Below are 144179 nucleotides of genomic sequence, written 5' to 3' on the forward strand. Positions count from 1 at the left end.
ATAAATAGGAGTCGATGTTGTAAGCATGTAGGATTTGTAAGAGTGTTTAACTGTTTAACTTTGAAGGACAAAATGTGTCAGTAAACTTCCAAATGTTTTATATATTTGAGGACATGCTGAACTATTGATGGATACGCCTTCCTGAAATGAATCGCACATTAAGAAGTCTCACCATCATGAATGCTATTAACCATTTGTGCTTATGTTCTTTTAAATGGGCCAGTTAACATTATTTGACATGTCACACATCTTCATGTGTTTCAATAAAGTTAACAGGATATAGATATAATAATGAAAAAAAAAACTTCTTTATCACTTTCCATACCCTTATAAAGCGTTACCGCTGTATTTTAGAATGGTATTTTTTTCAGCTTTACCATGCTTCTCCCATGGTTATCCCATAGTGTTGCTCAAATACAGTTACCCTACTTCTTTAAAAAAAAAAAAAAAAAAAAAAAAAAAAAAAGAAAAAAATTGGGTATTTACATCCAATGGTGACGGTAATTTGTAATTCTCTATTCTTTAAAACAAACTATTCTTTATTGCAAAATGTTTTATTAAAACTCCAGTGTCGAAATGAACTCAACTAGTTTAATTATATTCACCAGATGTAAAGGTCAATACATGAGGCGTAACGTTAGGTTACTTACCATAACCGTGGTTCCCTAAAAGAGAAGACGACCACCACTACATTAGTTATGGGATATTCCTGCCCATTGGGTAGGTATTGCCGAGCTCTCTATACCAGAGCTGCCGAAAGGCCCCTTCCTGGGATGACACACTCAGTCCCGCCCACCGAGGGAATAAAACCGTCACTCACAGGAAGATCCTCCTCTTTTTCCATCAAACCCATGAGGACTACTGAAGCGACCTCGCAGGTGTGGTTGTCTTCTCTTTCAGGGTACCACGGTTACAGTAAGTAACCTAATGTTCCCTTTCAATTCGAAGACAACCACCACCACATTAGGTATGGGATAATGTATACCAAAGCCGTCACGAGGGAGAAGGAACGGCAGCATATGAGGGATGCACAACACTGTCTAACCCAGAGATTAACGGTGTGAACTTACACCCTCAAGGACCCTTGTGCCTACAGAAGGCAAGGCAGGGTCTACCACATTAATACAGTAGAACCTGGAGAAAGTATGTGGCGTAGCCCAACTAGCAGCAGTACAGATGACAGACATCGAGGCACCTTTGAAAAGGGCCTGAGATGTAGCCAACCCTCTAGTGGATTGTGCGGCCACCCTACCTGGAGGGGGTAAGCCAGCACCATTCTAAGCAATCGAGACTGTGCCCACAATCCAGTGTGACAGACGCTGCTTAGAGATGGGCTGTCCTAGGGTCCGTGTCCCATGACAGACAAAGAGCTGGCCAGATTGACGCAGTGCTCTTGCCCTAAGCTTGGGGAGGAAATCAGGAAGTGATAGCCAAGAGGAAGGTTGTCTTCATAGACAGGTACTTCAGCTCTATGGAGTGTAAGGGCTCAAACGGGGCCTTTGTGAGAGCCTCTAGTACAATATTAAGGCTCCATTTGGGGAGAACAGTCCTCCTAGAAGGGCATAATCGCTGTGCGTCTTAAGGAAACGGGTAGCCAAAAAATGTGCACCGGGAGACATAGAATCTATGGGGGCATAGCAAGCAGAGATAGCTGCTAAATACACCATCAAGATGGAAGGTGACCTTCCAGCATCAAGCAGCTCTTGCAGAAACTGCAAGATAACTGGCATAGGGCAAGTGATGGGGTCATGGCTCCCAGCCAGACACCAAGCTTGAAAATAATTCCACTTATAGGTATATAGAGACCTAGTGGAGTCTGCCCTAGCGATCTGCATCGTTTCCACAACCGCGTTTGATCAGCAGTCCCTTTCAGGGGCCAGACCCATAGCTGGAACCTGCCCGGTTCCGGGTGCCAAAGAGAGCCTTTCACCTGACTGAGGAGATCCAAACAAAGCGGAATCTCCCAGGGCTGGCCATGCAACAGCTGACACAGAGTCGAGGGCAGCCAGGATAGTGTCCATGCACTGAAAATGTACGAGGAGCTAGGGAGGGGACGAATGGCAGCTTGCAAACTCGTACACACTTCCTAGAAAGGAAAAGCAGAGATACCTTCTGTCTTCTGGACGAATGGGAACATGAAGGTATGTGTTCTATAAGTCCACAGTGGTGAACCAGTCACCCAGCCAAATGGACTGGAGGATGTGATGGTTGGTTAGCATTCATCTTTTAAGAACACTTTTAGAAGCCTCAAGTCCAAGATGGGGCAAAAACCGCTATCTTTCTTGGGTACAAGAAAGTACCTCGAGTAGTACCCTTCTCCGTGAGAGATGGGGGTCTCTGAGATGAATGGCTTGCTTGCACAGCAAGGCAGCCACTTCTTTCTGAAGTACCAAGGCTTGTAGAGGGTCTGTCACGAAAGTGTTTGTGACACCTCGAAAGGGAGGAGGTCCCAAGCGAAACTGAAGCGCATAACTGTTTTGCATGGTGGTGAGCACCCAGAAGTCTAAGGTGCAAGAATGCCAGTACTGCAGTTGTTGTGCCGAAAAGGGGGTTTGAAGCTGCCAGCCTTCAGAGGCCCTGCTTGGGCTGCTGAGGCTGAAGCTGGGCAGTTTGGGGTGAGTGTTTAGGGCGCTGGCCCTAAAAACGCTTCCTGTGACACTGGTTTGTGGACTGACCATGACCTGCTTTCCGTTTGTTTTCCAGCTGGGCTGGGTTACCTGCTGATGTGCCCTGAGGCGATGCCTTAGGTCAACCAGCAGAGCTGTGGGGACTGGGACTGTTCGAATCTGGGGAGCTCGCCAACGGCTCGACCTACCCCATGCAGAGGCACGGGGAGGGAGCAACGCGGGCACCTGACGGGGAGCCTTGCGTTCCTGGTGTGATTTTTGCAATATCTCCTCCATAGCTGGCCCAAAAGTATGTCCTGGGGATATGGGCTTGTCAAGCAGCACGGCCTTATCCGCATCAGGGACCCTGCTTGTGTCAGCCACAGCTGTCTACGAGCCACAATTAAGCTAGCTAGACTCCAGCCAAGAGCTTGCCCTTGGAGACCGGAGACCGGAGATCTGCAGCAGTGTGCTGGATAGGAGAAGCAACTCTGTGGCCACTGGCTCGGAGAGCGCAGTACACCACCCAAATATGTGGTAAGCACACTCGCTGTATTAGCTTAATGAGTTGCCTGCGCTTCTGCTGCATAAGCTCACTTTAAATGCGTCTCCGTCACCCTGCATTGAGGGTTTGGGCATACCGGGTCTCTAGCAAGACCACCCACCAGAGGGGCCTTAACCCTCATTAGACGCATTAGGAATGTCCAGCAGGGAGTCCTGGGACAGGTCGTCTGGGGCACCCAGAGCCGCTGACGGGCTCGCCATGGAAGACACGGAGCTCGCCCTCATGGCTCTTTCCAAACAAGCCTCTTTCAGTTGGGGCTGAAAACCCTCACAGATACTACGTGCCACATCCCTCTGGAGGGCCGTGGTGGCATGTGGGATGACCAAGCAACGCACGCAGAGGGTATGCTTGTCCTCCTGTGGGATGTTGGCATTGCAGGCCATACAGGGATGGAACCCCAACATGGGCCTGATGTTGTGCATTAGCACTGAGGCACTGCTCGCACTGCGTTGAAGGAAAGGTAAATGCTAACTTAGTGTGTACACTCACTAGCATTACAGCAAGGGTATTAACACTGCGCACAGTGCGGCAAGTACTGTGCAGTACAAGTACAATATGATCACTAGTGTAGTACCAATTTACGTGTGCACTGTGCACTGTGCACTTTGTACACTGTGTGTACAGCGTGCACCATGTACGCTGAGTCCCGTGCGCACCGAGTACCTTGTTTTTCACTGGGTACCGTGCAGCACCATGAGCTATACACTAGGTTGAGCAGTGACTATGCAACGAGTGCACTGCTTGCACCGTACATCCCAAGAGCTGTGTGCACCGAGTACCGTGCACTGCGCACCATGCAGCACCATGCGTTACAGCACTAGAGTGGTAGAGGTACTAGCACGTGTGCACCACGTACACTGTGCGTACCGAGCACCGCGCACACTGAGGGCATTAAGTGCACCACGTACCGTGCAGCGCTATTGTGCACTACTGCTTACATTAAGCACCTGTGCACCAAGATAAATATACAACGGGCTAGGTGTGCGCTGTGGTACCGCAGCACCGGGGAGGCAGCTACGTGAACGTCCCTACCCTAACTACATAGTTGTGTCTGTGAATGTGTGTGTGTTGTGTGTGTTGTTTAATTTGTAAGAAATGATTTGCACATCAGCATTTTAAGTGTCCTGGGAGTGAATGGAACTGAAATAACTGAGTTTAGAATTTTTAGCTTATTTGTCAGCAACAAAAGAGTATCAGCTGCCATTTTCCTATATATTTGTAATGTAGAAATAAATGAATAAAACATTCTTTGACAATTGTGGGGATACACCAATTCCACCTCAAACAAACCTTTAGAAATGACAATACAGCAAAACAAGCCATTTGTCGTTTAAATTAATATAGATAAGTTCCTGTTTTAAGTTAAATGCTTTCTCCCATATAGAAAGGTTTTTGACAGGTCACAAGTTGCTAAATACATGCAATAACTAGTGATACAAATTGTATCTTATTCTTGTACGAAGTTGAATTTGCATGCACAGGAGGGTATTGATATTGCTCACTTGTTTTATTAAATCTAGTAGATTTGTACAGATCACTACTTTCCATACAATACTGTACATAATTGTTTTTAGCTTGGAACATTGATTGCTCTAGCCAGCCAACACCCTTGTCTCCTAAACAAGAGTTACATTCCAGTGCTATAATTATTCCAAGTCCACTATATTATCATGACCTCAAATCAAAGACATCAAACTGTAATCACATTCCATGCATTTTTAAAGACCGCTGGGGGCAATTAAGCCAGCTCTGTGTTTTTGTTTTAGGTGGAGTTGCTTATCATAAAGACAGCTATTGAAGAAGCCTTTGGAGCACATAAACATGCCATTTACTGTACTTGATCTACAGGGGTCATTCTTTGGGGATTTACAAGCAATATGCTGCAAATAAAATGTCTTCATGCAAATAAAAACATGTTTTGGTGATCGCTGTTTAGATCAGTTGAACATATCCCATTAAATATTTGTGATTTTCTTTTTTTTATTAAATAAAAAACATGAAAATAAAACTGGTTACTTGTTAACCTGACAAGAACTGTAAAGCAGAGCAGCTCTTCATGAGAAACAGAACTGTGAGGTTGCATGCAGACCTCAGTAAATACAACTTATTCTCTTTTCATTAGACCCCACCAACTCCGTTTCCAGAGTAAAACAACACTCTGCTTCCCAAAGTGATGACAGAGAATGATAACTGCCTGATGACAGTCCCCCCAAAAAATGTATGGTTTTGTTATAAATTTGCAATGCAGTTAAAATGGTATTAAAATAAAGAAATAAATATACTGTTGGAAAACCTATCGGTATTATACAGCTACAGAATGCATGAATCCTGTATTGCAATAAACTAGATTTATTAAGAACACTGTCACAGTTTATTTCTCTCTTGATCTATATCTTCAGCATGCCCAGGGTTTAAAAAATGTTCATTGTTTCCAAACTGGTGTGAGGAACAATATTTTGCAGCGATCACTGCAATATGCCTGAGTTGGCATGCATTAAAGCTAATGTACTACAGACCCTCTGTTTTCACCAGGCTGTTATCTTTGTGAATTTTTGCAAGGCAAGTGTGTAACATTGTATAATGTTAAAGACACCTCCTTAATTACCTTAAAATGGCACCTAGTACAATGACTTGTGCTTGCTGTCTTCTATAAAAAAAAATAAAAAAAAAACCCAAAACAGTAAATGTGTTTTGTTAAAGAACCAAAACTGTCACCCCTAAAGTGTTTATTAATTAACGAAGTTATATGCACATGGAAACAAACCATTTGTGTAACAGTCCCTAAAATGACAATCTGAAGAAAGTTATTAGAGCAGAATAGATTTGTTTTTTACTACAATAAAAGGTAATACAAATAAGCTTATTTTGGAAGAAGAGTTGCTTTCATATATTTCTATTGTAGAATTGTGTAGCCTGTTATAAAGATTTGTAGTCCCACTAAATCAAAATACTACTCATGAAACAAAGAAAAACTTAAAATCAGGCTTTTTTTACATATTTATATATATGCTTAAAATAACACATCTGTTTGCACTAATCGACAGTGGAAATGTTAAGGTGGTTTCATAAAAGAACTTTCCTTTTTGTTTAAAAAGAGCATCATTCACACTGAGAGACTTATAGTCTGAATTGGGAATGTTAATTTCAAATTACAATACTGATCTTTTTAAGCACTCTTTCCTTGCATTTGGTTTCATACAGATCATTCATACATAGGTAACAAGTGGCTTTGGCCCTTCAAAACACCTAGCTAAGCCTTAGTGTAAAAATGAAGACTGAAGGGTAAGTGTACTAAGATGGGCCAGTCACAGTTCCTGTTACTTAACAGATAAAATCATAGGCATTAACAGATCATTTTATTTTATACAAAAGAAAAAAAAAAACCTGATGCACATTGCATCCTACTATTATTATAAAACTAAAATGGAGCTAATTCCCTTATTTATTCACAGAAAAGCTGGCCACTTTTCATTATTTTCCATTTACTGATTTTCATTACAGTAAAACATTGTAATTCACAAGTACTTCATCATATTCTAAAACTGACTGTAATGTACTCCCAATGAGGCAATCTGTGTGGGTCTGAATAATATAATTAAACTGAAGATACTTCATGTATTAGTTTAGTCTGTGAGATAAACATTTTTTAACAATTACTGATGTCTGATTTCACAAATGTCTCCACAGAATTACTAGATGATAGATTAATAGATGAATTAGAGCATAAAAAAACAAGGGATTGTGAATGCAGCCATTGTTTTTTTTTGGTGATCAAATGTGTGAATGTAGCCATTGTTAATTAAACAGAACACCTTGTTTCAATATGCTCAACCACAAAATGATTAATGGGATTTTCCCGGAATAAATGAGCAATCTAGGTCACAAAGCTTCCCTTCTGTCTCCTGGACTTTCAACGAAACTGCCTCACTGACTGCTCATCTTGGTTGTAGACTTTGCTAAGCCTTCAAGATGCTGGTGGGCACTACAGCTTTGCCTGGAGGCTGCCTAGTGTTGGCTTATTGGCACAGAACTCTGTCCACCAAGATGGTCTCTCAAGTACCTTACTGCCCTGAACAACAAAAAGGTTTTTATAAATCTAAACAAACAAACAAAAAAACATCCCTGTTAGATTATCTGTGCACAGCATGCATGCATAAATAAAACACATGTATGCATAGGTTGTTTGCTATTAGTTTTGAAACATTCGCTGCTGGCTTCACAGACCCTGATGTGGATTAATTAATGAAACCTTAGATACTACCTCTAATCATGGTTTGTGAAACCAGATGTAGCAATTTGATGTAACCGCTACAAAAAGTTGTGCAAATTGCACTTTGGTGATAAATCTGTCTAAAAGTGAATAAAAAGCATATTATTCAATGTTTTTAATTTCGTATGGTCATACATTTAACTGTAGTAGAATGCACAAATTATGAGTTTAAACAGTTGGTTTTCATTTTTATTTATGTATTTATCCAGGAATCATTAATATTCCCCAGTAATATACCCAAGAGTAGAGCCGTCTGGAAATTCTTATGTGGTAATTGTAATAATTTAATATATTACAATAAGCTCACACTCAGCCCTATCTCTGCCGGTTTTTCACCGTTTTAATTTATGTACACTACCGGTGAAAAGTTTTAGAACACCCCCATGTTTCCAGTTTTTATTGAAGTTTAAGCAGTTCAAGTCCAGTGAATAGCCTGAAATGGTACAAAGGTAAGCGGTAAACTGCCAGAGGTTAAAAAAAAAAGTTTAGGTTACCAAAAACTGAAAAAATAATGTACATTTCAGAGTTATACAAAAAGGCCTTTTTCAGGGAACAAGTAATGGGTTAACAACTTACAGCTGTTCTGCAGCAATGGAAGTAAGTTAAGCCTTGAAAGTTGATGCTAACAATTCCTACAGGTGTCCCCAACTTTTGTTGATTACTTACAAACCCTCTGTCTGTATAAAAGCACTGTTGGAACAGACTGTGTTACTACACCCTCTTAAGCATTATTTGGACAGTATTGTACTGCAGGAAGTAATATATTGCTATCATAATGGCAAGAAAAAGGCAATTAACAAAGGAAGACAGACAGACCATTATAACCCTTAAAAGTGTAGGTCTTTCCTTTAGAGAAATTGCAAAGAAAGCCAAGGTGTCAGTGAGTACAGTTTCCTACACCATCAAAAGGCACTTGGAAACTGGAGGAAACTCTGACAGGAAGAGGTCTGGCAGACCCAAAGCCACAACAGAATCAGAAGACAAGTTTCTGAGAGTCAACAGCTTGCGTGTTAGGCAGCTCACAGGACAACAGCTTCAAGCACAGCTTAACACTGGTCGAAGTAAGCAAGTCTCAGTTTCAACTGTGAAGAGAAGACTTCAAGCTGCAGGTTTAACAGGTCGAGTGGCAGTAAGAAAGCCATTGCTAAGATGGCAAAATAAGAAAAAGAGGCTTGCCTGGGCCATGAAGCACTGCCAGTGGACTACTGAAGACTGGAAGAAGGTCTTATAGACCGATGAATCAAAATTTGAAATCTTCAGTTCATCACACAGGGTTTTTGTACACCATCGAGTAGGCGAAAGGATGGTTCCTCGGTGTGTGACACCAACTGTCAAACATGGAGGAGGAAGCGTGATGGTCTGGGGCTCTTTTGCTGGATCCAGAGTCGGCGACTTGCACAGAGTGAGTGGCACCCTGAACCAAAACGGCTACCTCAGCATTTTGCTGCGCCATGCAATACCCTCTGGTATACATCTAGTTGGTCAGGGGTTCATCCTACAGCAAGATAATGACCCAAAACATACCTCCAGGCTATATCAGAACTACCTTAGAAGAAAAGAACAAGACGGTAGGCTTCAAATCATGGAATGGCCAGCACAGTCTCCAGACTTAAACCCCACTGAGCTGGTTTGGGATGAACTGGACAGAAGGGTGAAAGCAAAGCTATCTACAAGTGCAGCACATTTGTGGGAACTTCTGCAACAGTGTTGGGAAAAACTTTCCGAACAATTTTTGATCTCCATTGTAGAAAGAATGCCACGAGTGTGTTCGGCTGTTATATCTGCAAAAGGTGGGTACTTTGATGAGTAAAAAATTTAGATTAAATTTTGTTAAACAAAATGATTCCATGATTTCTTTTTTTATCTCCAATTGTTTATTTGTTCTATGCTTTAATTTCAAAGTACATTGAGACATTAAACTGCGTAAATTTCAATAAAAACTGGAAAAATTGAGATGTTCTAAAACTTTTGACCAGTAGTGTATGTTTAACTATTGCATAACTTATATCAAATAAAAGGCCACAAAATGTAATTTCATATTCTGTAAGTTGTAACAGGATCAGGTATACTATAAGTGGTAGAGATGAGAATATATGAGAATATAAGTTGCACCAGTACTTCAACCTACTACTTTCTATTGCTCTGTGCTTAAGCTTATAGTGTGCTGGTATTGTAAAAAACCAATATGTTTTTGCTTTGACAGAGTCCGCAATATGGTCTGCATTTTATCAACCCCCAAGATCCTGTCACAATAACAGTGCTAGCGCCCCCTGTGCCAAGAATTACTGTAATGTCTTTTTAAAGCAAGTTATATTTCCTTTTTTTAAATTAATTTTATTATAAATCAGTGCAATTTCTGTTTACAAAGTTAAAATCGATTAAAACCTACAGTCAAATCTAAAACAAGTAAGAGAAGCAAGTCTTTGGCTAACATTTTCATACACCACAGCTGAGTCCTAGCAGTGTAACCTCATTGTGGTTTTAATAGTTAGTCATAAACAGATCGGAGTGCTCTTAAAACTTCTATTCTAAATCCATCACCTGGCAGAGGAATTTTTATTATGGGTATTAATGAACAGACCTGCATTTTACTGCAAATAGCTTCTGCAAAGTGCATATTTAAAAATCCCCTTTTAAACACTGATTAAAATGTACAACAATATAAAACCTTAAAAACCAGTCTATACAAACCACTCAGTTCACTGGCCTTTTTATGTATATGAAAATACGTTTAAATTAACAGTGATCATGATATTCTTCAGACCAGTGCTTATTTTGCCATGTGTAGTTTGGGACCATCAAACCCATTAATTAGTTCTGAAATAATAATAAATAATAATAATAATATAATAATAATAATAATAATAATAATATCTTAATTTTTATATAGTATATAGTTTTTTATAAAGTCTGAAGTGTTAAATATTGCTAGATAATTGCTAGATGACAAAGTGTTTAAAATGAACCCATGTCAAACTGATTTTCTCAAGGTTGATTTTGTACAGAGGGCATTACATATACCACAACACATAAAACAGCAATAATATGTATCAACTAGAAACACAAACATGAACTTGCCTGAACTTGACACATCAAATGGCCTTATATATAATATTATTTCATTTCTTACCCATTTCACATGTTATTGTATGATTCTCTATTGCTGTTTCTTCTTAATCATTATCTGTCATGCTTATTAACTATCCCAAATAAGTATATCAGAGTTGTGCTGGCAACAGAACACAATACTTCATCTGTGGTTGTCAGTAGAAAACACAACACCTGTTTAAGACTAAAAATCAATTGCAACAAACGTTGCCGGGAACAACTAACCACATACATACTTGAATGACATTTGAAATAAATGTCAAGCACAGCAAATCCAAACCACAGCCTTGAATAATGTATCTGTATTCTGCTCTAACAGTTCTGGCAGGCTGTGAAATTCCAAGGGTCTCTGTCAGCAATGCTACCACATAACTGCCCCAGATTCCCCTGAATACAGGGTACAAGCTAGACCATGTTAAGTCATCTTCTTTGACTTAGGTTTTAAAACATCAGTCAAATGAAATTGATGATTATAACAAATGGCAATTGTCTTATGTGCTAACTAGCTCCAACTAATGTACATGTAGCGGAAACATTTTGGATAAAACTTTATTTTTAGTACTTCTTAATATTTTATGATTGACAGTTATGAAAGCAGTAACACACAAGAGGGTGTTGAAATATGGTCTAACATCCACATGCCAAAGGGTGGGGTTTGGCACAAGGGCTTATAAAATGGCACTACCCACCCGCCTTTACCCCTACCAAAGTGAACTGGTTTTCAAGTGAATCAGTATCTCTAAAGTCTCCATGCCATGTTGGTATGGTAACATATTTGTACAGGTTGGAACACTTAGCCAATGAGATCGCTCCCTCTTTTCTTGCGATTTTCATAAGGATGAATATAAACTATGGGTTACATAAAAATAAAAATGTCCATCAGGATATTTTGTGATTGGCCAGTTGAAACATGTTAAAAGGGACAAGGCACACATCTAGCATTAACCTACATGCTGTATGTAGAGGCAGTAGTGCAGTGACAGGAAGACAACAGCGAAAGACCAAAGAAAGAAACATGGAGAGATAAAAATGACAAAGAAATCTGGAGGGACACAAAAGAAACATTAGTCCTGCACTAGTGTAAACCACCACTCCTAATAATAATAACAATAATAATAATAATAATGTGTTCTGCACTACTTCACCTTTAGTTACATTTCACATAGCTCTACTGTTCCATTCTAATGGCTTTTTGGTTACACAGACAAAAATAGTAAACTCATATAAAATATGTATAAATATCCACCTAGTAAAAACTACATAACTGATATGTCAGGTGACCAAACAGAACCGAAGTCGGTCAACTAACACTAAGAAGAAAGAGTATATAGTATAATGTAGCTGTGAACACTGTACAAAATGTCTGGTAGCAGCTGCACAAAAGTTGTCAATAATAACTAGATTCAGATTGAGCACAGATCATACTAGCCTTATGTAGGGCCCTGGAAAATTCACGATATCACACATTTTACAGAAATTGCGTATTTGACTGCCTACCGTGAAAATATGCATTTTATTTTCCTTACGGTATTTTACATTACTCTTCACCTCCCCTGTTCATGTCATACTTTTCATCAAGTAGAAGCAGCACATGGTCCGGTGTCAATGACAGCTAATAAAAGGGGACATTGCATGCAGATGGTGGGCTTCTGTTTTGCTCAACTTGTAATGTGTCTGGATCATCTAAGAAAAGGTCCTATTGAGAAGCATCTTGACAGCGCAGTGCACAAAAACAAGAAAACCAAACTTGAAGTTCAGGCTAAACAATTACCAAACAAGCTGGTCACAATCACAGGATTGTTTAAAAAGAGCACAGAAAGTGGACAGGCACATAATGTGAACAGGTTTGAATTTGTGGAAGCCTTTGTGCAGCGAACATACCAATACAACAGCTGGTCAATGAAAAATTACAAAAGTTTTTTTAATGAAAAAAATCCCGAATTGCGGAGCCGTACCTAACAGTGACACATTCAGTATCTCCCTAAACCGTCTTTTAAAAAGAAAAACACAAAAGCTTCAGTTTTGTTATTTCAGGTTTGCAGTTAACGTTTCTCATGTGTTTAATATTTTGAGATTAAAGGCAACAAAATAGTCTATGGGAATTACACGGTCATTGCAATTAATGTGTCAACGTACGTTTTAAAGGTTTACAAAACTCGAAAATTGTGCTGAATTTGTGATCCAAGGTTGTTTTTAAAAAATCTATTTTGTCTGCTTGTCAGGTTTTTTTTTTGCAGCCAACACAGACCATTTTGAAATAGAGACTCGAGTTCCAATGTTACAATGTACTCATATATCCTCACACAATCTGGGATATATACATTTACCACCATTTAGTGAATGAGTTTTAGACCAGTATTCTGTATAGTACAGTATGATGTTTTCACTATGGTAGTATACAAGGTGTATGTTGTAATGATCCCTTATATATTCATCTTAGCTCTACGCCTTTAAGGTTTGGAACTCTTAAGAGACTGACGTCAAACTCCACCTCCAAACGGAGGAGATGCAGTGTGTGTGTGCGTGTGTATGAGAAGAGAGTGGAACAAGAACAGCATGGCAGTTAATAGTTGTGCAGGGATATGGGAACTCTTACAATATATATATATATATATATATATATATATATACACACACACACACACACATACACACACACACACACACACACACACACATATATGGTTTGTGCACTCATTGTGAGGATACAGTAAATATGTGATGGAAAATAAACTGAGGCCTTTCCAAAAGTCTAGACTTCTGTGTATTCACTTTCCTACACTTATTCTGGCAAAAACCTTACAGTGTGTTATTCAAAAGATGCTGCTTATACAAGACATGTAATTCAAGGCTTCTCAGTACTGCTCTATACATGGGTAGTGCAATTACATGCAGGCTGGCTGTTATGATTTCCATTACATGAGACTGGATGTTAAACTTCATACTGATTTGAACTCGGCTCTCGGCTATGCACCAACTAAGATATAGCTTTACAGTAAACTAATGTGATCCATCTGCATCTCCATCCACTTGCGTTGTTTTCCATCTGATGATGTAGATATTCTTCTGTCTGGTGTTGATTGCTGAAGTGTAATGCTGGCTCCAAGGATCAGCTCATTTTGCCTCCCAAGCGTATCAGCACACACAACAGCTGCAATGCTGGCTCCGGGGATCAACCCATTGCGGTCTCCCCAGTGCATCAGCATGATAACCATCTGGACTGAGCTAAGTAGGGTACATCTCTGGGGTCTTCAAGGCACCTTCCATCCTCTGTGTTTCATTGACTAGTCCACGACACCTCAAGAGAGCTCAACAGTGATTCTGGTGTCCCAGCATCACCCCCCTCCATCCCCCACTCAGCTCAGCCCAGCTTACTTACCAGTACATCAGCGTTGCTTTCTTTCTATTGTGCTTGAGATCCCCTTCCAGAATCTTTCCATCTCAACCACAGCCGGTTGCTGCTCCTTTCTGCTGCTTCAGATAAGTTCTTCACAGTGCGACGCAACTCTTGGCCACTGAACCTGACGTCTCTGATGAACCGGGTTGTAGAGTGTGCCACAAATCCTCGACAGCCCACCTCCACTGGGTAAACTGGGACTCTTCATCCTCGCTGTTCCTCTTCAGCAGCTAGTTGAGCATACTGAAGTTTCTTCCTCTCATATGCCTTACCCACAGCATCTTCCCATGGCACTGTTAACTTTACCAGATGAAACACAATGTACAAAAAATGCAGTACCTACTTTACCAAACAGTTTTAGAAATTACTTTGCTGAGTGTTAGCACTGCAGTACTCGTAATGTATTCAAAACAATGTAACATTTTTTTTTGCAAACCTTATTGTTCAGATGCATTTGTTACTTGCCAAATAGAATCATGATTCACTGGACATAAACAGAATGAGGTTGTGTCTCTGCTAAGCGAAGCTTTGTTTCCTGTTGAATTTTTACTTGGCAAAAAAAAAATTAAATTAGTTGTCAGGATTAAAGGGAACTTGGGAGTTTCAATGCAGCAATGCAGTCATTTTATATTCCTTATAGAAAGGTCAATGTTTACCAGTGCATTTAAAGGACTGCACAGGAGTTACGCAATGTTGTTCCTTACCTCACCATCTGCCTTGCCAATTGGTGAGTTCAGAATGAAGTCAGGAGGAGCAATGACATCTACCAAAGCAATGGCAACATCCTTCAACTATGTAAAAACAAGAGAACGTATGATTAACACATTAGCAAAGCACTCTCCAGCTCTAGAGTTACACTTGCACAAGTCATGAGAATATGCAGCACTTTGTGTAAAAACAGTATCATTCTATTATAGCAGTGGGGTCTGATGAACTCAAATTGTTTTCCTCACTTTATCCAATGATAAAAAGAAAAAATATATCAATAATACTCAATAATGTAATTTGAAAATAAATGACCAAATGGGTTTACAGGAAAGACTATATGAACCAACAGCATACTTGTACTATAGTAAAAAAATAAATAAAATAAATGGATGATGTCAAAAACAAATACTCCACTACCAACCACCATTTTGTATTGTTAGTAGTGGCACAAGAAGGTTGGTGTATGGAATGCAGAGGGAACATGGAGAGATTATTTTTTGGAAGGGGCTGTGTTGCCTTAGCATTTAGATAAAGCTACTTAAATGATTCTCAGCTACAAGTTAATCATATCAGTGAACAGGGAGAGATTTGCAAAAATACATCTTTTTTGTTACGTGACACACGATGGGAGAAACTGTTCAATTAAGGAAATTAAATGGACAGTCCTGGCCACTTTGCCATGTAGTTCTTTTTGATATATTTACATCTCGGTGCTGGCTTGTATTGTTATTATTGATACAACTTTCATTCACTTGTACTGGATGCAACATGTACCACCCATTCCACAGAGAGTATGTTTTTTTTTTTATCATGATTAACTGACCAAGAGTAATATAATTGTATAACAACACCTGAGAACAGAGACGAAGAATTGAATTTTGAATCATTTCAGCAGATTGCTTGCCAGAGTAGTAACCACCTGCAAATAAAACCAAAATACAACTGAATCACATGCTAACTAAATGTGTTTTTATTTTATTGTATTATTATTTTTTAACAACTGGAGTAATTGTTCCAGAAATGCAATACACTCTCTTAATTAGTCCAAAAAATAGTCTGTAACAGCAATCGAGTTTGTATTGCTCTGTTCAACTGTTTTAATTTTTTCAAAATGAAAACACAGGAAAAAATAACTTTATACAAATGTATAACATTCTATAAAAAACATGTAAGTAATTGTGGCAGGGCAGGGCCCTGTCTGTAAATATTGTGTGGTGATTTGGTGGTGGTTGGCAGGGATGGGGTTAATTTCCTATCCCTGCCAAAATACATGTGAGAATGTGGCTAGTGCTAATTGAGTAATTGATAATTAGGTTCCAGCCACATTCTAGAAAAAAGGGGGAAATGCCTTTGTTTGTTGGTGGTGTTTTGTGTTGAGGGTTTCTGTGTTGCTAAATTTGTTTTGTGTTACAAAGTTCAGTGAAGGCTCTGCCCAGCCTGAACAGTTTTTGTTTGACCTATTATCTTTGGCTCTGTGAGCAGTGTTTTGTTTGACTTTTTTTAAATTTATTTTTGATTAAAACAACGCAGCAGTGCTTTAACTGCAGTTTTACTGTCTTCGAGTCTCTGTCCTCCCAGCTATTCCCGTCACAGTAATACATTAAAAATATAAAATCAAACTACAAACTAAAATAGCAAGTTAATGCAAAGTTTGCATGTCAAAACCTATTTTACTGTTGCTTTACAGCCAAGTAATTACCCAAAACTGTGATGCAGCTTCTCTCAAAGGAAACCTCTATGGCTGAGATACAGAAAATATATTTGAACACACTGCACACATGACTGTAATAGATGAAGAAACACTGAAAAGCTTTATCAAGATGCCAGATATAAATGGTACATGTTTCTATATGCTCAGCTACATGCAGAAGGCAAGACTCTCTTTGGAAGCCTGCAGTGTGTGTAAACCAATAATACTTTTAAGTGAATATGACTAAGTTCACAGACAGCAGTATTTAATGCAGGTATTTATTATTTACATAATTCAAACTACATAAAGAATGTGAATACAGACAAGGGCTTCATGGCAATTGAAAAGTGACAATAAATGACCTGGTTGTGAATCTATAAAATACCTTGGTATAAAACATCCATATGAGTGTTGAGAGTCCACTGGCCATATAAACAGCTGACACACTTCAGCACTGGCTGTAGACTGGCTGGTGTATCAGAACTATAGCTATAATCAAGGTACCTCTGCAATAACGTGTGCTCTATAAAGGCAGTGGCTAAAGAGAGCCAGTAATAAACCTGTCCATCTATCTAACCCTCAATTGTCTCTTCTCTATAGGAAAGCAGCTACAACTAACTTCCGACAAAGTTAAAGATCAATCAAAGGAAATACTGTCTGAACATCTGGAGTGGGGGGGAATCACTCATCTCATGTTTCATTTAAAGCGTATGTTATATTTATTTATATTTACAATTAGAAAATACTTTAAAAGACTGAATGGTTTAAAATAAACTTTGAGAAGTTCACAGTCACGGTTTTAAAAGTTACTTCCTAAATTAGAGGCTCTACAGTGGTGGGATAGTGTCCTAAGAATGCACAAATAAATTGCTAAAGTCTTCATGAAAGAAAAATAAAATACTGTAGAAAAACATAATGTGCAGGAAGAAAAAAACAAGTAGAACAAGGTTATATTTCTAAATAATGAAATATTTAAAAATTATATTTGGGACTTCAAAGTGAGCTGGGTAAAAAGGCATTTTCATAGCTTTCCAGATATCAGAAAATAAATTAAATGGGTTCATTATCTTTGATCTGCTGCCATAACTGCATGTGTCCCAACCCCACGTCTACTCGATGTCAACCAAACCAAAAATTCAAGAATACTTCTTTTCAAATACAAGTTAATCAACTTTTTGGAGTCTGCCTATCTTTACATTAAAATAATATTTTTAAAAAAGCATGTGTAGGCTACAGTATATAAAATTTATATTTATCTTGTATATGAATGTTTTCATTTCTGTACCAAATTTGCTTCATAAATTAAAATGTGTAAAATATCTTACATGCAAACAAATCCTGCGTTGCACATTCTAAACAACTATATAATACCTTTAGTTAACAGCAGCATTTTATTTAGCTAATTGAGTACAGCTGTAAAATGCAATGAGTGACTTAATTTCTGCTACTGTCACAAGGAATCCAACTGCAGTTGGGTGGGGCACACCTTTGACCTACTTATGCACGGCTTGATCCTGACCTTGTTTTTGTCTGAAGATAAGGTAATGGCCTTGGCTTGCCAAGCTTCACATGACTTCCTGTATGGCACCAGGTGGGGATACTTAAGCATACACAAGAGAGTTTCTCATGCCAGACAAACCTGTCAAAAGAAACGCTGGCATGAAATGTGTTTGCCACCAATGAAAAACATGCATCTGCTTAGCAACCAGCTGTAATTTGGAAAAGTGTAATTTGCACGGTGGCTGGATTTAAATGAATGCAAGGTCTATTCCAAAACAAGATCTGGTAAAACAAACAAACAAAAAATGAATCAGCAGGGTTGAATGTGAAAAAGCAATTCCATACTTGATCTCACACCACTTATCATATATAGGACTTTATTTTCAGCCTATTGTGATGAAACTATAAAATATATGTATACAAGATTACCACATTAATGTAAATGATGGTGGCATTTTCACTTATTTATAAATCATACTGCATGCACAGTACTGATAGCTATGAAAAAGGGCATTCTAAAACAAAGGGAAAAAATTCTCAAGTCTGTTGTTCTTGGAATGCATATTTATGTGCCAGATCCAGCAAAGCTCTTCAAATGTAAGTTCATTTCTTTACTGTAGTCGCCTACAAAATGCTGAGCTGTCCGAGTCGGTCTTTTAGAGAGACACATGCAACATTTGTCTTGAACTTTCCTAGACAAACTGAATGATCTTTCCATAGACACTGAGGCACTGTGAGCACATAATGCCACAAAGGACATGACAGGCAGTGACTGGGTTTCACTCTGCCAGTAATCAAGTGCTGTTATGTTACAATATAACTATTGTTACAGTGCAGTCTAACCGCCCGCGACAAATATAACTGTGTATGACATGATCTTTCTCAACTTGAACCCCAACGCACTGTACTGTACACCTGAATAATACGCAGTGTAAATTATTCACAGCTCTGCCCCGAAGCAGGCTGCTCTAGCCAGAGATGTGAATACTGTACCTCCTCCACTCATTACATTTAATACACATTCATGAACTCTAATACATTTCCAACCATCATTTTTCTTACGTCCCCTTTCTATAAATTTCGATTATCAACGATGGAAATATTTTTTCATCGTTCTGTGAGCGCCAGGTGAAATCAACGTTTATCAACATGTACCGATAAAAATCGAATCCTGCCAAGCCTACACGTTAAGCATAGAGTGTTTATATAACTCAGCACATATGAATACACTATCTGAAATGATCTACACGGCTCTGGCAGGGGCAGCATCGTCAAGTTACTTCCACAAATGGATTACATTTCCTTTTATGAAACCCATGGTCCAAATTGACCTACATAATCACAGATTACAGTTGTTTACCAAATACAAAGCCATCTTACATCACAGTTCAAAGCAAAGGGTGGTGTTAAATTTTCTCAAAGTAGTTTCAATAAAATTGGTAAACATGAAGTTGACATCTCAAATGGTGTGTATATAATATTAGCAGTTGAATCACTTGCTGCTGTGGGGGGTGGAATGACAATTACATATAGCGTTACCAATGGAAATCAGTCATTGATTTTTTAGATAAGGGCTCACACAGCTGAACTATCACCGTGAATAACCTCAGGAGGTTACATATATTCCCTGAAGCACTTGCATGCTGTGTTCTTATGTACCGGAAAGATGCAGGACATGGTATGTCTTAATGAAATAGATGCCACTCTTCAGGATGGGAGAAACTATGAGATAACTGTGTATAACTATACAAGTTAAAATGAGATGTCACAGTACACTTGTTGTCTTTCTGATTAGCTCATTTGTCTGCATTGTAAGGGTGCTGTAAAATTAAGTTTATCCCTCAAAATTACAGATGAACAGAACATAGGGGTGGATAAGCTGAAGACTGGGCTTTGTTTACCTAGCTGTTGTTTCTTGCCTCAAAGTCTGGTTTTCCGGATGTTTTCTGCCAATTTAGTTTTTTGTAACTTTCAGCAGGAAACAGACCAGCCACTTGTAGGCTGCCAATGGAATTGGAGGATAAACAACAAATAAGGAAGGATAAATCAGGAGCCGAGTTATTGTTTTCAATAGAAAAACAAAAATGGCCTGCTGCCCAGAAAGAAATAGATACAAACGTATAAAAACAAACAAACAAACAAGAAAACATATATATATTTTTTAAAGACAAAGTTATAAACAAAAGGGAAATAAGCTGCTTTGTGTCTATAATTGTATCAACAGTTGTCTGGCTACTTGGAAAGTCTATTAACTGGACCCAATCACAACAACACAGTTCTTTCTTTGGCATAAGTAGTGCAATTTTCTGCATATATATTTTGTAACAGTTATATAGTGTAAATATGAACATCCCATTTTAACTGTGACTATATTAAACACCTGTTGTACTATACTCTTGTCCAAAATCTCTTATATTCTCCAGAAACTGCATTATCTGTCAGGACTAACCTATTGGGAAAAAGGACACATCTCTGTGCCTTTTTAGTTGTATTTTTTTTTATATCAATGGTCCCAATGATGTAAAAACATAGATACACAAATATACTTCCCTCAGTGCTCACTAGACGGCAGCATAATACATCACAAATCATTGTGCCATCTTGAGACCTATCACAAGGTGAATTTTTCTAGGCAGTAAATAGAGCAGGTAATATTCAAAATCAATAAGGAACAGAGGAGCATTTCTTAAGTGACATTTTCAGAGAAAAGTGATATGAATGTGGAACAGTGTACTATATGTTTACATAATTAGAAATAGGTCAATGTTACTCGTTTGTCACATACATTTCTGGTACAAATACTGTGAACCTAGCTTGAATAGTTAGATATCCAAGTATTTCATAAGACAAAGCCCTGTAACTTTAAAAAAAGGTAATGGTCATTGATGCTTCAACTCCTCTACATTCCTGCTAGCCTGCCTTGAAAAGTTTAATAGATATCTAACAAGAACAGTAGTTTTATACCATTGCAATTGGCTATTTCCTCTCATAAAAAAAAACAAAAAACTGTTGCATCCTTTACAATGCTTTCAATTATGGCCCAAAGCCTATTTTCAGAAAACTTCTGCTTACTTTTTCCATCGTTTACAGTCCCTTATTCTATCTATTCTTCTAGATCATGAAAAATTGTATCCCACAGCAGTTTTTCACCCACAACTGTTTTAACTAGAAACATGCCACCTTTTGCATGGTCACTGGAACAAGATGAATTCCCCAGTAGACATTAGAGCATTACACAGATTTTGAGAAGTGTGTTTTTGTCTTGTTACTTAAGTGGTGCTATCTCATTCCTCACATTTTAGATTTTCAACAGACACTTCTTCACACAACCCAGCTGTGAGATATCAAAACTGGGGACATGAACCAATATTCTCCATATGCTGGAACTACAGTTAAGGGAGTTGCTTGTAGCGTTACACTAGAGAGTTTGCTAATACTGAGTAATCACACACAGTATTTTATAGCACAATTAGTAACTACAAATAAAATGCATGATAGGTGTCAGTTACTATGTTCAAACTGTGTGCAGCAGAAAAGCATCTCATAACAAATGCACTTGTATAATTTCATCTAAACCCAATATTTGATTAAAATCCTGTTAGCCTATACTGACAGTTATATGTGAAATAACTTGTCACAAATGTCCATGCAAAGTTTCATCTAATGGCGAGTGGCTCTGCAGATGTAATGTTGATTTGTGAACTAATGATTAGCATGAACACAGTCTTAAGTGACCATACTGCATATTCAAGACACGTTACCAGCTTGTTCAAAAGCAAGTACATAGGGATACTTTATAAATAGTAAGGGGTCTAGATGTAAATGAACCTTGTCCCCTCACCTCCTCTGCAAAAGTAACATTTCCCATTTATTATCACACACACACTAGTGGTCATCTTAAACCACCTCAATTCAGAAATGCAACTTGAAAACAGACATTAAGCCTGGTTAAAATTAAATTATAGAAGCACAGCATTATAAAAATTATAAAAAGCACGCATCATGGGATATTAAACAGGTAGAATCCACTGAAGTCATTTTACCTCCCTGTGTGTGAGTGTCAGAGCCAATGTGATGCTCACAGTGTAATCCCAGCAAAGATCACCAACTTTACATGGATCTCGAGTGGGACACCCAGTCAAAGCACTTGCGTAGTGCAGGATGCGCCCCAGTCTGGACGTCGCTGGTTTGAGTCCAGGCTATTCCTTTGCTGACCAAGGACGGGAGCTCCAGGGGGCGACGCACAATTGGCCGAATGCCGCTGAGCATTCAAAGCACTTGCGTAGTGCAGGATGCGCCCCAGTCTGGACGTCGCTGGTTTGAGTCCAGGCTATTCCTTTGCTGACCAAGGACGGGAGCTCCAGGGGGCGACGCACAATTGGCCGAATGCCGCTGAGCTAAAAAAAAAATGGATACTACTAAATTGGGGAGAAAATAACAAAAAACTAATTGGCGACTGTGACGGAAAGATGAGTTCTGGTGATGAATCTTCCTCCCGACCTGTGAGGGCGCTAAAGAACGGGAGGAGAAGTATCTGGAAAGGCTGGCCTGACAGTTCGTTTCCGGGTCAGGGAAGTGGGTCAGCCTGGAAGGAAGCGCGACTCTGTTGTAAGACAGTATTGATTTGAAAGGTAAACGAGAGGCAGCTGCAAGTAATAAGGCAGCTGCAACCGTTTACCTAGATATCATGCGGGATTACATATAGGGGCCAGGGTAACGCTGATCTTCTCCTTCGTTTGGGTTAAACGAGTGGAGAGAGAGAAGGACTGAGAGAGGAGCTCTCAGAGTGGATTGTGTTCGTGTTTTGTATTGTTGTGTCTGTCCGTGTAACTGTCTGTTTTTGTATTCAGCACTAGACAGTTAACGCACATCTCCGGAGCTGTCGAAAGGAGAGCACTATCCGGAGCACCACTGCACTGAGCACCTGCACGTTTTCGATCACCCAGGACTGGTGACCGTACCGTTGTTTTTGTTCAGGACTGTGCCCTTGTTTTCATTATCCCCGTGCTTTACACATTGTTGTGTATTGCCGGGGATTTATTATTTTTGACGGTCGCCAGACCTGGAAAAGAGCAATAAAGCACTTATTCACTGAATCACCGTTGTCTGTTCATCACTCCTGCACCGCATCACCGCGACATCTGTCCCCCTTACCAACCACTTTGCCACACGTGGTGTCAGATCCGGGATGGACCGCAACGCACTGGCGGAGCTGCTGCAGGCACTGGAGATCAGACGGGATGCAGAGGAGAGACGGAGGGAGGAGCGCTATACGGCGCTCATTGAACGGGTAGGGCTGATCGTTGCTGCAGGAGCGACCCCTACCGGAACATCATTGATGTCGGCCCCGAAGGCACGGGCCATGAAAATGACGGCGGAGGATGATCCGGAGGCATTTTTGGTGGCGTTCGAGCGGCTGGCAACCGCGGCGGGATGGCCTCGGGAGTTCTGGGCAAGCCAGCTAGGACCTTGCCTGGTCGGGGAAGCGCAGGCAGCTTACCAAGCCCTGAGCGACCAGTACGCCACTGACTATGACCTAGTCAAGCAGGCTATCCTCCGTCGTCTCAACATCACCGCGGAGACCCACCGGACGCGGTTCCGCGAGTACCGGAGAGCCCCGGAGACACGCCCCAGGGTGGTGGCACAGCGGTTGTGCGACCACATGGTCCATTGGCTGACCCCAGAGAAGAAGACCGCTCAACAAATGGGGGAAGCCATTGTGGTGGAACAATTCTGCCATGTGGTCGGCGCCGAAACTCAGGCGTGGGTACGGCGCCACAACCCTGACACCCTGGAGGAGGCGGTCAAATTGGCCCAGACCGCCGACCCCGTTGGGCCCCCTTGCCTCCCCCCCAAGAAGACCGAGGATGGCCCCCAGCTGGGGTAGAGGTGTTGCCCCTGCCCCGTTGCCCTACCAGCAGCGGGACAGATATTTAACCTATGCCCCCTCTGTCCCTCCACTCTGTTTTAGGTGTAACCAGCCAGGACATAGGGCCAGGTCATGCCCCGCTGCTATGGAGTGTGACGTGGCTGCATGCAACTGGACACCTGGAACGGGTAAGCAGGGGGAAAACGGTTGGGAGGGGCCCTGTCTGATTGACGTGGTTTTAGGGAATGTGAAAACCCACGCGTTAGTGGACACAGGGTGTGAGCAAACCTTGATCAGGACAGCTCTCTTGGGCGGTATGTCGTGGCGGCCACAAGGTCAGGTGGCCATCTCCTGTATCCATGGAGACACGGCGGCATACCCCACCCTAAAAGTATATTTATCGGTAGGACCGATAAAACGTCACCTTGTAGTCGGGGTGGCGGAAAGGTTGCCGCACCCAGTTATTCTGGGCCGAGACTGGCCAAAATTCAAAGAATTGGTGCAAATAATGGCAGTCTCAGCCACACACGTAAACGTGGCAGAAAAAGGGAAAAAGGAACGGATTGGTGATGTGTTTCCTTTTCATACTGAAATGTTTTCCCCTCTGTTCCGTCCTAGAAAAACAAATAAGGAGAGACGGACGGCGAAATGGGAGGGAGCGTCTTTGAGACAAGGCTGGGGTCTGGTGGGAGAGTGCTGTAATGGTAACAAACGCCAGTCGAAGGGAGTGGGAACGCAGTGTGACCGAGAGAGCGAGGTTACTGGGCCGACTAGGGCAGAGGTTATTCCAGCCCCTCTCAATATACCGGACCCGTGGTACTCAAGCGCGGACCTAGTGTGGGGCCAAAAGAACGACCCGTCACTGGTGCACGCTTGGGGGCAGGTCCGGTCCATTGAAGGTAAGGATGTTGATGGCGCTGGGCCGCTAGTATATCCACATTTCAGTATAAAGGGGCAATTACTATATAGGGTAAACCTAGCCGCGGGCACAGGACAGCCTGTAACACAATTATTGGTTCCCCCGTCTTGTCGGACCGAGGTCATGAGGCTGGCGCATGATATCCCTTTTGCGGGGCACCTCGGAGCCGAGAAGACGAGGGAGCGAATATTGGCTCGATTCTATTGGCTCGGTCTTCATACTGATGTGTCGAAATATGTAGCCACATGCCCAGACTGCCAGCGAGTAGCGCCAGGTCGAGTGCGCCCCGCTCCTTTGGTCCCACTGCCGATTATTTCCACTCCGTTCGAGCGCATTGCAATGGACATAATGGGCCCGTTGCTACCTTCTGACTCTGGGTATACGCATATATTAGTAGTGGTGGATTATGCAACGCGATACCCAGAGGCAGTTCCATTGAGGTCCACTAGTGCAGCTGCAATAGCCACCGAGTTAGCACAGATTATGGCTAGAGTAGGGATCCCCAAGGAGATTTTGACTGATCACGGAACCAATTTTTTGTCCAATACGTTACAGCAGGTGTACAAAATATTAAAAATACGTCCCATCAGGAGGTCCGTTTATCATCCACAATCGGACGGTTTGGTTGAACGTTTTAATCAGACCTTAAAGTCGATGCTGAGGCGATTTGTAACACAGGAGCAGAAACATTGGGCATCGCTTCTTCCCTACCTCCTTTTTGCGGTGAGAGAAGTGCCGCAGAGTTCAACGGGGTTCTCCCCCTTTGAGCTCCTGTACGGCCGGCAGCCTCGCGGCATTCTCGACCTGCTGAGGGAGGGGTGGGAGGAGCACAAAGGCTCGTCTAAAAATGTAGTGAAGTATGTGCTCCTACTACGAGATCGGCTGGATTTGGTCAGTCGTTTGGCCCAAGACAACCTCAGATCGGCTCAGCACCGACAACAGCAGCATTACAACAAAAATGCACGGATTCGAACCTTTCGACCAGGGGACAAGGTAATGCTGCTACTTCCCTCATCCAAATCAAAACTGTGTGCTAAATGGCAGGGGCCATATGAGGTGATTCGGGCTATAGGGAAAGTAAATTATTAGACAGCCTGATCGCCGAAATGAACGTGAAATTTATCATGTCAATTTGTTAAAGCCCTGGCAGGCAAGGGAGGTCTTATTTATAGCCCCAGGCAATATGGAGGATGATTTAGGTCCCTGTCCAGAGACCCTGAGCACAAGAGTGATTTCTATGGGGGAACAATTGGTTCCAGATCAGCAAAGAGAGCTGCGTAAGCTTATTGAGGAGTTCAGCGATGTTTTTTCTGACGTGCCCGGCAGGACAAACTTAGTTGAATATGACATTATATCTCCACCAGGTGTCACAGTGCGAGAGAGACCGTACCGGATCCCGGAAAGTCGACGAAGTGGCGTTCGCAAAGAGGTATGGGATATGCTCGAGCTTGGGGTGATTGAGCCTTCCAGGAGCGAGTGGTGCAGTCCGATCGTCATAGTGGCTAAGAAAGACGGCACCAACCGCTTCTGTGTGGATTTCAGAAAGGTGAACGCTATTGCTAAGTTCGATGCATATCCCTTGCCTCGGGTCGACGAACTTTTAGACAGACTGGGAAAAGCGAGGTTTATTTCCACTCTGGACCTGACGAAGGGATACTGGCAAATCCCTTTAACCCGCAGCTCCAGAGAGAAAACCGCATTTTCAACACCAGAAGGGCTGTTCCACTTTAAAACCATGCCGTTTGGGCTACATGGTGCGCCCGCTGCCTTTCAGAGACTGATGGACCAGGTTTTACGCCCACATCATGAATATGTAGTAGCGTATATTGATGACGTGGTGATTTACAGCTCCACCTGGCGAGAGCATTTGGCTAGGGTTGCAGCCGTTCTTCAGTCTCTAAGGGCAGCCCAGCTGACAGCTAACTTGAGGAAATGTGCGTTTGCCAAAACAGAGACTCAATATTTGGGATTTTTAATGGGGAATGGAAGGGTGAGACCTGTAGTCACCAAAATCCAGGCTTTGGTTGATGCAGCGATCCCCAAAACCAAGACTCAGGTGAGGTCACTACTGGGCTTAGCCGGTTATTACCGCCGCTTCATCCCCGAGTACGCCACAGTGGTTAACCCGTTAGTCGACCTCACCAAAAAGAGTGCTCCAAATTTAATTAAATGGTCAGCTGAGTGTCAGGGAGCGTTTGATACTATTAAGCGTACACTTTGCCAGGCCCCCACTCTTATCACACCGGATTTCACCAAGAGATTCATCCTCCACACCGACGCATCGGATGTAGGTTTGGGTGCAGTCTTGTCCCAAAAAGTAGCTGGAGTAGAACACCCGATATTATACCTCAGTAAAAAAATGTTACCTCGGGAACGCAACTACTCCATAGTCGAAAAAGAGTGTTTGGCCATTAAATGGGCTACTCACTCTTTACGATACTACCTGCTGGGACACTCATTTGATCTGGTCACAGACCATGCCCCACTCAAGTGGTTAAGCACAATGAAGGACAGCAATGCCCGGATAACTCGGTGGTATCTGGCATTGCAGCCCTTCATGTACCACATGGTACACCGTGCGGGAAAAGACCACCAAAATGCGGATTATTTTTCCCGGGAGGGGGGAGTAATGGGGAAGGTAGATTTAGCCGAGTGTTCCTTCGGCTCCACTCTGAGCGGTGGGATATGTGACGGAAAGATGAGTTCTGGTGATGAATCTTCCTCCCGACCTGTGAGGGCGCTAAAGAACGGGAGGAGAAGTATCTGGAAGGGCTGGCCTGACAGTTCGTTTCTGGGTCAGGGAAGTGGGTCAGCCTGGAGGGAAGCGCGACTCTGTTGTAAGACCGTATTGATTTGAAAGGTAAACGAGAGACAGCTGCAAGTAATAAGGCAGCTGCAACCGTTTATCTCGATATCATGCAGGATTACATATAGGGGCCAGGGTAACGCTGATCTTCTCCTTCGTTTGGGTTAAACGATTGGAGAGAGAGAAGGACTGAGAGAGGAGCTCTCAGAGTGGATTGTGTTCGTGTTTTGTATTGTTGTGTCTGTCCGTGTAACCGTGTAACCAGGACTGGTGACCGTACCGTTGTTTTTGTTCGGGACTGTGCCCTTGTTTTCATTATCCCCGTGCTTTACACATTGTTGTGTATTGCCGGGGATTTATTATTTTTGACAGTCGCCAGACCTGGAAAAGAGCAATAAAGCACTTATTCACTGAATCACCGTTGTCTGTTCATCACTCCTGCACCGCATCACCGCGACATCTGTTCCCCTTACCAACCACTTTGCCACAGCGACTTACTAATAAAAAAAATAATAATAATAAAGAAGAACCCTAACTTTACAGTCAGGACACAAACCTGCTCCCCCTTGACTGAGTGACTCACCCTGCACACAACAGTGCCATTGCCAAGTGAGCCACTTGGGAACCATGCTTTCTTACTATTTGATCTTGGTAATTAACATAGCATTGAAGGCAGATGCTTCAATCTAAACACATCTGAAATACAGATGTTCTAGTAACAATATAAAAAGCCACTATTTATATTTCTGCATTCTACACTTCTCGGAGTAGGGCACACGGTGTAAGTGTTATGCTTTATTTTACGAGATTTGTATGTCTTGAGATATGCAAGTTTTCAGTTGACAATAAATATGCCTTATGTAGAATATAGGAGCTGTGATGTACAGTATGTTTGTGTAAATCTTTACTTTAATGTTTTGACATTTTTACTGAACAAGTTGTTATGGAATATAACATTTCTTAAGTGAACATTGTATATTTTACAGCAGCTACAGCTGAATAAATAGTTTACATAATATGACATGGGAGTCACATGTGGGACATTGGGTTTCTATGAGGCGAGGTTTTTTAAATTGGGTGGGTGAATAGTGTTTGTTTTGTACAAAAAATAGGCAAGTATAATACATTATTGTTAATTATTTAGCAAGCACATTTATATTTATTACTGGACAGCTGATCTTGACTATTTACTATTATGTACACATTTTGTTGGTGTAGGTTTGCTTTTATTAAGCTGATCCATTTTCACCCCTTTAAAAAAAAATCACTGTTCAAAACAGACTTGCTGTTTACAATGTTGGGAAACAATAGCAGGTACAACAGTCAGACTAAACAAACAGGTCTAGCCATCATCGCTAAGTAACAACAGTGACTCACCATCTGGGGTATGATGTTTCACATCTGTGGAGGAGCTACAGCAAAGAATTATAAAGGTTCCAGTCCCTCTTTCTTGTTTGTTTATTTTTTTTTTTTGTTTTGTTTTTTTTGGGGGGGGGGGGGTGGGGGGGTGGATTGTACCACACTATCTTATGACTTGTCTGATTGATATTTATTTATGAAGTGATTATCTCAATATATTTTTCTGAAAATTCAAAATGCTATAAGTAATAAAAATTCCAGTAAGGCACTGGACATTTTGTGCTATATTTTGTGCATTAACCAACAGCGATGAAAACACCATGCATTTTATATATACGATGGGCACTGTTGAACAAGGTTGTGAAACCAGTTAGGTAGCTGTGAATCAATGAAAAAAGTATTGGGCCCTGCATAAACTAGTAACGGGGAGAAGAATAACCAAAACACATTAGTACCTTCCAAAAAATCTGAACCCCATAGTAATGCGTTTGCAATATACTGGTATATTTTGTTTTTCATCGCAATTGCTTTCCAGGCAAAAAGACTTCCCTAAATAGTAAAGTCCTTTACTTTGTGTATAATATTATTAATAGTACCAGTATGTCTTGTCACACTGGTCAGACTAGATTGTGAGGCTGTCTCTAGAGCAGATGTTTAGAATTGCATTTGGTCTAAGTAAGTAACAAAATGTGTACTGTATAGAGTACATCTGAGGATGTGTGGGGAACTCTAAGAATTGCACCATGAATAGTGCTGAATATTATTTTTTTAAAAGAATTGTGTTTTTTTACAGAATTAAAAATATGAAAGTTGTGTACCAAACAATAAGACAACGACCTTAAAGAATCTTGTACATATAGTACAAGTCAGATGGTCATGTAGGCAATTAAAAAAAACAAAACATGGAGCAAATATTTTATCCACTGAAACACTGTCTCGCTCATCATTAACACATGTTTATATCAATTTGAAGGTACAGGTGATCCTTATAAAAGATTGTTCACCTAAATAAAGTCTTAACAGTAGACCTTTGGGGGGAAACGTGTAAATAATTAACAACATACCAGTACATAAATAATTTAATAAAAGACAGTATTTTTATTTTTTATTTGGAACTTATCCACTACAATTAAACATAATCAATCTCCCTTCTGCACTTGGAGTTGTGATTTAAACCTTTTTGGTCCCAATATTATGCATTTATAATTATCTTGGGCAAGCAACACATGTGGTACCAATCACATCAATATGCCACAGCAGGAAGGGTAGATATGCAATAAATGTGTTGTTGTATTCATTATAGATAATTGAAGTGACCACCAAGTACTCAACTGACTAAAAGGGTAGTCAATACCAAACAGATACAAACACTGAATCCATTTGTGATCATATAGGTAATCATATTTAAAAAATAACAAACAAATAAATAAATAAATAAATAAATAATATATATATATATATATATATATATATATATATATATATATATATATATATATATATATATATATATATATATATATATATATATATATATATACAGCTCTGGAAAAAATTAAGAGACCACTGCAATTTTTTCTTAAATCAGCATCTCTACATGTATGGCAGCCATTCCATTCCAGTGTCTGTTGAATTCCAACACAGGCACACCTCATTCTACTGAATGAGGTACTGATTAGGGGATCACCTGAACCAAATCTTATTTAACGAGGAAAAGTATAAAAACCACTCCTGTGGTCATCACTATCCTCTTGCAATAGGACCAGCTGGATGGCAAAACAGTGCTAGTAGTACCTCAAAAGAAATTGGAATCAAAAATTAACTATTGACCATGCCCAAAGAGTTGAAAAGGAAAGTTCTGAGTGAGGAAAAGAAGGGTTCAATTCTGGCTTTACTGGCAGAGGGATACAGTGAGCGTCGGGTTGCTTCCATCCTTAAAATTTCAAAGACGGCGGTTCATAAGAACAAGGTCAAGCAGCACACATTGGGGACAACAAAGCTACAGACCGGCAGAGGGCGAAAACGACTCTCCACTGATTGGGATGACTGCCAACTCATTCAAATGTCACTCAGCAACCGTAGGATGACATCAAGTGACCTACAAAAAGAATTGCAAACGGCAGCTGGGGTGAAGTGTACAGCGAGGACGGTTCGAAACAGGCTCCTAGGGGCAGTGATGAAGTCATGCAAAGCTAGAAAAAAGCCCTTCATCAATGAGAAGCAAAGAAGAGCCAGGCTGAGGTTTGCAAAATACCATAAGGATTGGACCATAGAGGACTGGAGTAAGGTCATCTTCTCTGATGAGTCCAATTTTCAGCTTTGCCCAACACCTGGTCGTCTAATGGTTAGACGGAGACCTGGAGAGGCCTACAAGCCACAGTGTCTCGCACCCACTGTGAAATGTGGTGGAGGATCGATGATGATCTGGGGGTGCTTCAGCAAGGCTGGAATCTGGCAGATTTGTCTTTGTGAAGGACGCAAGAATCAAGCCATGTACAAGGTTGTCCTGGAAGAAAACTTGCTTCCTTCTGCTCTGACAATGTTCCCCAACTCTGAGGATTGGTTTTTCCAGCAGGACAATGCTCCATGCCACACAGCCAGGTCAATCAAGGTGTGGATGAAGGACCACCAGATCAAGACCCTGTCATGGCCAGCCCAATCTCCAGACCTGAACCCCATTGAAAACCTCTGGAATGTGATCAAGAGGAAGATGGATGGTCACAAGCCATCAAACAAAGTCTAGCTGCTTGAATTTTTGCGCCAGGAGTGTGAAATGTGAAAGACTGGTGGAAAGCATGCCAAGACCATTGAAAGCTGTGATTGAAAATCAGGGTTATTCCACCAAATACTGTGAACTCTTCCTAAGTTAAAACATTAGTATTGTGTTGTTTAAAAATGAATATGAACTTATTTTCTTTGCATTATTCGAGGTCTGACAACACTGCATCTTTTTCGTTATTTTGACCAGTTGTCATTTTATGCAAGTAAATGCTCTAAAACGGTTCTTTTGGCTGGGGCTTGATGGGGAAGTGCAGCATTTTTGTGAACTGTGCCAGAAATGCCAGCCCTAGAATTGCCCCACTGGTGCCATTGCCACTGGTAGAAGCTCCGTTTGAGCGTATTGGGGTAAGCATAGTCGGACTGCTAGAGAGGAGTGTGGTGGGATACATGCACCTATTGGTCATTCTGGATTACGTTACGTTTTATCCAGAGGCCATCCCACCACGCTAAGTCTGCTAAGTCTGCCGTCAACGAGTTAATGAAGGTTTTCTCCTCGGTAGGTATTCCCCGGCAAATGCTAACCAACCAAGGTACCAGTTTTATCTCACAGGTGGTCTGTGAAACATGTAAGCTTTTGGAGATTAAGACTATCAGAACTGTAGCACAGATTCATTTAAAGTGATGTGGGCAACTGGGACTGAATTGCTGGATTTAACGAAGGGGTACTGGCAGATACCCCTGAACCCAGACTCAAGGGAGAGAACAGCGTTTTTGACTCCCTTCGGGTTATACCAGTATTACCATGCCCTTTGGGTTGCATGGAGCACCAGCCACTTTCCAGCGGATGACGAATGGATTTGGGGTATCGTGTAGGAGGTGGCAAGATCAGACCGCTGATTGCAAAGGTGAAAGCCTTGGGTGACTGGTCGACTCCTACAACTAAAACCAGGTGCACTCCTTCTTGGGACTGGTGGGGTACTATTGTAAGTTCATCCCAAACTTCACCACTATCGTCGCTCCCTTGAGGGACCTCACCCGCAAGGTTGCCCCAGATACGGTCCAGTGGACGGAGCCGTGTTAGAGGGCCTGGGTAGCAAGCCAGTGCTGTGCAGTCTGGATTTCAGTATGAGGTTCACCCTGCAGACAAATGCGTCAGACAGGTCACAGGGCAGTTGTCTCAGGAGGTGTGAGGAAGTGATCACCTGGTCCTGTATATCAGCAGAAAGTTAATTCCATGTGAAAGGAGCTATAGTAACATTGAGGAGTGCCTGGCAGTAAAGTGGGCAGTTCAGGCACTTTGGTACTACCTCCTGGAGCAACACTTCACCCTGGTCATGCCCCCTTAGCATGGCTCCACCGGATGGAAAATAACAACTCCCACATCATGAGGTGGTACTTGGCTCTGCAGCCCTAAGCCTTCATGGTAGTCCACCAAGCAGTAAAAACTGCATAAAAATGCAGATTTGTTTTCTCTCGGGAAGACTTGGGAGTATAGAATTTTTAAATGGACCGGTGGTGCCATTCTGAGGGGGAGGAATTGTGATAGGGGGAGATCTGTGCTGGCTGTTGGGCGCATGCGTGATTCTGCAAGGTGTTGACACAAAGAGACTGAGCAAGGGTGTGTTGCTCAGACCTCTTTCATTGGTTGAGGGGCGGGTCTTGGGGGGGGACTTGAAGACAGCCACTCGATTTGATTTTGTTCACTTACCCATAACGGTAAAGTACAGTCCCTGGGACATTATTTATTTGAGCTCAGAGCAGTCTGGGCAACCCCATGAAAGTATATTGAGGGAACAGAAGTGTCCTTGTACATTGTGCCTCGCAGGCTAGCAGAGGCTGTGAGACCTCGCTTAAAGCAGCACTTTTTTTTGTAATTTTATTTACAGTGTTTGTTTTCCATTTTTTTATTTCTCCTTTTGATTATGAACTATTATTTATACATGTACAGTACTTCAGGGTGATACTATTGTTGGTAGAAACCCTGAGCTTCAAATAAAAGACCAACTTGTAAATAAATAAAACCTGTGCGCCTGTATGGCGTCTCAAAAGACATTTCTGACTCCAGTATAATAAGTGAACCACCCACACACTCTCCCACAGAGCCCAATTCAAATAGATTGTTTATCATGATGATGAAGTGGTGAATGCTGCATGACATGGGCTTGCATGGCAGAGAGTGTGTCTTCAGAAGCATGTTTCTTGGAATCAGCTCAATCAGTTGTTACTTTTTCTGGGCCACAAATGTGCAAGATCAGATTTCAGCACTAAATTATTGACTTATTTAAAAGTATAAACTCTACAGGAAATATAAATGGAAGAGAGTCACATACAATTATCCTGGTTTCTCTGGAAAAGGAGGTGAAAGAATACTAGATACAGGATAGAGCCAGACGGCAACATGATTTGTTAGTCCTTTTAAATTATTAATTGCAGATGGCAGAAATAACTTACATTTGTATTGAATATGATTTCAATACTCCATGCTTTAATCACAACGGGGCTGTAGAAATACCAGTACAGTTCTAAATAAAATGTGTATATGCTTTCCAGTCATCCATTTCTTCAAGTGATTTAACTTCTGTTTTACAGATCCTTTCATTGACTGTTGTTCAACTGTTTAACGCATGTAACCAATATACTACAGCGCTAAACAACCTTAAAAAAGTGGAAATGTATATCATATAATACAGGTTTAGAAACTCACGTTCGCCTGGTGTCATTAGCAAAGGGGGCCGGTTGTACTAACAAGATAAAAAAAAACAAACAAAAAAAAAACAGTCCACTTAAACATTTTAAACTAATAAATAAACAATTACCACAATGAACATTATCCTAATATGTTGCTTAAAACAATATAACACAATATATTCATAATAAAGTTGAGTTCACATGCTTGCAATTTGTCGAATGTAGAACGAAACAAGAGAAACAGAATTAGACTGGTGGTTCTTTGGAGAGGAATAGCTCGTAAAAATGAACCAAGTAGCTGTGAAATAATGAAACACTGCAACAGTAACAAGGTAAATGAAAAACGCGAAAAATAAATAAAATGTATAAATAAATTGGCACTGCATTTGTTGATGGTGCATGAGCAAATTCCTCAAAGGGTGGTAGGAAAACATACCTCGGTGTTTTGCATTCACCCAGCTGAGAAGGTAGTTTGCTGCAGAAGTACATTATTATCTCCTTCATATGTACAGTTAGGGTCATTGTCATTTCAGATGTCACCAAGCTGATTCACTGAAACATATAAAAACAAAAGTCAATCAATGAACATAAAATTAAATACATAAATAAAAGGCAGCAGGCCACTTTTAGTTTGAAATGAAGTTTCTGGACAGAAGGCTAATATATAGCAGACTTATGGTTTTAATAGATCTGCTGTTCCCTAAGTAATAAACTATACATTAGCTGTCTAGCCATACCACAGTCTGGTGGAAAAAAAGAAAAACACTAATTGTTGAGCAGTCCGGGCTGAATCATTTGGCTGGGTTTTGTGGTTGACAATTATGGCATTTTTTCCTAGTTCACATCAAACTTTTTATTGGTTGCTGGCTTTCTAAGTGAGCTGTAGGATGAAAGTGATAGAATGCTGGTTATCATTGTCCAGTCATGATGTGGGTATTTTACATGCTGGACTTAATACCTGTGCCATGCTATAAGCAATGCCCGTCTTGTCTCTGGGTGCAACATAAACCCTATGGTCCCCAAAAATGCTAGCAATTTAATGGTAAAAGAGAATCTATTCAGATGTCAGTGTTTATAATTCTATACTTTTTCAATTGAAATTTGGAATCTTGTAGTATATCTGATCAATGTTTCGATCTAAAAAAGAAAAGGTGTTACAAACACATAACAGGATAAAGGATAAAGTTAGTGACCAAGTCAATTGTTAATCTACTTACTGACCAAGCAGCCATGTCCACGCAGGCTTCCCTGCACTCTTGAATGCCCCACTAAGCTGTCCATGAGCCCAATGGTTTGCTGGCACAAGATATGGCGTGGATCTCTCGGCCAAATTCTGACTGCATCATAATATAAACAAAGAGTCCGAAGAATAGAAAATGTTGGAGGCTCCGAGTAGTGCACCTGGAGGATGTGCCCTATAGCTTGGAGATTACTGGTACTATCCAACCTATGCCACTGCCAACCATGGACGGGAGTTCCCAGAGGGCGGCGCACAATTGGCCGAGTGCAACCCGGTTGGGGTAGGGGTTAGGTCGGCTGGAGAGTCCTTGGCTCAATGTACACAGCAATTTCTGTGGTTGACCAGGTCGGCCCGTACACAGTTCAGAACTGCATGGTCCTCTGACATTGTAAGTTCTGGATATGACTGCGCAGGGTGCTTGTAGAGTGAAAAAAACGGAAGGCTGACGGAACTGGTTTCAGAAGATGCGAGTGCTCGTCTTCGTCTCTCCCGAGGGTTGCAGCGGTGAGCCAGGTTGAATAATAATTGGACATTCCAAAATCAGGAGAAAATTGGACAATGAATAAAAATAAAGGAATATAAAATGTTAGGCTACCAATATGTTAAATCGTACATACTCAAATTGCCAAGTCAGAAATAGGTTGGATGTATACATCCACAGTCAAAACTCTTAAGACACTAAAAGCTGCTACACAAGACTTGTTACTATATCTCCTTATTGCCAGTTCCAGTGAACCAAATGTAAAACAAACAACTGGTGAGATGTCTACAACATAAAACTCATACAAGACATTCTGTTGATTTTCAGAATTTCACATACACATTTTGAAATTAAACAGGTGTCCTTTTACAATTCAAAATACTATAACTGTAAAGTTACTTTACCTGTCTTGCACTCTTGTCCTTCATCACTAGGCCGATTTGAAACTCAATGAAGTTCATAAAGAAAGGCTAAAAACTGCAGCCAAATAGGGAATTAGATGCCACTGCCTAAACAGAATGGAAGTAAGTTTAATAAAGAACAAGAGCAATGGTCTATTTAGGGACGTCATTGGACTAATGAATTTATCAGAATACAGTAATTAAAACAAAAAAAATATATGTTTTAGTGAAAACCCTTGGAGTATCTGTTCAAATAAGATAAGTTTTGTGGCAGCAAGAATAAAATCCAATTAGTTCATTAAGACTTCAAATAAACAATTTTTTTTTTTTTAAACATCCTTAAAGTTCCTCAATAACACAGAACTAAATGGACTTACAACCTAGAACCTAACAAACAAGCTATTTCCCATTAGTACCTGCATTTGATATTCCAGTACTGGTATCTCTTTGTTGTCCTTAGGTCCAAACTGCCGTCATATTGTTGATAAGCGAATTGCTATTGTGATGGCAAGTTTGAGGTTTATGACACCCATTCTAGTAATAGATACTCTGCCACCTGACAAAGCACCAAGTGAAGAACAAAATATCTTATTTGGGTCCTTCATCTAAAAAAAGGGGAAAAAAAGACATTTTATATTTATATTTAGTATAGCATTCCAGAACGAAATGCTAGACTGAGAATGTACAGTTACAGTAGTCAAACAGCATTCTGCAGCTATACATTTTGACCTATATAAAATGCTGCTGTGAAATTCTAAATGCCTACTGGATTTTATTTTTCTAGTTCCAAAAAATGTAAGAAAAATGAACGTAATTAATCTTCCAACTGGCTCCTCCTGCTCCGTAATGTATTTGGTCAGTGTGACAAGGAGAGAAGGAATCTGAGCTGCAAGTCTACCTCTCCACCAGGAAGGGAGCCGAGTTAGGCTGGTGGTACCCCTTCTACGAGATGGGTTAACTCAATGGTGGGACGAAACCAGAAGTCGGCCATCTTGGGGAAAGCGCGTAGCTGTATAACTGCCAGACAACTCCATCGTGATCGGCTGTGGTGCCGGCAGCGATTAGAAAGATTACAGGGAGGAGTTTTGTAGTACAATGGGGACACAGCTACGTGACTACGGCCCCTTACTCTGATATTAATGCAGCCGGACCGCTGTGTGTTTTGTTTTTGGTTTTGGCAGACGGAGACAACGGGAGCTGAAGCTACACAGTCAGCACAACACCCAGAGCGCCTGCACTGCCATAGCACTCTAAGAAACCTGCACACCATCACTGGAGCACACTTTCCTATAGGCTGGATTACCATTGCTTGTTATTTTATCGTCACTTCGGGACTGTAGCCTGCCGTATTAACCCCCATACCATCGATGGTATAAGGGGTACTTTGCCTTAATTTTGTGCAGTTTGGACATTCACTTCTTCCACTCACATCCTGACAGTCTGCTACAGATAAAGCCTGAATAAAACCCATTATCGGAGCAATATAAGTCTTTTAGAATTATATTTTCACACCAAAATTCCCAGCCACAAAAAAAAAAGACTTAAATAACTTATATTAACTGACTTCACTATAATGGAACAAATAATCTTCCATTACTTTGAAAGGTGCGACATAATGTCCTTCAGGTGTGACATCTCCTGTTTTGTTCAGCAGGTTTTCTCCGGGTATCTGAACATTATAAAACATAGCAAACCTGTGAATGAAAACAAAAGAAAATGCTTGAAGGAACAATACAAATATCTTTACAGTTTGCCTTCTGAACATCATATTCCTAATTTTGTCAAAAAATAAATAAATAAAAAAATCACTTATTACTATGTCCCCTTTTCAGCCACAGCAGTGTTTAAATAGCTGCAAATAGTGCAAGCAAAATAAATTGCATTCATTTGTACAATGCCTGCATATGCCACTGTATCCTTATATTTCTCAAGTTCTATTACAATTGGATAAGCAGTTATCTAAATAAATTGCAAATTATGTATGTATCCTTATATTTAAACTATTTACAATGTCTGTGTATCTCCTATTTTCAAGAAAAACAATATAAGACACCATACATTTGAGCAATTAACCACAAACAATGCAACTATTGTGTTGTGTATTATACAATAAAGCAGCAAAATATTAAAAAATAAATAGATGAAATCCAAACTCAAGGCTTGCTTTGGACGACTGCACTAAATTACAAAGAGGGCTATAGTGTCGATGCAGTTCACAGGAGGTTTATAGACCATCTGATTCCCATGGGTCAGCAACTGCTACAGTATACTAGAAAAATACAACATACAGCTTCAGCCCTCACAACGAAATATATATTTAATGTAAATGATTTGCATTGCTTGCAACCCAAAGCGTTACATTTTTTTTCCTTTCTCCATTGTTACCCAAACTGTCGGCCGTGAAATGTACTTGTTGTACTAAATAGAGAATAATCTACATCTATAAAGTAAGACAAAGGTTTCTCTCAATTATCTGTAAAGAAACAAAATTGAAATACTTCTCATTTTCAGAAAAAAAAAAATATGAACAAAATTTGTAATTAACCTCTTCAGCTCCAGGACGTACGCATGTACGTGAAATGAAAGAGCTCTTTCAGTGCCATGCCGCACTTGTGTACGTCAAGGTTTGCCATCTATTCTATGGATTTCTTTTCCATCTATCTGATTGTACACATGACCTAAGGCATTTTTTGTAATGTGATATATTGTTTAAAGTGGGGAAGGAGAGATCCAAATCATCAAGTGACTATTATCAATTGTGTTTCTATACACAACATCTTGTACACAGGAGCCTAAAGGGTTAATAAAAATGTTACAGATGCATTGACCTTTTTCCAAATATTATTTTACACCAATTGCAGGGGTAAAAATAACAATTACAATAATTTCAAAATCTGGTACCTGGAGTGCACATTCATTTTTGCATCTGGAGTTGATGAGGTTAAAATTCGCGTCCCACCTCCACCACCTGCCTGCGGGAACCACGGTTCGTTACAATATTTTCAGATATAGACCTTAACATATATTTACATATTAAAATCAATAACTTACTTTAACTTAGTGATGCTCTGCCTCACAGTATCCATGGAGAAAAACAATGCATTGTTATACTGTTTTACTATTCCATCATCAGCTGACTCATAACACTTCTAAAAGTATTAAGTAAGGTGTCATGCTGAATTTTGCATTATTTTTTAGATGTGTTTTGATTTTTTAAAAGTACATCTCATTTATAACTCCGAAAGTAATGAACCGCTGACGCACGAGCATTATCTCAAAATAATGCAAAACAGATGGCCAGTTAATACAAATAGGATTCGGTATGTAAACACCAATCAATGGAATAAAATGGTTAAATATTACTTTAGTGTGCGTTTACCTACGAGACTTACCATGATTGATATGTATAGGGTTTGTTGTGTATTAATATAAACTAAACCTGATTATATGTTTGTATTTTTATCAATACTAGCAATACTAACTAGGTCTCTGCGAGCATATGTGAATTTCAGTTTTTTAATCCCACGATATCGCGATATGGAATTTATTATCAGTATTGCACAAATTCATCATATCAGAATCAAATAATCATTGCTGCATTGCTACTGCCATGATTTAACTAGGTGGGAATAAGACATCAAAGTAAATGGGGAAAAAGTTAATGGGGAAAAAGTAAATGGGGAAAAAGTTTGGACTAAACAAACTAATAGTCCATGGTGGTTCCAAAACCGTTACTCTCTAGTCTAGGGTCACTAGTTGAAACTGCAATCTATCCATCAAAACCACCAAACTGAGAAATGACAAGAGTGGCCTTGTTTATCTTAAACTCTGACTCATAACCTGTTAACTGCTGGCCGTTTATGTTAGTGGAAGCAAGCCTGTCAGAAACACAGCCTGGTTGCACAGAGTTTTGCTAGACAGAACCACGCTGAGCAAAGACAGTGTGCAAACAAGAGCGCAGAACTCTGGAATAAGACAGGAGACACGGAAGCCATGAACACTTTTTAACTGACATGGAACATTTCACATTATCTCTTCCCTGGAAAAGGAAAAGAGTGGAATACAGTCATGTTACGCAGCATAACTTGTAAAAACTTCAAAATAAACATTAAACATTTTGAACCAGAATAATTCTTTAGCTAAAAAGTCAATGTGCTTTAACTCCTTTGTTAAGACCTTTTGACATAGAAAAGCACACATTGAAACTGCAGTAACCTCTGTTGTCATGGTTTACAGCATTTGTATTTTTCTCTTTTGTTTTGGAAATGTGACTTATTCACACAGTCTTTCAGCACTTTTCAATGAGTTCTGTCCACTAGATGTTTGTGTCTGGATAGTTGCGAAGTTGGTTGATCTGTGAGCTTGTCTATCATTTCAAAGAAAATGTCAAACTTCTACCCCCTATATAACTTACCAAATAGTCATGGAATTCTATCTACTCTGCTGTAGGGAAAATGCTGCAGTTGCAGGCTGGGGATTTAAAAATTATTCTGTGATTGTCTAACAAGGTTCTAGTGGCAGATTGATTTTTTTAAACTGTGTAGAACTAGAATTTAGAAGCAAAGTTTCAATAGACTCAATAACCCAGATTCAGTGGCTTGCATGGCACAGCTGATAAGCAGATATCTAGCTATATGTAAATAGGTATCATCATTCGAAGGGTATACAGCATGGTGATAATAATAATGTTTCAAACTGTGTTGTCAGAAAATTGGTACAGACCAAAAAATGCTTCCAACAACCGATTTTGGCAGAAAAGAGTTACACACAGCCTGACCAACAACATGTATTCTTGAAATTTGTCATCCATGAATACTCACTATGCTGTGTGTTTTTAAGCTGTTACACATCTGTTATGCAAACTGAATGATACTAAGTTGCCATATGTTTTAGCCAAAATGCACAAAACCTGATTCTGAGGGATGTAGTTGCCCTTGGGAGATCTGTACAACTTTCTTTGTACAAATGGACAAGATGAAGAATGTGTTTGCTCAGCTGTGAAAACTCTAATTGACTTCAGAATTTAGTTTGGGTGATGCTGATAAAAAAAGGCATGCATCTTTTTTTAAACTACAAATGGTTTTTGCAGGAAAAAAAAAAAAAAAAAAAAACTGTACTTCTGCAAAAAACCCGTAAATGCATACTAGCAAAACAATGTAACATATTTTAGAAGTATTTAAGGCTGTAACCCCCCCACCTATTTTATTCATGTTGCTGGTATTTACTGTTGCAATAAGAATGGGGGTGGGGACCAGTTCCAAAAATCTTAATGAAGTATCAAAACACATTGTAAATGAACATATTATATAAAAAAGGGCTTGTCAGGTATTTACAAGTTTAGCTTGTTAACTTTTTACATAACCTTTTTTTTTTAAAAAATTTTAACTTGGCTGTTATGGTCAAATTAACTGGACAACTGTGAATAATGTGAAAATATGTTAACAAGAAAACCCTGAAAGTCAGTACTTCCAGGATTGCACAATCTGAAATTGATTACAGCAATTATGTTAATCTTTTTTGAGGAGACCCTTTGAGGGCTTTAGTTAGAATTACACACTATGCCACAACAGCACAAAGGAATAAGTAAGTCAACCAGATAATGATGTTCATGCAGAATTGCATCAATGCAACCTTATCATGACCTCTGGATTTGCATGATACACATACTATGTGTAATCCTATATATATATATAATATATATATATATATATATTATATATATATATAATTATATATATATATATATATATAGACACACACACACACAAGCATTCTGTTTTCTCACACTGCGTAGTTGCTGACAACAGGGGAGTCTATTAGAACACTGCTTTTCTCTTGGTGCACCTGTTCCAGTTCTAATCCCCCCCCCTCCACCATATTTATTTTGCCACATTTCTGCCCAGTTCTGTATGTGGTCTAGATCTTTTTGGATTTATGGGTGGCTGTAAATGTGTCAGCCACTCTCCCAAGTTTTTTGTTGTCTACAAATTTGACAAATTTGCCAATTACAGTGCCTATAGGAAGTATTTACCCCCTTGGACGTTTTCATAGTTTGTTGTTTTGCAACCTGAAATCTTGATGCATTTATGGGATTTTTTTTCCCTTTGATTTATACAACATACTTAACACTTTGAAGAGGCAAGATAATTTTTATTGTGAAATAACAGTTAAAAATAAAAAAAAACTGAAATGTCTTGATTAGATAAGGATTCACCCCACTGAGTCAGTACTTGGTAGAACCACCTTTGGCAGCAATTACAGCTGTGAGTCTTTTGGGGTAAGTCTACCAGGTTTGCACATCTGGATCATACAATATTCGCCCATTCTTCTTGGTAAAATTGTTCAAGCTCTGTCAAGTCTTGCCACAGATTCTCAATCAGATTCAAGTCTGGGCTTTGATTGTGCCACTCTAGGACATTCACTTTCTTGTTTTTAAGCTACTCCAGAGTCACTTTGCTGTGTGCTTGGGGTCATTGTCCTGCTGAAAGGTGAATCTCCATCCCAGTCTTAGGTCTTTTGCAGACTGAAGCAGGTTTTCCTCAAGGATTTGCCTGTATTTAGTTCCATCTAGTTTGCCTTCTACCCTGACAAGCTTCCGAGTCCCTGCTGATGAAAAGCATCCCCATAGCATGATGCTGCCACCACCATGCTTCACAGTAGAGATGGTATTACCTGGGTGATGTGCTATGTTGGGTTTGCACCAGACATAACGCTTTGCATTTAGGCCAAATATTTAAATTTTTGTTTCATCGGACACAGAATCTTTTGCCACATCTTTTCAGAGTCTCTCATATGCCTTTTTGCAAATTCCAAGTGGTATTTTACATGGGCTTTTTTTCAGAAATGGTTTCCTCCTTGCCACCTCAGCTATTGTTGACACATTGACAGTTTCTCCCATCTCAGCCATGGAACGCTGTAGGTCTTTCAGAGTTGTCATTGGCCTCTTGGTGGCTTATCTGACCAATGCCCTTCTTACTCAGCTGCTCAGTTTGGGAGGACGGCCTGCTCCGAGTAGATTCTGGGTAGTGCCATATACCTTCCACTTCTTAATGATCAACTTGACTGTGCTCCAAGAGATGGTCAATGTTTGAAATCTTTTTATACCCCTCTCCTGATCTGTGCCTTTCCACAACTTTATCCAGGAGTTTTTTTGTAAGCTCATTGGTCTTCATGGTAGTATCTTTGCTTTGAATGCACTACCCAACTGTGGGACCTTACAGAAACAGGTGTATTTAATCTGAAACCACTATTATTTCACACAGATGGACTCAATTTAACTTATTGTGTGAATTCTGGTGGACTCAATTTAAGTTATTGTGTGAATTCTGAAGGCAACTGGTTGCACCTGAGCGTATTTAGGCATGTCATAGAAAAGGGGGTGAATACTTATCTAATGAAGACTTTTCAGATTGTAACACAACACACTGAAAATGTCTAAGGGGGGTGAATACTTCCCATAGGCACTATATAAGTGGATGATGTAGATAAGAAACATGAGTGGTCCAAGGACGGAGCCCTGCTGCACCCCTAGAGGTTTCCCCTCTAAGAAGTACTCCATGCTTCCTGCTTCCTGTGTTTGAACCAGTTTTGTAGCCACTTGCATATATTCCCACGGTTGGCTTGAGGATTAGCCTTTCATGAGGGTTTTTGGAAGTTCAAGTGTACATTGTCGTAGGCCCATTTTTGTCCCTCGTTGCAACAACTTCTTCGAATGGTTTATTTTCACTGCACACTAACACATCACACAACAAAATCTGATAGCTTAACAGGTATTCTTTCTCATTACTTCTGAATATCCATCATTAATGTCTTTTGTAGCAACATGACCTTGTGCTCCCATTAAGGCAGTAGTTGTGAACACCAAACTTGTGAACTGACCGGTCTACTGAAAACCGAAAGTATGCAATCACTCAGCCATGCGTGCAATGCAACCACATAGGCGCTCCTATAAGCAGCATGTTGGTCATGGAGAAAGCAAAATTACTGTATCCAGAAAGGTGAGGCAGATTTCAAAGCAAGTGTAGGCATTTTTAAAGGAACATTTTATTTTTAAACAAAGCACTTTTTTTTCAAGCCAAAGGAGGCAAGTTTCACAGCAAGCACTACGTTAACCCAGGCTTTCATGGACATTTAAGTTTTGCTACAGTTATCATTTCAATGGTAACTTAAATGTAGCCTTTTTCATTTATAGTTCTGTTTGAAATACTTCAGAACCATAACATGAGTGTATTATTGTACTGTATCCTTTTATTATTCACCAGATTGAGGGTGTAGATAGCAGGTGTGCAATGAAATTTCAGTTTTCAGAGTTATGAACATTTCAGACTTCCCAAGGTGTTTCTAACTGAAACTAAAAATGTGGAAATTATACTTTAATATTTATTTATATTTAAACTAGTAACAGCTTTATTACATTATTGTTTTTGTAATGTTCAGCCATTTTTAAGCATAGCAATATTAATTCACTGATTCATATTTTTATAGGCAGGTTTTTTTTTTTTTTTTAATTCTAAGCTCGGAATGCCATCTAGTGGACAAATTGTATACTTCATTTTATATTATTCCATCAATGTTGGCATAGTTAGTCAGAAAATGAAATAAAATAGTGATTGAGGGAGGAGAGATTCTAAACATGTAACACCAGAATCAAAAGTATGTGTTCCAGTGCAGCTACTAATAATGGTACATGCAAATTAAGAGGACAGTACTAAATAAATAGAAGGCAAAAGAAACTGGAGTGCACTGAAGTGTCATGCAAGAGAACTCCAAACTAAACTGGAGGTGTTGCTTAAACAACAGATGGTTGATGTGAAATGTCTGCTTGATTTGTGCATGAACAGCCTTTCCTCTGTGATCAAGCTGGCACAAGCTTAGTTATATAATTATTTGCATGAATAAACAAAGGAAAACTTTCATCTATTGTATCCTATCACTGCGAAAACAGATACATATGAAATTCAGGTTGGTGGGTGCAAACTAAATCTGTAAAGTTACTTTGCTTCCGAGACTTCAGCTGTCTATTTTTCAGGTGCAAGTGAGCATTTAAAGAAACAGATTGTACTAACACTAGCTAAAAAAAACAGACAAAATAAAGCTAAAGGTTTTTCAGAAATGTACACTTTTGTGCATTGACCATAATCTGTACCATAATTTAAAACTGACGAATAAAATGTTGGGTAAGGATCAAAAAGATAAAACAGACATTGGTAAATGCTTTACAATTTCTTTATACAATTATTTTACTGAAGTCTAGTTTTTACAGCCGCATTTCAACACAATTGAGTGGTATTAGAAGTAAATTCAAAGCCTGATTAATGACAGTCTACTGTATGTTATCTGTAATTCTTCATCAGGTATATTTTCCCTAATGGTGTTGCCAATCAGCCTGCAGAATCTGCATTGCCACTATAAGTAGCACAACCCTACAAGGTTTTCTCTGTGCATTATGATGCCCACATAATTCCTTGGAGATGCAAAATGAATCTATCATGCAACAAAAATCCTCTTTAAATCATATGACACTAGCTACTGGGATCAGCATTATATGATTGTTTTCCCCACTGTTATTAACACTACTGTATCTACTGTATTTGGGAGAAGGTGAGTTCTTAGACTAAATATGACCTGAAGCTTTTCTTCTTAACCATTACTCAGGCCATTCTGCCCAAGGTGTTTGCCCATATCTCCAACCATCACCCCTGGCATGGGAAGAAGTGCCTTTGGATCTCTGACCTGCAGACAGCACAACTATTTCACTGTTCCTGGTACAAAAACACAGAAAGAAAACTGTAACACATTTTTAAGTAAAAACATTTCGAGCATTGTGGAGAAAATAACAATTTATAATATTTTAAGTCCATATGTCCATTCTAAAAGGATTCATAGATTTCAATTGTATTTTCTTTTCTCCAAGAGAATTACAAACTCTGCATTTTTACAGGACAAAAGCACACATTGCCTGCTGACATAATGCCTGTATGACTCGTACCGATGAACTACTAATGACCAAACTTCAAACAAACAATTGCTTATACTTTTGTAAACACAGGATCTGACTTTAATCAAACAGATAGTTCTCCTGCAGACTCTGCGGTGGGTGGCTAATGGGCCATTCATATTCAAATGCTGACAGTTAAAATGATTATCTGGCAGACATACATATACTGCAAAGGGTAGTTTACAATTCTGTTGATAGATATAGAGTAACAGCGCCCTCTGGTGGAAAATGTAAATTGTTTTGATGAACTTACTGAAGACAATTTAGTACTGAGCCATGGATACAGAGTTAAAACTCATTAAAATCAAGAATACTTTTGTTAACTAAGTTTAAAAACATTTAACATTTGGGAGCTCAAAAGTACTATTTATCAACAAAAACTAATTTGCCATTAATAAAACTATGACGTTATAAATTAAATTGTTTACATTTCAAGATTAAAACGCACTGACATATATTTAGCATGTGAAGCTAGGGAATATCATTAAGAAGCATATTTAGTATCTTTAAATAATGTTATGAGCAACAGAAATCATTAAGTTATGTTAGTTTTGTTAAAGTAAATGATCCTGGACTATGAAAGAATATAACCCACGATAAAGTCCATCAGGTGTACAGAGCTGTGCATAAACCACAGCATGCATGGCAGTCTAGCCAAGGTTTCCAATCCAAAAATTGGCAGCTTCAAAGTCAGGCGAATTGATTGTGAATTCCTGCAGGAGTACAAAAACACTGAAAATAGATCACAAATGCTACCGCTTTTCATGTGCAAAAGCAAATGTGTACTATACTCCTACACAAAATAAAATACATTATGGATTTTTTTTTGGTTTTGTTTTCAAAGCTATGAAGATGATGACGAGGAAACATTTGCAATGACTACAGTACTTGAATAAATAATGCCAAAGCATGTTTTCATAGAATGCAATATATTGTACATAACAACAGGTATATACTGGATAATGTGATATTGAGATTTATTCAGATGAATGAACACAAACTTTAACTAACCAAATGTTGTAGCTTTTTTTTTTTTAAAGAGATATGTTTTTAAAAAAAAAAAAAAACAACTTACCTGTGTATTAGGGTCATATTTTGCTGCTGTTCTCATGTCTCTAGTATTGCTACCATGACTCATTTCAGTTAGAGCAAAACAACCAAATGTCTAGAGTACAAACAAACCCAAAATATTAGATTCAAATAGAACTGGGTGGTGTTTGAGGTTGCTTGAATGGAGTGTTCTTTTTATTTTATCATGTGACACCTTTATAAAAGATATGTCATGTACATTGCTAATGTAATAGGAAAATTGGTCTGCATCACTAAAATAGGGACCAATGTTGAACGTAAGGTTTCACATATGCTGATAAAATGCAGTATTTTTTTTTTCAACAGATATTTCTGTTTAAGCAACTTTCATAAATCAAGTTAAAATCTCTAAAAATCGAGCAGTTTCCCGAAAACGAACCTTCACTAACTCCTGTGTAAACAATATGATGCATTGGATGCCTCATGTCCTTTGTGTTCATCACCTGCAACATTAAGGCACATTTTGCCAGGATAGGTCTTAGTCAAGGACGGTTTACTTGGCGCCACGACCAGGTGCTGCGATGTTTGGCCTTAGCATTGGAAGACAAGCGTAACCTGACCAATAAGTTGCCACCAGTTCCATCAAAGCATTACACACAAAAGACAATATTCAAAATATTTAATTATTTAAAACCAAGCCTCGCCCAGGACAACTGGAAGCTGCTAGAGACTGGAAAATGCTGGCAGATGTTGGTCAACGGCTTATTTTTCCACCTGAGCTTGCCACCACTAACCTTCAACCTGATATTGTCTTGTGGTCTGGATCAGCACGCCTAGTTCATCTGGTAGAGTTAACAGTGCCATGGGAAGATGCTGTAGATGAGGCGTATGAGAGAAAGAAACTTCGGTATGCTCAACTAGCTGCTGAAGCGGAACAGCGAGGATGGAGAGTACGGGTTTACACAGTGGAGGATTTGTGGAACACTCTACAACCCGGTTTCTCAGAGATGTCGGGTTCAGTGACCCAGAGTTGCGTCGCACTGTGAAGAACTTATCTGAAGCAGCAGAAAGCAGCAGCAACTGGCTGTGGTTGAGACGCAAATATTCTGGATGGGGATCTCAAGCACAATAGAAAGAAATCAATGCTGATGTACTGGTAAGTAAGCTGGGCTGACTTGAGTGGGGGACGGAGGGTGGTGATACTGGGATGCCAGAATCACTGTCGAGCCCTCTTGAGGTGTTGTGGGCTAGTCGACGAAACACCAAGGATGGAAGGTGCCCACTTGAAGACCCCAGAGATGTACCCTACTTAGCTCAATCCAGACGGTTGTCATGCTGATGCGCTGGGGAGACCGCACTATGGTTGATCCCCGGAGCCAGCATCGCAGCTGTTGTGTGTGCCGATGCGCTGGGGAGGCAAAATAAAATTATCCTGGAGCCAACATTACACTTCAGCCATCAACACCAGGCAGAAGGATATCTACTTCATCAGATAGAAAGAAATGCAAATGGATGGAGATGCAGATGGATCACACTAGTTTACTGTAAAGTTACGTCTTAGTTGGTGTTTATCTTGGTCGAAAGCCGAGTTCAAATCAGCATAACGTTTTAACATCTACTCTTATGTAATGGAAATCTTGTAAATACTTAAATGCTGATAAGGCAAATATATCTGTGTAGCAAAAACAGCATGTCACTCATCAAATGGAACTCCTGTCCACAGCGACCATGCCCTTTCAGAATATTACACTGGAGCACTGGTCATCATCACTATTTACAAAGCATTGAAAAGATAATCTTTGGAAGAAGAAGAAAATGCACTTTGATACTGAGGAAAAATAAAAGGTGGGTGTTGGCCTAGATCATTGAGCACAATAGTTACAACACCAGAAAACAATTCTACCTTCATTTGCTCTATGTCATGGACAAACTGTTTGTGTCTCTTAGACCCAGAGTTGCCAACTGTCCCACCAAACATCTGAAATAAAGTAGTTTTTTTTAATATGTATCTTTTGACAAATGTGACATATATCTACACTTAAATTTCACTGGGATTCCAAAATCGTTATCTTGCAAACATGACATTGTACAGTTTTAATAAACAAACACCACACAGGCAGTGATTGACAGCAAAGAAATTAGAACAGCAGTCTGTCACCAATGACTGATTTGGTTGGTCTGGCACAAAACAGACTTTTTTAAAATTTTATTTTTTGTAAAATCCACAATCCAGACAACATGAAAGAGATAATCATTTGTCAAAACATATATTAAATCTACAACTAGGGAGCAGGTATCCAGTGTAGTTGGAGTCAATTCTTAATGTTCAGAATTCCATTTTGTAAATGACCAGAGATTTATGTAACCTTAGAATTCAATTCTGCATACCCACTTCACACAAATGCTCACCATCTTAAAGCACTCAACTGGTACAATTTTGAAATATTACTAGATGGTGTTCTAAATGAAGACAGTCCGCTGGTGGTTTCAATTTATATTTAATGTCAGTAAATTAATTGCACAACAGAACAGAAACGTTCCGTATCATTTGTTCGTGTATGAGGACACTTACCTGCGTGTTGAGGAAATATTTAACAGACACGGACCAGTCGTTCATGCCTAAACAGTTGTTAGGGCAGTTGCCTTGAAAGGGTCCTGCATGTTGTATTTAAAGGGTTGCTTACACAGTAGAAAAGTCAGCTTGCATTGTTTTTCCACGGAGATGTCTTCACCGGGTTGACGGGCAAACACTGTTGATTGTTTATCACTGTTGTCAGTACATAAACACCTGTAATCAATGACACAGTGGCTGTGTCACTAAATAAATACCTACCTTTCCCAGTTGACACAGCTGTTGTTCACTTAAAAATATTGAAACAATGTAAAACAATGGGATATACAACATAGTAAAATTTGATTTCTTCACTGTTAACAATTTGAGATGCGCTGCTCTTATACTCATTACGGTACACTTGAATGCACCACCCAGTCAGCTTATCCCTCCTAGGAAAGAAAAAGATAACAACTGGTAATAACTCTTACGTTAATATAAATACATTTATAATCATGACAGTGTAAAATCACAACTCACGGATGCTACAGATGTTATTTTCTGTGTGCGTTTTTCTTTTTCGTAAATCCCCGATCTCCGGTTCTAATTATTGTGCCTTAATTTCAGAAGTATAAGGGGCGGGATCCCCCCCCCCCAGTTAATTCGTCATCGTTGTGCGCGGAGTCTGTAAACGAAAAATACCATATGGGTCGACTCGTTTTGTGATTAGAAAATGGCAAAACTTTCAGAAATAACATTTAAAGACCAAGGCATGGCATCAGCAGACGGCTTTTGGTCAGCTGTAGATGTTTGGATTCACAAACCTCATGTTGTCAATAAAAGACTGTGTGCTGCAAAAACTGAAGAGAAAAGAGAGGTTGATGTGTCGGAGTTGGGACAACTCTTGTCTGGTTATTGGTATGATGATATTAAAGAACTCAATTCAGTATTGAACTATTTAAATGAAAAACATGACGTTTGCCTCAGTCAACCTGCAGAGGAACCACGGTGTTTTATTTTACGGTCATTAATACCAAAAGTAAACCCAGACGGCGTTCCCTTCAAGAGAGAGATGGTTGTGAAAGGTAAGGAAGGTCTTATATATATATATATATATATAGATATATATATATATATATATATATATATATATATCTATATATATATATATATATATATATATATATGAAGATGCTAGTGACACGATTTTGTCAGCAGGCAGACATTCTAGAGACACCCGTGTGGCAGTAGGCAAGAATGTTGAGGATACAGAAAACAATCATTAGTTAAATGGTAGCGTTTATTCGTGGGTTCATTTCTAGTAAAGGGCTAGTACCCTTTGGTGGCCTTTGAGATGCATATACTGCACTTGTCGCAATGTCAATTCAGAAATCATCTGCATTATACACTAAATAACATGTTTTATGTTTTCAACATAGTTTGATATGTATTTATTTTGTAATATTAAAACCTCATTTTTGTTTTCGTTATTCATCTGCTAGTTGTAGATGTCTAATCGACCCCTCCTAAAAGTAGAATTACACGTACTGTTCGTTTCATGCATTATTCTGCTTTTGCCTTATCCAATTCGTTAAAGAATTAAAACGCAATTGAAAAAAGCACAAATACCGAAATCAAGGTGTGGTAACCGAAGCATAATCAACAAGTACAGAGAAACATCTGTAATTGACAAAGCCAGAAGGTGTAGGTTTCGTTGCCCATCCACCAAAGGTCCAAAGCACCTTTGACCATTGTTCCATAGTCCAATTTTGGTGTTCTTGTACATATTTTAGCCTTTGTCTTGTTCCCCTTTCTTAACAGGTATTATTACTGCAGCACATCCTTTAAGTCTCGATTTCAGGAGTGATCATCCTATTGTTGATTTGATAGACAACGACACCTGGGCATTGTGTTTCTGTACTTGTTGATTATGCTTCGGATACCGCACCTTGAAAATCGAGTGATGCAGGCTATTTCACTCAATGTTTTACCTTCTTTATGCAAGTCAAGGTTGTTATAGTAGTAGAAAACACTAGTGGAGGCTTTGAGTAAATTGTTGATGCTCATAATGCATCGGAGTAGAAACATGCACATTGTCTAAATTAAGACTTTTGCACAACAGTGTGTGTATATATATATATATATATATATATATATATATATATATATATATATATATATATATATATACATACACACAGTACCAGTCAAAAGTTTGCGTTCACTTGCTGTTTTTTCATAATTGACAATGTTTTACATGTTATACATTGCTGTAAACACTTGAAAATGAAAACATGTTACAATATACAAAACAAAAGGAGTATCAAAGCAATGTTCAAGAAAATTGAAAATTGTCTCAATCTTGGATTCCTCACAGCCACCCTTTACCTTAATAACAGCCTCACAAACAGAGGCATTCGGTTAACAAGTTTCAGCAGGAAATCACCAGACATGTCTTCCCAGCTCTTCTGCAGCAATTCCCAGAGATGTAGGGCACTTGTGGGTAGCTTTGCTTTGACTCTTCTGTCCAGTTCGTCAGTTCTATGGGATTGAGGTCTGGAGACTGGGCAGGGTGGGTAATTAGATTTAGTTGTCCTTCGCTTTCCTTCTTCGCCAGATAGTTCTTGCACAACTTTGAGGTGTGTTTTGGGTCATTATCTTGCTGAAGAATGAAGGACTGCCCAATTAGCCGTAATCCTGATAGAATGGCATGCCTCTGAAGTATGCTATGATAGCTGTGCTGGTTGAGCTTGCCATGGACTTGGTAAAGATCACCAACGCTGTCACCAGCAAAGCAACCCCAGACCATGCCACTGCCTCCTCCATGCTTGACAGTGGGAACCACACTTGCAGAACTCATGCGCTCACTCTCTCTGCGTCTTACAAATACTCTGCCGTTGCACCAAAATATTTCAAATTTTGACTGATCGGTCCATAAGACTGACTTCCACTCCTCAAACGTCCAGTTTCTGTGTTTTTTGGCCCAGGCAAGTCTCTTCCTCTTATTTTGCACTCTTAACAATGCTTTCTTTGCAGCAATTCTTCCAGTTAGGCCAGCTTCACGCAATCTCCTCTGAACAGTTGCTGTTGAAACATCTGTACTTCTAGTAGCATTTAGCTGAGCTTGTATTTCAGGGGCAGTTAATTGCTGGTTTCACAGATTTGTGACTCACATTAACTTGTTCTCTGATTCTGAGGTCACCCATGGCCTGCCTGACCTTGTTCGGTCCTCATGAGTTCCTGTTTCTTCAGATCGTTTGATGGTCTTGGCCACAGCAGTTACAGACACTTGCAAAGTTTTTGCGATTTGTCTTAGCTTGACCGTCATTTCTTAAAGTAATTACAGACAGTCTTTTTTTCTTTGCTTAACTGAGCGTATTTTGCAATTTTCTGCTCCCTTACATTCAGGAATGCCAAACTTGTGCCTATGTTACCTATATTTATAGTAATCATGGACCTGTTAACAATAATTGGTGAGAAAAGGTTAATTAGGTAACATGCTAGTTAACTCGGAGAACATCTAACAAAGACACTTTTATACTTAGGCCAGTGTTCTAACACAGCTTTCGCCAGACATAACGGAGCCCATGTTGGCCAAAATGTTCCACTTTTGACTCATCTGTCCATAGAACATTGTTCCAGAACTCTTGAGGATCATCCAGGTGCTTTTTGGCAAACTTGAGACAAGCATTCATGTTCTTCTTAGTGAGCAGTGGTTTCCCCCTTGCCACTCTGCCATGAATCCCATTTTTGCCCAGTGTCTTTCTGATGGTGGAGTCATGAACACTGACCTTAGCCGAGGCAAGAGAGGCCTGCAGATCCCTGGATGTTGTTCTAGGGTTCTTTGTGACTTCTTGGATGATTTTACGCGTTGCTGTTGGAGAGATTTTGGCAGGACGGCCACTCCTGGGAAGATTCACTACTGTCCCAAACTTTCTCCATTTGGACAATATGGCTCTGACTGTGGTTTGGTGGAGCCCAAGACCCTTAGAAATAGCATTATAACCCTTTCTAGACTGATAGGCATCAACAGCTTTTTTGATGTGCCTGTAGAACCTGTGTGCTGACAACTTCACTCTGATGGTAAGGGCCAAAGTTAGTCAGATTTATATTGGGCAGTGCAGGCCTGATTGTTAACCAACGTATTCAAACAGCTGACCCTAATTTTCCCTTTAATTGGGTTCATTTGTTTGATTACCTTGTACACCAAACAAATGAAAGAAGCATCAAACCTTGGTGTTATTTTTTTCTGTTAGACTCTATATATTACTACAACCCACAAATAGATCTGACCAAATTCAATGTGAAAAATGTGCAAAAATGCAGAAAATCAGATAGGGGGCAAATACTTTTTCACAGTACTGTGTGTGTGTGTATATATATATATATATATATATATATATATATATATATATATATATATATATATATATATATATATATATATATATATATATATATATATATATATATATATATATATATATATATATATATATATATATATATATATATATATATATATATATATATATATATATATATATATATATATATATATATATATATATATATATATATATATATTATATATAAGTCTTCCCTCAATTGGTTCCTGTATCGCTAGGAGCATATACCCCATGTACCACTGCATGTCCACTGGAGACAGAGACATGTAGTTCAGAGAGACAGAAAACTACATCTCAGTTGGGTATAACAAATTAGTTAACTATACAGCTGGTTATTATAACAATTTCATTGAATACAACTGCTTGTAAGTGCAGATAGGTGCTGTATTAACACCAGCAGAATACATTAACCCCAGATTCACGCAACAGTTGTGACGGTCACCAGATATGAGTGAGTATTGTGTAAAAATGTAGTAGTACTAAATGTTTCACATGTTACAGCTGTACACAGAGGTGCAGTCACCAATTCTAGACACAACTCTTGCAAAATTGTGAAACAGTACACAGTATAAATAACTGTACCGGTAGTAGAAATAGACATAAAACGATTTCTTTTGAAAATCCCCCTGTTCACGATGTAAAAATCAGTGTTGTAGAACGTACCAGTGTCTACGTGGGTAACTGTCAACATCAGAACTATTTATAGTTTTACTTTTTAAAAGTTATTTATTTTTTCTTTTAGCACCAAAGTAAAAAAAAAAAAAAAATACTTGTGCGCTTTCCAAATCAAAATCTTAATAATTCTCAGAAGCTTCCTTGAAATTTGTCATGGTTTAGGTGATCCTCATGTAAATAAGAATGTTTGCTGATCTGCTCTCTGTTCTGACATAAAACCCTGTTCTGCTGGTACACAACAGCTACCTGGAGCCCTTCTGGGAGATAAATAAATTACCTATATATATATATATATATATATATATATATATATATATAGATATATATATATATATATATATATTTTTAATATATATATAAAATATAAATAAAAAAAATGTATTAGCAGTGGAACCATTTTTACACGTTGCACTACATAAAACTACTTCGTAATATAAATGAAATTATTGCATAGGGATGAAAAGGGGAAATGTTGTCTTTACATCTTGTTTTAGAAAAACACTGCAGTTACTGTTTGCGTTTTATTAAAATGTCCTGCATAGTTTTTCTCTTGATTGGTTGTTACTCTGACTGGTTATGGATTTAAACAACATTTTATTTTTATTTGATCCCCAACTGGTACAAATCAACTCGAATAATGTAAAAAAAAACCAAAAAAAACACACAACAGTTTAATATATTTAATTACTACACTGATGTAATCAATTTAATATGCATACTAGTTTTTAAATGTTACTTGCAATGTTACACAGCTCCATCTGTATTACTGCTGGGTTTTTTACCCTTTCATAATGTCGATGAATCAGTGCATCTGCTTTTTTGGAGAACGATATATCGACAGTGAAAAACTGGGCATCGCCCCTGCCTTAAATTCAACGGGAGCTGGTGATTGTAGGCGGAACTACAGGATAGCTTTGAACTCTGGACTGGTTTGAACTCTTTAATAACAATAATTCAGTAAGGGAAACAATAATATGAATAATATCCAATAGGATGTCAACAGCATATGTTATAATATCTGTCTCTGTTCCTCTGTGGGTTGCTCTTGAATAATATTATTTACCTGGTTATTTTGTTCCATCTCTGAGTCTGAGTGACACTAATCTTTGATTTTGTTGTTGGGTGGTTGCGAATTTCCAAAACGAGCTCTTTGTTACCTGGCTGAAAGCACTGCACATTACATTTTCCCATCGACTCCAGGACTGATCTGGCATTTTCATTTTTTTGCAGTCAGAAATGTGAAAGAGTTGAAAGAACTGTTATCACTGAATCGACAGCAATTTGGAAGTGACTTGTTTCCTCTGCAAGCCTCCGGTGACGTTCTGAGCACCTGGCCTGACATTCTTCAATCGGAGGATTATGCTAAAGTCAAATCTGTTAGTGCCAAGCTGTTGTCTGTGTTCGGGTCAACTTACCTCTGTGAAGCCATGTTTTCAACAGTGAAAGGTCTTAAATCAAAATTTATGAGCAGACTTAGTGAAGTAAATCTGGAGGCACAGCTGTGCTGTGCAGTGAGCAACTCGCTGACTCTCAATTTCCAGTTACTGATGCAGAATAAGAACTCTCAGATTTCACATTGATTAGTACAGAACATATTTTCCAGTACTTCATTTCCCAGACACTGGAAACGTTTTGTTTTTCATTCTGTACAGACTTTTTTGAATAAAGTGCTGTTACTGTTGAATGTTAAACTGTACATATCTTTTGTTCAGTTATGTTAGAAAACCTTTCCAGTTATTTATTTTTTGCTAATAGAGTATTGTACACTTTTAGTGTGTGTGATTATATATATATATATATATATATATATATATATATATATATATACACACACACACACACACACACACACACACACACACACACACAGTACCAGTCAAAAGTTTGAGTGCACCTGCTTGAAACCAGGTTTTTCATGATTATCTATACTTTTAACTATATAAACTTGTCTATAAACACTTAATATTTCATTATATGATAAGTGTACTTATATAAGCTGATAATCATAAGTGAATTGCATTCAATTTAATTTTTAAATGAAAATGTAAATCTTGTCAATTTCAATGAAATGGCCACCCAAAGCAAGGGGATTTCAGTCTGAAGCCCAAGTCAGTTAAAAGTTTGAAATGTGTAGAACACTGGCCTAAGTATAAAAGTGTCTTTGATAGATGTTCACAGAGTTAACTAGCATGTTACCTAATTAACCTTTTGTCACCAATTATTGTTAACAGGTGAGGGTCCATGATTACTACAAATATAGGTAGCATAGGCACAAGTTTGTTTGTCACAAGTTATGGCAAAACGCTCAGTTAAGCAAAGAAGACAGTCTGTAATTCCTTTAAGAAATGAAGGTCAATCTTTAAGACAAATCGCAAGAACTTTGTAGGTATCTGTAACTGTGGCCAAGACCATCAAACGATTTGAAGAAACTGGCACTCATGAGGACCGAACAAGGTCAGGCAGGCCAAGGGTGACCTCAGAATCAGAGAACAAGTTCATTCGTGTCACAAGTCTGCAAACCGGTGATTAACTGCCCCTGAAATACAAGCTCAGCTAAATGCTACTAGAAGTACAGATGTTTCAACATCAACTGTTCAGAGGAGATTGTGTGAGGCTGGCCTAACTGGAAGAATTGCTGCAAAGAAAACATTGTTAAGAGTGCAGAATAAGAGGGCCAAAAAACACAAACTGGACATTTGAGGAGTGGAAGTTGGTCTTACGGACCAGTGAGTCAAAATTTTAAATATTTAAGTATTTGTAAGACACAGAGAGAGTGAGCGCATGAGTTCTGCAAGTGTGGTTCCCACTGTCAAGCATGGAGGAGGCAGTGGCATGGTCTGGGGTTGCTTTGCTGGTGACAGAGTTGGTGATCTTTACCAAGTCCATGGCAAGCTCAATCAGTATGGCTATCATAGCATACTTCAGAGGCATGCCATTCCATCAGGATTATGGCTGGTTGGGCAGTCCTTCATTCTTCAGCAAGATAATGAACCGAAACACACCTCAAAGTTGTGCAAGAACTATCTGGCGGAAAGTGAAGGACAACTCAATCTAATGACCTGGCCTGCCCAGTCTCCAGACCTCAATCCCATAGAACCTGTATGGGATGAACTGGACAGAAGAGTCAAAGCAAAGCCACCCACAAGTGCCTTACATCTCTGGGAATTCCTGCAGAAGAGCTGGGAAGACATGTTGGATGATTTCCTGCTGAAACTTGTTAATTGAATGCCTCGTGTTTGTGAGGATTTTATTAAGGCAAACGGTGGCTATTTTGAGGAATCCAGAGATTTGAAGACAATTTTCAGTTTTCTTGAACATTGCTTTGATACTCCTTATGTTTTGTTTTGTATATTGTAACATGTGTTTTCATTTTCAAGTATTTACAGAAACGTATACGACGTAAAACATTGTCAATTATGAAAAAAACCTAGTTTCTAGCAAGTGTACTCAAACTTTTGACTGGTACTGTATATGTGTGTGTGTGTGTGTGTGTGTGTGTGTGTGTGTATATATATATATATATATATATATATATATATATATATATATATATATATTTATATTTTATATATATTATATATATATATTTTTTTCATATCTTTTCATTTCTGTTTATGTGTTTGAATCAAAACATTGGAGGTATTTATAGGTTTTTGACAGCATGACAACTACTTGTTATTGTTTATATTCAAATCTATGATTTATTCTTACATGATTTAATGGTGTTCTATATATTGTGACTTCATTTTTATTTCTATCTTTTAAATCTGTATTAATTTTAATTAACAATATATTAATATAAGTTTATATAAAATAATATCATGCAATGCTGGCTCTGAGGATCAGTCTTGATTTGGCCCCCCCAGCGCATCAGCATACACAACTTTTGAATTAATTTTGTTTGTTTATTTAAATTTTATATATTTGTTAGATGTAATAAGTTCATTCTTTTCTGTTGAGACCTGCTGGCATAATCATGTTCAGTCTATTTACCCATTTACTTTCTTTTGTTCTTTTGTATATGGTTCATTGTCTAATTTTATCTGTTCTGCTACGACTACTACAAACTTTACATCATTTATGTCCTGTCCTTGACTGGTGAAGTGCTGTACTATGGGCTAGTTCTTTTTTTGTTCTAATTAATGAAAAGTGATTCTAAAATCTTTTATATAAAGTTGTTCCAGTCTCTCCAACGTATTTTATTTCATCATATTTTTCACAGGCTATTCCATGAACAACAATGCTGTTTTTGCAGTAGGTAATAGTTTTTAGTGGATATGTGGTGTTCTTATGTTTAATTTTACTTTTTGTCTATGTATTTACAAACTTTACATATACTAGTGCAAGTATTTGTAGAACCTATTCTGTCAATTAGTCTTATATGTTTACTGTGAACTAAAATGTCACCTAAATCACCTTTTGAAAGCTACAACTAATACATTAGTTCATTCTTTCCTGTTATATCAGCAGAAGAGACAGTGAAAGATGTTCTTTGCTTTGCTTTGTACACTGTGAAGGCAGCGCCCAATGCAATCCAGAGTGCTCTACCGCCAGGGGAAATTGACATCAACCTGCTTTGGTCAGCGATAGCTGACCGTCTTCCAAAAAAAGACATTAGCTTTCATTTACATAAATGCAGTAACAAATACAGCTGATGTTGATCTCAGGAGCATGTTGTATAATCTTGTCCTGTCCGATCAGAGGTGTTCTTTTTTGGAAGATAAAGAAAGAGCTGGTTTTCCTTTATTTCAATCTTGGAATCTAGAAAAATTATGTTTTTTTAAAAACCAAAAAAAAAAAAAAAAAAAGATCCATTGTTTTCTATTTTTTTTTTTTTTTTTTTTTTTTTCTTATGCTACTGTTTTGATATCCAGTATGAAGGAACCCAATTCAGCTTCACAATACTTTGGTAATTTTAGTTTGTGTATACTTGTACAGAGATACTGCATAATTGTGCAGAATTCCATGTGGTGTAATTATATATATATATATATAGATATATACACAGTATATATAAAGTATTTGCCCCCTGTCTGTCTGATTTTCACATTTTTGCATATTTTTGACACTGATTGTTATCAGATCTTCAACCAAAGTCTAATTCTTCATGCAGAACTGGTTCAACCCAGTGACGTTTGTGGGTTTTTCCAGCATAAACTGCTCGTTTCAGGTCCTGGCACAACATCTCAATGGGGTTTAGGTCTGGACTTTGACTAGGCCATTCCAAAACTTTAAATTTTAAATATATATATATATATATATATATATATATATATATATATATATATATATATATATATATATATATATATATATATATATATATATAAATTATATATAATATATATATTGTATAATGTGAAACAAAACTTTTGTTGAAGCTGACACCGTGGAGTGTGGCAACGTCAAGAAGTTCTGCTGTGACTCTGACTTCTTAAGCTAACTAACCACCAAACTGATTGTTCGGATTGCTGACTGGCGATTAATGGTTTTCGCTTCGTAAACTCTCTGAACAAAAGTAAAATTGTCTGTTGGCGGCCCATACACCTTTCAGCCAGCTGCCCTGGTGACCCGTGGTCATATTTTGGTTAGTGACCACTGACTTAAAGCATACTGTGAACAACTTTATTGTGTGTATCTGTACTGTAGATCATTAGTTTTCCTGACTTTTTTCTAACTTTTAACTAAACTGATGAAGCCTATTTTTCATGCCACCACACAGTATCACTGTCCAGCAGTAATTAGCATAATGTTATACAAGGGAGTAAATGTGGTGGCAGGTAAAGTTCACATCACCAGAGGCAACATAAAAATAATGTCCGGGAGGGTAATGGGTAGCTGGTTGTTTTGAGACTCACTTCACATTCTCCTCTGGTTCTTCATCCCTGTCTTGGACTAAGCCAACCGTCTTCAAAATTGCACCACAATTTGTGTCTGTTAACTTCCAAGGTTGGGTTTAAATGCTTATTCTCTGTTTTTGAACCTTGCAGATGTTGTTAATCAGCGTGTGACTTTTCTGCCTTTGGAGGAAGATATTGAGGGGCACGCTGTTCTTAAGAGAAGCAATATTTACCAAATCCAACTTGAACAAGTAAACAGTGAAGAATGGTGAGTTATGCATGTGCTTTTATCTAAATCTATGTGGACTTTACAAAGGGATGATGATGTTTAACTTTTTGACCACACCATGTTTGAATGTACACACAGTGGTTTATTGTCATGGTAATCTACTTTTTCATAAGGCTGATCTTGGTTTCTGTTTAAAGCCGTGGTGGGGCACACTTGTTTACCTCACTTTTATTATTATTATTATTATTATTATTATTATTATTATTATTATTATTATTATTATTATACAGTATCAGTACTGTTTCTTATTTTACTTGTGAATTAGTGTAAAAGTGAGACACCCTTCGGGTAAATATGGGACTAAATCCTCAGATATGAAGACGGGTGGTAGTGAACAGGGAAAAAAGGCTACCCATTCTTTATATGAGATGGTGTCTATACATATAATCTAATATGATAAATATGGAAAACATTACTCGCTTATCCCTTTCTGCAAGGCGAGTTGACATGTTCAGTTCCAGTAACTTGGTGAATAAGCCTTATCCTTCAGCAGGGGGCAGCAGAGAGCTGAATCCTTTGCACTCTCCAAAGATTGGTTTGCTGGTAAAAGCATGAAATGAGGTGCCTCTGGAGTCTGTAGCAGCTCAATCCAGAGCAGTTAGTCAGGATGATCTTCAGATTGACTGGATAGCCGATAAATCAGGAAAATTTCTATAGGCGATGAGAACAGATTTAAATGTTGGTAATATCTACATGCACACCTTATAGTATAATGTTTCATTTCTGATATCAATGTACAATGTATAATAAAATAGGACAGCAATGGGGAGGGCAGTGCAGTTGCTCTTAAATGTGTTATTGCAAGATTCATGTTCTGCTTGTAATACCAATTTAACACAAGTTTGGCATGTTGAATTGATTAAACCTTTTTTTTTTTTTTTTATGCTTGATACCCCTCCAGTTGAAGTAAAATTCATGTCTCTTGTCAGCTCATTTAATAAATACAAAACAGTCATCATCTTTGTTTAATGCAGAACTACAGAAGGGAATATTTATAAATAAGTTTATCTCAAATAACACCAGCAAATCTTATTATGTACATCTGCAAATTAGGCAGTGCTTTCACTTATTGAAGAGCCATTGTGTGTGTCTGATTTGACCTTGAGGCTAACTGTGATTAACACAGCCCCAGCTATTGGTTAATACTCGCACACAAACACACTCTGAGCAACCTAATCAGATGGGTTGCCAAGGAAATTTGTTCTGCACTAGAAGAATGATAAAGTGTTAATGAACATTTTTGTTAATTAGTACACACATCTTTTAGGAATCCTACAATGTTGTACTGTATGGATAGCAGGTCATTTGATAGCATGAACAGTCATTATAAGGTTAGCTTTCTTTTTCTGATATACTTTAATTGAAGGAAAGCACGGTCTTTTTTTTTTTTTTTTTTTTTTTTTTTTTTTTTTTTTAAGGTCTATTTCTATTTCAACACTGTGCTCAGAAGGCTGGGATTCGGATGGGGTAATTTACCCTAAACTTGCATGGCTGAGCACAGAACTGCTATCCAAGCTAGCAAAGTGGTCCACAGAAAACAAGAAGAGTGAATTTAAAAGCACGCTTTCACTTATTGCAGTGGAAAAGTACAGCCACTTATATCAGCAGCTGAAGGAAAAATACAAAGAAATGGTCAAAGTAAGTGAATATTAAATGATTTCTAAAGCAAGTTTCTGCATGTTAGATTTTTTTTATAGTTGGTGACTTCAGATAAATATATATGTAAAGAAAATATGTATAGTGTAAATGTGTTGACGCTACTGGTTAAGTGTTATAAAGACAATTTTAACATCAGTGTCAAAATCAGTATTCCGATTCAGAGCTGCCTGTAGGGGAAAAAGCGTTCCTTCTAGCTAAACTCATCAGAGGTTTAACAGAAAATGAAATACCTGGAGTTCAAAAAGTCACTGACAGAGCTCCTGCTAACATTGTTTGTAGATGTCATTTGTCATATTCATTTTATTCTGTCTTAGGTCTGGCCTGAAGTCACTGACCCTGAAAAATTTGTATATGAGGATGTTGCCATTGCAACATATTTACTGGTACAGTATGCGTTAATAAACAAATGCAGTGGATTCCTGTAATGTAATTGTGGAAATTGCGATTTAGGTAGTACAGACTGTTACTGTATGTGGAATGATTTCAGCAGTTTGAAACATTAACTACATTACAGACTCTGTGATATTTGGTTCAGATAACAGTACTTTTTGGTATTGGGAGGTTTAAAATCAATGTGTAGGAAATGTTTGATATTTAGTATTTTGTTAACTGACCTTTTAATAAAGATCCAGTATCAAAGTTTAAACTTCACAGTGCTGTACATGCATTCTTTTTCAGTTGTAAACAATTTCACCTTACCTGAAAACATGTCCGGGCTGTGATTCCCATTTTAGAGAGACCTGCCTCCTTGTTGGGTTATCTGAGCAAAGCCTTCGCATTTATTTTATTTTTATTTTTTTTAAGACTTGCATTACATTATTTATGACAGGGTAATATGCTAATCTTTAAGCTAAAAAAGGGGTAATATGCTATTTTAGTTATATATAATTACTAGTGGAATAAACCACTACCAAATTTTGTTACCTACTTTCCAGACAGGTAGCAAATCCTCACTACTGTCTTAAAAAGCTATCTCTGCTATCTCTAGCTCTGCTAGCTCTCTCTTGTGCTTTCTCTCTCTCTCTTTTTAGATCTGTAAGTCCTAAACTTAGCACAGACCTACATTATTTCTATAGATAAGTTTAATTACTCCATTATAAAAGCACTGTAATGTTCATTGAACTAAACTACATTAGGTTGGATGAACACTTGGAGCCCCCTGCATTATTTCTATGTTTTGGGTGACATTCAGTCCAACTGTCTCCTCTTCTCTAGGTAATGTGGGAGGAGGAGCGCAAAGAAAAAGATTTAGCTGAAAAGCAATCCTTTGTGGACCTGGGATGTGGAAACGGTCTTCTAGTTCATATTTTAAGCAATGAAGGGGTATGTTGGATTTTTATCTGCCTGGATTATGTGCATGTACACACACAACTTGTATTATGCGACTGTTTTGAAGACAGGAGATGGTTTATGAGTTTGCCTATGTGTATGTGTGTATCTATGTATGATGTTTGTCATTGTGTAGGCTACTGTTAAAATAATATATGAAATTGGAGTAAAGCCTAAATATTCCTCATAATTTGCTGCATTCAGTGATACAGACCTTTTAAAGTAATTGTATCTATCAAAGTAGTTCCATACATTTTCTCCACCATGTGCATCTATCCACTGTGTTGATCTGAAATGTGCGGTTTTAAAGGAAACATGGAAAGACAGTCATGATAAATTACAGACTTTCTGGAAGGTAAGGCAAGCAAATTGAGTACTGTCTTTAACCTGGTGTAGTACTAGAAGTCGTGTTTTAAAATGAAAATGCACATTTGAGACCAATAGTGAATGAAAGTGTATATGAAACCACTTTAATCTTATACTTGCAAGTTAATACACTTGTGATTTTTTTTTAAGCATCCTGGAAGAGGCATTGATGTGAGGAAAAGAAAGATCTGGGATATGTATGGGCCGCAAACACACCTGGAGGTAAGGTGTTTAATGGAGTCGTTTCAGCATTTTTTAAACTTGACTATGATTTGAAGATGAATTATTTGTATGCTGTGATGCTTGGTTGGTAGCCAAGTCCAAGCCAAGCGCAGTCCATTCTCTAGGGACACATGTCTTCAAAATGTAGTGTTCAATTACTGTATCTAAGATAGTGAGCATGAGAAATCAAATATGCAGATTTAGTTGAGATTTTGAGAGTTGTTATTTTAAAGCATTTACCTCCCACATGATGTTTTGAACAGTTTAGGAATATAAAGATAGGGGACAATATAAAAGCAGCTTTTTGTCTTAAGTATTTTTAGAAGTACTAAATTTAATTATTTAACACCAGCATTACTGTCTGGTGTGATGTATGTGGAACGTGCGTATTTGTTTCATATGTGTTTTTATTATTCTTCATAAGGAATGTGCAATTACCCCAAATGAGAACTTCTTATTCCCAGATGTTGATTGGTTGATTGGAAACCACTCGGATGAACTTACTCCATGGATACCAGTAATGTCCTCTAGGTACGTGATCTCATTAAACTGTGTTATAAGAATGGTATTACGCAGGTCAATTCTATTTCTGATGTAGTTATTTCAGGCCTTGGTTACCCAGTAAGAAGAGTTTCCTTCTTCAGACCAGCTCTGAAGGTTCATGCGTGATATAACATTCATTGGTTTAAAAACTGGGAAAGTGCAAAGATAAACCCAGTTATTACATTTAAAAAGTATTTTAGAACATAAGAAAGGTTACAAACAAGAGAAGGCCATTTTGCCCATCTTGTTCGTTTGGTTACAGAATCTCATCAGTTAGCTTCTTGAAGGATCCCAGGGTGTCAGCTTCGACAGCATTACTGGGGAGTTGGTTCCAGACTCCCACAATTCTCTTTTTTAAAAAAAAAAAAAAAAAAAAGTGCCTCCTATTTTCTGTTCTGAACGCCCTTTTATCTAATCTCCATTTGTGACCTCTGGTCCTTGTTTCTTTTTTCAGGTTGAAAAACTTAACCCATTCAACTCATAACCTAGGTCTGCACAAGCTGGAGAGAAACATGCTAAGCTGCCCTTGCCCCATTAAAAATTTAAATTGAGACTTGGATTATGCTAAATGTTTAATTTGGTTAAATTTATAATCGTGTCTGTCAGTAAAGCAGCCTGTCTTCCTGTGTGTGTTTCCTCAGCAGCGCTGGATATGCATAAGGAATGAGAAATCCATGTTCATTGACGGTGTTTAGTATCATCAGTTCACCAACATTGGTGCTGTCCAGTAATAACATACATGTCAATATTTTTCCATTTCAGGTCTTCTTATTCCTGCCGGTTCTTTGTGTTGCCTTGTTGTTTTTTTGATTTCATTGGAAAGTACAATCGAAGACAATGTAAGAAGACCCAATACAGGGGATATATAGATTTTATTGCTGAAGTGGCCTCTGCCTGTGGATTTGATGTGGAAGAGGACTGTCTGAGGATTCCTTCAACAAAACGGGTAATTATCTATTTATTATTATTTTTGTTACTGTTTTTTTTTTTTTAAAGAAAGAAAGAAGATACTTGATAATGACCACTACTGACAGTGGTTCTTTATGGTGCTTAGTTTTGATTTTCAGTAAAATAAATCTTATTGAAATTGCTAGAAATGTGTTTTCCAGTAGCTTAGTAGTACTTAGAAATTGCAGATATGCCTATTTGATTGACAAATGACATTGTTTAGTTTCATTTTCTTTCTCATGTATAGAGGGCTAAACTGTTGCAGAAACTAGAAACAGGAATTATTTGTGTGTAAAATTGAACATGATTGTGAATTTGCTTTTTTTTTTGTATTTTTTTTTTTTTTTTTAAGGTATGCCTTGTAGGTAAGACTAGAACATATGACTCCTCATGTGAAGCCCAAATAGATGAACAAAGAATACAACTTATTAAGAACAGACAGGTCTGCAGTGGAATAAACGGTCAAACAACTGACTCCAAACTGGTCACAGATTGCTCACTAGGTCATAATGCAGAAAACTCTAGTGATGCTCTTAACGGCGTTGAAAGAGTACAGGAAGCAAGCTTTGAACCTGAAACCCAAACGTGTGCCAGCAGGAACTGGGCTGCTGGATTTCAACCCAGAGAGAAGGAGATACATGTCAGGAACTGTGCCTCTCTCCCTCGCAATTTCATTGACAGGGTGGTCTTGCAAGTGGCAAATGCTCTTCTGGATTTGAATAAAGGAGTAGTTCGTGGCTGCGTAGAGGGATGTAACATTTGGAATAGGGGAGGTAAGTTTTTGTTCATTTTATTCACATGCCAACTGCCATTTGTAATTGGCAGTAGTTTTAGACTTCAGAACTAAGCCGATTTTATCTGACGTTATCAGAATTTATAGACTACTCAGGATCTTTCAGCCAATCAGAGGGCACATTTCTCTTTCTGTATTCCACAAGACATCAGCTGTGCCACTTTCAGTGCGGTTGACGTCACCTGCTTTAAGAAAAAAAAAAAAAGTCAGACCTGAGACACCTCTCAGAATTCCATTCACTGCAATTTTTTAGTTTGTACATTAACAGTAAAGCAATATATAATAGTTAAAGGATGGTGAACATCTGTTAATGGGTTATATCAACACTTTCAGCCTCGGCCCATTCATTTCTACTTGTGCTGATATTCCACCATGCATGACTTGAGTTGTCCTATAACCTTAGAGCGCAGGTAGAGTAACTTTCAAAAGCAAACTAACAATAGAAACTAGTTAAACACTGTATTTTCCTCTCTAAAATGTTTTATTGTATTATAGACTTATTGTCATTCAAAACAGCAGCTTTAAACATAATTTATTTTTTCTTTATTTTTTCCTTCCCTGTAGTGTATCCTGTTCCAAATATAAAGTTGATGCATAACAACTAAATGAAGCATAGTATTGAATTTTCACATGAAGCAATTTAAACATGATATTTTATTAGCCTGGATATATTGTACTAGCTAGTTTTGGTAAAACAATGAGAAGTTGCAGTAGGCAGCAATAGTGTATTAGGGATGGGAATTTTAAACATATAAATGCTAAAGAGGTCAAACATACAGTAATATGTTAGAAGTGTAACCGGTCATGTGACACATTTCACCAAATGCACATTTATTTATTGATTTATTTAAGTATTGTAACGCCCAGTGCAAATAAGCTAGATGAAACACTCACGGTTTTCAGCAGTACATTTTACTTCAAGGTCAAATCCAGTAATTTTCAAAGGAGCAGATTACTTTGCTACGCCCCTATTTTATACCCTCACTCATGACCCCTTGGTAATGAGTGTATCTGCTTCTCCAATCCGCAGATGCCACGCCGTTTCCTGTTCGGGCCATTGAGTTCAAGCACCGTAGCTCAGTCCCTTTTCTAGCCGGCCGACTTCCACCTACCCATGGGAAAGTATCATAACTTTTAGTTCAAGGTACTCTGCTCCCTTTATCTAGTACCCTCTCAGGTCGGGAGGGAGATCTAACACCAAGCATTATTTGATCGCTGTCACAGTAACACTAAATTAAGTTACATTGGTGGGAGTACTGGCACGAAACTAGCTTAAACTTAAACACGCAGTTTCAAATGAGGCAGAAGGGCAGAGTGATGCGCTTCTGCAGGATGCGTCTACAATGCAACAAAAAATCTGAAGCTTTGTGGGTTTTCAAAGTATACACCACAAAGAAGCAAAGGAATCCATAATCTTGTTGCAAAACTGATCGTAAAGAATATGTTACCTGTTAGTTTGGTACAAGCAGAGGGATTTGCATCTCTTTTGAAATATCTGGAGACATCATATCAAGTTCTTTGTTGCAAAGCTATGACTGGACAAATAGGCAATACCTATGTTTCGTTGACAGAAGAAAGGAAAACGTAGTTAACAGAAATGGATGATTTATCAATCACAAGAGATACTTAGACAAATGTGGCTATGGATTCGTACACAACTTTAGCTGTGCACTACTTTGGTCGTCCCACCTGGGAGCCGATAGGAACCGAGCTGCAAAGTGTTGCAATGCCTCAGTGACACTACTCAAAATATAGCAAATTGTTTGGCAGAAATAAAAGGTTATTGCATATGTATATGACAATGCAAGTAATATGGTTGCTGCTGGAAACTTGCGACAAGTGTAGTGTGTTTTGTGTGTAAACGCTGGCCTTGATAAGGCAGCCATCAAAACAACTATTGCTGCAGCTAGGAACTTGGTCGGCTCGTTCCATCACAGCACTGTTGCCACCAGCATACAGGAAAGGAAGCAGCAACAGTTTGAGACACCCGCACCCTTCTCTAATCCAGTATTGTCGTGACTCGATGGGATAGCATGTATGCAATATTTGAACGGCTAGTCCAGCAGTGATATCCAATATATGCAGTTTTGAGTGATCGACAGGTTATCAAAAGCACAGATGCCCTGGTGCTGGAATTGAGACAGACTGGGAAAACATGGCAGAAATGGTTCCAAGTGGCTACACGGGCAATGTCTATTGAACAAAATGTATCAATCTCTTCAGTATACCCCATTGTATATGGCCTGATAACTAATCACTTGTTTAGATCAGAGCATGACTGCTGTTTTGCGCCATTTCAAGACCATCTTGCTTGGTGAACTGCATAGAAGATCTCAAGTAGACACGTGACAGAGAGCATGGTAGCAACCACAATGATGCTTGATCCGCGACACAAGCTCCTACCATTACCATTTCTGTTTAATTGGTTTGGTTTCGCCATCTACTACCACAGCAGCAAAGCGCCCAAAGTTGGATAATTCTGACCCATCATCAGCCCCCTCCAGGTCTTTTTTTACCTGCTGGGCGGTCAGTACGACAATGTAGACAGAGAAAGCCAAAAAGACGAGAATATATCTAAACAAACCAGGTGAAAAACTCAACAGAATGCCACTTGTCCCCCAGATCCAACCAATTGACTTTTTCTGTTTTTAAATGTCGGTTTGTAAGCTGAAGCATAAATCACAAAAATGCCCCTCGCTTGGGGTGTGTTATGGTATTTCTGCAAACCATGACACATCCATTTCATGCAAGTACAGTATGTTTATTGTAAGTAATATGTAACTAAAGTTTCTGAAGTATATTGTAGGGTTTCGTATCAGCCTGAACCTAACGGCTGAGATCAGTATTCCTGTATTCTTACTCAGTATCCTGTGACATTTATGCTACGATTCTGTGACATTCTAACATTTTCAATGTTTTTTTCTCTCATAAAAAATTACATTTTGCCTTTCTAACCCATGTGGACATAGAGTATACTACCAAATAAACTAGCAAATATCTTGACATTAGAGAATACTTTTTATATGCAAATGGAAACAGAGTCATAATCTTGCTGCTTCCCATATGTAGATCTCACCTTTTTCACTGTTTGGTATTTATTTTAGCAATGTCCCAAAAAGCTAATTAAAAACTATTGACATAGATGTAACCAGAGTTCTAAATTTATATTAATCTGTTCTTTTAATGATTTTCAAATGTTAATGTTATAAGAGTCATTGACTTTTCAAATGGCATCTATTTATTTAATAGATGTCACAAAAGTTCTTATTGGTTTACTTGGATTAAACAAAATTATAATTACAAATTATGATTATAATTATCTTCATTTTGATATTTTCATCACTTTGCTAACTGTAAACTCTATAAAACTCATACTGAGCCCCAGGGAAATCATTTTCATTGCTTGAAGATGCCAAGCGTTGTATATAAAGTGTGCTTGTCTTTATTTGTTAGCTATTTGCAATAACTTCCCGTGCTACTGTAGCTGGTAAAACATGTTTGTTTAAAAAAAAAAAACAAACAACAAAAAAACAACAAACATATTTACATTTATTTTGGTTCATAATTGGAATATACACAGCTATGGCCAAAAGTTTTGCATTATCTAGAATTTTAGGATTGAGACAATTAAAAAAACAAACAAAAGAAAAACCTCTGTGAACATAAATCATGTAATCCATAATCTGAAAGCCATACTAGTAGTACAGTATTTCATGTTCAATTTCAAAATTTTCAAAAAAGTATATGGAAGACTATACAAAGTGGTATGTAATTTAATATGTTAATGTAACGTTACTCAGCAGGTTTCATTAGACTTTATGAAGCAAAATTAGTTAATTCTATAGGTTGATGTAAAAGTTTTGGCCATAGCTGTAGAGTAATATTATATTTATATCTTGATCAGAACTACAAAGAAATTAAATGTGCAGGTAACTTGTCTCATATTTTTTTTTATAAAATACACATGATATACCACATTATATACTGTAGTTTGAGTAATTTGAAACTGTCCACAAATGTAATGAGTTATCTATTATTATTATTATTATTATTATTATTATTATTATTATTATTATTATTATTATTATTATTATTATTCTTAGGGGGCCACGCAACAAAGTTGCTGTGGAACCCTATTTTTGTTAAGATTATTATTATTATTTTTCTTTCCGCCAACAAAACTGTAAAAGTTGCAGAAAATGAAAACAGTTGAACTTGAAATTTCAGAGTTGTAGAAGCCAGTGGGAACTATTGTCCACAGCTGAGTGAATGTGATTGGTCATATATGATCTATCCAAAATTGACTTTAACATTGACCTTTGACCTATGAAGTTTGTTAAAAGTAAAGTTGCTGCATCAAAAAAACACGAAGGCCATGAGCAAATAAAATTTCAGCATATACTGTACTATTAATCTATGGTAGAATGTAGTGCAGTCTACAAAGTTCAAAGACTAGTAGAGGCTAATGGGGTGCTATTCCACAGGGAAAATATGGTAATAGGTCACATGGTCTGGCACTTTGCCCCTGGTCATTGCTGCTTGTAGCTATTATTATTATTATTATTATTATTATTATTATTATTATTATTAATAAATATCGGTTAACACGTTTCATTTTCTACTTGAAAGCCTTACTAGGCCAGTTGTAAAAGACATTTTAAGACATGTTCCTGCTTGTTGAAAACCTTCCAGACAGATGAAACTGATTGATGTAAGCAGTTGGAGGACAGGCAATAACCTGCATAGTCTCCTGCTATTAAAGCCTTGATACAGCTTATCCCCCTGGGTTTGTAGGAGGGTTGCCTTCTAAATTGTGTGTGTGCACAATGTTTTACTTAACATATTTGAACGTCAGCCAAAATACCTTTCTGGAATATAAATTACGACTTGTGCCTTGTGTGATGGACACTGCTAGAGTAGTCCATAAATATATTTGGGAATTAAACTGGAAAGATTGCTAAAGTAATTCAAAACTTCTTTTGTTTTTACTGAGAATTTTTTGTTACTGAATTTGTACCACTTTTCCTCAAGTCACTATTACATATCCTGTAGAATTTCTTTGCGTTTCGGAGAATCACTATAAGCATTTATAGTTGTGTTAAAATATAATCCCTTTACCCCCCAATGCTATGTTTTTGACAATCTCTATACCGGAAACAGCTTTTTCTTGTTAAACTTTTTTTCTTTTTCAGTCATTGAATTAACATTCACATAACTTGGTTTCATTTTTATTTTTATTTCTTTCTGTACAGGAAGCCTTTCTGTTCGAGAGGTGGCAGAGCTCTTAGACAAAGAGACATTGCAAAACTTGAAAAATGAATGTGGCGGCATACAGACACTTCTTAAGAACAACCATCAGGTATTCAGAGGTAATAAACAGTTTATGACATCAGAAACAAATCTAAGAACAAAACAACATGTTTTAAGAGGTAATTCTATTCATTTAACAAAATCATTTGTAATCTGACACATATTGGGCAGTTCTACCCTAACGTAGTTTTTCTTCCAGGGTGGTACAAAGTTCTTAGCAGCATAAACATTCCAAATGGTTAAAGATTATGTAAGCATTAGGAAATGTTTACCTTAATGTCAATGCTTTTGTAAGGCAGAAGCAGCACCTCACCTGCTGGCCAATTTCATTCTTTATTCATTTAGGTCTTGCATGTGCAATTTGGGTATTTTGATATTTGTTTACACAGTGTCCCAGAAATGAAATCCACTGGCATACATGTAACCACAGTTCTCACATGATTTTATTCTGTTCTTGAGGCATCAAATCAAGAATTTGACTTAATTCGCTCAACCCCTTCAGTACAGCTTTTCCTATCATTAGCCAACATATAGTACATGGGTGACTTTTAAAATGACCAATATAGCTAATGGAAGTGCAAGTGGTAAGATTTATTGAAAATTGTCATTCGCTTTATCTATTTTAAAAGTAATTAATCTCTTCATAACAAAGATAATGCCACTGGGGAAGTAGAGTCTATAATATTGTGTCTTGCCTTGCATTTCCACATTTAAAACTGCAGCCGAAGGTAGACTTTTCCCAAAACGAGAGATAGCTACTTTAAGTTTACCGCAGTTTTTGTTAACATTTGTTTAACAGACTCTGACAGCAATTCGATTGCTGCGCTTTTTTTTCTCTTTGTTTCTTTCCCTGTCCAAGCATGCAATTTTTCAGTGGCTTTCTGCTTAATAGGTTTTTGTCTGAAGCCTTTTTCCATATCCTATACCACTTGTGCATTTTTGACATTTACATTGTTGTAGTTATTAAATGGCTGATGAATCATTCTCATTTCATTTAATGGACAGTTCTCTGTGGGATGGTTCGAATTCGTGACTGGAGAGAGGAGACTGGAGGCAGGAAAGCCAAGCCTGATCCCAAAAGAAAGCTGTCTTCTGAGGTTTTGAAGACGCGGTTATGTTGGTTCTTTGTGAATCACCCAGATGGCTGCCCCATCACCTCTGAATCCTGTCTATTTGCACATGGGCCAGAGGAGCTCAGACCATCGGCATTCAAGAGTAAGAAACAAAAGTAAAAGGTTTATTTGTCAAGAATTGATACTCTCGTTTCAAGACCAGACTATCATGCTGTTACTTAAGGCCTATTCATAAATATTTTACGATGATAAAGAAAACTTTCCTGTTTTTTAAATGTGTGTGTGTACAGTATGTATGCATCTCTCTCGATAAATACATACTAATTTTTTTACATATAATTGCTCTCCACGAGACTTGGATTTTCAGTACCCATGCCAATTTTCTTGAAAGGAGTGTTGTGTACAATTGATTACATTTTGAGATGTGGGAGTTAGTTTTTCTAGTACCAAACCTATTGTACTTAACATTAATCAGTCAGGCTAGTTTTCAAGGAACCTGTTCTTTTAAACAGCTATACTAATGATGAAATATATCAAAAATTGTCTTCCCTTTGCTGTTCAACCAAACCTGCTATTAGGAAACTGGTGTACAAACATGATCAGATTTACATTTTCAGTGTTATTGGCTATACTAAGAAAATAAATATAACGTTTAGAATGACAGAGATACCGTCTCGGCCATCATTTAGAGCACATCGGCTCTGGAGTACACTTCTCAACTGGGTTGAATATTTTATTGTTACTGTTAGAAAAGTAGGGTGTTTTGTAATTTTTCCTCACCTTGTTTTATTAGGAAACAGATGTGACCCTGTACACTACATCAGCTGTTTTTTAGTCTGTTGGTAATAAGTTATCTTTTATAACAAATGCTTGTTCTATGCATCACTGCGGTTAATGAGATCCCATGGTTATTTTGCATGTTTATAGTTTTTGTACATTAACCCCTTAACAAACTAAGCATTTGATAAGCCCACTGAATAACACTAAATGGGCTGTAACAATATGGCCACGATATTGATAACATGGTTAAGTGACCCCACTGCGATTCTAAAATTCATGCTTCCCAGGGTCAAAAATGGATGCCTCCCACCTTGTCTCACTGCAGGCAATAACCCCCCCCCAGCAGATCTTTTTCAATTGAAGGACCTCCCCTGTGGACATGAAAAGGGTTAAGAGAGAATGGGAACTGCCACATTTCTCTTTTATCAAACTGTTAACATCATAAATAATTCCAGCAAGAAGCAATGGGAGGTGTTGTTAGAAGGCCACTGTCCCTGCACACATGACCCACCTCCTAAAAATGTAACTTTTAAACAAGAATAAAAGTGGCAGACTGTCAAATGGTATCTTTTGAGGGATCAGATAAAATGAGTGTAAAAACAAATCTCACGAGGGTTAAAAAGATGATCCAATATGTTGATTGAATCATTCCAGGGTTTTGGTTTGAGTATAATTCTTCATGCATAAGCACCACAATAAAAAGATTTGACATTTAAGTCAGTGTGAAATGAGTCAATATTGGAGAGAAGGAATGATTGTTATATTTGCAGGGCGTTGCAGTTATAGTTTGGTTGATGCTGAAGATTAGCAGTCCTGAGGCTGAAAATAAAAATCAACATGGTACAGTATCTGTGTCTTTTGCAGTGTGATTTGAATTCATTAACATTTGTTGTGTGCAGTTTGGTGTGACTTTATTTTTATTTTTATTATTATTATTATTATTTTTAACCTACGTTAAACAGGGAGGCGTAGGACAAATGACAGCCACAGTGGCATAAATTTGTCCTGTTTGAATATCTGATCAAAAGAGAAATAATGTAGCACCTCAATGGAGTTCATTGCATACTTTTTTTTTAATGAAAAGGAAGGTTATTAACTTGCAGATATTTTTATTAAATGAAGTCAGCCTGCCATTTGTGTTCGGACATTTAAACCACAGGCACTAATTATTACACAGTGTAACAAATTTTTTTATTTTTTTTGTTCCTGGGTAGTAAGTGTTATTTCCTAATTGCTTATGCCTCAAAAGTATAGAAAATGGCTATTATTCCCCACAAACTTTGCTTTTGTGACCAGGACAGTGATATTTCAAAATATCACTATTTCCAATGGGAAAACGGGCAAATATGTGTCTTTTCGTTCACATAAAGTCAGAAAAAAACAACATATGAATCCAAATTAACATGTATTTATACTAAAGTAATACAAAAATGACTACAAAAGATTTGTAGTAAATGTAAATACAGTATAATCGTAAATCTTGAAAAACTACTCACTTCTAAATCTTTTGTAGTCATTTTTGTATTACTTTAGTATAAATACATGTTAATTTGGATTCATATGTTGTTTTTTTCTGACTTTGTGAACGAAAAGACACACATTTGCCCGTTTTCCCATTGGAAATAGTGATATTTTGAAATATCACTGTCCTGGTCACAAAAGCAAAGTTTGTGGGGAATAATAGCCATTTTCTATACTTTTGAGGCATAAGCAATTAGGAAATAACACTTACTACCCAGGAACAAAAATTGTGTTACATAGTGTTATTATAATATAATGGACTGTAAAATGTCATCTAACTTGTAAACACTCAGAAGTGCAGTATGCATGTTCTGATGTGTCTTGGAAATATTTATACTGAGGAAGTGATCTGTTTGGTTGCTTAATGGTAGTTTAAAACTGAACCTCTGTTGTAAAAGGTAATCGTCCACAAACCATCACCCTTCTCTTGAAATGAAATAAATAGTTCCCCCTCCCCCCCTTACTCATTCCTCTGCTTGGTTTAATTTAATAAACAAAGCTTATATAAATATAATAATTGCATGCTTTCAATCTTCCTGCATTTGTTTTACAAGCTAGTGACATTTGACCTGGAATGTGGATAGATTCTGTTTACCTAAACATTGCAAAGGTCTGCTGTTGACACAGAAAGAAAAAATACAGCTTCTATTTGAATCTAAAGGAATCTCATCTCTCTGCCAAAACAAACAGAACTGCCAGATGTGGTTTATACATCAACCAAAATGGTGGTGCATTATCGTAACAGGCGTAAACCATCTTATGAACCAGTAGATGGTGCAAGTATTAAACATTCTACCAATGAAACAAGACTCTGTTTAGGGATTCTGTCATTATTATTATTATTTTTTCATATTTGTAACCCCTACTTTAAACAAAATATATATTATAGAAAAAAAAAAAAAAAACAACATAGCCATATGGTGGTGCATTCCTCTGTAGGAAATATAGCAAAGTAGTTAACCAAGTGGTTGCACCCTGTTTAATGCTCAAAAAAACTCAATTTCCCCTGTTCTGTAAACACAGACACTGAAAAGCAGAACACATGCATATAGTATAAACTTAAGGAAAGCATGATTTAACTGCTTTTAAACAAAAGGGTTATCCTAAAAAAAAGAAATGTACAGAACCAAAATGTATTTGAACAACTAATCAAACAGACAATCACAGGAATACAGCCTGTTCCCTGTAAGGTTATCTGATATACATAAAAGATAAAAGCAAATTACCTTCCTTCATCTGTTTATCAGATTTGCAAGGTTAAGTTCTCACTCTGTAGCTGTATGCTGCAGTATGAGACACAAGTACTGTGAAGCTCAGCTTGCAAAAATGAACAGCTTTACAAACATACAGCCTTGCTGTACAAGGAAGCTCCATGTTCCTTCACTCTTGAGTGAATACTCCAAATAAGATGAAATGAGGGGGAGATTGTTTTCCATAACTTCTGGACATACTACTATCCAGTCATCATATATAAGAGGAAAACAATGAATGAAATGTTCAGTCTGATCAGTGGTCAATTATGCACATGCAACATGTACTGTACAACTGTCTTGTCTGCATTGGCTGAATGTGCCCGGAACCACAGCATATGACTCGGGCAATGTAGGCCTGGCCACTACCTGTTTGACAATGGCAATGTGATTTGTATCCAACTGGTACATTACCCACAAAGAATAGGTCTTGGAGGCCCTGAAGTTTAGGGTCTGATCCTGATTATTTTTCAGTGTTGTATTTATTTTAAAAACCCTTATTTCTGTGAGTTTTTTTCCTGCAGGTACAGTAGTTTGCAGAAGTATTCACCCACTACCCATAATGTCACATTTTGTTGACTTACAAATAATGTGTGCAGTTTTTCCAAGCTAACTTTTATTCAAAGCTGTAGTGGTTAAACTGAATACTGTAATATGTGGAGGAGTTAAATGTCAGCAAAACTTGCAAAGAAAATGTATAAAATTAAATGTACTGCTTGCATAAGTATTCAGCCCCTTAAGTCAGTACTTGGTAGAAGCAACTTTTGCAGCAATTACTATTATGAGTCTTTTTTGGATAGATATCTACTAGCTTTGCACAGTAGGATGGTGACATTTTTGCCAATTTTTCACTGGAAAATTGCTTAGGATTGTCGATGGACTGCAATCTTCAAGTCTCGCCATAAATTTTCGATTGGATTCAAGTCAGGACTTTTACTGGGCCTCTCGAGAACATTCATTCTTTTGTTTAACCACTTCAGTGTGGCTTTGGCTTTGTGGTTCAGGTCATTGTCCTGCTGAAATGTGAATTTCTTCCCCAGTTTCAGAGTCTTGGCTGACTCAAACTGTTTTTCCTCAAGCATTTGTCTGTACTTTTGGGTGAGACGTTGTTGTGAGTGATTCTGCAACTGATGCATAGTTCCCACACTGGTATCTTGTAAAATGCTTTGTGATGGTTGTCCGCTATGAAAGGCGCTATATAAAAATAAAGATTATTTTTATTTTACTTTGCACAATCCTTTCTCCCCTCTACCCTGACAAGCTTCCCAGTCCCTGCTAAAGAGAAGCATCCTTATAACAGCGCATCAGCATGCACAACTTTTGAATTAATTTTGTTTATTTAATTATTTTGAACTTTTATACAGTTATTGGAATTAATTAGTTCATGCTTTTCTGTTGAGTCCCGCTGGCATAATCGTGTTCAGTCTATTTATCCATTTATTTTCTTTTATCCTTCTATATGTCACATTGTCTAATTTTAGCTGTTCTAATACAAACTTCACATCATTTATGTCCTGTCCTTGACTGGTGAAGTGCTGTACTATGGGTTAATTCATTTTTTTTTATTTCAAATTAATGAAAGGTGGTTCTGAATTCTTTTATATACATTTGTTCCAGTATCTCCAACATATTTTATTTATCACATTTTTCACAGGCTATTCCATAAACAATATTGCTATATTTACAGTAGATATTAGTATTTAGTGGATATGTGTTGATCTTATGTTTAATTATATTTTTACTTTTGTCCGTGTATTTACAAACTTTACATGTATTTGTAGAACCTATTCTGTCAATTATTCTTTTGTGTTTACTGTGAACTAAAATATCACCAAAATTAGCTTCTCTTTTGAATGCAAGTGTTTCCAAACTATCTTAGAAATATTGGGCAAAAGTTTAGAGTAAGTCATTGCTAATGGGACTCTTGACCTTTTTATCTCTTTTTATAATCTAGTAGATCATCTCTCTTTAGTTTATCCACTTTTCTTAACCCTGTCTTTATAATTCTTTCTTTGTATCCTCTTTTTTAAGATTTGTTTTTAATACAGTTCTTTGTTTTACAGAGTCACTTTCTTTTGAGCATATTCTTCGTATTCTTATACTTAGACCCTTTGGGATTGCCCTTTTAGTGTGTATTGGATGTGCAGAGGACATGTGTAAATACTGGTGCATGTCAGTAGGTTTACAGAAGAGGTCAGTCTCAATTGAACCTTCAAGTTTTACTACGGTATCTAAAAATTATATTTCTTTTCTTGTCCATCAAAGGTCCACCTTAATATTACTGTGTATTTCATTTGCCATTTCATGAAACTGGAAAAGAGATTCTTCTCATTGTGTCCAAACCCCCAAAATATCATCTACAAACAGAATGTATTCTAAAGGTTCTCTTTCTGATTTTCGAAGTAATTGTTCTTCCCCTTTCCCCATGTATGTACTGGCAAAATGCATTCCTAGTTTAGATCCTATTGCTGTGCCATCATTTTGTTTGTCATTTTTATCAACAAATGTAAAGTAACTGTTTTCTAAAACTACATTGATCATGTTCAGCACTTCTGCTGTTGGTATTGATTTATCTGGTCTATTATCTAGTGCTTTTTGACAAGCTTCTAAAATTTCTTTACGAGGGACCCTTGGGGACAAGGATTTTGCCTCCATGCAAAATAAAATTGTTTTCTCTGGAAGGTTGTGCTTTAGTGATTCAAATCTTTTTAAAAATTGTGTTGTATCCTTAACATAGCTTGGTAATTTCTTAACGTGTGACCCAAGTTGTTTTTCTGCTATTTTAACTATTATGTATGTTGGATTATCAATCGTGCTGACTATCATTCGCATAGGGTAATTTTCTTTGTGCATTTTAGGATTTCCTCTTGCTAGCCCTGTTCTTCCATTATGTGGCTACATGTATTTTTTAAATTCTTTTGATGTAATGCCTTTATTGTATAGTCTCTGCAATTTCCTTTACCTCTTTTACAGATTTATTGATCTTATTGCTTTTAACTTCTTCATATGTATCTGTAGTCTTTATTTCACATTCTACAGATTTCATATAGTCCTCTGTGTTCATTGTCACTATTCCCTATCTTTTATCTGCTGGTCTTATACTTATATCATCATCATTTAACAACTTAGTCATAACTTGTTCTTCAGTATTGGTTAAATTAAGTTTACATTTTTTCTTCAGCCCTACTATAATTTCTTGTTTAACTACTTCAATATACATATCTAACCACTTGTCTCTTCCATCTGGAGGAGTCCAAGTGCTTCTACTATTAACCTTAATCCCATGCTCATAATTACCCTCTGAATCTGAGATGTTTCCATTGAAAAAATATTCTGCTAATGCGTCTCTCCCACTCTTAATTCGGGGGCCAGTTTATCTTTATCAATGTATTTTTTAGTCGGTATAAACTGAAGTCCTTTACTCAATACTGCTTTTTGGGATATGGCTAAAGTTTTACTTGATACATTAAATACTATGGCTTCTGTCTTATCTTTAGTGTATTTGGTACCATTTCCATTTCTGGGTCTCCTATCTTTCTGTTTTGAATTCTCTGTCCTAGTCCTGTTTAATTCTCTATTCTGTAATTTATTGTTTACTTTTAAACTGGTTTATTTTTACTGCTTTAGATGTATTTTGATACATCTTTCATAATTATGCCACAGTATTCAGATGTTTTTCTGGTTTTATATATATATATATATATATATATATATATATATATATATATATATATATATATATAGACACACACACACACACACAGTCAGTGCCTATAGTAAGTATTCAGCCCCCTTGGCCATTTTCACAGTTTGTGGTGTTACAACCTGAAATCTTGATGCATTTAAATGTATTTGTTTTTTCATTTTAAAAAAGGATGTGTAAAAGGTGTGTGGTGTTATGCCATATGCTGTAAATTGAGATTACATTTGTAATAGTTATTCAGTAGTTATTATTTTGACTCATGTTATTTGTTTAGTTTTTTTTTCTAAAATGCCTTGATTTGTTTTATATTATGTGAAATAAGCGTACGCCATTTGGGACTTGTTAGTGCAATTAATTGCATGTATCATCCTCATTTATTTTTTGGTTAGGCCAAGTATTTTGTGTACTATTTTCATGTATTATGTACTTTCCACTGTATATCATGTTTTATGCATTTCTGTATTTGAAGTATTATGGATTGTCTTGTATTTACTTCATCTTAAAGTGCTTTGTGATGCTGGTCCACTATGAAAGGCGCTATATAAAAAAGATTGAGTGATTGATTGATAATGATGTGCATATCTTAAAGGGATCTATTCACAAAATTTTAATTGCATGTACTTCGTTTAAATAGTTCTTGAAAAACTGAGGTCTAACAGCAGACTTGATCTGATTAGTCAAAATGGGCTTAACAGTCCTTAACAAAGTATTCCTTTAAACGGTCCTTAATGTTTTGTGAAGAGGGCATCTCTTCTGTCCCAGCTAGGTTTCTTACTGTACGATATATCCTTATTCTGTTACTCCATCCAAGATGACTTGCTGCTGTTACAAAGGGATTCATAATTTCTTGTTTAACTATATATATATATATATATATATATATATATATATATATATACTATATATATATATATCTTCCATCTGGAGAACTAATAACTTGGCTATCTACACTGTGGTTGAACGGTCCTATCATTTGGTTGATACTGTCCTCAAGCACACCTAGTTGATTCATATAGCATGACATGATCTACGCACTAAGCATGCATGCGATGATACTAAAGGCTTGTTTGTTTTTATTCACTTGTACAGACTAATCCAAGCGACTGTCACTTTTACCATTTCTGATTCAGACTGCATCTATAGCTGACGTCATATCAATACCACAATGAAGATGAGCTTGTGGCTAATTTTGGAGGAAGGTCAAAGGGTACAAAACTACATGTTGCATTTTTGTGAAAGACTTCCACCACTAGGTTGTTGGACTGCTAGTTTTTTGAGTAGGAGTCAATATAGAGAATATATAAAGAATAATTTTTCTGGCAATTGTGCATGAAGAAGGGGGTGGTAGACATGGAGGAGGATGGGAAGCAGAGAAATCCTGGTAAAAATGTATTTTAATGATATTTTAATTCCACTCCAGTTTCAGTAATTGGTGGCTGTTTTTGTATTTTACTATATAAATGTTGTTTTGTTTTTTTGTTTTTTATATGACATATTTAGTTTTCTACCTTCAACATGAACAGTTCCAACCAAACAGGCATAAGTGACATTTCTGGCCAACATCACCCTTTGTTGTTCAGGGTTCACCTGGCTCAGGTCAAATGTGAAATGTGTTCTCTGAGTAATGAATGGCAGAACTTATTACAAAACTGCATTACTGCTTTGGAATACTTCTCAATCTTCACTAAGGTTGTGCTATATAAACTATACAACAGTACATTTTCATCTCCAGAACATGGATGAAGTTCATTGGAAGGCCAATAGGGGAAGAATTCTGCCCAGTGACTATCCAAGATGTATTGATCTATATGGAAAAAAAAAAAAAAAACAAGACAAATGGTATTCTTACGATATTATGTGGCCAAAAGGACTTGTTTTGCATGAATACCCTTTAGAATTTTTTTGAATATACAGTTAACTTATAACTCTGTTTTTCCATGGAGCCACACATGGGTCATAAACTTTCACTGTGGAAGAATCTGGTTTGTATATACAGATGACATAGCCAAATCGTACATGACATTTACAACATGCATTTTGTAGAGGATAATAATACAAAGGCTTTGAAGCTGTGCAGATGAAATATAAAGTCTGTATTTCATTGCATTGGTTATAATTGGAAACATGTAGTCAGCTGTTCTTCAAAGTGTTGCAATACTTTTACATTATTCTGCCTCATGTTAAGACCTCAAAATAACTTATCCAATGAGACTTGACTCGATTTGATTTCTGTAATTCTGTAATTTTAGCTGAAAGTAATACTTTTAGTGACTGGAACAGTGTCCAGATGAATATGAAATATTCTTGTTTGGCAATGCCGCTGTACATTTATATGAGTTAAATGTGATCATTCAGCATATGATTATGCTTTTAATATACTGGTATACGTTAAAACTGCTTGCATAGCATTTGGTGGGTGTCTGCCAAAAAATGTTTCTGAAGCACAGAAAGCAGCTGGATCTTCTACAGGGTTGTAATTGTGGCATTTATCAAATAAAATAACTATATATAATCAGAAAACTGGTATAACAATATAAAATTAAGTTGAAATAGAACTCCCCAAATAACACTGCTCAGCTTTATTTAGAAAGCATTTAAAACCTTTGGCCATTTAAAAAAAAAAAAAAAAAAAAAAGAATCGCTGAGGCCGCACTCTGATTCATACTATGATTAGAACCATGTGACAAACTGACAGCTACATGTTTGGATCATAGCTGTGGTAATGACTGGACAGATTCCTACCACTCATACAGTGGCTAAATTGAGATTGTGAAGGAGAAGGAAAGTTTTGTAGCAGCAGTGTATAAACATCTATAACAAAAACATTGTCAAGTTAGAAAAACGCAATAGCCGTTAGAAGTGGTGATATCAAACAAAAAAGCCCAAGTTAGGAGAAGCAATTGGGGCAACCTTGTTAAACATCAAGCAAATAGGCACCATTGGAAAGGTGCTGGGGCCCAACATTCACACAATTGTTACTTCTAACTTGGCTTCCATTTTTCATCACTCTTTGGACAACTTCAAGGGCATTATGACCATTCCCTTATCTGCTCAAAAGTCACATCTGCAAAAAAAAAAAAAAAAAAACATTGACAATGTACAACCAACACCCTGTTGCTCCGAATCGCCTGGGCTTGCCTGCTGCTCCACGTCGCCTGTGGAGCCACCAGGTACAGGGAACGGGGGAGAAGTGGAGCTCCCGCTATCGCCTCCATGGCCAGGGGCTCCCCTCCCGAGGGTTTGCTGCTGCTGTCGCCTCCTGATGGTCCGCTGCTGCCGTCGCCACCTGGGGTCACTGTCAGCCTGGCTTTGCCGCAGGAAATACTGTGGTCGGAGCCCCACAAGATGGAGCTGCCGCCGTGGCCGCCACCTTTGGCCCGTTGCTGCCCCTGTTCCTGGGCAGGGTATGTGAACTGGGACTTTGGGGACTAAGGGGGGAGGTGGTCTTTTGAGGCCATGTGTGGGGGGGCATATGTGACGGGGAGCCCTGCCCCTATATATATTGTGCTCTATTTTTATAATTTATTTGTATTTTATTATTAGTATTATTATTAGTTATTGTGTTTTGTGCGGACGGACGAAAGGACGGTAATTGAGATGTGACTAAGATTGATTAGGCTAACCCCACCTCAATATCTCAACAGTCTTTGAAGGAAGGTGGTGCTATTAAGGTCATTCAATAAGAATACTGAGTCAGCGAGCATTCAGAAATCAACATACGCTCTTGAATCATTTCCAGGATGTGTGAACCAAAAAAGGAATAGTAAACACACCTTTTGATGGACTTGCTACAAACAGGATTATTTGTTACTGTCTATCACTTTCTAAAACAACCATACACTTCAGATAATGGCTCATTTCACTTTCCTGTCTCTCTGGTTTGAGACCGAGGTATTTTAGCAGATTGCAGCCTGCAGGCCCCCTTTTCGTCTGTCTCCCTGCAGAGTGCAGCCGACAGGAGCTGACTAGGCTGCAGGCCTTTCACAGACTCTCAATGTGAGCTCAGTATTTAAAGCTCTTGAGGTGGAAATTTACGAACAGCATCAACAATTGTGAAATTGGAAGAATATCCATCAAGCTGTGAGGCCGGTCTTTTGCCCTTGTACCTATTGTGCTGTTCAGCCTGAAAAGAAGTCTGGATCACTAACTAAAGGTCAGCTCTACCTTAAGACTTAGTTTGCTATTAATCAAGTTCAGACTTTCTTGTAGTCTGGGACTGATCTGCCAGCTCTGGTGGAGAAGACTGACACTGACTGATAACAAATCCCCAACGATATAGAAGAGGAGCCCAGGGCTCAGGCAGACAGATGTATCTTTGGAGGTTGACATTATTCTAACATTTACCTTCGTATTTCAGATGCCAATTACTTGTCAAAACATATACTGAAGACTGCTTTCTTTCCAAAGCAAATTCTTATAGCTGACTGAATGAGAAACATCTTTGCTGTTGAAGTACTGCATTCCGGTGGTCACTTCAGCCTTTGAACACTCACTTTAGGATGGTTGCCAGTGGTGTAGATTGAATTTTGTGGTTTATTCACATCCCCTTACTGACACAAAACTTTCAGTGGAGTTGGGGGGGGGGGGTTGTCAGTAAAGTCCATGCAGCTGCTGTATAATAACAAATTATGTAACATTTAACATTATTGAAAACAAATGAAAATAACTGAACATGGTGGTGGCAGTCATGCTATGGGGATGCTTTTCATCGGCAGGGACTGGGAAGCTTGTTAGGGAAGAGGGAAAAATGGATGGCGCTAAATACAGGCAAATCCTTGAGGAAAACCCGCTTCATTCTGCAAAAGACCTAAAACTGGGATGGAGATTAACCTTTCACCAGGACAATGACCCCAAACACACAGCCAAAGCAACACTGGAGTAGCTTAAAAACAAGAAAGTGAATATCCTAGAGTGGCCCAGTCAAAGCCCGGACTTGAATCCGATTGAGAATTTATGGCAAGAATTGAAGATTGTTGTCCACCAACGATCCCCATCCAACTTGACAGGGCCTGAACAATTTTGCCAAGAAGAATGGGCTAATATTGCACAATGCAGATGTGCAAACCTGGTAAAGACTTACCCCGAAAGACTCACAGCTGTAATTGCTGCCAAAAGTTGTTCTACCAAGTATTGACTCAGGGGGGTGAATCCTTATCTAACCAAGACATTTCAGTTTTTTCTTTGATTTTTCATTAACTGTTGTTTCACAATAAAAATGCTCTTCCCTCTTCTTGAGTAGGTTGTGTAAATCAAAGGGAAAAAAAAATCACATTTAAATGCATCAAGATTTCAGGTTGTAACACAACAAACTGTGAAAACATCCAAGGGGGGGGGGGGGGAATATTTACTATAGGCACTGTATATCCCAAGAATAATCCATTTACTTCAACAAATCAATGTATCAGAGCAGGTGACTGTCAGTCAACACTGGAAACATGCTGAGTACTTTACAAACACAATCGAAGGCAGTGGTTAATGTGTATGTTTAAAGGAAGAATAGCAGTTTCAACTGTGAATTTCTCCTGAGATTCAGCAACATTTATCTTTGTGACGTGTTTAAGTGCTGCGCCCCACTGTGCTTTCATATCTTTAGAAGTTATGCCAACGCACGTGAGGATACATTGTCAATGTTTTCTTTCTGTAGGCAGAAATTTCTAGCTGGTTCCTGTGCATGTCCCATAACTAAAATACAGACTTAATATCACCTATTCACTCCATTATTTGCAACACATTATTTACTTTTTAAACCAATATTTATTTGCTATATAGGTTTGTCATATTTCATACCATTACGTTTCTTGTTCAGTTCTTTACATATAACCAAAAGAGCAATTACTATATTTACATTTTTTTTCCCTAAACATCTCAATTGCTGGAACTCATCTGCTGAGGTAAGAGAAGTCTAGGTAAACAGAACATTGACTTTGAATACCAGTATTATCTTCCAGGTCCTAAATAATGAAAGCAATCTGGTGGAGAAAGATAAGAGCTGGCCTGCCACCCAGCTCCATGTGAAATGCCAATTCCCATTTCTTCTTAATCACGACAATTCCTTAGAGAGCTGCATTTTTACTGAAACGCTATGGATCCATCCCTTTCCTGCAGGATAATTTCCTTTTCATCAACAGCAATTGTTTGTTGATTTCCAAACTGACTTCCCACGCATGTTGTCCCAAGCTGTTTGGAATCAGTTCAATAAGGTAATATAACAAATAACAGTTCTCCCAACTGACAATATTCTGTTTCCCACAGACTTTTATAATTCTCAATTTGTAATTTCAGAACCCAACTTGGTTTAATTAGTTAACCTTGTTTTGTGCTATTGTAACATTGGTTTACTTTAATGTATTTTTATTTGCACATTCACAATATTGTTTCACATTTATAGTCCAGTAAATCTAGCAAAAAAAATGACCAAACCTAGACAAAATTGCAACAGAGAAGGGGTTTGTTATAATTAACCCCTAAACACCTCCCGAACAACATAAAACAAGCAGAAAAATGTAGATGGGAGAAAATTGTTAATTTACATAATCCAAGATGGATGCTCTGTGTTGTCATGGCTGACATTGTAGTTAGTGTATGATAAAAAATATATATATTTAAAACTAGTAAAAAATATTAAAAGTAGCAAAAAAAAAAAAAAAAAAAAAATGAGACCACAAACAAAATATTGTTTGTGTTTCTGAAAATACTTTTTGTGCCATCAAAGTATTGTTTGCATCCTCAAAATATTATTCCCAAATATTTTAATTGCATTTGCATTTCTGGGCCACTGTAGAAAACTGAAGTTATATTGTATTTGTTTTGAAAATTAATAGTTTTGTTTGATAATATTATTTATGATGTGCTGTCACAGTCAAGGTTAAGTGTCCATCTGCACAGGAGCAAGTTGCTCTGGGCTTGCTCTTCCAAGTAAGGCTGCATTCTTTAGTTGCTCCATGAAAATTATTATTTTAAATTTATTTTGTTTAGCAACTTAGTTTTGTCTATGTTCTAAAAATATTTTTTGTGTCCTCAAAATATTTTTTGTGTTCTCAACCATATTGTTTTTGTGTCCTCAGAGTACTGTTTGTGTCCTCAAAATAGTTTGTATGTCCTCAAAATAGTGTTAGTGTTCTCAAAATATTTTTTGCATCCTCAAAAATATTCTTAGAATATGGACCACTGTGTGATTTGCAAAGTACCACTGGACAATGGGCAACAGATTGTGGTACTTCATGAGAAGGGAAGCAGTGGTATTAACAAAGCAAGTGAATTACGTGGACACAGCATCCGCACATGCGCTGGACAAAGTGTGCATTAAACATACCGACAGGAGTATTGCAACAAGAATGTTGTTATCTGTGACCTCAAGAGAAAAAATGAAAAAGCACCAGCCATCAGTCGCAGCCTTCGCTTACAAGAATCTAGTTTCACATTTAGTGAGCACTGTCTATTTTGCAGTCAGCCTGTCAAGTGTTCAGGGAAGAAGAGGGACAGAGGTGTTTTCCCTATAAGAACTGCAGATTTTCATTCAACAATTAAACATGCTTGGAGACAGTTGGGCACAGAATGTTTACAGCAGGATTGAATTCACCCAAGATTTGAATGCAGCAGATGTTATTTACCACCACGTCTGCAGCATCAACTTCCGAACAGGGAAACAGCCTCCAGTAACATACCAGTCCACTTATGAAGACAAACAATCATGCCTAGGTAGACCTATTGATACTTCAAAGGAAGAAGCATTTGCTGAATATTTGAAGGAAAATGATGAACAGATAGCTGTCATTGATAACACTATGTAACACAATTTTTGTTCCTGGGTAGTAAGTGTTATTTTCTAATTGCTTATGCCTCAAAAGTATAGAAAATGGCTATTATTCCCCACAAACTTTGCTTTTGTGACCAGGACAGTGATATTTTGAAATTTACCTATTTCCAATGAGAAAACGGGCTAATTTGTGTTTTCGTTACATAAAGTCAGAAAAAAACAACATATGAATCCAAATTAACATGTATTTATACTAAAGTAATACAAAAATGACTACAAAAGATTTAGAAGTGAGTAGTTTTTTGAGATTTACGATTATACTGTAAATCACTTTCACAAATCAGCCCCCAAATGTAGTCTCCCATTATGTTCTTGTTATACTGTCCTTGGTAGCGACGTTCAAAGTCCAGTATATCCTGGTGGAAGCGATCGCCTTGCTCCTCCGGGTACGCTCCCATGTTCTCCTTGAATTTATCAAGATGAGCATCAAGGATATGGACTTTGAGGGACATCCTACAGCCCATTGTGCCGTAGTTCTGCACCAAAGTCTCAACCAGCTCCACATAGTTTTCAGCCTTGTGATTGCCCAGGAAGCCCCGAACCACTGCAACAAAGCTGTTCCAAGCCGCTTTCTCCTTACTAGTGAGCTTCTTGGGGAATTCATTGCACTCCAGGATCTTCTTTATCTGTGGTCCGACGAAGACACCGGCTTTGACCTTTGCCTCAGACAGCTTAGGGAAGAAGTCTTGAAGGTACTTGAAGGCTGCCGACTCCTTATTTAGAGCTCTGACAAATTGTTTCATAAGGCCCAATTTGATGTGCAGTGGTGGCATCAGCACCTTCCGGGGGTCCACCAGTGGCTCCCACTTGACGTTGTTCCTCCCCACAGAGAACTCGGTCCGCTGTGGCCAGTCCACCTGTGGTAGTGCGCCTTGGTGTCCCTGCTGTCCCAAAGGCAAAGATAGCAGGGAAACTTGGTAAAACCGCCTTGGAGACCCATCAGGAATGCCACCATTTTGAAGTCTCCTATGACCTCCCAGCCATACTCATCATACTTAAAGGCGTCCAGCAAGATCTTGATGCTGTTGTAATCCTCTTTGAGGTGCACCGAGTGAGCCAGGGGAAGAGACAGGTACTTGTTACCATTATGGAGCAGCACGGCTTTGAGGTTCCTGGATGAGCTGTCAATGAAGAGGCGCCACTCATTCTGGTTACAGGCGATTCCGATTGCCTCGAACAGACTGGTCATATTGTGGCAGAAGCAGAGTCCATCTTGACGGGTGAAGAAGCTGGAAAAAGGTTGGTGACGCTTCCTCTGATCTGTGACTTGCACACTTTCATCCAACAAGTTCCATTGCTTGAGCCTATACGTCAAAAGCTCGGCATTGGACTTGGTGAGACCAAGATCTCTAATCAAGGTCTTTTTGGTTGGGGTAGTATGGGTTTCTCTCCTCAGCTCCACCTCTGAAATTGTCATCTGGATCTACAACGTCTTCCTCGCTCTCTGACTTGCTGCTCTCTTCTAAAGACGGCTGCTCTCTTTCCGGAGGAGTGGGTACGGGGAGCTCATGGCAGTGTGGCACCAGGGCGATGGATGAAGGAAGGTCCGAATACGTGATAGCAGGTGCATTCTTGCCAGTCTGACATTTGGAAGGGTCCAGCATGCAGAAGTAGCAGTTGCTTGAGTGGTCAGTGGGTTCCCCCCAAATTCTTGGGATAGCGAACTTCATGGCTCTCTTTTCCCCTCTGTACCATCTTACAAAAATACATTTATTTCACCCATGACTAATATGTAAGAGATTCTCGCAACATTTTTCATATATGATATATTTTTCAATAACATTGAAAATTGTAAAACATTTTAAAATTAAAAACTTTTACAATTTTAAAAATGTTAACAATTATAACATAAAATTCTGAGCAACAATTGTCCATCTTACCTTCTGAGTTTTTTTTGCAGTGCTCGCAGGTGAAATGAGGTGCCCAGGGTTTGTCTTGATCCCCGACAGGCATGCCAAAATATGCATTGTAGGCCTCACACATCTTAGCTTCCACGGAGTACTTTTTTGCTTTTGTCTTGATAAATTGGCCATAGACATAGCAAAATGCATCTGCCGGATGCTTGCAGCCTCTTGATGCCATCTCAGAAAAATGCAGATATGTATCTATTTAGACAGCTGGAACTAAACTGAACTGGTGGGCTTAAGGCCCCTGTATTTATACTACTAGTTATATTACTGAAAAGTTCTAGAAAGTTCTAGAAGTTACTTAAAGTTTACTCAGCACTGAATCTATCTGGAATGTTCTGGAAAATAGGTACATTTCAAAATATCACTGTCCTGGTCACAAAAGCAAAGTTTGTGGGGAATAATAGCCATTTTCTATACTTTTGAGGCATAAGCAATTAGGAAATAACACTTACTACCCAGGAACCAAAAAAAAAAAAAAATTGTTACACGATGTAATGTGCAGAAAATGGGAGATTTCTGTAACCAAGATACCAACATATACACTGTTAAGTACATGAAGAGAAAGCTTGAAGAACACTTCGGTAATAGCATCTTTATTACCAGCATCAATGGAAAGGCTGATGTGGTGACGTTCAGGAGCACAGCGTCAAATATCCTACACAGCTTTTATGATGCTCCTAAACAGCAGAGAAGCAGAGAAAATGAGAATTGTTAAGATAGCTGTCGTCTCATTAAGAAAGACATCAAATGCATGCAGACATTCAGAAATGTCTACCCCAACCATGTTATTCAATGCAGTGATCACTACTGGACGGGGCTGTCATCAGACTTGGTAATAGAACAGGTATTAGTGAGAAGCATGAAGACAACAGGTGGACTGACAAGTGGTCGGGGAATGGGGAGTCTCAATGCACACAATGGCTGCTGCCTATGCCAACATGTGCTGATGTAAATGGTGCCATGCAGGATCTCACAGACACAAATTATCTAACAAGTGATCAGCATAAAGATGTGACAAAGACCAGGAAGACAATGTCAAAGATAACCTGTCTCTCCTTGGGTTCCTTCAAGACCGCAATCCCTTTGTACTGGATCCATCTCTGAGAAAAAACATTTTGTAGATAAGGGACAGAACAAAAACTATGTTAACTCTTTGAATCTCGGCTTCCAAAATGCTATCTGATTGTCTCCTAAGGTTTCATGAAACTTGTCAAGTGACAATGCAGTTGTACCATTATTGTGTTAAAAGTTAGTTAAAATGCTTTAATAATCATTTTATTTACATAACTTATGGACACAAGTTTAATAGTCATTTTAAGTACATTTCCCAATAAATTTGAAGTGTTTACTGTGTTTTAAATGAATATTATAAACTAATAACTATTTTTAAATATTATCCTTTGTATTATTATGTGTTTTATATGTTTGTAATCATAATTTTATATAGAAAATGAAACTGAAATGTGTATGCTTCTCCAATGAATGTAACTAAAGTTATATTGAATAAGAGGTTTAATTGATAAATGTAAAATCCTTTGATAACACAATAGGTGGATACATTCCATTTCTAAGACACACTTTTTGTGTGACACACAACTGTCTATCAAATACTGTGAACCAATGGAAGGAGCGACAAGGATTTGTTTACAGTACAAGGGAACACCTATACATTGTGTTATTTAAATTCAAAATAAGGATTTTCACTCTCTCTGCTCTTCTCTCTGGATGCTGGACTCTCTCTGGATTCTCGCTGGATTTGCTCTTTCTTCAAACTCATTGCTCTCAACTTATCAAACTCTCAAGTTCTTCAACAAAGACGCAATGATATAATCTTCAAAGCTGTCCCAGAGAAAATAGGCTCTCTCCGGAACGAGGAACGCTTTTGCCTACAGCCTTCAAAGAGATACTGCACTGCGCTGGTGCACAACTAACTTCTATAGAGATGATGGCTGTGTTAGAAGACTTTGTTTTAAACATTGCACAGAATAAGTATCAAACTTATATTGTGTGTTTACAAGTAACTGAACTGAAGCCATGATATTGATATCATCACAATACGTAATGTGTGTCTAATCAACAACAGTAAATGCTGGAACATTGTGAATGCATACTTAGCCACGTGGAAGCTGGCGCATGTACTGTGTGACTCAACCAAACAATGCATGATGAACTATTAAGACTGTTTCACTCTATGACCAGAGAGCACATCAAGGATTTATTAGGAACATTTAACAATGCATTACTTTTCCTTGAATGTTTTAATTTGTTTCTTCTTTATACATATGTTTTTAACTATGAAGGCTAACGTGTATTCTTTTTCCTTTGAGAACATGAATAAATGTAATAATAATTTGGATTGTTAGGTTTCTTTTTGTCTTATAACAAATACACATTTACGATTGATTTGAAACACTTATACATACATACTATTAATTGTTAATCTCTTTTCATCACAAATCTAGGGATAATTAAGCCAGAATTGCTAGTTCTTATTGGGGTATTGTGTATATTATGGTTAATAATTACATTATGAGCTATAATGGGTATTTTCTTTAATGGTAATTGGCGAGGACACAGTTGTGACATAAACCCTAGATATACAATGTAAATATACAATCCATCATCTCTGTTTCATCCAACTGGACTTCTTCAAGAGGCAAACAAACCATTACTTGCTGATGCAATTTGAACTGTGGGACGAGGGAATGAGATGCCTGCACCAGATGGAATGCATTATGTTTTTGGGGGTGGCTCACTCATCCAACACTTACCAAGGAAATGCGATGCAACATTTGACTGCATTTGCAACAGCTATGCAGATTAGGTTCAATGCAAGTACAGCATCCCTGTCATTGTTTTTGATGGCTAAAATGCAGGCCCATCTATAAAGATACCGCACATCTTCAGCGATCAAAAGGTGTTGTTGGTGCCTGTGGCAGGGCAGAGGAAAAGCCCTGCACGTATGACAGGTGGGCAGCTCAAAGCCCTGCTGATTTAAATGTGTTTTACTGTTTATGATCTAAAATGTATTTTAGAATAGGGTACTCCCTGCCCCTGTGCATATTTTGTATTTGTTTTGTATTGTTGTTATTATGTATTTAATATATGATAGTGAAAAGCCCTTTTTGTGTATTTAAAAATACAATGTTTTTGCTTTGTTATTGTTGTGTGGTTTAAATGGGGTCTGGCAGATGTGATGGTAGCAGCTCATATTTGCCAGACAGCTTGTGAGAGTTTGGCTATTGCTGTTCATTTGATTATTGTTTGAGGTTTTGTAGTTATTTGATAAGGTCACATGTATAAAAGCCTGTCGCTTTCAACATTCTGGGTGGAGTGTTCTGAGGAGGAACGTGTGCGAGAGTGAGACGGGAGAATATCGAAATAAAAAATGAACCTAAAATAAAACTCGAGTAGCCTACAGGATCAGTGAAGACGATTGCTCAGCTGGAGGTTTTTGTGATTTGTTTTGTTTACCTTTTTTTATTTTGCTCTATGAGCAGTCTTTTCTGTTTAAATATTTTTTTTTTATTTTTGTTTAATAAAAACGACACAACCGTGTTTTTACTGTGTCTGTTTGTTGGAGGGATGCCCATTAAGACAAAGAAAGAACATTTCTTTGCCAACAGTACAAACAAACTGAAGTTCATCCTCATGTTGAGTGAGACGCTGAATGAAAATGAGTTTTAAAAAATCCATGTGGAAAATGATGCCAGACAGCAGTAAATTGTGCTGCTAGATGTGCCAGTACTGTCATAGGAGAAGATACGGATCTCTTAGTGCTACTGTGCTTTCAACCGGACCCCAACTCATTTGGCCTATTCTTCAGATCACAAAGGAGAAAGAACACAAAAACATTACAAATTTGGAACATTAACTGGAATGTGTTGGGTCAGAGATGTGCCATTTGTTGCCATTTGTGCATGCAATTTCTGGATGCAACACCACATCATGGTTGTTTGGCATTGGGAAGGGAGTGGCTCTCCAGAATTTGCGTACTGACCCTTATTTCAAGAAACAGGTTGAAATTTTCTCCAGTGAAGCATCTAAGGATGACATAGTCTGTGCTGGTGAGAAGGCTGTCACTTGTATGGAGGCTATGCTGTTGAGGGCTTGGATGCATTGCATTACAGATGTTTCTGTGAGAAGGTGTCCACAAGCATCACTAGTGTACAGGTGCACAATCTTCCTTTCACAGCAGTGGTGGCCTGCCATCACAGTGCTCGTGTGTATCATCAAGATCAGCAGTGGATGGGAAAATTGGGCAACTTAAATCCAGAAGTATGGGGATGGCTTTGAGTGCAGGATCATCTTGAGCCATGAATGACAGATTTGCCACCAGCTCCAGAGATTCTTCTGAGGGTCATCAGGTCTAACTGCAAAACAGACTGTGATACACAAAGGTGCATCTGCAAGAAGCATAGGCTAGAATGCACAGCTGCATGTGAAGAGTGGAGGGATGTCAGTTGTACAAACTCATTCTTTGTTTCTATGGACGACATGAGTGAGGAACTTGGAAACACAGTGTAAAGGAAGGGACAGTGTTTCGAGTTACGATTGAATGGATTCATTTTTACTTAATGCTACTCTGCTATGCTATATATGTAGGGCTTCTGATTTTCGTTTTTTAACCGATAAAACCCGATAAAACACCTCCGTTACAAAAAAATGTAATCGGTGGATAGCCAATAAACACCAGAAAACACCAGAAAAATTGTGGAAATGGTTAATCAATTCACGTTGGTGTTACCCATTTTCCATTAAAAAATAAAACCTACTAGCAATAATACATTTCCCAGTGCCCCGCCTTCCTTACATCTATTATTGATTCATTCTGAATACTTTAAACCCGCCCCAACTACTGAGTGACAGCACATTCCTACATTTCTATTGGATACTCTTCTTGTGAGATTTAAAATGAGATTACAATCAGGATGGAGGCTTGGTAGCGGGATTTAAAGTTGTATTAAAGTTAAGATACGGAGGATTTACAACAGAAATGTGGTGAAATGTACAAAAATGCCTACACACAAAAACCCCAGAAGAATGTGCCCGTGACCAGAGGGATTTTGTTGTGGAAGACAGCAAAGGAAAGAAGGTACAACTTAAATGGGCAAGTATTGTCGAGTTACAACTATGCATATTTTGACTGGAAAGTAACCAGAAACACTAATTTCATATAGTATATCAAAAACAAAAGCCCCCAAAAAAAGAGATTTACATAATTACACAATTAATAAAACCCGAAAAACAGAATCCCTATATATATATGCTCGACTTGACACAGTGAACTTGATTTGTGACGGTGAGCTGTAGCTTACAGCTTCAAATAGGAGTTTGAAGCTGTAAGAGAGAAGCATATTGCTGAATGAATTGCTTGGTCGAGGTGCAGCAGATTGAATAGAGAGCATTATAAGATAGAACGAGATGACATGAGCGTGAAAAAAAAACAAAAAACAAAAAAACATGTGGCATCTGCAGTGCCAGGAGTGTGACAAAAGCAAGTATTGGACAATCAATCCCATGATCCAATACACGTATCACTACAGGAGGCATTATTGGAGCCCACTCAGAGGTATGGGTAATCAGCATTGTCGCGCTGTAATTAGTGTAGATAGAACAAACACAGTCATAAGAGTAAGGGCAGACGTGAGCATAAGGGGCATGGCAGTAATTAAATATTTATTATGAATGAATGTGTTGCTACTAATTCTGGAGTCTGAATGGATGCTGTGGAGCCGAGCCGGCAGTCCCAGGTTTGTAAAAACAAGAAAAAACACAACAAAATGCAAAGCGAGCAGGATAGGACAATCAATCCCATTATTCAATACGTGTATCACTATGGACACCATGACCGGAACTTACTCTTAGTTGGAAGGTAAACAAACATTGCCTGGACAGCTTATGGGGGGAAAAAAAGACAGAGGGAGGGTTCACCACCCTGTGGGAAATCCATCGTTAAGGCCTGATATAAGATAGCTTATGAACACTCTGTCAGGGTGATGGAATAGTGAAATAGCAAGGGTTATGAGGTTAATGGGATGACAAAACGCAGATGTTCTCGCTAAAATGATTGCATGTTTGATTTCTTCTGGCAAAAATGATGGTCATCCTCGTCTGTCATTAGATTGGAGAGGGCAAATCTGGAGTGGAGGATTTGCGAGAGATTGGGGAGATTGAAATGGAATGGATGCAGACTGAGTTTGGGGTGAAATGTTGATAAGGTTGTAGTGATCTGCAGGGGTGCTTAGGGTGCTCTGTGTCTTTAAACTGCCTGTCAGAGAGAAAAGAAGGGAAAATGGGCAATTGTCTGTATGGAATTTTTGTAAAAATTCTAACTGTAATGGTGGGAGTACTACACGCTGGTTCCTTTGTTTTGAATGGATTAAATAAGTTTGGAGTAGAACGGTCTACACTTTTGAACTGACTGAGTTGTTCATTGCAGCAGATAGGAATACAGACAATGGATCCGAGTGACGAGTTAGCATATGGAGAGGACACTGAATAGGAAAGCAATATAAAACTTGGGTTTGAAAGACTGGCAAAATGGTTGATAGTGTGTCAGTGCAGGTGATTAAAGAACAGACAGACAATTATAACCCAGGTGGAAAGGTTTGTTTTATTTGTTTTGTCCAGTGCCGGACGGCGAAAAAAACAGTAAATAATAAAGATGATAAGTAATATAGCAGTGTGTATTACTTCAATTATAACCCCCGGGTTTGCCCCGCAAATGATAGTCCCATTTTTATTATACACCCACACAAAACTCAAAACACATACACAAGTCTGTTAGTTCGTGAATTAGTGCTAGTGGTGCAAATCCAGTTTATTGTGATACAGTGCAGTGCTCTTCCGGGTTTGTGCAACAGCTCTGGAATCATGTGTAGCCGTCTAGTAATATATAACACAAGACAATTACTGACAAACAAAACACTCAGAACGTTTTTGTTCCTCACAGCATCTTGCACAGTGCTTTCAGTTAAAAATGCTTTTAAACCAAAAGAAGGAACAGATATATTTCTTCAACCCCTATTTATACCGTCACACATGACCCCTTGGTAAACGCTTGCAGCCACTCCTGTAGTCCGCGGCTGCCACATTATTTACCTTCCGGGTCAATGTTAGTGTACCGAAGCTCCGTTTCTTTTCTACATGTCTTTTTAACCCTCAAAACGAAGTGTCAGGCCAAGTAATCCAAAGTACTCTGTTCCCTTTTCTTAATGCCCTCAATGATCGGGAGGGAGATTTACCACCAAGAATCATTGTCTTTCTGTCACAGAAATGCTGTCTTAATTTCTTTCTCTTCTTATCCTCTTTCCTTCAGGAAAGATTATTGCTGTTTTCATTTTATTGAATTGTCTATTCTTTTCTTTAAAAGAACTGTGACTGTACTGAGAACCAGGAATTGCTGTATATAAGCAAAAGAGACATTGTTAAAAAAATACTGTCGGTAGAATATTATGTCTGATTAATTGGGACATTGGATTTCTATATATAACTTTGGTGCCAAAGCACATTGGAATAGTTTTGTTACTGTTATTATTATTATTATTATTGAGGCTGTTATATGCTTGAAACAATCCATGCACTTTATGGTTTGTCTTATTAGATTAATAGTACATCTTCTTTCCATTTTTGATAGTATATTAATCGCTTGTTATGATAAAATACTGCTGCACTTTACTCTGTCCAGTGGCTGCTATATATCTGTTAATTGTTTAATATAATGCTGCACTTTATTGTCCACTTTACTAAAAGTAAAAATGCATTTTGAGTAACTGATACAGGGCCTGTTATGATGAAATATTAATGCACTTTCAATGACCTAATATTGCACTTACTCTCAACTTTGCTAAAAGTAATATCAATGTGTATTAATGTCCTGTTCTAACTAAATACTGCTGCACTTTCCTCCTTGTTAAAGGGCTGATGTATGTGTATTTATGTATTTAAAAATTGCATGATTGCCTAAACAATAATACGTTGGAGTGACAATATATTTGTTTTACTGGTGTTGCAATGTATAAATGGGTATTGTAATTAATTATCACTTGGATTATGTTTAAGACTGTTAATTTAATTTAGATACACTTATTGCATATTATTACTGTTTTGGAGGGGTACATATAATTAATTGATTCATTGCTATTGAAATTGTTGATGGATATTGAATGATACATGTTACTTCTTTGCAACATTCTCTTCTCCCTGCCTTACTATTTATTTACATTTAGGTTGGTTGGTCATTGTCATGACAAACTTATCCCTGGAGCATTATAGGGTTTAGTTTTTTTCAGTAAATGATAATTTACCTGGTACCCCAGATCGCAAACCGTTACAAGTGAGATGATGAAGTAAAAGGAGACATGATGTGGGTTTGTGAGGATTGAGCTGACGGCGGACACAAAGGAGCTCTATGATTCACAGAGCTGCAAATCTGACAGGAAAACACCTCTAAACCTGCAAAGTGGGAACTAAATAATTCATTTAAAAAAATGCCTCTGTTAATTCTAACATTAAATTGTTCCAAAGTTGCGGCTGCTTTAACAGAGAAAGATTTGTGATACTCTGTGACAGAGATCAAATGATTCTTGGTGTTAGATCTCCATCCCAACCTGTGAGGGCGTTGTGTAAAAGGAACAGAGTACCCTTGACTAAATTGCATGACAATATATGCCTTGGGTTAGGTGGAATCAGCCATTTAGAAAAGGGGCAGAGTTATGCTACCCAAACTCAATGACCCGGATGGGAAATGGCATGACATCCGCGATTGGAAGACTTAAGTGTCATGGGGGAGGGTATATAAGGGGTCACAGTGTAAGTGATCTGTTCTTTGGTAAATGGATACATGCCCCAGGGTGGCTCAAACCCGCTCAGAAAAGAGCATACAAATGGGGGAGACAATAGTGATTGAGCAGTTTTGTCATGTGCTCGGCACGGAGACCCAAGCTTGGATACGGCGCCACAACCCCTGACACCCTGGACCAGGCAGTGAAGCTCGCAGAGGACTTCGAGGACTCCCTGGTATCAACCCAGAACGGGCTACTCACCGCTCCAGTACAGCGGAGCACCAGAGCACCACCTCCTCTCTCTGCTCCACCACCACCACCACCGCAGGGACCGGGTCAACGACCTCCTAGACCGCCAGCCCCTATGGGCAACCTTGCCTCCCCACTATATAGACCAAGGTTGTCCCCCAACTGGGGTAGCGGTGCTGCCCCTGCCCCGTTGCCATACCAGCAATGGGACAGATACCTAACTAATGTGCCCTCCTTCCCCCCTACCTGTTTTAGGTGCCATCTGCGAGGGGCCTTGTATTGTCAATGTAATTTTGGGAAATGTGAAAACCCCTGCATTAGTGGACACAGGGTATGGTCAGACCTTAATTAGAATTTCTCTCTTGGGAGAAGTGTTGTGGCAGCCACAAGATCAGGTTGCTATCTCTTATATCCATGGAGACACGGCAACATACCCACAGTCAAAGTATAGTTATCAGTTGGTCCGATAAAACGTCACCTGGTAGTTGGGGTGGAGGAAAGGCTACCACACCCAATTATTCTGGGTCGAGACTGGCCAAACTATAAAGATTTGGTGAAATTAACCCTTGTAGTCCTATGTTGGACCAGGTTTGACATTACGATTTTCTCTTTCCTGTCCAATGTAGGACCCTATCCGACATCATCAAAAAGACTTAAAGTACAGGTCTCTTTTCTCCGGAAAAAGTCGAGAGAACCATTCAGTGGCCGAGTGAGAATGATAGGAGCCGAATGAAACCGAAAAAAACTAATTTCATTATCAAGGGGCAATTACTGATAGGGTAAACCTTTTCACGGGCACATGACAGCTGGAGGTCATGAGGCTGGCGCATGAGATCCCTTTTGTGGGGCACTTCAGAGCTGACAAGACTAGGAAGCGAGTATTGGCTTGATGTTATTGGGTAGGACATAATGATTTGTCGAAATACGTAGCCACATGCCCAGACTGCTAGCGAGTAGCACCAGGTTGAGTGCGCCCCGCCCCTTTGGTCCCACTGCTGATTATTTCCACTCCCTTTGAACGCATCGCAATGGACATAGTCGGCCCTTTGCTAGATATACGCATATATCCACTAGGCCCACTAGTGCCGCTGCGATGGAACTAGTGCAGATTATGGCCCCAAGGAGATCTTGACTGATCACAGAACGAACATCCTGTCTAATACATTACAGAAAGTATACAAAATACTAAAATTACATCCCATCAGGACATCTGTTTATAATCCACAGATGGATGGTTTGGTGGAATGTTTTAATCAGACTTTGAAACAGATGCTGAGACGATTTGTAAAGCAGGAGCAAAAACATTGGAAATTGTTTCTTCCCTACCTCCTTTATGCAGTGAGAGACATGCCACAGACCGGGTTCTCCCCTTTTGAGCTGTTGTACAGCCGACAGCCTTGTGGCATCTTCGATCTGTTGAGAGAGGGGTGGGAGGAGCACAAAGGCTTGTCCAAAAATGTAGTGCAGCATGTGCTCCTACTCAGAGATTGCCTAGATTTGGTCAGTCGTTTGGCCCAGGACAATCTCAAAGCGGCTCAACACCAACTACAACAGCATTACAATCAAAATGCATTGATCCGAACCTTTCGACCTGGAGACAAGGTAATGTTGCTGCTTCCCTCCTCAGAATCGAAACTATGTGCTAAATGACAGGGGCCATATGAAGTGATTCGGGCTATAGGAAAAGTGAATTTTTGAAATTAGACAGCCCGATCACCATAAAGAAAAAGAGTAGAGTATAATTTAGGCTAGGATGACAGCCGCCCTTCAGTCTCTAAAGGTAGACCAGCTGACAGCTAACTTACGATAAGAAGACACAAAAACACTAAATAAAAAATAACAAATTTATAACAATAAACAAAGCGAGACATTCGTTAACAAATAAAAACAAACTTGTAAAATAAAAACACAATTTTATTTTGCTGCGGCGCGCGCCGAAGGAACTTGACGCATGGATGTTGATGGAGACACAAAAACAAAGGTGGAAGACCGAATTGCAGTGGTATCGTGGGTAAAGGACGGTGTCGGTGTCCGTTTAGTAAACTAAGAACCGTAGACTGGTGTGTCGTGTGAGTTTCCACAATTTGTTCTTTCCTTACTTGTTCAGCCTTACCACGGTAAAGTCCCGCGTACATGGAATGTTTATCCATTTTGGTGCGTTCACACGTACATATTGCTCACCTGTGTGTGTCGGGTTTATAGAAATAACGCTACAGGCGTGCATCCACACTATCGTTACTTTGTTTTTTTTCCACCTGTCAAATTACACTGGTAATAGTACCCTTTTACATCCCCCTCTGAAATCTTGGACGTAGGACAATCAGGAAGCAGAGGGTGAGACTCGCTCCACCCTATACAGTACGAGATCCTAGCATTACCAAAGAACACACAGAGATATACATGAGGCAAGGACCTTGGAGACTTCCGTCTTACACATTTTTCCTTGTTTGCTCATCGGGGAACCTTGATTACCCGTAACTGTGAAATAAAGAAAACCAAACCAAATTCAAGCCCGGTAGATCTTTTCCCCGCTCGATGTTCATTGAGTTTGAAGTCACTAAAGGACTGTCCTGTAGTACCGTAGGCAATCATTTGATCTTGTCACTGACCACGCAACACTCAAGTGGTTAAGCACAAGGAATGACAGCAATGTCCAGATAACTTGGTGGTATCAGGGAAAGCCACCAAAATCGGAAAGTTACATGGTGTACAATGGACAGGTACCCTCCGGTGGTTGGACCCCTCATAACACTTTTTCGATCTTAAATCATGGGCTGAGCAAGGAAGCGAGGTGGAGACTCGGCGGCACCCTATACACTGTCTCTAGGCTACACCAGAATCACGAAATAAGAGGGAGGACTGGGACACTCCTGCTACACATTTTCCTTGTCTCATGGACCTGATTTACCGTGACTGTTCAATAAAGAACCAAACACCTTCAGCCCGGTAGATCTTTTCCCCGTCTCGAATGTCATGGGTTTGAGTCACTAGACTGTCCTTTACCGACCGTTGGCGCCTAACCTACTTCGCCTCACGTGAGCAATGACCCACTACCCCTCAGCAGTAATATCCCCCAGCATCAACATTCATTAAGAAAGGTACCCATTGTAACCAATCTAAGGTGATGTCGCTCCTCCGGACACAACAGATTTTGGAGTGTTTGGTTAACCATGCAGGGAAAGACCACCAAAATTTTTCCTGGGAGGGGGGAGTAATGGGAAAAGTAGATTTAGCCGAGTGTTCCTTCGGCTCTTTACTCTGAGCTGTGGGATATGTGACAGAGAACTGAATGGTTCTTGGTGTTACATCTCCCTCCTGACCTGTGAGGGTTACGTGTAAAACCCACAGAGTACCCTGGACTAAATGGCATGACAATTTATTCATTGGGTTAGGTGGAAGTCGGTTGCCTAGGCTCTGGGCAGAGCTACAGTACCCAAACTCACCTGTAATCATTGTCTGTCTGTTCAGGAAATGGCATTGCAACCGTACTCACTTGGAGGAGTCCACATTCTTGTAAAAACTGTGCCTCTGTATCTCATGGCCAAATCAGTGATGAGGATAATCTAGGGTCTAGTTCCGGGGGTCGTACAGAGTAAGTGAATACACCGAAGTGTCAAACAAGGTTAACTTTTAAACAGATGGTCAACTACAAGGATTTGTAAACCACAATCTAAGTAAAAACTGTTGTTTGTCATTTCTAGACTACTGATCCACAGTTGTTGCTAAACCAGCAAAAGGGACCAAAAGAACTGTCTTTACATAATATACTGATGTGTTTGTGTTTTGTGTTACGTGTCGGTGTGCAGGACTGGACTTTTGGAAAACCTGGGGATTACAACCACTAATTTACAGTTTGCTCTGGACATTGTTCATTTCAATAAACACCCTTGCACCTGTGAATCATATGATGTACTCACTTACCCAGGAGTAAAAAGCTGTGCCTCTGTATCTCATGGCCAAATCAGTCAGGAGGATAATCTAGGGTCTAGTTCCGGGTGGCGCAAAGAATATGTGTCACAGAGAATGTCTCTGAATACACCGAAGGCTGTACAAACTCTGGGAAGGTTAACTTTTTAAACAGACGGGGGTCTTGGATTTTCAATCTAAGACCTGATTGTCATAAACATTAAGGAGCAAAAGGATTAGATTTGCATCCTTACCATCCCGAATTTGACCACTAATTTTGCTGGACACGAGTGTATGATGGGGCTGAGGAGTAGCTGAAATTGGAGACTCTGAAGTAGAGACTGCCATGGAAAGGTTGAAAGAATAAAGAACAGTAGCAGATGCACTGGGGCCTGAGGAAAACACAGGAAACTAGGCTGGAGTAGAGGATTGAATGGCAGCTGCAGAAAAACTGAGTGACACTGGATTAGAGATAATACTGCGGACAGGCTGAGGAAATGAATTATGATGGTTATCCCAGGAGGAGGTGATGACTTAATCCAGCCACAGTTGTTTGGAGCGATTGTATGGCTTGGAAGATGTCTGCATTAAAAATGACGTTGGTTGCACTGGAGGGGTTGGGGGCGGGATTGTGGAGATCCGAGTCAGATTGAGGGGATTGAGCTGGGTGAACGTCAATATCGGGAATGAACTGGAGGGATGGGGCATGCTTGGACGTGGAAGGATCGGATTCAAGAAGCAGTGTAATGCTGTAAGAAATGTTTCTTATAAAAAAGCTTTAAGAGTCACGGAATGATCTAAGTGTGATCGTTTTTGAAAGCTGATTTCTGACAAGAAGTAAGTCTAGTATCCCAGAGCAGAGCAGAGTTGAATCCATATTGCCAGGTAAGAATGACCAAACCAAGAAACAACAAAGAGGCATAGATGAAAGGTTATTTATAGGAACAGTTTGATTACATATGATTAGAAGGAGGATCAACAGTAAATTCTCAGCATGGACACAATCTGGTAAATAAACAAAAGATCTGTCAACACATATGTGTTCTTCAATGTAAAGTCTCATTGTACATAAAAAAACAGCTTTCGTTTTTTCAGCATAATAAACATAGTGCACAAAAAGAAATTGCATACTTAACAAAAAAGAGAAGGTATAAATGCCCCAACTCTCGAAATCTTTAAAGAAAAGAATGTAGGTAATATGCACAATATTGTAAAGCATGTAGGTAATATGCACAATACTGTAAAGAACTAGGGTAATATGCACAACACTGTAAAGGATGCAGTTATGAAATACAGTGAGGTGATCCTGGGTGCTTCAAGTTGTTTTGATATGGATGAACTTGCACCTCATTTCTGCTATCGAAGGGTTAATGTACAAGTACATTTGAAGTGATTATTTAAATTACCTGTAATACTCACAAGATTTAAGTGTAGCAACATTTTTCACATGTGTCTAAGAGGTAAACATGCTTTATGAATATGGCCTGCTGTGTTTATGTGTAAATAAAAGGACCTTTAAGTCCAGGAAAAGCACAAGTGAAAAGAACATTAACCTATATCGAAGCAAATCTGCTATATAAATTTGAACAGCATGGTATGAAATATACAGCTCTGGAAAAAATTAAGAGACCACTGCAAAATTATCAGTTTCTCTGGTTTTACTATTTATAGGTATGTGTTTGGGTAAAATGAACATTTTTGATTGACCTGGCTGTGTCGCATGGAGCATTGTCCTGCTGAAAAAAACAATCCTCAGAGTTGGGGAACATTGTCAGAGCAGAAGGAAGCAAGTTTTCTTCCAGGACAACCTTGTACATGGCTTGATTCATGCCAAAGCTGCCCGATTCCAGCCTTGCTGAAGCACCCCCAGATTATCACCGATCCTCCACCACATTTCACAGTGGGTGCGAGACACTGTGGCTTGTAGGCCTCTCCAGGTCTCTGTCTAACCATTAGATGACCAGGTGTTGGGCAAAGCTGTAAATTGGACTCATCTGGGGGTGCTTCAGCAAGACTGGAATCTGGCAGATTTGTCTTTGTGAAGGACGCATGAATCAAGCCAAGTACGAGGTTGTCCTGGAAGAAAACTTGTTTCCTTCTGCCCTGACAATGTTTCCCAACTCTGAGGATTGGTTTTTCCAGCAGGAAAGTGCTCCATGCCACACAGCCAAACAAAGCCGAGCTGCTTGAATTTTTGCGCCAGGAGTGGCATAAAGTCACCCAACATCAATGTGAAAGACTGGTGGAGAGCATGCCAAGACGCATGAAAGCTGTGATTGAAAATCAGGGTTATTCCACCAAATATTGATTTCTGAACTCTTCCTAAGTTAAAACATTAGTATTGTGTTGTTAAAAAATGAATATGAACTTATTTTCTTTGCATTATTCGAGGTCTGACAACACTGCATCTTTTTTGTTATTTTGACCAGTTGGCATTTTCTGCAAATAAATGCTCTAAATGACAATATTTTTGTTTGGAATTTGGGAGGAATGTTGTCAGTAGTTTATAGAATAAAACAAAAATGTTCATTTTACCCAAACACATACCTATAAATAGTAAAACCAGAGAAACTGATAATTTTGCAGTGATTTTTTCCAGAGCTGTATATTTCTTTAGTTACTCGCCTTCAAATAAACAATACATACGTCATGTGGCATTTGCAGTAGGATTTTGCTGGCGGATTTATTTGATTCTAATTCACAAGAATTGTGACTATAACTATAGAGTGTAGCACATACTGTACATCTTGAAGGATGGTATCAAAGACCACTAAGGGTTAACCTGCAGCGATAAGGCTCATAGGTGATTTGAAAAACATTAACTTCTCAATTCTGACAAAATCAATTAGCTATAATAGAAGAATGACATTCACCAATTGTGGACATTATTGTTATCTGCAGGTTGGAGAACAGTGTTAGCTCCAGTAATTTGTTATCACATGGTTAAGTTGGCTACTGCTCAGCAATTTGCATTTAGCTATAATTGGACCCCTGTTACCACATTGTTCTTTTGGTCCCCTTCCAGCAACGCCTGAGACTCCCCTAATTATAACCAAGGCACTTAAGGAAGAAACAATAAAAAACAAAATGTACTTGGTATTCAAGCTAAATGTTTGCTGTGAAAATGGTTTCACTAGATTTCTTGGGGGATGTTGAGTCAACAAAGAAGGGAGGGGGTGTTCACTGATGATGGCTGAAGATGGTGGATGGAGTGGATCAAGGTACTGATGACATGATAAACACATATACAGCACTGAGGGGGTCAAAACTAGTTTCATAGAGGTCGCAACCTTCAATAATAGGTGCTTTTTTCTAATTAGACGTGACTGGGAGAGAGATAGATAGAGCTGATGGGGTGTGACAAGCCAAATTATTTAGAGATATCTAAAAAAATCTCCCAAAATTTAGTTAAGCGTTCTTGCAAAAGCCCATTTCTACACAATCACACATTGTGCTACTACTAAGCAACACAGCAAACAGCTTTAAGTCTGCATTTTACACCTTTATCTGTTTTCTTTTATTGCAGGTGTGTTTATAAACTAAAATATATTACAGCTCCCTGTGATGCAATACCAAGCATCGCCTTCAAAGCTGCCATTAACTGAAACAGCTTTCTAATGTGAAACAAGTACTAATGAAATAAGTTACAGTACACATTATGAAGCACATTTGTCTTGTCAAAATTACAGACTTTTTTTTTAGCCAGCATTATTTAAAAAACAAAATCTAAATCCAGATTTCCATTACACAAGAGTAGATGTTAAAACTTCATGCCGATTTGAACTCGGCTCTCACCAAGATAAGCAACAACTAAGACGTAGCTTTACAGTAAAATAATGTGATCCAAATGTGTCTCCATCCATTTGCATTTCCTTTCATATAATGATGTAGATATCCTTCTGTCTGGTGTTAATGGCTGAAGTGTAATGCTGGCTCCAGGTATCAGCTTATTTGCCCTTGCGCATCAGCACACACAATGGCTGCGATGCTGGCTCCGGGGATCAACCACAGTGCTGCCTCCCCAGCGCATCAGCATGACAACCGTCTGGATTGAGCTAAGTAGAGCACATCTCTGGGGTCTTCAAGTGGGCACCTTCCATCCTCAGTGTTTCGTCGACTAGCCCACGACACCTCAAGAGGGCTCGATGGTGATTCTGGCGTCCCAGCATCACCCCCCTCCGTCCCCCACTCAACTCAGCTCAGCTTACTTACCTGTACATCAGCGTTTCTTTCTTTATATTGTGCTTGAGATCCCCAGCCAAAACCATAGCCAGTTGCTGCTCCTCTCTGCTGCTTCAGATAAGTTCTTCACTGTGCGACGCAACTCTTGGCCACTGAATTCGACTTCTCTGAGAAACCGGGTTGTAGAGTGTGCCACAAATCCTCGACAACCCACCTCCACTGGATAAACTCGGACTCTCCATCCTCGCTGTTCTGCTTCAGTGGCTAGTTGAGCATACCGCAGTTTCTTCCTCTCGTACGCCTCATCTACAGCATCCTCCCATGGCACTGTTAACTCTACCAGGTGAACAAGGCGTGCTGACCCAGACCACAAGACAATATCTGGTCGAAGGTTAGTGGTGGCAATCTCAGGTGGAAAAATAAGCCGTTGACCAACATCTGCCAGCATTTTCCAGTCTCTAGCAGCTTCCAGTTGTCCTGGGCGAGGATTGGTTTTAACAGCACTTATATAAATCCAATCTGTGCGCATTCTGCTGTTTATGTTCACTGTTCAGGGGATTAATGTAATCTGGCTGTCCCAGTCTTTTCACTCCACATAAAAGTAGCTCACTGCATTGAATATTCCTAACTCACTAAAACCAAAGTTCAACAATATAAACTATGTGCTACACTGTTGCAACGGATATAGGAATTTCCCTATTATTTCCATTAATTTTTGCAGAGGTTAGCTGCATATAGTAATATAAGTTAATTTACACATCACAGGCCACCAGAAGTTTTAAGTAACATCCTGTATACTCTCCATTCATTTTAATTTTTTGCTTTCCACCCTCTTCATCTTCATATTCCAATGTTTTTTATATGTAGAAGGTGGCGAATAATAAGTTATGTTACAAATGTTTTGGATATCTTAATAAGATAATTAATTTGCTACACAGGGTAATGGTTGCAGGGACCAGCACTGGCATTTACATTTGTCAGACAAAACTCTTAAACCTGTAAAATTGAGACGCCACTAATCTACAAAGCATTTAGAATATGAACAAAATAAACATTTTAAACAAAAAAAACCAGGAACTTTGCCATCAGCCATCATTACAACATTCCTTGCTGACCTGGTAGCGTAAGGTAAGGTATGTTATATAAATACTTTACTTTCTACATGTACTTATACCTATACAAATAAAAATGTGTTTCAAATGCAGTTGTGAAAAAATGTGTGGCAAGTGGTCCATGCAAAAAATCCAAACACCAAGGTCGTCTCTACATCGAAAAAGGTTGGGAACCACTGCTGTAAATAATTTTAAGATATCTGAAATTCAATTTAAGATATCTCAAAATTACTTTGTGTTCATTTGAGATATCACTAAATAATTGAAAGATATCTACAAATAACTTCCTGTTCATTTAAAGATATCTCAAAATAACTTTCTGTTCATTTAAAGATATCTTTAAATGAACAGAAGTTTTTTAAGATGTCTTAAAATAATTTAGAGATATCTTTACATTACTTCCTGTTCATTTAAAGATATCTCTAAACCATTTGACGATATCTTGAAATGAACAGGACACCGTTTCAAAAATATCTCTAATTATCTCTAAATTACTTTCTGTGAAAATGCACTTTATAGATATCTCCAAATTGACAGGAAGTTATTTAGAGATTTCTTCAAATGATTTAGAGATATCTTTAAATGATCAGGAAGTCTTTGACTTACTGTTTAACAGGTATCTTGTCTGCCTTCAGAAGTATGCTGGGATCTCTGGAACCTGTCTCTCTTGGATGTCCTCTTACCTATCTGGATGCATGCAATCTATCTTCTAAGATGGAAGCAGTGGTGTGCTAACTCAGTCACTTGTGGTGTCCCCCAAAGATCTGTTCTTGGGCCCCTTCTCTTTAATATCTACATGCTTCCCTTGGGTCACCTCATCCGCCAACACAGCCTCATGTTTCACTCCTATGCTGATGACACCCAGCTCTACTTAAAACTTAATTCTGGAAGCCCCTCTGCCATGGTCCGGCTCTCAGCTTGCATTGAAGACATTGAGGCCTGGGTCTTTACCAATTTTCTTCAGCTGAACACTAGCAAATCTGAACTCCTAGTAAGATCTAAAACTCAACTTAAGAATATAAATATGGGTGACTTTAATCTTGGAAACTGTCTGCTGCTGCCTTCCCTCACAGTACGAAGCCTTGGTGTACTTCTTGACAGCAACCTCTCCTTTGAGGCCCACATCTCCTCCGCAGTCAACTCTTCTTTCTACCATCTTCAAAACATCTCCAAAATCTGTCCCTACCTTTCCCTCTCAAATGGGGAGATACTTTTTCGTGCATTTGTCTCCTCTAGACTCAACTACTGTAACTCTCTATATATAACTGGCTACCTGTAAAGTTCAGGATTATTTTAAAAACTCAAGTTTTTTCAAGTACCTCCTCAACCTGCTGACCCGTAATGTCCCTACCCACAATCTGAGGTCCTCCGACTCTGGCCTGCTTGTTGTTCAATCAAAAGTGCACCACACTTGGAGAACACACATTTAGCTTCATGGCTCCGATTCTTTGGAACTCTCTCCCAGCTTTGGTGCATAATGCTCCCACTGTTACTCACTTTAAATCAATTCTCAAGACCCACTTGTTCTCTTTTGCTTTCCATGCTCTTTAAGCCTGATATCTGTTATTAGCTGCTGTGTTGGTGCTACTATTTAATGTATTATGCACTTTCCACTGTATTTAATGTATTATGCATTGTTTTATTTTTTATTTTTTTCAATGTATATCATGTATTATGCATTTCTCTGTATTTAAAGTATTATGGACTTTCTTTTTGTAAAGCACTTTGTGATGGTGCTCCACTATGAAAGGTGCTATATAAAATAAAAATTGACTGATTGATTAATTTAATTGATTGATTGATTTAGAGAGATCTTTAAATGATTTACAGATATCTTTAAATGACCAGGAAGTCAATTAAGATATCTTTAAATGATTTAGAGGTATCTTTAAAACCCTCATTTTAAGATATCTCTAAATGACAGTCTGGCACACCATACTTGCAAAAGCCATATGGTTTCCATATTATTTAAAGATATCTGCAAATCAGTTTGAGATAACTTTATTTCATTTTCAGATACCGCTAATTTATTTGCAGATATCTTAAAATAAATTTTAGATATCTTAAAAATTGCACAATTAAAGATATCTGCAGTTCAATTTGAGATATCTCGAAATATTTTACAGCTATCGCTAAATATTTCAAGATATCTTAAAATGCAATTTGAGATATCTATAAATGATCATTTGGCTTGCCACAGATGGGGTAGTAAAGCCAGTAATGATGTTTAAAGATTGTAGGGGGCTGAAATTGACCAGAACTTGAGGCTGTAATAATTGACATTAATAGATTTTTTTTTTTTAATTAACTTAGAATTCTTGAAAAAGGGTTTGCTACCTTCCGGCTGAAATAGAGCACACATTTCTAATATTCCCTTCCTTCTTTGAACTACAGGAACATCTTTCTTCTCTTTTAATAATTAAAGATTCCATTTTAAATAAAAAAAAAAGGTTTTTGTGTGAATAATTTAAAGGTACAACTTTAATGAAATACATGTGTATCTGGTTCAACTTTAATGAAATATATGTGTATCTGTCTCATTCAATTTGTTCAGACCTATAAGGATTGGACAAAAATTGAAACATTAGCCATAACACTGGATTTGGAGATAGATCTTCTGCAGATTCTTCAGAAAACCCCACAGAAGTTAAATAACCTACAGATGTGCAAACTGGGCCGATCACAGGAAGATATAAGTACATATGTTGCCAAGTAAGGGAAGAAAACACAGCACTACAAGGTGATACGGTGAGTGAAAGGAAGGGAAATCCACAGCAGGCTGGGGTAGTGAATGAGCTGTTTATTTTTGTAAATAATATATGAATAAAATAAAAAAACCTTGATGGTCAAAACAAACACAGTGGACGAATACTAAACAAGTATTGTATTTTGTATTTAGTAAACAAGAGAGGACTCGCACGAGTAGCATTTGTTATTTATTATTCTTCCCTCCACACTGCACGTGAACTACTTTGTGCACTTCCTGTGCTTCCATCCAAATACCCCTTTTAATCTGCACGTGATGCGATTGTGCCATCCTCGTGTCTATATATACATTGTATAACACTTGTGCTACATAACCCAATACTATATCCCATGCATTAACACACATTCACCAACATTAACACACCACGCGCAACATATAAACAGAAAATGCACACAGGGTTGAGGCACACTGTCACAGGGATTGATATGAAATCTCTGTCTTAAAGGATGCCAGCGATTCAGCATAAACAACATGGCATGTAACACGTTTACATTCCCTCACCTGCCCTCTCCTACCTTCTGTCCAAAGTCTGCTTGTGCTGAGTTTAAAGTACTATTATCTGTTCTTTGTTTCTTTTATGTTTGTTTCACTCTGGTAAAGGCTAACTGCAAAATCACCTCACTATACTTGATCCAGTATCTATAGCTTCTCGCATCACTGAACTCATTTCTTATTCGTGAAAGTAAGAGGTGTATTGACATTCCTGTCAGGTGAATGTTATCGTTTTCCCAAAAACTAAAGGCTGATGTCACAACTTGAACTGTGTTAACTCTTAGATAGATTTGAAGTTCTCCAGTCCAGCTGGAAGACTCTGAGCTCAGCCTAGTAGCCTCAGATGTCATTGGACAAGGACTTCAAACAGGGTGTTTCAAACTGGTCACTACAAATTGTTTTAATAACCATTTTAAAATCCCTGAATGATTGTTATTTTTTTTAAACATTAAATAAATTTGGCTTCCCCAAAAACTGGGAGGAGGGTAATTAGATGTCATGTACTGTATCAGTTTGTAAGTGTTTCCCTTTGACCACCTATTGCTAGGGCACGGCATAGTATTATCAAATATGTATTTTTATGCAAAAAAAATAAATAAATAAAGATTGTCTCTATTTATTGTGGTTGGGCTTTTGGCCTTGCCCTTTGCCTTGCACAATCCAACACTGCTGTTTGGTTTTCTTTTCTTTTTGGCACAGACACAATTGCATTACATTTTCAGAAAAAAAAAAAAATGCCCACAGGAATTTTAAAGGCTGACTCATAGGAAAGCCTGCAGCTAACCAACTGTAGCAATCTTTGAATTATTTATTGTTCTTATGTTGACTGCCAAGTAGCTGCTAGAAAGTTATGTAAATAGATTAACAAAATTAGATATTAATCTTCAGAGTCTCCTCTGTAATTTATTTGGTCCTTGAGTCCTTTGATTTTAACTGTATTCTTTTAAATTCATGACAACCCACCCTTTTTGAACTCAGTGTATCTGAATGGCAGCCAAATAAATCATTCACTCTATAAATCCCAAACCAAGCGCTGAGAAAGTAAAAAACAATTTTTTTTTATTATAACCAGTCTAAAGGCAACATCAGATTTAAATTTAAAATAATTAAGTAATTAACACCAGACTTATTTTTTTGCTTTTATTTCAAGGTAAATGTGTATTAGCTAATATGTCAATTGCAATATAAATGTATTATTTTTATTGTCAATGCGGGCTGTGTTTTTAGTTCTGCTGCTCTGTGTGTGTGTGGCCCAGCCTTTGCTATCTCTCGTCGCTGGTGCCTTGCTGTGAGGAGTTCCTGGTTTTGCAGTGGCTGGTTCGGTTGCTAAACTGTATTCAACTGTGGATCTCCGATCTCTGGCCCTCTCGACCTGGTCATCTCCAATATGGTTTTAAGGTACTCTCTTTCTCTACTATTGCGTTATAAACAAAACTTCATTCTTGCTCCTTTTGCTTACAGTAACTGTTATGAACTTGGGATTTTGCGCAGACCCAGATATATACATCGCAGCCTTGGACGCAGTTTTGTCCCAACTTCTTTGAACTCTGTCTGTCTGCCCCTGTTTCACAGGCGAACTGTTTCCTCGCGGACTGGAATTAATGTTAAAAACCTATGTTCACTGTCAAGTCTCGAACATACATCTCTCAACAACAACTGTGCTTCTGTGGTCCAGTTAGATTTGCTTTGTTTAACACGCGCTCGCTAAATAAAAAAGCACTACTTCTAAACGACTTTATTAATGACAAGGATCTCGACTTTTTGTGCCTGACTGAAACCTGGCACAAAGAAAATGACAATTTTTTGCTTAATCAAATTGTACCTCCTGGCTTTGGGCTGTTTGAAAAATACCGCTCTGTGCGTCGTGGTGGTGGGCTTATTTTAGTTTATGAGCTAGAATTTAGCCTTAGCCCTATTCTTACCCCCCAACTACACTTAATTCGAGTGCCTGGTTCTAAAAGTCTCTGCTCCCCAGCCCTTGGTTGTTATTACTGCCTAGACACCTCCTGAACACAATGCTGCCTTTCTAGGTGAATTTTCTGATCTGTTATCTTTGTTGTGCTTTAAGTTTGACAAGATTGTAATTCCTGATGATTTTAATATTCATATTCACTCTGATCACTGTAATGCAGCGGGGGATTCTGTAGCCCTCTTGGACTGTTTTGGCCTTAAGCAGACAATGCATGCTCCAACTCACAACAAAGGCCACATACTCGATTTAATTATCACTAACTGTCCTTTGGCTTCTTTCATGAGTAACTTAGATTTAGGAATATCTGATCATCTGGCCATTTTATTTGAATTAGAATTCACTGTCCCTCTTTCTACTCCAAAATGTACAGTCAACCTTTGAAACTAGAGCTCTGTTGATCATGTTAAGTTCTCTGAATCTGTTCTTTCTTCACTCTCTGTCTTTTCTATTCCTAATACATTGGATGAGAAGGTGCAGTCTTTCAACAGCTCCTTAGTTAATGCCTTAGACTCCCTGGCCCCAGTCAAGAATAGGTACGTCTCCTACACCCACCATGTGCCATGCTATATCTTGGAGCTGCACTCTTTTAAGGCTGGCTGTCGTAAAATTGAACGTAGATGGTGGGATTCTGCTCTTGTCCATCTACACTCCTGGAAGGAATCTCTGGTTGAATACAGGGCTGCTTTGGCAGCTGCCAGATCGAGCTATTTTTCAAATATTACCTCTAATAATCAAGATAATCCTAGACACTTGTTCTCTACTATTGATAGATTGTTAAAGCCAAACTGTCCCTCCACATTACCGGCTTCACATCAGCTATGCAATAGTTTCTTAGTTTTTTAAGTCTAAGATTGACAATATCCGCCTACACATTAGTATATCTTCTCAGACTCCTCTTACATAGTCTCTTGGTCTGTCTGGCTTTGTGGGGTCCTCTCTATCCTGTTTTACACTTCACTCTTACAGACCTGGCCCTTCGTATGAAAGCCACCTGTTGTCTGCTGGATCCTATCCCCTCTGTTCTTTTTCAGTCCTGTTTTGGGATGCTCTGCCCCTTGGTGTTAATTATTATAAATGAGTCCCTGAGTTCTGGTGTGGTTCCAGTTGCTTTTAAAACACAGTAATGCCAGTGCCAAAAAAAAAAAAAAAAAATCATATGACCTTGGATAATCTTAATAATTTTAGCCCCATTTCAAATTTGCCCTTTCTAGCTAAGCTTCTAGAACGACCTGACACTAAACAATTAAACCAGCATCTCATTGCTAACAATCTTTTTGAATCCCTTTCAGACTGGCTTCTGGCATCTTCATAGCACTGAGACTGCCCTGGTCAAAGTCACTAATGATCTGTTAATGGCTGCTGGCTCAGGTGCTTTATCAATTTTAATCCTCTTGGATCTTAGTGCGGCATTTGACACTGTAAATCATGTGATCCTACTTGATAGATTAGAGAGTTTATTTGGTCTCTCTGGCACTGCCCTTAACTGGCTTAGATCATATCTAACAGGATGTCAACAATTTATCTCCCTGGGTGGGTTTAGTTCTGAGGTTGGGCCAGTAATTTCTGGTATCCTGCAAGGCTCTATTCTTGGACCCCTTTTTTATGCAGATGTTACTCAAATCTATATTAATTCTGAACCTGATATCAATGTTGCTGTGTCTGCCTTAACTGCCTGTATCTCTGATATAAAAAATTGGATTTCGCAAATTTTTTTACACCTTAATTATGACAAGACTGAGGGAATGCTGTTAGGTGTTCTCCGCCAGCTAAGTAAAACCAATACTATAAATCTGTCTGTTGATGGAACCATGCTTGAGTTCAGATCTAAGATGAAAAATTTGGGTGTGATTTTCGATCCTTGGTTAACTTTTGAATCGCATGTGCTGAATACTGTCAAGGTTTCTTTGTTTAACCTTAGAAATATTGCCAGACTTCGTTTCATGTTTTCTCTACCTGCAGCTGAAAAACTGGTTCATGGTTTTGTTTTCTCCAGGATCAATTACTGTAAAGCCCTGCTTGCTGAGGTGTCTAATAGCATCCTCACTAAAATTCAATTAGTTCAAAATTCTGAAGCCAGAATTTTGTCTCGGTCCCGCTCAAGAGATCGCATCACTCCTGTCTTGGAGGCCTTGCACTGGCTGCCTATCTGTTTTAGAATTGATTTAAAAATGTTATTGTTGACATATAAGGCTCTTCATGGGCTAGCTGTGGCTTATCTGTCAGATCTGTTATCTTTTTACACTCCGACTCCCAACCTCTGCTCTGCCGATCTCAGACTGCTGTGTGTCCCACCTGCTCGCCTGGGCTCTATGGGTGACAGGGTCTTCTGTTGCTATTTCCCCAAATTATGAAACTTTTTCCACTAGAGATCAGAGACTCAGCTTCTTTGAGTGTTTTTATAGTTAATTTAAAGACTTTTTTTTGGAAAGGCGTTTTTATGATTTTTATGATTGTTTTCTCTCCTTGTGTTTCTTTTATGCATAATCTGTTTATTTATTGCAGTACTATTAATTGTGAATCACTCTGAGATGACTACTTTTGCTCAGGGTCACACAATCAATGAGTGAGCTGGGATTTGAACTGGGGTCCTCCTGGTTACAATCCTTTTCTTTAAAGTGTTGCTTTTTCCATATCAGACTCATCATCCGAGTCTTCATTGCACATCTACAAGTTCAACAAGCCTCAGTCTCAGTCAGAGGTGGATAGCATTTAAGCTCTGCAGACATTCATAACTCTCTCTTTATTAAATGTTTCAGATTTACACTATGGTATATGACTGAAGTGTCTTGTATTAAATACACAGCTGGTTTGGGTAACCCATGTAGGTTTGGGTAACACATGTTAGGAGGCTTTGTGGTCCAGTGGTTAATGCAATCATGTCTCCCTACCATGTGTGTAACTAATCAGGTGACATATCTCCTTGCTACTCGCAAGTAATGTTTTCGTTAACCACTACCTCGGATAAATGTCGCTGCAGCACATTCAGGATATGTTCAACCTTTATCTTCCAAACCATACATCACAAAGAAATGACGTTTGTCTAAGCCTGGTAATCGCCACCAAAACCAGTTCCCTGATCGAGTATTGGACCCCTCTATCAAAGACCTTAAACTTCAATTTCAGGTCACGTATTCTGTACATTTAAGGAACGTAAAATATCATACTAACTGTATTAATTGTCCTTTTTGCTTCTAGCTACCTACCAAAGTGTCCTGCTGCAGTTCATGTAGACCTCAAACTTCAATCTCAGGTTATGCATTATATACATTTAAAGCACATAAAATATTGTACTAATTATAATTGCCCTTTTCTGATCCCTCTAGCCATCTAACAAGGTCCTGTTGCAGGTCAAAGGGCGCTTTCTGTCCTAAACAAGTAAATCTGATAAATTAAGGGAACCATTCTCATTTTCACATTAATTTTGTTTTCTGCTTCCATGCTGAGATCTTTGACTTCCAGAACCAGATCCTCGTCTCAGGACCTGCTGTTATAACTCCACAGAACCTGCAAGACTCCAAGATCTCCAAAGCTGGCCTTCTTCATCAAACTATTCATGGCATTCTTTCAGGATCGGAGCTGCAACCACAGCAGCTTCAATGAACATTTCTCCACACCTGATCAAGTCATTGGGGGATGGACTTCAGGGGCACACAAGCTGTACAATTAATATATACATATATATAGAAAGATATGTACAACATAGCGAAACGTAAGGGTAGCTGGCTCTTTGAGCTAACTATATATATATATATATATATATATATATATATATATATATATATATATATATATATATATATATATATATACACAGTATATGTTTTTTAATTATTCAGTCATTCTAGCAGTGCAAAAAAAACACTCTTGTTCTGAACCTGGATTAAGTGTAACCCTTGGCCATGGTTTCCCTATACTTTTCTCTTGTTGCCTTTTGGTGAGTCAGGTTATTTTCCTTACCTGATTACTGAATGGTTTAATTCAGCCAGGTGAAGGTGGGCGAGGCGGACCTGCTCTGGGAAAGTAAGTTCCAACCCCCTTTCTATCTAAAGTTTAATAACAATAATAAAAAAGATCCTAATTGTGGGCTGTGCGATTACTTTTTATTAGAAGGCAGACTAGACAGCCTAGTTTTTTGTGGGGGGTTAGTGCCGCTCGTCTAACTGCTGGCAAGATATTTGTTGTGATCTTCTTTTTAGGTAGTTCAGCCAGAGGCAGCCTTGTACTTTTTTGGGGGAAGGCGGCCTAGAGTGCCACTTCTTCTGCCAGCTGGCCATAACTGTCATCAATCAATGATCATTTCATTAAAGTTCAGCCAGCTCATGGGGCAGGGGAAAGTGGCCCAGAGTGCCATTTGTCCTGGCCTCTGGCTATAGCTGTCATTAATCAATGGTCATTGCATCACAGTTCAGCGAGAACATGGGGTGGCTATAGTCAATGGACAAGGCCATGGGGCAAAATGTATATCCTGTTCCTTCATGGGCATGACTCTATCAAATGCAATAAAGAATTGCCAATACAAATTATTGGTGGAAATCTCCTTTCTGAATGGGTATTTTGCACCTGACTGATTGCAGACTGATGGTAAGTAAAAAAACAAAATATGATAATTTTAAGTGACCAAAGAGTCCTAAAAATGAGCCACAGTGTAAAATGTGCTGATTGAAACATCATAACCTTTTCCATTACCACATTCCTTTTCACTTTTCCATTCAAAATTTGTGTTACATTTCACTCTTTCATCAGTTCAGCAATGTCAGTCAAATTGAACTAGGAGGGTGTTACCCTTCTCCCAATTGGCTAATCAGGCATAGCTGCTTGTAAAAGAACATAGGAACATTGTGTATCTCACATTTAGATGTATTCAGCTAAAAAGGTGTTTAAATTCGGTTTTAGAATACTGTTTGAAGTTTCGTTGAAAGCCCATGTTGCCAGAACTGCCTAACTTTAATTTGCACGTGTGTTACTCTTAGCCACGTCTACAGTTAAATACCTTGTAAACATCCTTTATGAATACGACCATTTTTGTTTCAGAATATCAATGTGTAATTTTGCTTCTTGCTGATCTTCATAAATGGCTAGAATTGACATCCTGGTCCCCAAATGTAAATATTTTATAAGGTCCACCATTTGTAACCTGCACAACCACTATTATTGCTCAAATAGACAGATCTTTTTTTCAACTGTTGAAAACTCTCTGTTATATTATTCATTTTCCCTTGTAACAAACTGAGCACCCTAACGTAGCTTGGTATGGCCACCAGATGCTGCTTGGTGGGGAATAAATGTTTATACCAACTACCAATAGTTCCAATAACAATAGCTATTCAAGGCACATTTCCAAACATAATATTTACAAAGAATGACTGACTACAAAAGCATAGCATTAGTAAAATCACATTGTACCAGGTCATGTCACTTAGACTTTGATAAATATAATCCCACATAGTTCTTGTTTTGCTTTCTCTATATCCATACCGAATACAATGATCCACCCCCCATGTACAGCTATGGTCAAAAGTTTAAACTAATTTTGCTTCATGAAGCCGAATAAAACCTGTTGAATAATGTTACGCTAACATATTGAATTACACACCGCTCTGTAGTTTTCCATACACTTAACGGAAAATTGACAACAATTAAAAAAATGTGACATTTTGAAATCTAAAATGAAATATTGTACTGCTATTACGGCTTCCGGTAGACTTTTGCGATATCATTTTGTAGTTTCGTTGCTCACATGATGTTCTTATAGTTTTAAAAAAAATAATAATTATGTCTCTAATTATTTGTTTATTACATAAAACACAGACATTTTGAGAGAGTAGTTTTGCCTGGACATTGTCTTGTTTACTGCACCTCTCACATCCTAATCACACTATGCCAATTATTAGCCTAGCTGCTGGCATTTCTGGGTTTGGAGAGACCGAAGAGAAATAATTGGAGCCACCAGTGCAAGTTTTTGAGTTGATGGTTTCCTAGGAATCTGCAAATAATGCACAAGGGGCTTGATACTTTGACACAAAAAATGTAGTCATGGGCCTACCAGGTAATATTGATTGTAAACATTCCAATCTCTGAGAAACTCCAGCCTGAAGGTTAGTGTGGCACGGCAAAAACCCCAAAACATCAGGTCCCTTCTCAAATATACTAATGTGCCCTTTTAGATTAAGAAATGCCAGTGATACCATAGGCCAGGGGTTTTCAACCGGGGTTACTTCTAAGGGTCATAGGTGTACTCAGGAATTAAAGAAAAAAAAATAATGATCTTGATTTTTTTTTTCTGTATTATTTATTATATCTAAACCATTGTGCATAAATATTTCATTTTTGTTTAGCAGCTCAAAGGTTAGTATAGTATAGTTTCAAATTTAATATCACTTCGACTGAGTGGATTAATGTGGGTGAAGCAAGCATCTGGCGAGTCTGCCTGGAGCCTTTTGTGCAGCTCATGAACTTTGCAATTTTCAACTCATTGTATAATTGAATACTGATCGGTGAAGCACAATTTTTCTGCATTTTTTAAAAGTATAACTACTCTGGTAAACATAAATATGCAAAACAGACTGTTAATGAGATTGCTGACATGTATTCTACTGCAAAGTCTATTACAGATACTACTGCAGACTGAGCAGATCTGACAGACTTTGATATAGGGATGATAGTAGTCCTTTGTTTGACTGGTGCTTCCGTACGCAAGAAAAAAAAAAATAAAAAAAAACATATTACTGTAGATTTCCACCTCCAGAAGTAATAAAAGGCAGTTCTGAAGAATGTATACCTTACAGATCCCATTCACTCCCAGGTAGCCCTTGTGGGTTCAAACTCTGGAGGCAACGAGAATAACAGACAGGTAAAATAGTTCCCTTTACCAACAATATACAAGTCTTGCAAAAGCTGTAATATACAAAGAAAGGCAAACTGCCAATTAATTATATCTGTAAAAAATCGCTGCAGATAAAGTTTTGCCAGAAGTAGGGTAATGTAAGTTGCTGTTTCAATTCTGTTTACGTGTTCATGTATTATAAATAATACTATCTCTAGTACTTCTGATGATGAAAGCAATTTGAGTGAATTAAACATAGGAATCTTAGGGTGTAAAATTGAGTAGTCTAGTAACTGATGCTGCTTTGAACCCTTTGTGGCCACAAGTGCCAGCATTACCCACATTTGGAAAAGTTACCCATTGCTGCTACTCTGTTGTAGTCCAGCTATGGAACGAAAGGATACTGCCTCCAATGTCAATTACAATAATATGATCGGCTAGCAAAAAAATCCACAACTTTCACCTGTTAACACCTGCCTGAGATACTGAGATAGCCTGGTGTATGCTAACTACATTTTGTTTGTACATAATCAATACAGATTGGTAAGTGTAATTCTAAATAGTATATTTTAGATTTAAATATCTAACTATTTTAAGGGCATTTTCTTTGCACCATAAACCTTGATGATGATAATTAGTGTCACCTAACTAGACAGCATAACAGAACTGAGAGGAAAAGTAGTATCATGGTTTTTATAAAAATCTATTAATACCAAATGAATGTAGAATTTCTATTTATATATTATTTAAGACTTGCTGAGGTTTTCTTTGGGAACAATGTACCCAGAGCTCAATTTTTCACCTCTGTTATAATCTTTATAATATGTGTTGTAAGTTATTAATTACTTTAGGTATGAACTGACAAGCTCTTTCCCAATTGTTCCAGATAGCAAAATAATTCAAGTGTATTCAACTTTAATATAAAAAGTAGTGTATCCATTAAAGACCTATATTCATTTTCGCTATTGATCTTTATGAGCCATTCAAAAAGAGCAATGATCTTTGCAAAATTAACAGCACATTAGATCACCTTGTTCATTATGATGATGCACAACTGACAAGGATTTCTACCTGATAAAATGGTGACAGCCCTTAATATGAAAGAGTTGCAAGCCTGGCAGCTTACTTTACTGTGATGCTATCCTTTGCATTTGCGTAGAATGAATAATGACAGATAGCAGAGCTAGGAAAGAAAGCTTTCTCAAGGTCAAGCATTGTGATAGGAATCTTTATTGCAATATAGAGAATACATTTGCATTTGCATTGTGTGTGATGTTGATGAGCCATGAATACACCTCAACTCTACATTGCCATTTAGTTGAACTCATTTCAATTGCTGCCGTTTTTCGGAAGCTGCCAATACAAGCTGTCATTTAGAGATCAGTTGTAACAACCGGGATTCAAGCATTCTAATTCGGATTCATGGATCACTTTATCTGAGGGGGCTGCATGTATTTGATTTAAGGGCTTACCGGATTCTAATGCATGCTTTGATTTCATTTACACGTTTTAATGGCTGGATTTGAATAGTGCTATGTAACAAGTAGCTGTTCTTGTATTTCTGTTTTAAAAGGACTGGGTTCGAATCGGGGCATTGACTTTGTAAGACGCATTCTTCCACATTACAAAACCACCACACAGTTTGGGACATTTGAGCACAGTTACCATCCACTACTTAAAAGAGAGGCTTGGTAAGTTGCAGATGGGGGTTTACATTAGGATAAAGTTACTTTCTCATATGTGTGAGGGAAAGCTGTCTTGGCAACCGGGAACCTTGACTGACTGTAGCCAGTGAGTGCCATTGTTGCTCACATTCTTTTATTTAAAAAGAGGCACTTTTTTCATACTATATGGCCTAATATGGCCTATTACTAGTTGAAGTTTATCCATTAATCATTTTAATGAAAGTGTGTCAAATCTGACTCCCTTTCAGATGCCAAGGTCTTTTGTTTTTTGCTTACACAGCACGCCTTGTTCAGTGACCAAAATAGTATCAGTTAATCCTATTCAATCACCTTTTCACTTAATCTTTTTTTGTTGATTTTGTCATCATTGGTAAAAAGATGAAAGAATCTGTACCCTCTAATCTCAATTCATTAATATCTGTCAGGATAATCGGCCACTGAAAAGAATGCCATGACCAAACGATATGCACATCTATAATCTGACAAGTACAATCATAAGGCTTCTTAAGCTACCACTAATTAGGCCTGTCCACAAGTCTAACTTCAGATAGTCTTCCAACCATCATAGTCTGGGAAACCTGAGCAACAATGTATTCTAGCTGACAGATGTATCTTTCATTAGTGCTTATAATATACTGCTTAAAACTACTCCTTGTGCAAGCATAAATTGCTACAAGGCAGCACCCTTCCCCACCACTACCAGAATTTATTAGTTAACACTTTGTCCTTTAACTTATTTGTACTGTAGAATAATGTTCACTGTAAACTTTATAACATTTATGTTTATTTAATTGCATTTATGAGAAAGCATATCAGATTTAGTGTACAGAATACAGCCGGCGCCACCTAATGGGGATCCTGATTTGAGATTTCTGCATAAATGGGATACAGCTCTTACAGACGGTTCTTCCCAATGCTATTTATATGACTTAATTGGGATGTGACTTCACAGAGAAAAGAACATCAACGAACACAAGCCTGGAGTTAAATGGCCAAGAGCTCGTGAGAAAACTGCATGGCACACAGTAAACATGGATCTCTGTTCTGCGTTGGAAAGATTAAGTGGAATAGTTGAAAAGAAGCTGGATAAATTTGAAGACATCATCTACCCATATGGAAGCGAGAGGGTTGGAGTTGAAAAAAGGAAAGAAAAAATACAAACTATTCTTGGAAAGTCTAGACGGCAACAGGAGATTGAACGCTTAGTTAGAGAAAGGAGGCATCTGTGGAAGCAAAGGAGAAGAGCAGAACATAGTCGGAAGGAGGGACTCAATCTGTTACAAAGGGTCATAAAAGATAAGCTTGCAACATTGTGCAGAGCTGAGCACCTATGAAAATGCTACAAAAAGAAAGAGCATGTGAGAACTAACTTTTATAAAGATCCATTCAGATTTGTAAAGAAGATATTCAACAGTGAGAGAAATGGCACAGTAAAATCATCTAAAGCGGCATGGGAAAAACAGGTTGTACCAAGAGCATGGTGCCGAGCAGGTGGAGTCTTTATACTAAAAGAAAAAGATTCTACAAGCATCAGTCAGTTTTGCCCTCTTTCCCTATTAAACACAGAAGGCAAGCTTTTTTTCAGCATTATTTCTCAGAGATTGTCAACCTATCTTAAAGAATTGCTTCATTGACACTTCAGTACAAAAAGCAAGCATTCCAGTTTTCCTAGGATGCTTAGAACACATCAGCATAATCTGGCAACAAATTCAATCAGCTAAAAAGGAGAGGAAGGAGTGCCATGTGACATTCCTGGATTTGGCTAATGCACGTGTTTCAGTTCCACAACTTCTTTGGGCAACATTTGATTTTTTCAGCGTACCGATGACAATAACAAATTTAGTGAAAGCCTACTTTGGAGATTTGCAATTTAGTTTTTCAACTTCAGAATTCAGCACTACATGGCAATGCCTAGAAGTTGGGATAATGGCAGGATGTACCATTTCTCCACTGGTTTTTACCATGGCAATCAAAGTAAAGTCTTCGGAGATGATACGACGGGAATCTAAAGGACACAGTTAGTGTTGGAGAAATTAGACAACAAGCAACTGGTGCTTTCAGTTTGGTCTACTGCCAAGACTGCTGTGGCCACTGACTGTGTACAAGGTTTCCTTGACAACAGTTGAGAAGCTGGAAGCTTTAATCAGTTCATACGTCAGGAAATGGTTTGGAGTTCCACGTTGCCTCAGCAGAGTGGGGCTTTATGGTAAAGGAATACTGCAGCTACCAATCTCTGCTCTAACTGAGGAGTTTAAGTGCGCCAAGGTCTGACTGGAAATGACATTAGTAGAGTCACGTGACAAATACATAAGCAAGGCAGCACCTGTGTTGAAAACTGAAAGAAAGTGGGCATCAAAGAAAGCTGTGGAAGATGCTAAGGTTGCCCTTCGAATAGGTGATATTATGGGGCAAGTTCATCATGGAATAGGAGGTCTTGCCATCCTACTATATATAGTAGGATGGCAGGGGGAGGGTCAGATTCCTCCCTGCCTAAAAACATGTGAAAATGCACATTTTGTTTCATTGTATTGCTTTTGTTTAATTTGGTTAATTTAATTGTATTATGTGTTAATTGTTTAATTGTTAATTTGTTTGAATAAAAGTGCACGAAAGCACTTTAAAAATCAAAGGTTTACTCCTGGGTCACATTCTTAAAGGGGCACGAACCCAGATTATGGCCAGCCTGTTTATATATATATATATATATATATATATATATATATATATATATATATATATATATATATATATATATATATATATATAATGATCTCACATGTCACACAGAGCTCTTTTTCATTTGCCATTTTTTTAAACTGTCACACTAATTCTGGTAAGATGGTAAATAAGTGCAAAGTGTTTTTGTCATTTGCAGCGAATATGAACATCTGATTTTTATATCCAAATACATATAAAAAAAAATATTTGTTCAAATAGTCAGAGACTTGTCCCAGAACTAGCTATAATGGAGAACAGTTACAAAATGCATTGTGAGGACCGAAAGGACATCAAGCTATACTGGAAAACAGTTACAAAGGAAAGAATTGTTAAACAATGATGTCGCCACAGGCTGTGTATGCAAAGGCTTGTCTAGATCTTATTTGTTGAACCAGAGGAATGAGTACTGCACACTGTCATCCCCTAAATTGGTAATTATGCATAAAGTGCCTTTTTCATACTGCATGCTCATTTTGATGTTTAATAAAGCATCAGTATTAAACTGACTCGTTGTATTGAGTGAAGCATTCTGCATTAAACCATGTCTTCCCCTGTCTTCCCTTTCAAGGGTAACCCATAATTCTAATAGTATGCATTGTGAGGCTGAATTTAGAAAATCTATAGCAGTAAACTTGGAAGAACATATCAGATGAAGAGCTTTAATTTCATGGTAAGAACTGAAAAGTAAAATAATTAGAAAGCTACAGAACTAGAAAGCTGAGTTGGATATCTTTAAATAAAAAGGTTAGACATGCAAGTCATACCCATAATTACAATAATGTAATTAAACTGTCAGTGAATCATTTTCTTACACAGAAATGTGCTATACACTTTAAATATGCAAATAAAACCTTAGTTAAGTACTGTAGGGTTTTTTTAATTATTATTATTATTATTATTCATTGCCAGTGGTTTTTCACCCAGGTTTTTTCCCCATTTTAGAATGTCCAATTATAATTCTTTATCCTGGTTCACCTCTGCAACCGCCACGGGCGACTCAGAAAATGGAGGCTGAAACACACGCCCTCTGAACTGTCCTCTAAAGCGTGTTCCTGCCAATTCATCATTTTTTGCACAGCGGATCCACAGCAAAGCCACCAGACCTATAGTGCCGGAGGACAACACAGATCTGAATGGTTCCACTGCAGACCTGCAGACACCCTGTCAGCCACAGGGATCGCTGGTGCACGGTGAACCATAGATTGCCCTGCCAAGCTAAGCCCTCCATACCTGGGCGGTCTTCGGCTAATTGTGAGCTGCCACCTAGGAACCCCTGGTCATGTATACAGTACACCCTCACTAACATGAACCTGTTGGGGTCAAAGCCCTTTGTTTGGTTATATCGAGGGGTTTGTTCTAGCGGAAGAACAATCAGAATGAAGGATAAACTGTTGGAGTAAGTTAATGAGACGATATTGTAAAAACAAGTAGCGCTACATGTGCCTGTTCGTCTCATGTATGCAGTATTCTGCCTTTGCTTTGTCCTATTCATTGAAGAATTTAAATGAGGTACAAGCAAATCACGAATTGAAGCTGAACTTTTATTCAAAACCCATCTGCACCAAATCTTAATCCAACATGCAAGAATCCCAAACTGAGCTTTTATTCCAAATCAACCAACATGAAAAGTTAATCAGATCTTCAAGTTTTTTTTTTTTTTTAATCAATTGTGCTTTGCCACATGGTTGCTGAACAAGCCATGCTTGCTTGTTGACAACCTATAATCAGGACAGAGATATGCCTGCGTGTAACAAGGCTAGGAGCCCTGTACAGGAGAAGGTGGCAGGGCAAAGCCCTATTTGTTTTGTATTATTATAATTCTTGTTATAATTATTATGATTTATTATGTAGTTAAATGATGGCAAAAGCCATGTTATTATTTATTTGTATTTATTTAAAAATGTATGTGATGGTGTAGATGTGTGTTTTTTTTTTTTTTTTGTATGGTGTTGCAACATGGATGGGAAGCCCCATCCACATTAAAAAAAAAACTCTTACCATCTCCCTAATTAATTAATTGCTTAATTTATTGCCAATCGGGAGATGGTCACCTGCATAAAAGCCTGCAGCTCTCTGCACTCCAGGTGGGTGTTCAGTGGAGGAACGGGAGCGGAGAGTGGAGAGCGGAAAGTGAAGAAAAAGAAACGAAAGTAAAAACAAAACAGTATAGGATCAATGAAGGCGATTGCCCAGCCTGACCTAGGTTTTGTTATATTTTGTGTTTTAGATTTGTTTTTGTTTAAACTTTTATTTTTCGCTCTGTGAGTAGTGTGTTTTGTTTAAATATTTGATTTATTTTTGTTTGAATAAATGGCGCCACTGCGCTTTTTTGCACTGCAGTACCTTGCCTGCATTTTGGTCCTGCTTCTGGCCTGACGTCACCACTCAACCATCCCTGTCACACTGCATTATGCCTTTTTTCAAACGATCAATATAGTTTTCAGCTTTGTTGCAACATAAAATGATTTTAGTCTTGGAGGCAGTTACACTGCACACGCTTTTTATTAAGAAAGAGTTGGCTTCACTGCAGAGGTGGCGTCCCATGCGTACAGACCAGGGTGTTGACAGTATGTGTTTATGTTATCTTTTTTTTTTATTTGGGGTCCAGTGGGCAGGTTCGTTATTGACAAAGGGCATTATAGCGAGGGGGTACTGTATGTATAAGAAAGAGGAGAGATGAAGCAACCCATCCCATATCATTTCAAGAGGGTAGAAGACAATAACAAAGTGGTATTCGGAGATCAGCAGATGTCTGGATCAGTGGATACAACGATTTTAAAAAGTATCCAAGATTCAGTTCACCTCTAGGCGGAGCACTGCGTTAGCATTTGGCTCTTGTGGGCTTGGGTGAATAATTGAGTTTGTTTACCACTCTTTTTTTAGTAACTTCAAACAGAGGAAAACCTATAAAAAGGGAGGAAGCCTCTGGCTGTCCTGATTTATGCTTTGCAATTATTATTTTATTTAATTTTCAAAAATAGTTTGAAAATTATTATTATTATTTTTTAAATGATCAGGGGATTGATTCAGCTGTATATTTGAAGAGAGGTTTGGCATTATCTCTACAGCCTGGCCAAATACATTCAAGATGTTTTGTTTCCTATCTGTTTTCAGTTTTTAACCACAAATATTTGCATGCTGTCTTGACTACACCAGATGGTTTTTTCGATTCTTTAAGTTTCACCGTCTTCGAAAATTTGTTTATGATATAACTATATATATATATATATATATATTATATATATATATTATATATATATATATATATATATATATATATATATATATATATATAGGAAGGATTGGTTGGGAAAGGAGCAAAATGTGAAAGGAGAATGTAAACAAAGAAACTAAATAATGTAATGGTTTTGAGATCAAAACTAAAGATGGGTTAATGAATACACTGTGTAAATGATATTTGTGTGTTAAATAAGGGAGATTAAAAATAATTAAATCTGGTTTGGAATAAACATGTCTTGTCTGGATGTGACCATACAGGGGGTGATCATTAGGAGGTTACTGGAGTCGGGACCACTCATATGTCAAGCTCATTCTAGTGTAAGGGTATACTTTGGTCTCTATATAGCACTTCACTGCAGCTTCTGTCTAAGAGTCTCTATACAGCACTTCACTGCAGCTTCTGTCTCCAAGTCTGTATACAACACTTCACTGCAGCATTCTGTCTCTGAGTCTCTAATTCCTGCCAGTAACATCTTGGGCCTTGACGCTATCCTGTCACAGTATAGTTTTCACAGAAAACAAGAAATAATAACCAGGCCTTAAAATTATTTAAATGAAGTAAACTGTTAATTATTAATATTTATGAATAATAATAATAATAATAATAATAATAATAATAATAATAAATACATAAGTAAGTTTATGGCAGTATTGCATGTTCTCTAAATATTTTGGTGAATGTATTAGGTGTAGTCTTTCAGACATGTCGTTACGAGTCACAGTTATGTTTGTCGGACTTCTGAATTTTTCAGAGAGATTTGTAATAAAACAGACCTGCATTTAACAATAGTTTTTTAAAATGATAAAACCAATGCTCAATTCTTTGTTATTTACATGAACATTGTTGTAATTGTACCCTATTCACAATACATAGACAATACCTATCTATTGCATTTTGAAAACATGATTGTAAATTAAGTAAATGGCAATCATGGTTTCAACACAGGACTATATATTGTTCCATCTCCTGTACCCCATCCCTGCCAACCCTACATTCCCACACACACGCTATTTACATTTTACATAGGGTATCCAGACCTCCTGATAAAATTGTGATTGCCCCAATATTAGGGGCTTTGTCCCGTGTCTCGATCCAGGTGCTGTCGGGACGCAGTTTGTCCCAATTTTTAGAGTAAACCTTGAAAACCCAGGCGTAAAATGTGAAATTCTTATTTTCTCGTTAGGAAATTTCATATATGTGGCTGCTCTACTGTCTCTTGGTACAACAGCATACTCTACTGGTTTAGGGCGTGTTGTTTGCATTGCATCTATGCGGCTGTCCAATCATGTTTACCTACAGTCATAAGCAATGATGTGTTTTTCTTGGTGAGTGCGCCTGTGTGTCCAGTTTTACTGGCGAAGTGTCATGGTGGCTGGTGTTGTTGACGAGCCTGTCACTAAAAAGCAAAAAAAACACAGAACGCAGTGGGGAAAAAAAATGGATTCAATCATATGCCCATGGTCAACTCCTCCAATTAGGATTAGGATTATAATTAGGATTTCACTGTGTAATAAAAAAAAAAGATGTGTTCTAGAAAGTTCTAGAAATGCGTTCGAGTTCATCTGTGCCCTTGCCCTATAATAACCCTGTATCTTATATAACTTGTTTTTGTTAGAATGTTCTAGGGAAAGGAATGGTTTATTCAGAGGGCCGAGCCTCGAGGGAGTGATCTGGCCAATTACTCTCTCGCATGCAAAAGCCTAACTTGGTAAGTTATAAAGGACGGGGTTCTCCCCTGCTCTGATGAGAGTCAGCCGTGAGGATTAGCGCGCAGTCCTGCTCGGTAATTTCTTGGAGACAGCTGCTTTCTCTTACCAGGGTCGAAGGGCTCTCCCGATCCGCTTGGAAGGGTAAGAATTAGTTCAGTTGCGTCTCATGGATTGTATTGATCTGTGATTAATATAATCTTTGTATGTAACCTTGTTGGGTTGTGTCCCGTTAGGGATATCGTTATTCGCAGTATAGCATCTGTGTATGTAACTGCGTGTGTGTGTGTGTGTGTGTGTGTGTGTGTGTGTGAAATAATAAAGGACCTTTTAAAATTACTCTGTGAAGTAATTGTCTTATTTACTTCCACATCAACTTCCTTTTAAATTTAAAGTAATTAAATTTCACACAACATTATTGGCGTAGTCGGCAGGATCATAAAAGGAAGTTTGGACGTAAATAATCACAATGTTTGAACGCAAGAATAAGGAGCTTGAGCCTGAGGTGCTGCCTGAATGGGATGAAACCATTTATAGTGATGGGGCACAAGAATTAAGAAAGGGCGGAGGGCTGCCAGAATCTTGGTTTAAACTATTGAAACAAGCAAAACCTGAACAATTAACGACATGTCTAAAGAAAGTACCAGTTGGTAATAAAGATCCAATACGAGCATTGCAACGTAGATTATGGATTGTGTATACGGCTTACCGCATTAAGGATGAGGAGTTGGAACAAGTAAAAAAAAGGCAAGAACGGCAAATAGTAGAATTGTCTGATGCAATGGGACGTGCATCCCTTGCACAGGCACAGTGTGATGTTTTGCGAGGAAAATTACAGCAAACGACAGGAATGGCAGAGAGGGCTGCGGTGTATATTGCTAAAGTTAATGCTAAAAAAAAGAAAACGCTGAGTAAGCAAAAGATCCGTGCGTTCGTGGCTAGTGCAAATGTAGCAGGGTGGGATCCGGAACGATGGGATGGTGACATTTGGAGCTCGGACACGGATGACCGGGACTATATTTGGGACCCGGATAATCCTGACCCAGATCCAAATGATGAACCAGACCTTGAATCCAAACCACCCCCTTTGCAAGCTAAACCTATTGTTAGACGCAGACAAGTTGCTGGTCCACAAGGCAACATAATAACTGCTCAATTGTCTACTGAGGATTACACACAACAAGAGCGTCTTGATATCAGAGAACGATATCGTCAAAAGCAAGGTGAACCAATTGATAAATGGTTGTTACGGTTATACGATACAGGAGCAGGAAATGTACGTGTAGATGTCGGTGATTACTCTGAGTTTTTGGACTTGAGCACAGATCTCATTATTAGACAGTGGTGCAGAGGTTTTCATAACCGAATGGATGGAAATAATGGTGATACTAATCTCCTTACTTTAATGGCAGAAGGAGCAAATGAAAAATATCCTACATTGCAAAGTTGGCCTGAAATGAGGGGTTCATGGGGAACTTTGAGTGAATGCATACAGCGCTTACGGGAGTTAACTATGAGAGAAGCTGTGTATACCGGACACGCGCATGAAGTAGATGAGTTCCCTTTGACTGCTGGTGCACGCGCTGCTGTAATACGAGACGCGCCGCCACCATATAAGGGAGCCATACTGGCTTTATTAATATCAGAAGTGGGCACAGAGGTAGGGAGAGTGGTAGTTAAAATTAGAGAACTGGGTGACTTAGGAGACTGGAGCACACAGGAAGAAAAGAAAGAGAATACACAGTGGACATTCCGTGGTAACTACTAAGGGAACCAGGGGAACGGGGGAGGTGGTAAAAAAAAAAAAATCCCTCGAAAAGACTTGTGGTCTAAATTAACACGTCAGAGGTACCAATTGTCCTAAACAAAGGAGACAAGATAGCACAATTACTGATAAAACCATATAATATGAATGATGTCACAGAATAAACCCTTAACTAACACAGCTAGAGGAATAGGAGGGTTTGGGTCCACGGACATTAATGGAGCTAAAGTGTGGGTACAACAGGCGGAAGGACCGCCACAATCGGCAGATGTGATTGCAGTAGGAAAAGATAATACGGTAGCAATAATGAAACCTGGTGAAGAGGGCTGGGAACATGTCCCAGCTACTAAATGTTATATAAGAGAAAACTAATGAGTTGTGAGTGTGTATGTTTGTTTGCAGATTCACCATGAAGCACTGGGTATGGTGAACGAAGGCGATATTGGCAGTGGTGGGGATGCTGCAGGCCTGGTCTCCAGGACATCAATTAACAAAGCTGGATCGGGTCACGCTGAGCTGGAATAACTACACCAAAACCCGAACCCAAGATAACTTCACCTGCAATGGTAATACAAAGTGTTCATTCGCCAACGTCACTGGGACACTGTGGTGCTGTAAAAATTGCAATGTCGACAATTGACCGGCGTGTGTGGTGACGGCAGGTACCTGTGTGAATGTATCAAGTCACGTTTCCCTCTGTGTGGCAAATTGTACCTCACTTACATGCTTACAAAACATTACTGATCAAATATGTCCTAATAAGACGATATGGATAATGAACGCTACCAAGATAACTAATCGCACCACATATTTGTATGACATCTGGGTTATGCCTGATCGACCAAAGAATATGAATGCTCATGTAATACCCCTCATACATACATGTACTCGTATGGCACATCCTCTAGTCTCAACTCATGTGCACTTTACGATTAAGTTTCCTCCACTTCCTGAATGTACCTGGCATACTAAACGTGCCTGGTATGATACCCTACTGGGGGGAACAGGGACTGGACTAGGACTCATGAACACAATTGACGGACAAGTAACGGCACATAAATTGCAAAATGTGGGCTATAATACTCGGATGGCCCTGGATAAAATTGTACAGTGGATGCCCGACGGTGCGCTCATGCATGTGTATCAAGCGTACTGGGACCGAGTAGCATCCGAGCTGGTCATGGACATAACTGACGTAACTCTACAACAGTGGCAGAACATTACCAAGTGGATGAACTGGACAGAATGTACATTACAAATGTTATATGCATCTCATCAACGTACCAAAGTACAATCATTGATTCTACGACAAAGTAATCATGAATATAAAAAATTTTGGAATATTTCAGAGTTATGGGTGAATGTGGTAAAAGAGTCTACTATGTGTAACAAAACTATGTGTATAGGGAGATATGTTACGCATAATGTAACGAGAGTGACGCCTGTATGTAAGTACTATGTGCATCCTATAATTGCTGGGGGAGCTCACTGGTATCTTCAGGTTACAGGCATGTGGTTGGATACACATACTAATCAGACATATGATTTACTAGATTGTGACAAGACAGACCAAGGCATGGTTTGCTTATTAAGGACAGGATATACTAACCCGTGTTTTACAGACGGACAGGGGTTGTGTGAATGGAGACGTGAGCCGTTGAGGGAAATTTTGCACGAAGTTGGCCCTCATAAATTATGTGTAAGTACGGTGCATGCCCATCCACAACTTACTTATGTGCCTTATTCTGGGTGTTTATCAGACATATATCTTTGGCATTGGGGAAATGATACTTATTTGTTAACCAATCATTCTCAGCAAGAGCTTCTCACCAGGATCCAGTGGGAAGTTCTGCATTCAGGAATTCACATTTCCCTGCAAAAACATCAAGTATTGCTGAATCGATCGTCTGAATTAGTTGACTTAGCAAAACAACATCAACACAATGCTACTGTATTAAAAATTAGAACGATAATGGCACAAAATACCATCTTAGGGTTAGGGAAAGTTATTGAACGTAATGCACAAGATGCATGGTGGTCCATATTTGAGGGATGGTCACCAAAGGCTAAAGGAACATTAACTATATTAATCCATCCCATCTTAATATTATTGGGAATTGTATTTCTTTTGTGTGTATGGCAAATATGTTTATGTATCTATCTTCGCAGAATTACACAGCGAACAATGTATTTGGCAGTGCACAGATGAATCTCGACCGAAGGACCGAATGTAATAAAAAAAAAGTGTGTTTTAGAAAGTTCTAGAAATGCGTTCGAGTTCATCTGTGCCCTTGCCCTATAATAACCCTGTATCTTATATAACTTGTTTTTGTCACGTTTATATAACTTGTTTTTGTTAGAATGTTCTAGGGAAAGGAATGGTTTATTCAGAGGGCCGAGCCTCGAGGGAGTGATCTGGCCAATTACTCTCTCGCATGCAAAAGCCTAACTTGGTAAGTTATAAAGGACGGGGTTCTCCCCTGCTCTGATGAGAGTCAGCTGTGAGGATTAGCGCGCAGTCCTGCTCGGTAATTTCTTGGAGACAGCTGCTTTCTCTTACCAGGGTCGAAGGGCTCTCCCGATCCGCTTGGAAGGGTAAGAATTAGTTCAGTTGCGTCTCATGGATTGGACCTTTTAAAATTACTCTGTGAAGTAATTGTCTTATTTACTTCCACATCAACTTCCTTTTAAATTTAAAGTAATTAAATTTCACATTAAATGCACCTAATATTTCAGAGCACTGTAAAAGCCTAAAAATAGTGATACTTGCTTCCTTACTAAAACAGAGTGCTGTAATTTGTTAAAAGGCAAGCAACATCTCCCAACATTCTCTGTCTGGTGTGGATTTGACCATACATTGAGACTATACATCTGCATCCACTGAATTGGTTGGAAGTGTAAGGCAAACCTTTGCCAAGTTATAGAGATGTGGACATTAATTAGAAACAGTCCCAAAACTCGGTTAACTCAAAGGTATCTGGCATTCTTTTATAAAGTCCATATATGCAGCACGTTCGTTGTCATGTTATTTGTCCTATCCAGAAATTTATTTTATGAGTACCGAGTCAAAACAGCAAGTTGTTTGAACCGAGGTAGCTGTGCTTGATTGTACCTGTAGTGCTGATTTAACTTCTCTACAACCGACACAGGAATACTTTTTTGTCTGCACTGACTTTCCAGTTTGTTTTCTGAAATCTGTTGTCTGTTTTACATTCTGTACTGCAGCCTCTGTTTGTTTTATGTTCTGTTCAGGAGCCTCTACCTTTTGTTTAATGTGTGATTCTGAAGTTCTAGCGATTGATTGTATTTCCTTTAAGTCACATTACAAGATGAGTAAAACAATTACCTTCATCTGCATGTACAGTTTATTTGGGAAATGTCTTGACACGATCCTCAGCTGAAATATACTTTGCTTATTTTGCTTTGTCGTCCTTTTTTGGTATTGTACGTCTAATGCTGAAAACTAGATTTTAGCAAACTAAATCAAAACAATGCAGCACTACCTTTGTCCCACCTGATACACACAATACAGCAGTTTACAGAAAAGCCAGTGCAGACGCACTGATAGTAAACAAGAAAGTGAAGGAATAAAAAAAGCCTATCTACAGAAGAAAGTTTGCGTCACTTGCATTGTGTAGTAGTTCACAAGGTTTCTTTCCTCCCGCACCTACTGAAAGTATCCCGATTTTTCACTCTTTGGTATCTGGGCACCCTAATTTTATGGCCCTGCAACACACCTACCTTCCTGTACGCAGCACACATGGCCGCCACCAGCCACTTACCCCCTTGAAACACTATCCTCCTCCCACCCTGTCCATTTTTCTCCCTCCGGATTCTTGTGGGTGGGTTGGTGGGTGGGTTGGTTGGGGTTGTGGTGGAAGTGGTCCCCTCGCCTCCTCCTTCGGCCATGGTGGTCCTGGGTCTTCTGTCAGGGGCGTCTCACTGGAGACGACAGCAGCCCTTCCTTCTTTTGCACTGGAGGTGGCGGCAGTTCCTCCCTCTTTTGCACTGGAGACAGCAGAGGCTCCTCCCCTTCCAGCTCTGGAGATGGCAATGGCTCCTCCCTTCTGGCTCTTGAGACAACAACAGCTCCTCCCACATTTGCACTGGAGGCAGCAATGGCTCCTCCCTCTTTTGCACTGGAGAAGGCAGAGGCTCCTCCCTTTCGGCTCTTGGGCAAGCAGCACTTCCCTCTCTGGCAATCGGGCTGACAGCACCTCCCTCTAGGGCACTCGGGCTGGCAGCACCTCCCTCTCGGGCACCTGGGCAGACAGCATCTCCCTCACTCGAAAACTGAGATGGCACCAGCTACTTTGCCCGCCTCCAGGAACGGCCACTTCTCCCCTTTTTTCAATTTGGGGCAGGCAGTTCTGTCTTCTCCAACCTTTGGGCAGGCAGCTTCTTCTCTTTCTCTTGCATACCACCTTGTACCCGAACTCCCCATAAGCAAGGCACCAACCTTGGTCCTCCAAGCAGAGGAGAGCATCTAATCTACTGCCCCATGGGGCTTGGAAGCAGTGCTTAATTTGTACAGCTCAGTGAGAAAGAAGTATTAGTAATAATACTGAATTTAGATTCCGATTTAAATTCAAATACATACAATTCTTCCACTGAATTGGATGTCAGCGGATGTGTCAGTGAAGACATAAGCAAAGAATATTTACCATCAACATCAGGTGACAGCGAAGAGGCGGCGCCAAACTCTGTGCATTGCTCCATGCTTCATGGAGTATCTCATACGCTGAAGCATTAGACACTCTCACTCCCTCCGCCCCCACACCCATATATGGTTTATTAATATCTCTCTCGCCCTTTTATTTTTGTTAGGACATGTTGTTGTGGTTGTTCCTCCCCGATGTTTATTGTTTATTGTCTATATGTTATTTTTTAGTCAAAACCTTTCCCTATGACTAAAAAAAAAAAAAAAATGATATATATTTTATTTATGGTAAAAATTATTCGTCTGTAATTCGTCAGTATTCATTACATACATACAAACATATAGCTTTCAGCTTGTTTGTACGCTGTACTCATAATAATCAAGAGCACGCAGAAGAAAAAAAAACAAACTCACTCCCATAGGACCGGCAGTGCATTGTAGAACTCGTTACTCAAAGGGTTAACTTGGTCATTCTATATAACGTTTTTATTGGACTTACCTTCAACACACAGATCTTTAAGCAGCAAATGTCTTAATGCTGACTTTGATTTTGTAAATTTGAAGTTTTCTTCAGATTTCTACATTGAAAACATGTCAAATTGAAATTAAACAACACCAGAAAAGGTCACTGAGTTTCCTTTACATGGCAAAAAGTATTAATTAGAGATGTGTATTCATCTTCTTTTGATATTGTGCTTAAATATCCTATTTTTTTATTTGTTCTCTGCTACTGCAGTTAATTAAGTTGATTTCTATGTCTTGCAGCCCATGCAACATGAGTAGTCAACAAAATGTAGGACTACTCAATAATTAAACACATTTTCAGTATCTGGAACAAATTATACTTTTGCTTAAGTGCTTTATGTAAAGACCTAGGGCCCTACTTTAAAGCAAAGAACCAGAGAGAAATATAATTATTTTACTGGTATGAAGCAAGAAAGAAATTAACCGAATACCAACCGAATGGCTTCTTCCTGAAAATGTGCCTTTTAAAATAGCTTAAAAATCTTGCAAGCACATTCAACTGGTTTCATAGCTGCAGGCCAAAAAATGTGAAACATTTATCGCTATCTGAAATGATTAATCTTTCAGTAAGTTATAGCCAACATTTCTTTGAAGTTCATAACTGAAGATGCTGGATTCTAACTTAATAAAATATTTATCCCATGCAGATGAAAATGTTATTAATCAGCAGTTTTCAGCTCAGTGTAACAATATTATTATATTGTAAAATGCAGTACATATGGAACCATACTCCATATTCTGCAAGACAAGACATCTTGTCATAACAATTATTTATTTGATTTTCCCTAATTTCAACCGCAGTGGCAAACTTGTTTGCCTTCAACTTCTAATCCAACTCTAAATACTATGTCACCTCTCACTAAGCATAACTTAACCTGATTACCATTAGGTATATAGTAATGTATTGCAGACATTTCAAAGTCTTGTGTACAGACCTTTTTAAATGCAGGTCAACACAGATGCACATTTAGCTATACAAGTGTGGGTTACATTTTACATTAAACGTTACTAATTACTGTGGATTTGCACAGCAGTTACTCAGTAAATACATGTGTACTTATACATAATTACAATGTTATTATGCATAGTTACAGCACTAAACCGAATCCTAACCCTTATCTGATACAATTGTACTTACATGTATGATGAAAAAAAAAAAAAAAAATATATATATATATATATATATATATATATATATATATATATATATTTACACATAAGTACATTGTAACTATGCATAGTATACGTAATTATGTGTAGGTACACATGCATTTGCTAAGTAACTGCTATGTAAAAACAAAGTAATTAGAGAGACACTTAATGTGAAGTGCTACCCAAATTTGGAAATGACTCCACTGTTCTGCAGGATCTTATTACAAGTATGAAGACTTTCATTTAATTTTTTAGGCTGACAAAATATCTCACCACATCTCGTCTTTGGAACACCCTTAAACTATTAAATATACAACAGGTTTCTGACCAGCTGAGCTGAGCTGACACATTCAAAATCAACATCAGCAAAGCACCAGGTATGATCCACTTCCTTTCATTTGCTGTGATTTTCCTTGGTTTTTCTCTCCACTTCTGGCCACATTTGTTCAATTGCTACCGATCAGAAGCAAAGAATACACTGAGTCATCACGTGAAGTAGCAACCCATTATACAGTCGTATACATTGACAGACAGCACTTGATATTATTACATGTTGGATTTAGGAGAAAACTTTTAATGCTATAGAAATATCAGTATAGTACAAAAAAGTGTAATAAATAAACAAGAACAGAAATACCAGTATACTGAACACAAGAACAATAATATTGCTATTGTATTTTAAATTGTGGTTATGATTAAGGGGCAGGGGCACTAGATTTCAACAGACATTTCTCAGGCTTTCTCCTGTTTCTGCAGAGAAATACAGAATTACAAGAACTGGCCTGTATGTGGACAACAGATGAAATCAGCAAGGAGAGGACACTACTGAATAGCTTTTTCAACTAAACGACAACAAAAAAAGAACACACAAATAAATAGGATATGTACACAAAGGCACATCACAAACACAAAATATATCAAATATTCAGTTACTTAAGTACATTTACATGCTTATTTGTTGTGTAAAACACCCAGTACACGAATTTCATTAAGGTTTACAAATAGGTTTTTAACACTACTGAGCATTAGTACAAAAACTTTCCAGCACAGGTAGAATGTTAATTGTTATTTCCATCCTCAAAGCAATCATCAGTGAAACTCTGGTACCTGCTGTTAGCACTACACCTTATGAAACATTATGCAAACACTAAACACTGTTTTAAAAATGTCATTGCACAAGGAAGTCAGTATATAAAATATCTAGTCTTAGAAAAACATTTTATTTAAACAAAATAAAATAGCAAAATAAAGAGCGGTTTCTAGAATGTATTTGTTTGCCTTTGTCTGAGATCAGGGCTCAAGCGTTTATGTGAAGCTTTTCATTTGTAAGCAGTGGTTACAACAGGTGTCGTCTTCTCAGCTGGCCTTATTTGCTTTTCCGTTATTGTGTAATAACACAATGGACAGCTCCACAGAAACCAATCGGAGAGCAGTGTCCAGTTGTTTGTATAATATTTCACAATGACTCAAAAGATTAATGTATCACGCAGTTGGCTTGTCCTTTTTTAAACTCCTTGATGGTGTTTCTTTTCCCAACATGCTCTTTGGCGATTAATACTGGCTGACATACAATGAGATTTAGATAGTAAATAAGGTCTCATCCTTTCAGAATATTTCTGTTCTTGGTGTGAGCTTTCACCTTGTCAAATATTTCCAGAATATGCAGTCCTGGAAGATTTTGACACTTGTAGACCAGAATATCATGTCTAGTTTTTGACATGATGAATGGAAGTCATCAGTCAGAAAATGTGCATTATTTGTGGAGAATATTATTTCCCCTGTGCCGACTGAATCTTTCTATTGACTGAATGAGGTCAAAAGCTGGAATGGCAGGACAGGACTGCAAAAATGTATTAGAAGCCAAAGCCTGGACAGCTTAGTTTAAATCACTGTATTGTCTAAAACTTTTAAAGTTCTGCTAAGACACAGAAATACTGTAAGAACCTTAGTTGTCTGTAATTCTATAGCAGCATGGAAACCATGTTTGATTTTTAAACAAGAAATAATTAATTAATTATAAAACAGCTGCATTTACACAGTTTTCACTGTGATTTCCAACACATTCACAATTATTCAATGGCAAGCCATATTACCACAAAACAAACCAAATGAGTTTATTTGTAATTATGTTGTCCATATTCAGATGCAAGTGTGTTTTTCTGTTTTTTTTTACAACCGCTTGTGATAGATTCTGCAGTATAGTAGATGGTTATGTGCAGTGGTTGTATAAATATAGACCGTGTACACTCCTTTTGGTTACACTTGTGGAAAACTTGTCCATATAGTTAATAATTTGAAAGCACTTCAAATTAACAAGGTAAATAGTCTAGACTGAAGTAAAGTCTTAACTGTGAACCACTGTGAAATGCGGTTTCATTTCCACATAATATTGCTTAACCTTGATTCCTTGTACTGCATGCAAGAGACGACTGTTAACCTGCAAATTCTTGTTGGAGAGGAATTGTCATATATAAATGCTAAAACTATTACCCTGGTGGCATAAAATACAGAAGTAACATTATGGCACAGTAGGGATAAGCTAACCTTTTTAAAAATGATTATTCTTCATAACTGTTTCAATCAGTTGAACTGCTCATAAGCCTACATTGCATTAGACAATTGGTTTACATCTGGGAATGCTTCTAAATTGTATTATGCATGAACTCCCATGTTAAGTAAATTATACTCATAAAAACTTTCAGCAAATTTATGAGAGTTTGTGACGGAAATATGAGTTCTGGTGATGAATCTTCCTCCCGACCTGTGAGGGCGCTAAAGAATGAAAGGAGAAGTATCTGGAAGGGCTAGCCTGACAGTTCGTTTCTGGGTCAGGGAAGTGGGTCAGCCTGGAAAGAAGCGCGACTCTGTTGTAAGACCGTATTGATTTGAAAGGTAAACGAGAGGCAGCTGCAAGTAATAAGGCAGCTGCAACCGTTTAACTAGATATCATGCAGGATTACATACAGGGGCCAGGGTAACTCTGATTTTTTCCTTCGTTTGGGTAGAACGTTTGGAGGAAGAAGGAGTGAGAGTGGAACTCGCAGTGTTTTTGTGATATACGTGTTGTGTTTGTTTATTAACTGTCTGTGTTTGTTTCACTGTAGACAGTAAGAGCACTACTCCAGAGCTGTCGCAAAGGGTCAGCATTGTCCAGAGCACCCCTGCACACCACCATATCTATGTATTCACCACGCACCCTCACGTCTGCACTCACCCAGGACTGGTGACCGTGGGTTCATTTTTGTTCTGGACTGTGCCCTGTTTTGTTATCTCCGCGCTTTACACATTGTTGTGTATCACCGGGGATTTATTATTTTACGATCACCAGACCTGGATTATAAATAAAAGCACCTTTTCACTGGAAACTGTTGTCTGCCTGTCACTCCTGCATCGCATCACTGCTACACCTGTTCCCCTCCACTAGCCACTTTACCACACGTGGTGTCAGAACACGGGACTATGGACCGCAACGTGCTGGCGGAGCTGCTGCAGGTGCTGGAGAGCAGACTATGGCGCTCTGTGAGGCGAGAGTGTATTAAATGGAATGTCCAGACAGTAATTTATGTGTACAGAAATAAAATAATTTATTTTTATTATCTATACACAACAAAATAATTAAATAACAAAAGAAAACAAAATGGTGTGAGGGAAGGAGTGCAGGGGTGAAATACAAAACAAACCGTGATGACTCGTCTTTAATCGTCTTCGTGGCGAACCATACATAAACAAAAAAAGACAAAAGAAATGTTAGTGTTTTTTTTTTTTAAAAATCCCGCTGCACCAAACCAGTCTCTCCCTCCACCCGTTACTCCTCCTATTTTACTTTCGGACCAACCCCGAACACAGTAGTACGTTCCCTTTAGTATGTAATGTCCCGCCTCTGTAGTCAGTGGAACACCAATCCCCAACTGACAAGTGTCCTTATCCTTCACTTGACTCCAGTGGCTGGAATTTACATACTCGTACTTCCTCCCCTCACCAAGGTGCCGCCCCTCAAAAGATGACTTTTGCCATGGTCACGAGATCTTGGTAAGGGAAGTCCCGAGTTGGTTTGATGCCATCTACTGTCGGGAGGCTGAATCACAGACCGAAATCCCTTTGACTCATCACATATCCCACCCCTCAGAGTGGAGCCGAAGGAACACTCGGAAACCTCTAACCCTTCCCTTTTCCCTCCCTCCCGGGAAAAAAAAATCAGCATTTTGATGTAACTTACCCGCACGATACCTTATTTGAAAGGCGAAGGGTTGGAGCGCCAGGTACCACCGCGTAATCCTAGCGTTTGAATCCTTCATCGTGTCTAACCACTTTAAAGAAGCGTGATCTGTGATGAGTACAAAAGGTCGTCCCAGAAGATAGTATTTTAAAGATTCCACTGCCCATTTCACTGCCAGGCATTCTTTCTCCACTACCGAATACCTCTGTTCTCTGGGCAGTAACTTCCGACTGATGTATAGTATCGGGTGTTCTATACCATCTCTCTCCTGGGACAGAACCGCCCCCAGACCAGTCTGCGATGCATCTGTCTGCAGGACGAACTCTCGGCTGAAATCCGGGCTTATTAATGCTGGGGCCTGACTCAAATTAGTTTTAATAGATTCAAAGGCTGTCTGACACTCTGCACTCCACTTAATTTTATTTGGAGCGTTCTTTTTAGTGAGATCAGTGAGAGGGGCGGCTATAGTGGAAAAGTGTTAAAGCGGCGGTAGGTACCAGTGAATCCAACAAAGATCTCACCTGGGTTTTCGTGGTAGGTACCGGTGAATCCAACAAAGTTTTTGAAACTCACTACCCTTACCCATTATGAAACCTAAATATTTAGTTTCTTCTTTTCCAATAGCGCACTTTGCCATGTTCGCTGTGAGCCCCGCCCTCCTCAGAGACTGTAAGACGGCTTCTAATCTAGTCAAATGTTCTCTCCAGGAAGAACTATAAATGACTACATCATCGATATACGCAGCTGCATACTCTCGATGAGGTTGTAAAACCCTGTCCATTAGTCTCTGAAAAGTAGCAGGCGCTCCATGAAGTCCGAACGGCATAGTACAAAATTGAAAAAGACCCTCTGGGGTTGAAAATGCCGTTTTCTCACGAGAGGCTTTCGTTAATGGAATTTGCCAATATCCTTTCGTCAGATCCAGAGTTGAAATAAACCGAGCTTGCCCCAGTTTGTCTAAGAGTTCATCTACTCGAGGCATGGGATATGCATCAAACTTGGAGATAGCATTCACCCTCCTAAAATCGATACATAATCGTAGTGACCCATCTGGCTTGTCTATTGGTACTATTGGGCTACACCACTCACTTCGGGAAGGTTCAATTACCCCAAGTTTCAACATACACTCCACCTCCCTTCGAACAGAATCTCTCCGACTCTCTGGAATGCGATACGGTCTCTGTCTAACTCTTAGACCTGGCGGAGTGATAATAGCATGTTCGATCAAATGCGTTCTTCCAGGCACGTTAGAAAACACATCACTGAACATATTAATTAGATTGCTTACCTCTTCACGCTGATCAGGAGTTAATTGTTCCCCCATCGGGACCTCAATTGCTGACTCTGGCTCAATTGAGGGTCCAAAATCCTCTCCCTCCTGTACAGGAGATATAAAATGGACTTCCCGTTCTTTCCACGGTTTCAGGAGATTAACATGATAAATTTGACTTTCTTTCCGACGCCCAGGCTGCCGGATCTCATAATTGACTTTACCAATTGCTCGAATAACCTGAAAGGGACCCTGCCATTTAGCAAACAACTTAGATTCCGATGAGGGCAAAAATAACAACACTTTATCTCCAGGTCGAAAGTTCCGAATTCTTTTTAATTTTTATTGTAGCTTTGTTGCTGCTTCTGCTGTGCCGCTTTGAGATTGTCATGTGCCAATCGACCGACTAATTCTAAGCGATCGCGTAACTGCAACACATATTTTACTACATTTTTAGACTCCTTTGACTGTTCTTCCCAGCCTTCTCTTATGAGATCCAAGATACCCCGCGGCTGCCGACCGTACAAGAGCTCAAACGGGGAAAACCCCGTTGAGGATTGTGGTACCTCGCGAACTGCAAAGAGCAAGTAGGGAAGCAGTTTAGCCCAATT

The 144179-nt window shown here is 38.5% G+C and overlaps 2 protein-coding genes and 1 pseudogene across 2 annotated transcripts in view; 2 read left to right on the forward strand and 1 right to left on the reverse strand.

The window, feature by feature from the left end:
* Positions 1-439, forward strand: part of htra3b (HtrA serine peptidase 3b) — a 20453-nt gene extending 20014 nt beyond the window's left edge. The window contains exon 9 of the mRNA XM_041276834.1: positions 1-439. This exon is cut by the window's left edge and continues 4113 nt beyond it. The gene's annotated coding sequence lies outside the window, so the exon portion shown is untranslated.
* Positions 440-6920: 6481 nt separating this feature from the next.
* Positions 6921-50422, reverse strand: LOC121328799 (annotated as a pseudogene).
* A 174-nt stretch (positions 50423-50596) lies between these two features.
* Positions 50597-75376, forward strand: trmt44 (tRNA methyltransferase 44 homolog). Its single transcript, XM_041276846.1, has 11 exons — positions 50597-50990; positions 60980-61097; positions 62537-62756; positions 63092-63160; positions 63993-64100; positions 64623-64694; positions 65119-65225; positions 66000-66183; positions 66538-66958; positions 72231-72347; positions 73294-75376. Exons 1-11 carry the CDS (start codon positions 50639-50641, stop codon positions 73518-73520), a joined length of 1995 nt encoding a protein of 664 aa, XP_041132780.1. The 5' UTR covers positions 50597-50638; the 3' UTR covers positions 73521-75376.
* Positions 75377-144179: the final 68803 nt, after the last annotated feature.

The sequence above is a fragment of the Polyodon spathula genome, chromosome 2, assembly GCF_017654505.1.
Source record: "Polyodon spathula isolate WHYD16114869_AA chromosome 2, ASM1765450v1, whole genome shotgun sequence".
NCBI lineage: Eukaryota > Metazoa > Chordata > Actinopteri > Acipenseriformes > Polyodontidae > Polyodon > Polyodon spathula.

Excerpts from the sequence above, each read along its gene's own strand:
- trmt44 (XM_041276846.1), top strand. The coding sequence starts at position 50,639 with ATGGCAAAACTTTCAGAAATAACATTTAAAGACCAAGGCATGGCATCA. Across the intron at positions 66,184-66,537 it reads GGATTCCTTCAACAAAACGG|GTATGCCTTGTAGGTAAGAC; the intron begins GTAATTATCTAT and ends TTTTTTTTTAAG. Across the intron at positions 72,348-73,293 it reads CAACCATCAGGTATTCAGAG|TTCTCTGTGGGATGGTTCGA; the intron begins GTAATAAACAGT and ends TTTAATGGACAG.